The sequence below is a fragment of the Trichosurus vulpecula genome, chromosome 3 (assembly GCF_011100635.1).
Source record: "Trichosurus vulpecula isolate mTriVul1 chromosome 3, mTriVul1.pri, whole genome shotgun sequence".
In the NCBI taxonomy this organism is placed as follows: domain Eukaryota; kingdom Metazoa; phylum Chordata; class Mammalia; order Diprotodontia; family Phalangeridae; genus Trichosurus; species Trichosurus vulpecula.
In genome coordinates this window covers 59,379,807-59,523,985 of record NC_050575.1, presented here as the reverse complement: position 1 = coordinate 59,523,985, position 144,179 = coordinate 59,379,807, and the positions used below count along the sequence as shown (strand labels likewise).

General features: G+C 42.8%; 3 protein-coding genes across 6 annotated transcripts; 2 read left to right on the top strand and 1 right to left on the bottom strand.

Annotated features, from left to right (window-relative positions):
* Nucleotides 1–4,116: 4,116 nt before the first annotated feature.
* Nucleotides 4,117–9,488, top strand: RPS14 (ribosomal protein S14). Its single transcript, XM_036751191.1, has 5 exons — nucleotides 4,117–4,220; nucleotides 7,306–7,456; nucleotides 7,556–7,717; nucleotides 8,964–9,040; nucleotides 9,372–9,488. Exons 2-5 carry the CDS (start codon nucleotides 7,308–7,310, stop codon nucleotides 9,437–9,439), a joined length of 456 nt encoding a protein of 151 aa, XP_036607086.1. The 5' UTR covers nucleotides 4,117–4,220; nucleotides 7,306–7,307; the 3' UTR covers nucleotides 9,440–9,488.
* A 14,692-nt stretch (nucleotides 9,489–24,180) lies between these two features.
* On the top strand, nucleotides 24,181–35,525 carry CD74 (CD74 molecule). Its single transcript, XM_036751282.1, has 9 exons — nucleotides 24,181–24,450; nucleotides 29,911–30,083; nucleotides 30,416–30,495; nucleotides 30,892–30,945; nucleotides 31,853–31,948; nucleotides 32,240–32,333; nucleotides 34,147–34,338; nucleotides 34,628–34,680; nucleotides 34,858–35,525. Exons 1-9 carry the CDS (start codon nucleotides 24,374–24,376, stop codon nucleotides 34,861–34,863), a joined length of 825 nt encoding a protein of 274 aa, XP_036607177.1. The 5' UTR covers nucleotides 24,181–24,373; the 3' UTR covers nucleotides 34,864–35,525.
* Nucleotides 35,526–38,765: 3,240 nt separating this feature from the next.
* TCOF1 (treacle ribosome biogenesis factor 1) lies at nucleotides 38,766–117,837 on the bottom strand. 4 transcript variants are annotated; one of them, XM_036751265.1, is made up of 30 exons: nucleotides 117,571–117,837; nucleotides 108,761–108,816; nucleotides 98,519–98,661; nucleotides 97,669–97,757; nucleotides 94,115–94,349; nucleotides 92,909–92,982; nucleotides 91,862–92,083; nucleotides 90,845–91,054; nucleotides 85,029–85,211; nucleotides 84,609–84,824; nucleotides 84,161–84,418; nucleotides 83,730–83,957; nucleotides 80,802–80,906; nucleotides 79,951–80,169; nucleotides 77,773–78,003; nucleotides 76,673–76,903; nucleotides 75,563–75,802; nucleotides 73,188–73,427; nucleotides 72,302–72,475; nucleotides 69,014–69,154; nucleotides 67,893–68,087; nucleotides 67,569–67,778; nucleotides 64,306–64,458; nucleotides 51,722–51,860; nucleotides 50,589–50,671; nucleotides 47,272–47,422; nucleotides 43,892–44,509; nucleotides 42,870–42,970; nucleotides 40,687–40,730; nucleotides 38,766–39,244 (listed from the first exon to the last, which is right to left on the bottom strand). In XM_036751265.1, the coding sequence occupies exons 1-29, from the start codon at nucleotides 117,676–117,678 to the stop codon at nucleotides 40,704–40,706; spliced, it is 5,280 nt and encodes a 1,759-aa protein (XP_036607160.1). In that variant the 5' UTR covers nucleotides 117,679–117,837; the 3' UTR covers nucleotides 38,766–39,244; nucleotides 40,687–40,703. The 4 variants fall into 4 exon arrangements, with proteins under 4 accessions (XP_036607160.1, XP_036607158.1, XP_036607159.1 ...); XM_036751263.1 differs by having other exon boundaries at nucleotides 47,272–47,482; nucleotides 80,697–80,906; nucleotides 117,571–117,759; XM_036751264.1 differs by having other exon boundaries at nucleotides 80,697–80,906; nucleotides 117,571–117,759.
* Nucleotides 117,838–144,179: the final 26,342 nt, after the last annotated feature.

Genomic DNA, 144,179 nt, shown 5'->3' with positions numbered 1-144,179 from the left:
ATTCATGAAGATGAGTCTTCCTGATTCCCAGCCCAGTGCTCTATCCACTTTGCCACCTAGCTGTCCCTTGTTAAGTGCCTACTATTTGCCAGTCACCCTGTTAGGCACTGGGGGTACAAAAAGAGGCAAAAGATAGTCTCTGCCCTCAAGTATGTACTAATAAGCTACATATAAGATAAACAGGAATCAAGAGAGGGAAGGAACTGGAATTAAGAGGAGTTGAGAAAGGTTTCCTGTGGGAGAAGGGATTTTAGTTGGGACTTGAAGGAAGCCAAGGAGGTGAATCATTAGAGCAGAGGAGGGAGAACATTGTAGGCCTGGGAGATAGCCAGAGAGAATGCCTGCAACTCTGAGGAGTAAATTGTGGAATAGCCAGAAGGCTGGGGTCATTGGATTGAACACTACTTGTCTGGGAATAAGGTATGAGAAGGCTGGAAAGGTAGGACGACTGGGTTATGAAGGGCTTTGAATGTCAACTAAATTATCTTGTATTTGATGCTAAAGGCAATAGGGATCCATTGGAGTGTACTGGGTGGTGGTGGTGGTAGTGGGGTGTGTGTGAGATAGCTGGACCTTCTTTTTAGGAGAATCAGCTGGTGGCCTGAATGGAGAACGGACTGGAGTGAGGAGAGCAGACGCACCAGCAAGCTCTTGCAATGGTCCAGGTATGGGGTAATGAGGGCCTGCACTAGAGTGGTGGCAGTATCTGAGGAGAGAAAGGGAGTGGGAGGAGTATTGAGAGATGTTGCAAATGTGAAATTGGCAGGCATTAGCAACAGGTGAGGGTGAGAGATAGTAAAGAATTGAGGATGACTCCTAGGTTGGGATGGTGATGTCCTCTACAGTACTACGGAAGATGGCAGGGGCAGGGGTGAAGGAGCATTTAGGGGAAAGATAATGGGTTCCATTTTGGACATACCGAGTTTAAGACGTCTACTGGACATCCAAATCAAGATGCCCGAAAGACAGTTGAAAATGCAAATGGGAGCTGAGCAAAGATGTTGGGACAGGATGGATAGATTTGAGAATCATCAGCATAGAGATGGTAATTAAATCCACGAGATCTGGTGAGTTCAACAAGTGAAATAGTAAAGAGGACCCAGGACAGAACCTCCAAGGACACCTTAGGTTAGAGGGCACAATCTGGAAGAAGATCCAGTAAATAAGAAAGAGAAGGAGCAGTTGGAAAAACAGGAGAACCAAGAAGGAGAGTGGAGTCCTAGAAACCTAGAGAGAAGAGAGTATCAAAGAGGAGAGAGTGATCAACGGTGTCAAAGACTCCACAGAAGTCAAGGATAACAAGGATTAAGAAAAGACCATTCTACTTGGCAACTAAAAAATCATTAGTCGCTTTGGAGAGAGCAGTTTCAGTGGAATGACAAGCTAGATCGCAAGGGGGTAAGAAGAGAAGTGGAGGCACCTATTGTAGATGGCCCTTTCAAGGAGTTTAGCTACAGAGGAGAGAGGAGATATAGGATGACAGTTAGCAGGGATGGAGGGATCAAGTGAGGATTTTTTTCAGGATGGGGAAACAGAGGCAAGCTTGTAGGCAGTAGGGAATGAGCCAGTGAACCAGGAAACATTGAAAATAACTTAGAGTGGGGATGACAGAGGGGGCAATCTGTTGGGGGCAACAGGACAGAATGGGATTGATTACTTGTACAAGTAGGAGTGTTAGCCGTGGAAGGAGTAAGGCCACCTCTTTATGAAGAAGTAAAGGAAAAAAAAAGGCACCTGAGTATATGAGGTGACCAAGAGGAAAGAAGAGGGAGATCGCACCAAATAGCCTCTATTTTTTTCTGTAAAACCTGAGGCAAGGTTCTCAGCTAAGAGATGGGAGGAGGAGCCCCTCATTTTGAGGAGGGGATGAAAAAGTTTGGATGAGCCAAGGGGCCCAGTAGGATAGTGAGTTGATAGGGCAGGTATAGTAGGATTGCCTAGCACCAGGGGAGTGACACGGTTAGACCTGCGCCTTACTGTGCGCTCTACCAATTTTGCAGCTGTGTGGAAGATGAATTAGGGAGGGGAGATCTTTAAAGGGGAGAGTCCAATTAGAAAGTTATTGCAATAGTCCAGGTGAGAGGTAATGAAGGTCTTAACTCATGTGTGTAAGTGAAGACGGGATGGCTACAAAAGATGTGAAGCTAGTAGAGGTAAGACTTGAGTCAGCTGGATATAGAGGCTGAGGGAAAATGAAGAATTAAAGATAACTCAGAAGTGATACACCCAGGAAACTGTGGAAGGATGGGATGGATGGTGATACCCTTGACAGAAGTAGGGAAATTAAAAGATGAGGCTAGGATATGAGAGAAGCTGTAGAACTCAGTTTGTAGCATACTAAGTTTGAAAGGCCTGGTGACACCAGCAGTCAGATGGAAACATGGGACTGAAGTTTGGAGGAAAAGATTGTAGCTGGAGATAAAGAGTTGTAAGTCTTAGACAGAGGTGACAGTTGAAACCACAGGAGAAGAGAGGAGGGAGTGGAAAGAAAAGAGGGCAGAGGACAGAGGCTTAGGGAATGTCCCTATTTAAGAGTGGGAAAATGATAAAGAGACAACAAAAGCTCCTCATTGTGCATCGGGGAGCCAAGAGCTGCGGCAGGAACCCAGTTTCTTATCCTGGTCAATCACACTGACGGACTCTGGGATCACAAGGCCCCACAGCCATTACATCCAGTGGCCCTTTCTCAGAGATTAATGAGGCTGAAGACTAAGGGACAAAGGTGCCATAGAAATGGTTAATAAAGCCAGGGGCCACTGAAAGTCTAAAAAAAGAAGGAAGGAGGGGTTTCAGCTAATGGGGAAGGAGGTAAAGGCAAAGGGCCTGGGACAGAGCAGAGATGAAGAAAGGATTGGGAGAGTAGAATTGACATTGGCTGGGGGAGGTGGGGGTGGGGGTGGGGGTGGGGGGAGTGGGAAGGATTAAAAAGAGAGAGGAGAATGATAACCGTCCTTTCTTGGAATCCTGTGATTCCAGAGGAGGGACCAAGGGCGTTACGGTTAGACAATCCTGGGGCAGAAAGGAAATTTACTTTTCAAATATGGCCCTAGGATGTGAGCTCCCAGTCTCCCTCACAGTCTTGAATACAGGACACTGAAAGGTCCCTTAGGGTATACAGAATGTCAGAGTCTGGAAGCACCTAGGAGATGATGGAGGATGCCTGGCTTATTTTAGAACTCAGGCGGAAAGAGGATTAAAAATTTGTCCAGCCTTACAGAGAAAGTTAATTGCAGAGCAGGAGCTACAATTTAGGTCTTCTGACCTCACCCACCCTCTTTTTACCACCCCCCCCCCAAATCTGTAGCTCTTCCCGCTATAGCAGAGTATTCTTTAGTAGTTTCTGATGCTCAATAAATGTTCACTGACTAATATTTGTGAAGTGCTTAGCATGGTGCCTGGTGCATAGTAGGTGCTTAATAAATGCTTATTGATCATTCCTTTCCCCCCCCCTTCACCTTGCTCCCAGACTTTCACCCCCAGTGACCTTGGCCCTGCCCTCCTCACCAATTGCTATTTAGAAGTTTCCTCTTTAATCCCTTTTTTGGCCCAGACGTGAAGGCTCTATGAGAAAACCCCCTCTGTCAACACAGATAGAGAGCTGCTCTGAAATGTATAGTTGAGTCACAATCTGGCCCGTGTGACCTTGGGCAGCTAATTTCTTCACTCCGGGCCTCGAGTGACCTCCTCTGCAAAATGGGTATAATAAGAAAAAAGATGCATTTACTTACTTCTGAGGTTTGAGAAACTATACAAAGGAGTTATTTTTGTTAGCCATAACAATCACAAACTTTTCCCCTATTACTTTAAGTTTTAAAGATCTCCCCCTCTCTGCTTGGGGGGCAGGAGGAGAGATGTACGGAGGAACTAGTTTAGTCATGGAAGCGGCCATCTTGGAAAAGGGTCTTGATATCGTCCTCTGGACGCCGCCATTTCGGGACACGCCTCTTCCGCTTCCTCTTCCTCCTCCCCCCCCCCACCTACGACGTTATAAAACAACATCTCCAAATTATTTAAATTTCACCTTTTCTCGACGTCCGGCAAAAGGTTCCTATCCCTTTAGAATATAAGTTTTACTTTTATCTTCAGGAAATGCGAACTATTCAGCCCTTCCATTCACTTCCTGCTCTCCGGGTACAACTTCCGGGCGATCGCAGGTGACCCAGGACCCCGTGACCGTTCGCTTTCCCTTTCCGGTGTTGGCGGCCCAAGCGGAGGAGCAGGTAAGGGGCTGCGGCCTCCCCGCCATCGGTCTCCATCCTTTGACTAGGAGCCTCGGGCGGGCCCGAGGAGCTCTCAGGAGAGAAGCTGAGGCTGTGCCCTTTCATCGCCGCCACTTTCTCTTGGGAAGGAGGGCGAGGGATCCAGGGACAGGCAGGGAAGCGGCGTTTGGGGCCCAGGGAGGAGTGCGACTGGTTAAGGAGGGGGGGTGGGGGATCTGGGGTCAGGAGTGGAGGAGAGATCTCTGGCTCCGGGGTTGGGGGACGTGGGACCCTGGCTCAGGGAGACCTCAGGGCTGTTAGACTGTGTGGGCAACCCGGGGCCCGGGGAGGGAGGGGGAGTCGGCGCGGCTTAGTTCTTTGGAGTAACACGTGGAAAGGAGGATTTTTGGACCCAAAATATCAGTGCTGGAAGAAATCTCAGAGCAGAGTCCAACTTAGGTTTGTGTGTGCATCTGACGCTGCATACTCTCATGACTCCCGCTTCATGCGAGGGCTCTTGTAACAAAGCAAAACTATTAATACAGCGACCAGTAGGAAATGTGCAACACTCTACGTTTGTAGCAAACACCCCCGCTCCCACGGTTTTTTAAATGACGAGAGATCTATTTTCCTTGCTCGCCCTGTTGAAAAAAAGAGGGAATTTCTTGTAACAATTCGTAGTTAAGCAAAACTAATTATGTGTCTATTGCTATCATGAATGGCCATTCTATAGACTACAGCTTTCTCATTTCGGTTTTATAAGTGTCTCAAAATGGTTCGTTTCTATAATATGGATGATACTATCATAAATTCCTTTTGCTTACTTCACTCTGCATCAGTTCACTTAAGGCTTTCCTTGTCTTTTGAAAGCATCTGTTTTCTTATGTGCTACACAATTAGGTTCCATCACACACCAGTTTTTCAGCCATTCCTTGCTTGATGGGCATCCCTTAGTTTTAAGGTTTTTGCTACTACAGAAAGCACTGCCATAAATTTTCCATGAAGGACCTTTTAATCTCATTTTGGCCAAGGCCTGGCAGTGATATACCTAGGCCTATTGCTTAGTAATTTTTTGTGTCAAATTCCAAATTGTTTTCTGGGCCTGTTACAGGTCCACCAATGGTGCCACATAGGGTGCCTTTTTTCCCCACACCTCTTCCAAAATCTGTTGTTTTCCTCATTTGTCATGTTTGCTGCTCTGGAAGAATATGAGGTGGAATCAGAATTGCTTTAATTTGTTATTTCCCTAATTAGTGGTGATTTAGAGCATTTTTTCTTATGAATGTAAATAGGTTGGGTTTCAGAGAAATATTTATGTCTCTGAACCATTTATCAGTTGAGATACTGGCATGTACATTTGGATCAGTCTTTCTGCCTTTTTAAATAGAAGAGACCTCTTTCTCCCACTGACTAGCTGAGTGACTGAGGACAGAGCCTTCCTAAGACCTACTTAGCCTCCTGCATTTGAAATACGCAGGTAATATCTGTACCTCAGGAGGATGTAATGGGGAAAGACAGCACTATGGGTCTAAGTGACAGCTGCTGTATTTTCCCTAGGAGTTCAGATACCAGCAAGAGCTTAATACTTAAGTTTGAATTGCAAAACCAGTCAGACCTGGAGTAGAGTTTACTATCCCTTCTTAGATAAGCTGCTCTGAACAATTAGTGTTGTGCTGAGGAAACTATTTGGGGTTTGGAGGTGCTGTGGAAAATTCTTCTGCCCCTGTGAAAGGAGGAAAGCTCAGGAAGATGGGGAAAACATTGGGATTGGATTCAGAGGATTGAAGTTTCAGGCCTGTCACTACCTGTGCATATTTGAGTAAGTCACTTAATCTGTGGGCCTTAGCTTCCATCTGTAAAATTGCAGGGGTGGACTAGATGATCTCTCAGGTCCTTTCCAATTCTTAAGTCAATGAGCCTGTGTGCAAAGGACTTTCCTAGGCTGAGATATGGGGAAGATGAAGAAGACAAATTCTGCCTTTGGGAAGCTCCTAGTCTAGCAGATAATAGTGGTTCACCTTTATGTAACACTTTGAAGGGAGGCAGGTTCAGAAGTGGGACTGAGTCTAACATTTGTATTATACCTCACTTCTAACTCTTATGGCAACCAAAAGCATTTAATCATGAGCTCTTACTCTGTGCTTGTTTGCTGACCCAGTGCTGCAAATTGTAGCCTGTGATTATTATCTAAACATTGCATTAAAATGTAAGTATATTGAGGGCCTGGACTGTTTCATTTGTATCCCTCGTGCCTGTCACATAAATGAGTCCCAATGAAATTCTTGTTAAAGAATTAGGCCAGTCTAATTGCAGCTGGTACTGGGGAGGGGAGTGGATTTATTAAGCAGTTGTCCAGTATAGATACCTGGGTTCCAATCAGGTGTTCATGACCTGTGAGATCTTAGGCAAGTCAGTTTCTCTTTGGGCCTCAGTCTCTCCAGTTGTAAAATAGAGGTCTCCAATAGAGGTGTTTTCCGGGCCCTTGTATTATCATTATAATTATTATTATTTTTTTTTTACTACTTACTACTTCATGCATTTGGAAGAAGGATTGCAAATTAGAAGGTTTTTTTTTTTTAAACGTGATTGATTTTATATTTTTCATCTAGGTGAAATAATCAACTTTTTAAAGCATTTTACTATAGTTCACAATTATGTAGAGCTTAACATCTCCTTACAACAGGGTAAATAATAGACACTGAAAATCAGTGAAGTGACTAAGGTCCTGTGATTAGTGACAACCAAGATTCAAACCCATGTCTTGTGCTTACCAGTCTAGCAATCTTTTGTCTATTTTGTACTGCCTGACCCAGAAGTTTGTGTGCCTGCTATGTGAAAGGGCTGGTGTGTGTAGCCACTCTAAAATGAGCATTTCGCTTTTTGATCTGTTAGCTTTTGTGTGAAAGAGAAACCATAACCTGATTCCCTTCTAGCATAATAGTTTAAATGTGCATTGCCTCCATTTGGGTGTGTTTTTCAAATAAGTGAAAATGTTGAATCATCAACTAGTCCTAGGGGAAGAAATCCTACATAGTCTATGGAACTACAAGCGTAAAAATGGCCCGTATTTTCCATATTTGAAATTGCATCTTTCTCTCTTGCCCAGAAATGGCACCTCGCAAGGGGAAGGAAAAGAAGGAAGAGCAGGTCATCAGCCTTGGACCTCAAGTTGCAGAAGGAGAGAATGTGTTTGGTGTCTGCCATATCTTTGCTTCCTTCAACGACACCTTTGTCCATGTGACTGATCTCTCTGGCAAGTGAGTATCTGGTTAAAGGTCCCATTAAGAATCTTGTCTATCTGTCTCCTACCTGGAGTTTCCATTTTGATCAGTGATTGATGGCATCTTTGTCTACAGAGAAACCATCTGCCGGGTGACTGGTGGAATGAAGGTCAAGGCTGACAGAGATGAATCTTCTCCCTATGCTGCTATGTTGGCCGCTCAGGATGTTGCCCAGAGATGTAAAGAACTAGGCATCACTGCCCTTCACATCAAACTTCGGGCCACAGGGGGAAATAGGTATGTGTTCCCCTGGTATCTTCGGTGAGATGGCTTGGTTGGTCTCATGGAAAGAGTGCCATCTTGGAAATAAACTGTCAACTCACTTCTGGTAACCTTTCCCACCAACTCACTGGGACTTGCTGGTGAAGTGCTCTAGGCTATACAGGTAATAAACAAAAGAGCTAAGGTTCAAACTTGGGTCCTCTGGCTCTAGGTCCAGGTTGTTTTCCGAACCACAATACAGGGGAAATGTCATCTGTACTTAAGCTTCCATTGGATCAAATCTTTGCACATACTGTGCCCAGACATGGTACCTCAACTGCCACACTGTTTTTTCTGGGCAGTGTTGGAGATGGAGCTAATCTGGTTACTACTGAGGGAGCATGAGGGTGGGCCTTTTAAAATGTATATTAAGAAGATGCTAGCTAGCCCTGGGGATGGTAGAAAGGAAGATAGCTGAATATGAAGAGAAACACTGGGTGAAAGAGGTATCTTCCTACAGGCTTTCAGTTTGTGTTATCATTTAGGTCAGCCCTGGAGAGTCATCTAGCATTACCCTGGAGCCTCGCAAAGCAAGGTGTGCTGGGCTAATTTGATATTGTCCTGAGTACTTTCTCTCTAGTTGAAGACTTAGGTACCTTCACACCTTTAAAGTTTGTTCATAGTTTTCCATTAGAACAGTGGTAAATAGGAAAGTTCAGCACTTGACTGAGTGGAGACATAGAGTCAAAGCTTTTCCAGCTTGGTGTATATGGCTCCTTTTGTTTTGCCTCAGAACCTTGTGTCACTTCCATGCCACCTGAAGCATCAAAGAAAAGCTGGTAGATCATCCTGTGAAGTTGTATAGGGGTTTGGATTTTTCAAGTCACTTTTATAGCCATCTCAATGGATCCTCATAATAAACCCTTGAGGGAAGCAAGGATAGGCTTGGGTAGGCTTTGTGATTTCTGTTTTACAGGTGAAGAAAACATGGAACAAGAAGTCAAAGATATGCCTAAGACCATGTAGCTTATTAGTGTAAAGCCCTCAGCACTTCACCTTCTTATCCATAAAATAGGGGTCACAGTCTCCCCCATAAATCTTGCCTACTTTACTGGGTGGTTGTGGGGACCAAAGGCAATGTGTATAAGGTCCCTTCTAACTGAAATGCTCTGTAATATTGCACATACAACTGGAGCCCATAATGATAAGTAGGTGTTTAAGTTTTATTTTTTAGCTTAGGGACAGATCAAGGAACTTTTTCTGACTTGATGACTTTTCTCAGGACTAAGACCCCTGGCCCTGGTGCACAGTCAGCCCTGAGAGCTCTGGCACGTTCTGGAATGAAGATTGGGCGTATTGGTGAGTTATTCCTTTCTTGTGGCTTACACATGATTGCAGAGAGAACTTGATTAGATTACCTGTAGTTCTGTTCAAAGATAGATGAATGTCTGTTGAAGGTTTCTGATCAGACAGCCCCCACCAAGGAGTATCACATGCCCCCTTTTCTCAGCAGACTTCTGTTTCTTTTGCCTGACCTAGTTCTGCTTTTCTCTGCTTTGTGATAGAACCCATTTTAGAGGGTTCTGAAGTTTCTTACAGCTCTAATATTAATTGTGTGATTATGTATTTGAAAACTCCCTAGTATTGCAAGGTCCCAGCAATATGATCTTTTCTCTCTTCCTTTCCACAGAGGATGTCACTCCAATCCCCTCTGACAGCACTCGCAGAAAGGGTGGTCGTCGTGGTCGCCGTCTGTGAATATCGCTGGCTGGATTATTTTTGTCAATAAAAGTGTCACGATGGTCTATTTGCCTCTGGTGGTCTCAAGTGGCACACTCTCCCTGATGCTCTCTGCTTTGACATGTGTGCCCTTTTTGTCTCGAGGATTCTATTTGTGGCTTAGGGCCCATGTCCTATTAGAGAAAGAGGCTTATTAGCAGCAGTATCACTAATAGAGGGTCAAAAAAAGAACTGACCAGTCAGGATTCTTGACTGAGATCAGTGCTTTAGTACTACTTTCTACCTGTTGGATTGTTAATTCCTAAATTATATTCTACATTGCTGACTATTGTGACTTGACAGTTGATTCTAATGTTGCCCAGTGCTTTATGCTTTTCTTAGACTAGGCTGAGTATTTTATACTCCCAACAAACCAGAATAGACCCGTATAAATATTTATTGTGACCAGGGCAATGTTTTTCTCTTGGCCTCAACTGGCCCGCCTCTAAATTGGTATTGGGTTAAATAATCAATAAGGTCTCAAGCTATATTAAGGTTTGTTATAAGGGATGAAATGAGAATATTAATCCTTGAAACACTAGGGAAAGGTTAGATTCTAAGGTTCCTTTCTGATTTAAAATGCAAAACTTGTAGCTTATTAGTCCTTTTATTGTTTGGGAAGCTAACTCCAGAGGGGAGAGAGCACTCTCTTCTTACTTTTGTCCCTTAATTCTAAAAGTAGAGATGGGGCCCCAGGGGGTGGTAAGAGATTTGATGGTCAGGGATTGCTTTTACCTTGCCTGATGACAGGGAGGAAGGCCACTTTGGTCTGGCAGCCCTGGCTGCTGATAGTGGCACAGGAATGGGGTTTGCATTACAGACGTCCCAAAACTTAGGCAATAAAAGTTGGCATTTATATAACTGTTGCCAAGTTATCAACATGGAGCCGACTCGGGTCCTGCTTTCAGGGAACTCCAGACCAGTTTTGGAAGGGAGCTCACAGTCTGAGGTTGGACACAAGAAAATCAAGGCCCTTGGGGAGCTCATTTTGGGGGTGAAGGGAGAGGTGGACCAACAGAAAGGTTCAGAGTGTCTTATGAAATGTCTTAGGTACGTGATCCTCTTTACAATTTATACTGTAAGCTCGATAAAAGCAGACTGTTGCCTTTTCTTATTGTCCCCCATTCGTCAGACGCAGCAGGCATTTAATAGATGCTCATTAACTTTAAAAATCAAGTGATTAGAGAGCCAGGTCCACGGTCTAATCCTCATTTAGGCTGATTGGCTTCTTTGTTCTTTTCAAGTGGAAGGAAACTAGTCTAAGGACAGCAAAGGAGAACAAGTAATTAAAGTAGGAAGGTACATTGATGTTGGGTATCATGGAAGCTCGGAGTGATGAGACCAATGCTTGGAATGTGGCTTTGGAAATATATTCACAGGGGACAGCATAGATGACAATAGCTGGCATTTATGTAGCACTTAGAAGATTTGCAAAATATTGTCATTTGATGCAAGAACCCAGTGAAGTTGGAGATTCCATTTTACAGATGGGAAAATGAAGCTCTGACTTTTTCGTGGTCACGTAACAACTAGTGTCAAAAGACAGAATTTGGATCCAGGTCTCTCCTGGCACTAATGCCAGTGTTCTTACGACTATAATTTGCTATCTCTTTAAAGGTAATGAGAAAATTGGGCTTTACATTAAGGGTAGCACTTGGCTAAAGACCAGCAGAGCCAGAAGTGATTGTGGAAGCAGAAAAGTAACTGGAGCCTCAACTTTTTATTGCATGCCCTATTGGTAAATAATCCATCCAGCATGCCACCCCTCATTTACTTATATTTATAAACCACATGCATGCACTATATCAATATGGGCATATGTTAAAGGAAAGGATGGAGATTAAACAATTTTTTAGTTTTATGAACTACCAAAAAATTTTTCAGAGAGCAATGTAATGCTTTTCAATTTCATCATTTGGCTAGATTAAGAAGAATGTGAGGAACTTTAAATCTTCAAGCCCTGTTTCAGTGTCAGCTATTAGTAGCAATATATTTCCATCTTTTCTGCGGTTGTTTATTAGTACTTAATTGAAGTAATAGTATTTGTATAACTTAAAGGTTCTCATTTATATGCATATATTGCCTATTAATCTTAACAGCAACCCTATAAAGTTGGTAGTATCCCCATTTTCTGGATGAGGAAACAGGCCCAGAGGGGTTCAGGGATTTGCCCTGAATCTCAGCATGCATCTGAGATGGTTTTAATTCAAAACTTCCTGACTCCAACTCTTTCCACTGTATCACCAAGGTGCTTTTTTTTCCATTTTAAACAAATAATTTCAAAAACTCCCTAAAAACTGGAAGATTTTTAAACAGGTTAGAAAATTGTGTTTCCAGATTTCTTGCATGTGCAGATATCAAAGCAGATAATATAAAGCACTTAGCACATAGTAGGCATTAAATAAATGTTTGTTCTCTTCCCCTTTACCCAGAGAGAATTAGGTTAACATCATCTTAGGTAACAAAAGTTTTTTAGTGTCTTTGCTAATCATGGCTTCATACTATCATTAGCTAATATCTCAAAGTACAATATGCTCTTAGTGCAAGGCTTGTTATTGAATGTATGAAATATGTAAATTTTTTTTCAGATGATTTTGAGGGGGTCGTTTTGGCCTACTTGTTAGATTTTGTCCTTAATTTTACTTGGTAATTTGGCTGACAAAGCTTATACTTGGAATAAAATGTCAGCTCTGCCATTTTCTGGTTTACTTGTGCTCAAATTAGTATCTTCAATCTACAATTTCTTTGCAGGCTCATTTTGTAACGACTAGTTAGTTTGGTCAAAACTTAAGTAATGTAATCTGAAAATCCACATAATCAGGTACATGTAAACTGCAGTACAATGAAAAGGGATGAACAAGTGAGGGCTCCGCTGTCAACCCCTCCTTCTGTATCATGCAATTCTCCCTCTTCCCTGGGATACCTAGTGTGAGACACAGGGACTGAGATCTCCAGTGTCAATCCATATACTAAACACTAGTAAACACTGATTATTTTTAGGTTACAAAATAAAATAGTTCTATTATTTTCTTTCTGCACCCCAACAGATCGTTTTGTGCATTTAGCAAGGCAAGGCGCCCGCCTTATTCACATCCTTGGGGTGCGTGTACTCCACTTTGGAGGCCATTCATTGCTAGAGTCCCCTGGGAGAGAAGGCAAATAAATGATGAGTTTGGGAAATGTCACATACCTGGCATGGGCAAATGGCAGCCATTGTTTGTCCTGGAAGAGGGTGGTGACATCAGGGAAATGCAAGTGAATTGGAAAACTACTAAGTCACCAGCCACACTTTCTCCTCTGGAGCTATCTGGGTCCAGTGGTAAGATACAGATCAGGACAACTGGAGATGGGCCAGGGTGCAATGGGGGACCTTGGACTTTTCGAGCTAAGATCTTTAACAGGTTTGACTGGGGCAGCGTCCATTCAGTGATTAAGGTTGAGCTGGACAGTAGTGATGGGGGCAGGAGAAGGAGGACAACTTATAAAGATGGCTGTCAGCTAAAAGCAGTGCGAAGAAATCCTTGTTTTAATGGTCGTTTCATTTTTCTAAAAGGTGAGAGGACCTGATATTCTGTGCCTGATTCAATTAAATTCAATCCAACAAATATTTCTTAAGCCTATGAAGTGCAAGGTTTTGTGATAGGAACTGGGAAAGCACAAATGAATTACAAGCACTTCCTAAGGGTTTACTAGGTGCAAAGCCATGTTGAGTGCTGGGATTGCAAAGACTAAAGCTGAGACAGTTCTTGCCCTAAAGGAGTTTACGTTCTAAAGCAGAAACTATATTGGAGTTTGGTAGTCAGGGTGTGATCATTTGGGTTGGAAAATAAGAGGATAATGAGTGGAGAGCATTAGATTCTTCCAACCCCGCAAAATACAGCTGCCCTCTACAGGGCGTAGACAAAGTGGACAGAATCTGTACGCTCGCCCCCGCCTGCAAACTAGAGCTTTTAGACAGTGACCCCCAAATAACTTCTGCTTCTGTGGTAGTCGATCAGAGACTTGGTTATGACATCAGTTGTAGCCAGGCAGATGGGGGTTCAGAAGACGCCAAAAGAGTTGGCGTGCTTGGGAAGCTCAGAAGGTTGAGTTTCCATCAAGTAACCAGATAGTCTGCTGAAGTCACGATCAAGTCCCCCCGTGATTTTGAGCCAGGATACAGAAAGGAAGATCGCTAGAATGTCGCAGTTACCAGGGTGACTCCTCGAGTCCATTCCAGGCTCAAAATTTGAGCACCCTTCCTCCTGTGTTCAGCCTCAAACCATCTTCACGTATCTTTAATCTACCAACTGCTAAAGCCTTAAAAAAAAAAAAACAAACCCAACAGGATAAGAGATAAATAAGGAGGTATGTATTCATGTCCTATGAATAGAAAAAGATTTTTAGACACAAATGTCTAAAGGAGGGAATAGGTTACGTAACATTTAGAAAAAAAAACCAACACCCGCATCTTACTATACTAAAAGAAAAAATGATGGCACTAGAGTTATGAGGGTCTTTGGACATAATAATTTCATTTTTTCAGAAGGGAAACTGAGACCCAGAGAGGGGAAAGGATGGGGGATTACTTAGGTCTGCTGACTCCCTAGCCTGAGCTCAGAACTAATTATAGTGTGAACACTCAGATTCATAAGACCTAATTGGATTTAAATCACCTACATATTAATTATAACATGACCTATCAGTGTTATAAATTAATGTCCAGAGAAGGCGTTGCACATTCTTTTTAGAAAAGAATTTTTAACTTAAAATGCTCTGTTTATTCTGAGATCATCTGTGAAATCAAGAGCCTTTCAGAAATGGTTCTACCTAGCAATTTATGATGTCACTAACCAATCTAGTGTTTATTGGTTGTTGGGTTCCATGGTCTGGGTTCCCTTTTAGGGGGGTGCGGATGTGGTGTGGGTGGGGAGGGTTTGGAAGACAGCTAGGGACCAAGAATCGAGGGGGGAGGAGGGAAAAAGGAAGGAAGCTGGATTAGAAATCAAGCTAGAAAAATCTTCCCCGCCTCCCCAGAGATTGTGTTCAGAACCTAAGCAGGTGGATAGAAAGTCAAGTGAGGTAGTTAGGGGACGTTGCACCCTTACTAACACATATTTTGCAAAAAAAATTAGGTTTAAAAAAAAAGTTTTACTAGGTGACAGGAAGAATGGGTTACATTCTGCTCAGGTCCTACTGAGGAAAATAGCCTGACTAGGATGGAAGAAGCATGTAAAGGATTTGGGGGAGATACAAGTGAAAGCCAGAATTTAGGGGGCCTCATATGCTGGGACGGTGTTTAGATTTGGATCACAAGACCATAGGTTTAGAGCTGGGAGGTAACTTACAGGTAAGGGAACAGGCCCAGAGAGGTTCAGTGATTTGGCCAGAGTGCCAAAGGGAAGTCAGTGGTGGAGCCAGGATTCAGATCCAAGCCATCTGATGCTAAATTCTATGCTTGCCACCACCAAACCACATCACCACATCTTGTTTGAAATAGTTCAACTAGGACTGGGGGAGAGAGGGAGAACAGTGGCAATCTTGTTGATGGAATTTATCAAGGTAGAGAAATAAGGTACTTTCCCATAATCAAAATCATTATCATATTATAAATATATTGTATTTTATTATAAATATAATTAGATATTAATTTATTACATTAATACTGTAACCCAGTACGAAATGTGCAATATTTTACATTTGTCACAAACCTGCCCCCAACCCCTCCACCTCATTTTTTAAAATGACCAGTAATCTATTTTCCCTGCCCTCCCTATTAAAAAAAAAGAGAGAATTTCTTGTAACAATCCATAGTCAAGCAAAACAAACTATGGGTCTCTGGATTATCCTCTGGAATCGTCAATGGTCATTGTATTGACTACAACTTTCACAATTTTTCCAGTATTGGTGTTATTGTATAAGGTTCCAGGAATGGAAAGGGGAGAGGTGGGTGGGGCTACACTGACAGCTGGTGAAAAAAATGGATAACTAAGGTGACTGCCGATCATCACAGTAGCTGCTTCCAGGTGGGTGGGAGGTCCAGGGATGAAAGGTTGGTGTACTACCATGCTTCATTTCTGGACTAGGCGACCTGGCATCTGGTGAGGAAATTCCAAGGGTGGTGAATTAGATCATAGAGTGAGAGCCTAGACAGAGTGGGTGACTAAAGCAACTAACTACCCATCATTGCTTCCTGGTAGAAGTTCCTGGCATGAACAGGGGATGCAGAGAGGCCAACTTTCTACTAGGGGAATACAAATTCTACACATATTTAGATACATTGGTACCCAGCCCAAAACTATATGGAAGAAGACGGCATTAAAGAATGGAGGACCTCGAGGAAGAGGAATCTCTCTCTTTTCCTATTTGAGAATTTGTGATAAAGAAGAACGTTGGATATAATCTGACATGCAGCCTAAATTTTGGAGAGTGGATTTCAAAGTGTTCCGTGAAAGGATAGAGAGGATCCAGAGACCTAAAATTCTGCAGGGGAATTCAGCCCAGGAGTGATAGGAAGCTTTCAGGAAAGAAATTCTAAAGACACTGTGTCTCCGAAGAATACTCATTAACGCACATGAAGGTGATGGAAGCAAGGGCAGGGAATAGATACAACAGGAGCTAGGTGGTACAGTGGAAAGAACTCTGGACATGGAGTTAGGAAGTTTAAATCTGGTCTCAGACACTTGCTGTGGGACCCTGGGCTGGTCACCTCAGTTTCCTCATCTGTAAAATGGGAATAATAAAGCATCAATTTCCAGTATTATAAAGATAAAATGAGATTAAATCTGCAAGGTGCTTTGCAAACCTTTAAAAAAGCAATCACGGTTATTGAGTCATTTTAGTCATGGCCAACTCTTTGTGACTTCATTCGGGGTTTTCTTGGCAAACATACTGGAATGGTTGGTCATTTCTTTCTCCGCCTCATTTGTACCACCCAATAGATGATGCTAACAACTAGCATATATATGTAGCTAGCATTTTTTTTTGAGGGGTAGCTAGGTGGTACAGTGGATAGAACACTGGGCCCGAAGTCAGGAAGACATCTTCCTCAATTCAGATCTGACCTCAGGCACTTACTAGGTGTGTGACCCTACTGTTTGCCTCAGTTTTCTCATCTGTAAAATGAACTGAGAAGGAAATGGCACACCACACCAGATCTCTGCCAAGAAAACCCCAAATGGGGTCAAGAGTCAGACATGGCTGAACAACCACAACAACAGTGATAAGGTCCTCAGGTAGTGTGAAAGGCAAGAATAAGCTGAAGTTGGAAGTGAAAGTTAAGGATGATAAAAAGTGGGCTTTTGGGTTCTTTTTTTACATGTAGTTTATTCTCTTTTTTTTTCTTTTTTTAATTTCTCTTCCTTTTGTTTTGAGAGTTTTTATGTTTACTTTACAACACTTGGTTATACATAATTTTGAGTTCCAGGTTTTCTTCCCCCCCTTCCTAGCTCCCTCCCCAAGACAGCATGGAATCCAATATATCTTCTATGTATGACACACTAGTCAAGTTGTGAAGAAGAATTATGACCAATGGAATGAATCATTTGGGTTTTTTTTCTTTAATTGATGTTAGGAGTGAGAAGAAACCCAGAGAGGGCTCGGGGCTCCTGCTCAGTGGGCCTAGGACTAAGAAATGACAATTAAAAGGAGGAACTAAGTTCATTTTGCTTCTGTTTTCCAAGGAAAATGTTCTCTGAACTGAGCAAGGATAAAATAAAAATGGTAGCCAGGAACTGAAAAATGCAAAGAGCACATAAGTGCCCTTCATTAAGTTCAGGAATGTCCAGATGAACCACATTGGGTATATCTGGTAGATGTGACCGATGGCTGCTGTTGGTGAGAGGTGCAGTAGGACTAGGCTAGGGAAAAGCAAACATTGCCTGTTCTTCAAAATAGGGAAGTGTGAAATCTGCAGACTCTATACAAGTGAGCTTGATTTCAGTTCCTTGAAAAATCTTAGAATATAATATTGAAGGGATGGTTTCCCTTCACCCAAAAAAGGAAGTCGCACTCACTAAGCCAAAGTGACTTCATCAAGAATAGATCTTTTATGTCACATCAAACTTTTTTTTTAATCAGAGTAACTAAAATGGTAGATCAAGGGAACACTATAGACATAGTAAGTTAGATTTCCGTATCACATTTTATATGTTTTCCAATAGAGGATTCTGAACTTGTTGAAAGACCAAACCCCAAAAGAAGTCATTAATCAGCTGATCCTGAGTCAGAGGGAGGTCTCCAGTGAAGTGTTCTGCCCTTGGCCCTGTACCATTTGACATTTTATCAGTGACTTGGGTGAAGGCATAAGGTCGCATGCTTGCTAAATTTGTAGATTAATAGTAAGTTAACATTTCTATAGTGCTTACTAAGTAACGAGGGCTTCACAAGTATTATTTTATTAGATCCTCACAGCAATCTTGGGAGGAAGGTGCTATTACAATGCCTGTTTTACAAATGAGGAAGTTGAGACTAAGTGATTTTCTAGGGTTATGTAGTTAGTAAGTGTTTGAGGCTTCGTCTGAACTCAGGTTGCCCTGATTTGAGGCCCAGGGCTCTATCCACTGTACCACCTAGCTAGATCACACAAAACTAGGAGAAATAACTAATGTACCAGATGACAGGAAACAAAAAGATTTGGATAGGCTATAAGGAGAGACTAAATCTAATAAAATGAAAGTGATTAAGCATAAATGTAAAATTCTCTACCGGGTTTAGATATCCAACTTCACAAGTACAGGATAGGGGACGTCTGGCTGGACAACCATTCACATCAAAGACCCCTCGAGGGTTTTAGTGGGCTGCATGGTCAAAATGCATTAACAATACATTTAACAAATTAACAATCAAAAAAAGCTGACCTTCTTGTTGTTCGGTCGTGTCCAACTCTTTGTGACTCCATCGGGGGTTTTCTTGGCAAAGATACTGGAGCGGTTTGCCATTTCCTTCCCCAGCTCATTTTACAGATGAGGAAACTGAAGCAAACAGGGTTAAGTGACTTGTCCAGGGTCACACAGCTAGTGATTGTCTGAGGTCAGACTTGAACTCTAGTCTTTCTGACTTCAGTTCTGGTGCTCTATGCACTCTGCCACCTAGCTCCCGCTGAGGCCGCCTTTAAAAGAAAATAGTGTTCAGACGAAGGAAGGTGATACTTTTGCTCGCCTCTGTCCTGATTAGCCCACATCTACGGGTTTTGATGATTTCTTCTTAGGAAGAACGTTAAAAAAGCTGGAGCATTCAGAGGAGAGTGGCCCAGGCTGATAAGGGGACTGACAACCATGCCGCATCAGAACTGACTGAAAGAATGGGAGAAGTTTAGCCTAGACAAACTTTTTTATATTATTATTTTTTAAATTTTTTAAATTTTTAAATTTTTATTCATTCATTCATTCATTTATTTGTTTATTCATTTATTCATTCATTCATTTATGTTTGTTTATCTATCTATTTGTTTATTTATTTTTAGCCAGGACAAACTTAAAGGAAGGTATGAAAACTGTCTTCATGACTGTGAAGGGTTGTCATATTGAAAAGAGACTCAATTTGTTCCATTTGCACCTAGAAGGGAGAAGCAGGAGTACTGAGAGGCAGCTGAAGAGAGGTAGAGTCTGGTGTGAGGTCAATGAAAGTTGGCTAATAGTTACAACTATAGAGATGTGGTATGATCTGCCTTGGAAGGTAATGGGTTTTCCATCACTGGTAGCTTCCAAGTAACTCGTGGGATCATAGATTTAGAACTAGAAGCAGCCACAAGAGTATCTAGTCCGAGTCTCCACTTTTAAAATCCTTTAATCTTATTTTTATTGATGCATTTTGTTTTTTATGACATCCTAATTTCTAGATATATCCATTCCCCCCACCTCTCCAGCAAGTAATCCCTTGTAACAAAGAATAGAAAAAAGAAAGAGGGAAAAAAATAGTTAAACAAAAGTAAACGAAATGTCAAACGCGTCTGACAGCACATGCAATATTCCATATTCATTGAACCCTGCCTTCTCAATGAAGAGAGAGGGAAATTCATTTTCTCAACTTTCTTCTCAGGCTGTTTGGTCATTATACTTATGAATCATCCACTTTTTAGGGTTTTTTTTTGTTCTTTCCATTTAAATTATTGCATCTGTGTAAATGGTTTTCCTGGTTACGCTTACCTCAGTGTTCATCTATGTCTTTCTATACTTCTATGAATTCCACTGAAGATGCATTCCATTACATCCGTACGTCACAATTTGTTTAGCCATTCCCCAGCAAATGGGTAACTACGTTGTTTCCAGTTCTCGGCTACCACAAAAAGCGCTGCTATAAATATTTTGGTGTATATAGGGTCATTCTTTCTGCCTTTGACCCCCTTGAGATAAATGCCTAGCAGTGGAACATCTGGGTCAAAGGATATTGACTTTTTTTTTAAAGCATAATTGCAAATTACTAATCTTAGTAGCTACTTTTTTTGCGTAATAATTGCAAATTGCTTTCAAGAATTATTAGACCAATCCACAGCTCCGCCAATAATGTATTTGTGTGCCTCTTTTCCTGCAGCCCTTCCAGAATTGATCATTTCCATCTTTTCGATTTTGCTGGGTAGGAGGCAGACAGAGGGAGATTCAAACCCAGGTCCCCAAATGTCAAATTCAGTGCTCTCTCCACTTTAACAGCGTGATGGATGACCACACGGCAATCATTATTTGGACTAGATGGACTCTGAGGTCCTTCCAACTCTCAGACTGCTATGCATTCTATTCTATCCTCAAACCCTCCAGATGTGGTCTAATCGGTTTATTATTAGCATAGGGAATTATTATTATTAGCATCTTAAGGGAAGCTGGGAGTTCTTCCATCCCATCCCCAGCCCATGCTTGGCAGGAAAAGCAACAATGTTCCAAAGACTGATTCCTGGCATTCTGAGGCAAGAGCAGGCTAGCTTAAGGAAGGAAGGATAGAGAAACCTCAGGAAAAGGGATATGACTGAAAAATTACAGTTACTATGAACAGATAAAAGGAAGCTCGAATTCAGAGGGCTTGGGAACGGGGAGGGTAACTCCTTGTGGGACCTTAGAGTTCTGTGGCCTTTAAGGTTTGAAGAGCAGAGCAATGTTATAGGAAGCGACTGGACAGAATAAAACCTGAATGCATCACAGGGGAGGAAGGGGTAGAAAGGAATTACAGTTATCCCTTCCACATCAAGGGGGTTAGGGGCACAGTGCCTGGATTCCAGCGATCTGGAAAATCCACATAAAATTTTTTGGCCCTCTCTTTGTAACAAAGAAGTTTGAATTATTACAGTATTAAAAGATAAAACATATTGATATTATAAAATACTATATACATATATATATACATACATATTTTATGAGTTTCTAAACTTTCTGTGTCATCTGAGGCTTCCATAAAACTCCTCCAAAATTCCCATTTAATTTCTTATGCCGATCTGCGATATATCAAAACCGTGATGGGGAAAGTCACGATTTGGAAGGGATAACTGTACAAGCTTTGTCTTTCCTTCTGCTTATATGCCTGTTTCCACATGGAGTCCCGTTTTGGTGGTGCTATGTCTGTGGGGAAGCCATAATAGGTATGACCTGTGTGGAAGTGAGGAAGTAATTTTACACACACACACACACACACACACACACACGCACGCACAGACTTTTGATCCCTAACCAAAGCCTCAGACTACTACCTTAGATTCATAGAATCTAAGGATGAGGAAGGACCTCAAAGGTCATTTAGTCTGCCATTCTACCCAATGCAGGAATTCCTGACTCTGCCCTTGCTTGTACCCTGCTAGTGACAAGGGCCTCATTACTTTGGAAAGAAGGGCATTTTATCATTAGACTTTTATAATTGATAGAGTTCTTTCTTATAGTAAGCCTTTCTGTAACTTCCATCCACCACTCCTACTTTTGCCCTATGGGCCCACATAAAATAAATCTGCTTTCTTTTCTCTGTGACAGCCGTTCAAATATTTGAAGACAGCTGTAATATTCTCTTAAGTCTTTTTTTCTCCAGGCTCTTTAGCCTGGAGAAGAGAACAGCTCCTTCAGGGAAAAAAAAAAAAAGACCTATCTGTATAAAAATAGCCATAGCAGCTTTTTTTTTTTCATAAGAGCAAAAAACTGAAAAGAACCCATATGGCCAACAATTGGAGAAGAGCTGAACAAACTGTAGTATCCAAATACCATGAAATATTATTTCATCATAAGAGATGGCAACTACAAAGGATGCAGAGAAATTAGGGAAGTCCTATAGAAAGAAATAGAGTGAAATAAGCAGAATCAGAACCATCTCCATATGAAGAGGACTGTTTGACAATAAAAATGGTGACTACAGCACAATCAAAACAGAAAGAAAGTTTAGAAAGGGAGCCAGAAACAAATAGAATTGGCTTTTGGGTATTATTTTGATAAAGCTAACATATGCCTTTTAAAAAAAACTATAAGGAGACAACATGGCACCTTTAAATCATTTCTCATTGGAATCCAGTTTTCTACTCTGAATAGACTCCAGTTTGTCAATGTCTCTCCTAAAATGAGGTACTCAGGAAGAAAATACTCCAGATGGGCTGCCTAACCTCCAGATTGATTCCTTAACCTTGGCTACTGGCTCCTAAATGCCTGCCATTAGTTACAAGGGGAGTGGAAAGAGTGTGAGTGGTTCAGGAAATCCCATCTCCATTACTATAAAGACAAGTCAGGTTGATAGTCCAGATGGCAGTTTGTTACTTAACTACGAACTGCTTCCCCTGCCTCCAACCAAATGCAAAAAATCCTTGTGGACCATCTAGTCTTGGAGAGTGGTCAAGAGACTTGGGTTCCCTTTCCCAGACTGACTTTGTGGAACCTTGGGCAGGTCATGCTTCCTTATCTATAAAATGGAGACTGGTAGTTTGTTGATGGGGCTGTTGAGATGACAGGCTGAGTTCAGCTGTGTCCTAGGACTTGGAAAGGTGGGGGATGGTATTAGAAAAAGATCCTCTCCCTTCCCCATACATATAGTAACGGTTAAAGCTCTGAAACTGTATGGTTGAAGAAATCAACCGGGACATGGGACATGAGCCACACTTTGGGATTAGGGACTGTGTGAAAATAGTACCAGCCTTTCAAAGAGCAGCCAAGCATAGCTCCTTTATTCAATTGTGCCAACATTTATTAAGCTCCTACTATGGGCAAAGGATTGGTGCTCTAAAGACAAAAATGGAAGAATTTAAATCATCAAGGAGATTACACTTCATCTTGGAAACACAGTTACACAAGAAGCTGAAGGAAAATGATGGGTCAGTTTTTGCCCCTTGTCAGCAACCTGTCCAATTAGTAGTTACCTATGAATTAATTTAGACTCCTAGGAATCATAGATCTTCCAGAACCAAAGAAGTTAGAAGAATATAAATTAGTTACTTAAAATCAGTGGAAGGATGTTGGACAGGTAGAAAGAACCCATTTTGGTTCTTCAGGAACTCCTCACAACCTGGCGCTGTCCACATCTCAGATCTAGCCAGATCTGAGTGACTGAGGGGTTAGCAATACCCTAGACACGCTGTTCTTTCTGGTTACCTTCTCTCCACTTTCCTCACTGCCTCCCTTGCCTTGGAAAGAGACTCTTCCAGTGAATCAACAGAGGCTTCTCCCATTGGGAGCAAAGGGAAGCAGGGATCTCAGTCTTTAAAAACTACCTGGAGCACTCTGGCATCCTGGCTGTTTTATGACCCTTTTGTGTAGAATTATCCCACCCAGCTTATATCCTCTAGTGATTCTAAAACTTAAAGGCCCAAGGACCAAATACATTTTAGTGGCCTTGGATTTCTATGCCAATGTATCTCTCCTTCCCAGGGGAGCTTTTAGAATGGGGCTATTTCCCTAGTTGAGACACAAGACATGGCATGCATAGTAGCAAGAACAGTAGATTTCAAGTTACGGAACCTGGATTCAAATCCTAGCTGTACTATTTACTATCAGGGTTACCCTGGGCCAATCACTGAAACTCTTTAGGACTTAATTTCCTCATCTCTTGTTAGGCTAGATGACTTCTAAGGTCCCTTTTAGCTCTACAGCCATAATCCTATCTGCATGACCCCTTTCCTTCTCTAGGCCTGTTTCTTCCTTTGTAAAATGAGGGGGATGAGCTATATTATCTGCAAGCTTGCTTCATCTCTAAATTCTATCAATTTTTAGAATGCCGGATCTGGAAGGGACCATGAAACATTGACTGTTAGAGTTTAAAAGGTCCATCTAACACAGAACAACAGATATGGAAAGGACCTTAGAGGACAGAGTATCAGAGTTGGAAAAAACCTTGGAACAAAATGTCAGAACTAGAAGAAACTATACAGAAGAATGTCTGTCAGTCAAGTATTTATTAAACATACTTTATGTGCTAAATGTCAGAGATGGAAGAAATCTTAGAAATGCTCTGGGGGAAATCCTTCATTTACAAAGGATACTAAGTTATGGAGACAAGGAATTCATGGTCACATGTTAACCTCTTTCTGTCCCTACCAGAAATTTCAGCGGTGGGAGCCAAAGATATTCCCTTTCCCTGAGTTAGAGCTATGTCTAGAAGCAGGAATAGTCTTGGCTTTTCCTTATCTCTATTTTTCTAATGGTCCAAAGAGCTCTCTCTTCATAAAGGTCTGCCTAGAAGCAAGTGATGCTGCCTGCTCAGCCAATGGGATGACAGGACTCCCCACCTGAACTAAGAACTTCCCTTCCTCCTTGTCCACTGAAGTGGGAGAGGGGTGGCAAGAGCTGAGTTGGGTATTTCCAACTTGGACTTTCACTTCTACTAATTGGGTGGGTTGGCCTTCCCTCTGAACGAATCAAATTCCTCTTCAGCATCAATTTCAAGGGCTGGTCTGGCTGTAGCAGGGTCAGAGAACCCAGCAGAACAGAGCAAGTCAGACTAGCAGCAGCTGAAATCTCTGTGAGGGGTAAACCAACTGCAAACACCATGGAGGACCAGCGAGACCTCATCTCCAACCATGAGCAGCAGCCCATGCTGGGAGGAAACGCAGGAGGACAACAACGGTACAGAAATTTAAAAAAGAAAAGAAAACAATCTTTCTCTATAGAATCTCAGAGTAGGAAGGGATGTAGGAAATGTCCAACCTGAAATGTCTATATGTTTGTATAGCTAGCTATATGGAGGGGGAGGGGGGAGGGAGGGAAAGAGAGAATTAATTTTCTCCTAATCAATGGGAGTTCAAGGGACCAGAGCCAGTTAAAAGGATATGAGGTGCTCTCAATTGGGACTCAAAACAGATGATTTTCTGTTAAGGTTTTCTCCTCCCCTTCCTCTTTTCAGAGTCACTTATTACTTATTTCCTTGTCTCAGAAACAGTTTGGGTTGGTGGGACATAAGGACCATAGATTTAGAGCTGGAGAGGGCCTGGGCACTTGGCTAGCTTGATCCCTTCACTCTACAGGTGAGGTAGTGAGTAGCAGAACCCGGGCTCACATGGTCGCCCTTCCACTCCTTTGTTAGAAGTGCACCATTACTGAATGTGCCTGGGTGTAAAGCCCATAGTGCGCATTTCTAATAGCAATTTAAGGTTCATAAAGTGCTTTCTTCACAACTATTCCGTGAGGCAGGGGATATAAGCGTTACTCTTACTTTACAGGTTTCTAGAAGGGAAAGCTCCTCTTTACCCATTAATACTTCCATCTTGCGTCTAACTCCATTCTGAATCTCAGGGGACTCCCCACCTCTTACCCCCAACCCTGACTCCCTCAGTGTTTTCTTGGCCCAAACCCTGGGGACCTGATATTTATCTGGGGACTTTCTTTTAGGATGCTCCTTAATGTGGCTTCCCAAGGGAGGAATGTGCTTTCTCCCTCCCCCACCAAAAAAAAAATTCCATTTCTAATAGTCCAGCCAGCACCTTCCTCTTCCCTCTTCACTGCCTTCTGTTGCCGAGAATCCTCAAGCCAAGCTCTGCTGTGGGGCATCCCCCTCTTAATTCTGACTATAATCCTCAGGTCATTGTATCTTGGCCTCTTTCATTCTTCTAATCCCACAAAAGTACTGTTGCTCTTTTCGGGAGACAGATAAAAGGAACAGAATCCCCACCCTCATTCCCCCGCTCACAAACCAGCATTTTTACACAGTGACCCCCAAATAATCTCTGTTTCTGTGGTAGTCAATCAGAAACGTTGATAGGCATGACGTCATCTGTAGCCAGGCAGATGGGGGTTTTGAAGACACCAAAAGAGTTGGCGTGCTTGGGAAGCTCAGAATATTGAGTTTGCATGAAGTAACCAGATAGTCTGCTAAAGTCACGCAAGTCCCCCATGATTTTGAGCCAGGATGCAGAAAGGAAGATCGCTAGCCACGGTCACCAGGGTGACTCCTCGAGTCTCTTCCAGGCTCAACATATGACCACTTTCCTCCTATCTGTGTGCAGCCTCGAACCATCCTCACGTATCTTTAATCTACCAACTGCTAAAGCTTTTTTTTTTTCAACAAGATAAGGGATAAATGAGGGGTGTATACATTTGTTTTTGTTCTATGAAGAAGAAAAATTGAAAAACAAATTTCTATTGTTTTTTTTAACCACATAAATGTTTGCCTAAAGAAGGGAATAGGTTACATAGCATTTAGAAAAAAAAAAAAACCCACCCGCATCTTACTTTACTTTAAAAAACGACGGAACTAGAGCTATGAGGGTCTTTGGACATCATAATTTCACTTTTTCAGAAGGGAAACTGAGACCCAGAGAGGAGAAAGGATGGGATTACTTAGGTCTGCTGATTCCCTGGCCTGAGCTCAGAACTAATTATAATGCGAGGACTCAGATTCACCTACATATTAATTATAATGTGATCTATATTCAGTATTATAAATTAATGTGCAGAGAAGACGTTGCACATTCTTTTTAGAAAAAAATTTTTAACTTAAAATGCAGGTTTGCTTTATATTCTAAGATCATTTGTGAAATCAGGAGCCTTTCAGAAATGGTTCTACCAGCAATTTATGACGTCAGTAACCAATCTAATGCTCATTGGTTATTGGGTTCAGCGGTCTGGGTTTCCTTTTTTGGGAGGTGGGGGTGGGGTTGGTGGGGCGTGGGGGAGGGTTTGAAAGACAGCCAGGGACCAAGAATGGGGGGCGCGGGGCGGGGGGCGGGGTGGACAAAGGAAGGAAGCTGGATTAGAAGTCAAGCTAGAAACATCTTCCTTGCCTCTCAAGAGATTGTGTTCAGAGCCTATGCAGGTGGATAGAAGGTCAAGTTAGGTGACGTTGTACACCCTTACCAACACATATTTTGCAAAAAAAAAATTAAGTTAAAAAAAAGTTTTACTAGGTGATAGGAAGGATAGTTTACATTCTGCTCAGGTCCTAGTGAGGAAAATAGCCTGACTAGAAGGGAAGAAGCATGTAAAGGATTTGGGGGAGATACCCATGGAAACCAGAATTTAGGGGGCCTTGTATAGTGGGACCGTGTTTAGATTTGGATCAAAAGACCATAGCTTTAGAGCTGGGAGGTAACTTACAGGTCATGTATAGCATCCTCATTCTACAGATAAGGAAACAGGCCCAGAGAGGTTCAGTGATTTGGCCAGAGCGCCAAAGGGAAGTCAGTGGTGGGGCCAGGATTCAGATCCAAGCCATCTGATGCCAAATTGTATACTTCCCACCTCATCTTGTTTGAAATAAATTAGTCAGTAGTTCAACTAGGACTGGGGGAGAGAGGGAGAACAGTGGCAATCTTGTTGATGGAACTCACCTAGGCAAAGAAGTAAGACATTTGCCCCCAGTTTAAAGGTACCCCTGGGAGCCTATTCATTCCCTCAGCCTCACCCAAATTCACTGAATGAATAGTGACTGATTTTTCTCTAGTTTGGTTCCTTCCCTTCCTCCATTACAAGGCTTGTTTCTCCCCCTTCAAATCCCCTTTAAAATGAATACCTTGAGGCCGGACAGCTGCCCATAAATTAGTCCGGTAGACAAATCAGAACAAGATTTGACTCATGATGTCATGGGTTGCTAGGTAAACAGGTTTTCTGAGAAGTTCCCATCCAGGGATGCTGCCAGAGTAAACTTTGTACTGGGTCCTCTAGGGGGAGACCTGGAGCTGGATAACCTTGGAACCTGGTCAAGCTGAGGACCAGGGTGAGGCTGGGCTGCTCAGAAGCCTAAGGCATGATATCCACAATCCAAGGCATGTGTAGGACTCACAAAGGCCCATAAGATTTGGACTTGGGGCCTTAGAGATCTAGGGTCACAGATTTAGAAACAGAATCCAAACCCAATCCAACCTCATTTTGCAGATGGAGAAACGGAAGCTGAATGGTTAACAAAGCAATTATGTAGGAGAGGGGGGATTTGAACCCAAGTCCTCTGATTTGAAATCCTTTGCTATACCGAGGCAAACCATATTTTTTTTTATTGCTAGCAAAAATGAGGGTGAAAGTATGTTTGAATGGAGAAAGAAACATTCACATCCTCCTCCTAGGGATTGGTGGGGTGGTGGAAAGCACAGTATACCATCTAAGATGATTCCCACAAATGCTTTCAGAGGAGAGTGGATGGACTCCTAAGCAGCTCACAAACGTGCATTTACATATACCCACATACATGTGTAGTCCTAGGCCCCCTCACATGAGTTCTAGGTGTTTAAGTGAAACACTTGCTGGCCAGCCAACAACTGACCGTTACTAACAGGCTTGCCTGATGGGAAAGAGAAGAGATTCTGTATCTGGCTTCCTTCCTTTTTTTTTTTAACTCCTGAGTCCTTCCTTTTTTTAACCCTTGAGAAGTTTTGCCCCCCGCCCCATTTTTCCATAAGGTGGATAAAGGGGGCAGCATCCTGCACTCCCAAACTAGACAGTGACCCCAAAATAATCTGAGCGTTTCTGTGGCTTGTCAATCAGAGAATCGGTATAGGTATGATGTCAGCTGTAGCCAGGCAGATGGGGATTTTGAAGAAGCCAAAAGGGTTGGGAAGCTCAGAAGGTTAAGCAGAAGTAACCATGATTTGTAGAAGTGGGGATATTGGCTTTATACTAGCAACAGCATGATTAATAATTAATAATAATTCATAAGACCTCGTAATTTTGAGCCACCTCCAAAAGCAAAAATCTCCATAATATATCCTAAAGAGGTTGGGGAGATATCCCCAGACTAGTTGGAAAGTTGGCCTAAATGACCTGGGAGGTCCTTAAGAGCAAGCACTGGTTTTTGCCTTTCTTCATTTCTTTCATGTCTTGTGAGTAGTAAATGAGTTGACTCTGAAATCCCTCCTCGGTCTGAAGTTTTAGAATTCTGTGCTGACAGAGGGAGGTTGTCTATCTCTATTCCCATCATTTGCCAAATCCTTGCTCCAATGCTTAGGTTCCCTGCTGAATTTCCTACAGTAAAGTTTGCTTTGTTTTATATTTGAGGTGTTTCCAGCTTCTGGGGTGGGGAACCCAGTTCCTTGTTTGTTCAGGGAAGGGTGGACTGTGTGTAGAGCAGTCTTTGGCACTGTCCATAGTTTCAATTCTTATGGCCTTCCTAGCCTTAAGTTGCCAGTGGTTCCTCCTGAGATTGGGTTCCTCCTGCTACTTATCTCCAAGCCTTCCCCCAAATCCAGTCACAGAATGTCAGAGCTGCAAGGTACCTTAGACAACATCAGGTCCAAGAGTTCTTAACCTGGAGTCTGTAAACTCATTTTAAAAAACATAGATGGGTAGATAGATATGATTTAGATAGATAACTATTTCAGTAGAATTGGTTTCTTCTGTAATCCTATATATTTATATTTTATGATTTGAAAAATATTATTCTGAGAAGGTTTTACCAGACTGTCAAAGGGGTCCATGACACAAAAATGGTTAGGGACCTAGATCTAGTCCCACCTTCTACAGGAAGTCTTCCCCAACCCTTCTTAATTCCAGTGCCTTACCTCTATTAATTATTTCCTAATTATCCTGTATTTATTTGTTTGCATGTTGTCTCCCTCATTAGATTGTAATCTTCTTGAGGGCAGGAACTATCTTTTGCCTCTTTCCTCTTTCCTCCTTTGAGCACTTCAGTTCCTCACAGAGCTGTCTCCCCCTCCCCATACTTCTCCTTTCTAAGTATCGTAGGCTCTTCTCCAGCCCTCCCCTCTCCATTTCCTTCCCTTTTCTCATTAACTTGGATACCTCTACCTTCTCCTTTGAAGAGGGTAGAATTCCCCCTTTCATCTCTGTACTCTGCCTTGCCTCCTCCTCTCTTCTCACTCTGCTAGACAGGGTTTATCCTTTCTTCACCTGGCCGAGTGACTGAGAAGAGAATGGTCTACAGAAGTAAAAGACCCCCGTCCATATTCTAGGATGGCCACCTAGGACCTTAAGATCAGATAATCACGACATGTCTGGATGAGGTCACCCTTTTCACACTGAAGAGGATGAAACAAGCCTTGAGGTGACAGGACTAGATTCCCGCATTCAGGGTTGTGCTCTCCTGCTTGATCTCTTCCCTAATCCCTTCCTCCTCGTTCGGCATCCCCTCTGTCCTACCAGGTCCTGCAACCAGGGAGCCTTCTACACTGGTTTCTCCGTGCTGATGGCCCTGCTCATTGCTGGACAAGGTGCGACCATCTACTTTGTGTACCAGCAGCAGGGGAGGTTGGACAAGCTTACTGTCACTTCCCAGAACCTACAGCTTGAATCTCTGAAGATGAAGCTCCCTAAGCGTGAGTCTGCTTTTCTTCCTTCCCTCTCCCCTGCACCCTTACCGTAAATAGCTTAGGGCAGGGGTGGGGAACCTGCGGCCTCAAGGCCACGTGTGGCCAAGATTCAGCCAAAGGGCCACACTTGAGGACCTGGAGGGCCACATGTGGCCTCGAGGCTGCAGGTTCCCCACCCCTGGCTTAGGGAAATGAATGCAAAGTCATGAACAGAGAAAAGCACCCTCCTGTGAGGTTGGGACCTGAGTACTTTCTGGGACTGCCAAACTCCATTTCCCGACCCTACCTAGGACTTGGAGCCCCTTCCTAGGACTCAAGTCTCTCTCTTCCTCTTGCAGCCTCCATTCCAGTGAACAAACTTCGAATGGCTACACCCCTGCTCATGAGGGAGCTGGAGCCCGAGAGCCTCCCACCTATGGTAAGGCCCTCACATTGCTCCCAGTCTCCCACCCCCACCACCTCCCCTTGGAGGAAAGATTTGATCAGATGAATTGATGGTGAAGAGGCTGGATCAACGAGGATTTGGGGGCTGGGATGGGGGAAGGGTTAGGGAGGTTACAATTACTATCTGATTATTGTGGGAATGCCTGAGTGGGGGTGGGAGGAGGGTCCAAGGAGACTGAGACCTAGCACCTATCCAGAGGACTGTCCCAAGGGACATTTAACAGGCTCCATTGCCTTTAGTGGTGAGAAGGGGGAGGCTACTGTTTCTCCTTCCAACTTTTGGCAGACCCCCAGGAGTCAGAACAATCTCCAAGCAGTTTCTCAGTTCCTCCTTATTCCTAGACTTACTGCTTTTCCTTTTCTATTACAGGATTTGACCAAGATTGGAAATAATACCAAGGACCAAGTGAAGTACCTGTTACTGGTAGGAGATCCATTATCAGCCCATCTTTTACTCCTACTTATGAAGGCACAGTACCCAGGCTGGGGGCCTAGTTCCATTCCTCCCTATGAGGACTGACCTTCTCATCCCCAAATTCCATTATTCACTCCTCTTTTGTGGATCACTTTGAGTATCAGGGGTTTATACTTTACTCCAGTGTGGATCAGGTCTTCCTGCACTGGAGGAGAGAAGTCAAGTGAATAAGAATTTATTAAGTGCCTGCTGTATGCACTGTGCTAAATGCTAGGGGTACAAAGAAATGCAAAATCAGTTCCTGCCCTCAAGCAGTTCACAGTCTAACGGGGAGTACAATGTGCAAACAACTATATACAAATAAGACATGTACAGTACAAACTGGGAGATAATCACAAAAGAAAGAAGGGGACTTTGACAGCCTTCTTGTATGTGGGATTTTAGCTGACCCTTGAAGGAAGCTGGGAAAGCCAGGAGGTGAAGGTGTGGAAGGAGAGAGTTCCAAGCATGGGGTGAAGCTAACGAAAATTTGTGGAATCAAGAGCTGAGAGTATCATGCTTAAGGAATTGCAAGAAGGCTAGGGTACTTGTGGGAGAGTAAAGCCCCAAAAGACTGAAGAGGTAGGAAGGGGTCAGGTGTAAAGGGCTTTAAAAGCTACAGGATTTTGTATTTGATCCTGGAAGTAATAGGGAACCATGGGCGTTTATTGGGTAGAGGTGTGACATGGTCAGATCTTCACTTTTGGAAGATCACTTTGGCAGATGGAGGATGGACTGGAGTGGGGAAAGACTTGAGGCAGGGAGACTATGCAGAAGGCCATTTCAATAGTCTAGGCATGAGGCAATGAAGAGAGGAGGGACACTGTCCCCTCTAACCTATTTTTAACCTTCCCTCTGATTTCCTGGCTTCTTGTAGCAGTCTGACCCCAAAAGGTCTTTCCCTGAGCTGACCAAGAGCTTTCAGGAGAACATGAAACATCTCAAGAAAAACATGGAGACCAGGAGCTGGAAGGTGAGGGATCCCCTATCCTGTCACTTCAGAACTACGGCTGGGGAGTGGGGAGAAGGTACCTGGAGAGAAATTCAGCTTTATACAGGGCTAAACCAGACCATGGAGGATTTCTTTCCACCACCCAGAAAGAAATGATTTCCCTGTCCTCTGATCAAATCCCTGCTCCACCTCCCACCCTCAATTCCAGCCAGCACTCTCTCCACCTTCCCCTTGAGGTAGGATTGCATGATATAAGGGGCTTTTGAATCTCTGAGTGGAACTGAAAGGTGGTTCTCCCTCTCCACATCCCAGGATTTTGAGAACTGGATGCAACAGTGGCTTCTGTTTGAGATGAGCAAGCCCAACGAAAACAAACCTGAAGAAAAAACTGAGTCTTCTCAGAAAGGTATTAAGAGGAAAGAGGTTGAGGGAATCCTAGCAAGAAACCTCTGGGAGCTTCTTCTAACATCCTCAGTTAGAACTGCACATACACCCCATTCCCTTCCTTGCCCCCCAGTTCCCAATATACACATTTAACAAGTGAATTCTTCCCAGCCCATGGACTCAGTTATTAAGATAGTGGGAGGACTGAGAGGTAAATGGGGTTTCCCTTACAGTATAGTGAGGGATGGGTGGGGGGAGATCCCACATATTTCCACCAACTTGTTAATTGTTCAGTTGACTGAGCTTTTCCCCTGATTCCATGCTTACAACTCTAACATTCTTCAGTTCTCCTGGTTCATGTGGCTACAGCACTTGGCAATTTAGAGACCACTTTGCTCACCATTTCATGAGGTAGTAGGGGGTGTAAGCATTACTGTCACTCCAATTCAGGCCATAGAATTTTGGAGTTTGAAGGGGTCTCAGAAGTCTGATCCATGTCCGAAGAGGAATTTCTTTCACAACATCCTTGATAATTGGCCATCCGGTCTTCTCTTAAAAGATGTCCAGTGAAGAACTCACTACCTTTAGTTCTAATTTCCCATCCCTTCTACATCCGAAAGGAGGCCTTCTGATTCCGAGTCTAGGGGTCTATTACATGCAGGTGTTAGGTCTGTTTAATTGAACTCAGTCATTATTAAATGCCTACTATGTGCAATGTCCTATGCTGTAACCTGGGGATATGAAGAAAGCAAGGTAGTCTATTGCCAGGCTGGTTCTTCTATGGCCTTTTCCTTTCTGGGTTTTGGGTTCTGTTCTGTAAAACAGGGAGACTTAATCACCATCATGACATTGAAAAGTAAGGGGTTATAAAATGAAGAAATTGGACTATCACAGGAAATCAGAGAGTTGGAGGGGACCTTGGAAGCCCTGTACAGTGTAAGAAGCCGCTCTACAAATTTCCCCGCAAATGATCATCCATTCTTTTCTTGAAGATCTCTAGTAAGGGGGAACCCACTATCACCAGACAGTCCATTCCACTTTTGGAAAGATAACTGGTAGTTTTCCCAACACTTGACTCTTAGCAACTTCCATCTTTACTCTTATGTTCTTTGGAGCCAAGCAGAAAGTCTAATTCGTCTTTCATATCACAACTCTCCACCAAGGATATCACTGTTATGGACGTAGTTGAGCGTCAATACATTACCAAGAGATGAGAAAGCAGGCACGTGGGTCTTTGTCACTTGAGTATATGTTTCCCTGTTTTATGCTTCACTTGATGTTTACAGTCATTGAACACTCTTAAAACACAGGCACCTTTTTGGGAGATGAGCCTCTAAGGATGTTTTTTGCTCTGCTGGCTAGACTATCGTAGAACATGATGGCCTCTTGAGTCTCTGTTCTGCTCTGTTGGTTGTGTAGCTGAAGATGTGGTCTGCTCTGGAGAATCAAATGCATTTTCTCTATTCAGATTTATATCAAGTATACTTGGTGGGGACCATTTTGTAGAGATGATCAGGCTGGAGGCACTTTCTGGTCCCTTTCAGGTCTGCAATCCTATTATTTCCAGAGAAGAGTTAGAGTTCAAAATCCTACCACTCACCTTCTCTTTCTGTAGTCACTGGGCTGCTCTTAGCCTATTTCCTCATCCATGTAATAGATGCCAATTAGATCCTAGTCTGGAAGGTTCTGGGCAATCATAATCTGGGCTCTGCTTAGTGAATGCATCACGTGGCCCTAGTGAGAAGCTTAATCTCCAGTCTGTAGAACTTGAGGCAGGGGCCCTATGTGGGCACTTGAGCTAGCTCACCGTGTGTCTCCCAAACCTATTGCTTCAGTTCTGACCAAGTGCCAGCTTGAGGCGAGCCGTGTTCCTCCCGTCCACCCGGGCATGTTCTGCCCCAAGTGCGACGAGAATGGCAACTATGAGCCTCTTCAGTGCCATGGCAGCACTGGCTTTTGCTGGTGTGTCTACCCCAATGGCACCGAGGTCCCCCACACCAAGAGCCATCATCGCCGTAACTGCAGTGGTAAGCATATAGTATGGGGGTAGGAGGTCCCCTTAAACATACCACCATTGCATGGCCAATCTTGTCTTTTTAATTCACACCCACACTCACTCTCTCTTTTGTTCCCCTGTCCATCCATCTATCTAGCACTCATTACTATGCCCAGTCCTGATGGACGCAGGCATGGAACTACCACAGGTTTGAGGATCTTTTTTTTATCCCCTGGGTTCCCTTGACCTCCTTTAGGGTAGGGTGAAGGTCTATTCCTATTCTGGGTCAGTAAGGAACAAGTTGCTTGCTCTAATTTCAGGTCCCTTGGAAGGTGAGGAGCTGTTTTCCTCTGGACTGGGTCTTCCTAAGCAGGTAGGTTAGGGGACAAAGGCTGGTGTCCTCAGACTCCTGCGAAGTTGTCCCTGACCCCAAACAACCAGACTGATCAAGAGGGGGAGAAAGTGGAGGGTACTCACTAGGGGTGGGGGGAGGTGGGGCTTTCCTGGATACTTGTGAGGCCTTAACATTTCACCTCTTTCTTTCCCTCAGCAATGATCTAAGAGAAATAAGAAATGCAACAGCTAATCAAACAGTTCCAGACCTACAAACAGCACGGCTGCCGCTTCAATGCTCTGATTAGTTTACCCAACCCCAGGACCCACCAATCTGTCGATCCTTTCCTTGTCTTCCCTGGCCCCTTTTTGTCAGAAACCCCAAATCCCACTTTCTCTGGGGCCCAGGTTAGATCCTCAACTTGGTACTCAAGATTGAACCACCAGCCTATGAACAAGGGGCAGGGTTGGGACAACCAACCTGCTCCCTTGACTCATGATGAAGTGAATCCTCCCTCTCCCCGCCAGCCCTCCAGAGCAGGTACCAAACAATCTACATTTTGGGTTTTGGGGAGATGTAATCAAGTCAAACAGATCAACTTCCCTTCTCCAACCCAAGACCCTTCATTCCACATCCTACTCCTGTTTTTCTGTAGCAGTACACAGCAACGCCAAGCTTCTTAATCACATTAACTGGGGAAAGGTTGGGAAGGGGGTGGGGGTGTGTGGGCAAATTTCTGTCCTTTTTCTTGAGTATTTCTGTCTGGCTTATGGCTCTCCCTCACCCTAGCATCCTCCAAGTAAGAAGCTATCTTTATTTGCTATCTCATTTGCTTGTAAGAAACAGAAGTTTCACGTTAAATAAAACAAGGTAGGAAATGGAAATGGTGTCATGTTTCTCTTAGATTCACCCTAAAACACAAGAGCTGAGAGGGACCTTAGAAAATGCCTCGTTTAAGGGCTCTTAACCTGGAGGAAGGGGATCTATGAACTTGCTTTCTAAAATATTTTTATAATTATTTCAAAACAATTGGTTCCCCTTGTAATTTTATAAATTAAAAAAAAAAACATTCCAAAAGAGTGTCCCTAAGTCTTCACTGGCCTACCAAAAAGATCCATGACAGAACACAGAAAAGCTAGGTGGCACACTAGATAGTGCTGGACCTGAAGTCAGGAAGACCTGAATTCAAATATGACCGCAATCAATCGGCAAACAATTATTAAGCACCTACTATGTGCCAGGGGCCATGCTGAGAACTAAGGATATGAAGAGGCAAAAGACACAACCTGACCTCAAGGAGCTCCCAGTCCAAGGGGGGAGACAACATGCAAACTAACAAACATATACAAACAAGCTATATACAGGATAAATGAACATAAGGAAATTAAGAGGGGTTGGGGAAGGCTTCCTTAGAAGGTGGGATTTTGGTTAAGACTTCAAGGACTCCTGAGAGGTCAGTATTCAGAGCAAAGGAGGGAGAGCATTCCAGGTATGGGGAACAGCTAAAGAAAAGGTCAGGAGATGGAGTGTCTTGTTTGAGGCCAGTGTCACTGGATCAAAAAGGACAAGCTGGGGAGTAAGGTATAAACGGCAGCCTGGAAAGGCTTGGTTATGAAGGGCTTTGAATGTCAGGCAGAGGATTTTGTATTTGATCCTGGAGGTCACAGGGAGCCACTGGATTTTACTGAATAGGGTGGTGAGAGGGTAGGATCTGCCAGATCATTTTAGTGGTTGAATGGAGGAAGGATTGGAAGAGGGCAGACCCACCAGCAAACTATTGCGATAGTCCAGGCATGAGGTGATAAGGGCCTGCATGAAGGTGGTGGTAGTGTCAGGGGACAGAAGGGGGGTGTATTTGGGAGATGTTGCAGAGGTGAGATCGGAGACTCTCATCAATGAGTCACTTCAATTCTGCCTGCCTCAGTCTCCTTACTTGTAAAATGGGGATAACAGCAGCTTCTACTTCCCAGGATTGTTGTGAGGACAAAATGAAATATTTGTAAAGCACTTTGCCACCTTCAAAGTACCATGTAAATGCTAGCTACTGTTGTTATTATCAAGAATTCCCATTTTACAGATGGGGACGGAGGTCCAGAGAGGGGAGATGACCTACCTAGCTCATGGCCACCGAGGTCAACAGAGAAGAAGAAACTGGAACCTGGGTCTCTTGGTTCCTAGTTAAAGTTTCTTTTTCTTAAGGAAGGAAATATGCTTAACAAAAAGGTTCTTTCGTGTTTTTTTTTAATACTTTAAACTTTGCAATATGATTTACATGTATTACTTAATTTGAGCCTCACAACAATTTTGGCAAAAGTAGGTACCATTGAATATTATTCCTTTCTTACAGATGAGAAAACTGAGGCTCAGAGGTTATGGATCTTGCCCAGGGTCACACAGATAATGTCAGAGTTGGGATTATTTTTTTCCCCTAATTCAGTTTAATTTTCAGGTCCTCACTTGTTATCCCTTCCTTCCACATACATGCCCACTGAGAAAGCAAGAAAAAAATTCCTGTTACAAACGCACTTAGTCCTCACCACCACCTTTCAGAATCCCTGGATTTAAACTGGGCTCAACTCAAGCACCATCTTCTAGGTGAAGTCTTCCCGTCTCCTTTCCTTCTATTGCAGTACTAGCGCCTTTCCTTCTAAATTATCTTCCTTCTATTTTATAGGTAGGTCTATATGTACACAGTGTAGATGATAAGCTTCTCTTGGCAGCCTCCTTACCTGGCATAAAGCAGTCACTTAAGGGATGCTTCTTGATAAAGCCAGAAAAAAAATGGAGAAATCTTATTTTGACTCAGGGGATGAATTCCATCACCTTGATGAAATTAATCCCCAAGAAAGGCAGCTGATAGAGACACTCAGCCTCCATTTCTGGACATTGACAAAAGAGGGTGATGACAAATTCAAGTGCTAGAGTCTTTCCACAGTGGAATTGAGAAACGTGGGTTCTTAGTCTGGGCTCCTCAATTCGTTAGCTGTGTGACCCTGGCCAGGTCACTTCCCTCTGTGGGCTTCTCCTTCTGACAAGGCAAAGATGAACAATCCTTACCTGTCTCCCTCACAAGCAAGGAAAGACCACAGCTTGTGTCAATCCCCCTAGTCCTGAGAACATGCAAGACAATACTGGATATTTTTAGTATCTGTACTACAGGGTCTCATTAAATTTCAGGGCTGGGAGAGCAGCCAGGCCAATGAGTCCCTCAGCAGGAATCTCCTCTGTAATGTCCCCCCAAAATGGACAAACAGCAACGAGGGGCTCCCTTTCTCTCAAGGCAGCTCAATGAGCTTTTGAACAATTCCAAATATATACTAACTTTTCCTCTTAAAGTAAAAAATAAACCTGCATCACTGGAATGTTTTCCCACTGGTCCCTGTTCTCTCCTCTAGGGTCAAACGAAACAAGTTTAGCTCCTCTTGGAGATGAAAGAAAAGCCGTCCGATTCTCTAAAAGCAGCTGTGAAGGTTTGCCTGAAGTCCTCTCTTTTAGGTTAAACACTCCCATGTTTCTTTCATTCACTCTCATCCCCAACCCAGGCTGGCTGCTCTCTTGCCAACGTCCTTCCTCAGAAGGGACAGGATCTGCTCAGTGCTGTGGGAGCGAGGGTGGAGATGATCACCTCTTCTGCTCCGGGACTAGGTTTCCATCAGGCATTTTTCATATTCACTTTGCGGTCACAGACAGAATCCAGTATTTCTTATGTGAACTGCCGAAAGGCACCATGGCATGGTGGCAGAGTGGTGGGCCTAGAGTCAGAAGACCTTGGCTCAAATTCAGTGGCTGCAGGCAGACTCAGTTTCCTTATGGTAAATAGAGACAATAAGCTCTGTGGTACCTGCTTCAAGGGGTTGTGAAACTCAGCTGGGATAAATTTCTGTAAAGTGCTTTGCAGGCTTTAGATATCTATGTAAATATTGGCCACTGTCATCTTGTGAAAAAAAAAAAAGATGGTGCTACCTTAAATGCAAGCACTCCTTTCTCCTGGCCAGGATGTGAGTGTTTAACAACCAGTCTGGGCCAGAACACCACCCCGCCCCCGTCGTCCCCCGCCCGCCGCCCCCCCCCCCCCCCCCCCCGCCCCCGCCCAATCCACACACAGCAGTCAGAGACTCTTCCATACCAATCTTTTAATTTGCAGAGTTCCTTATAAACAAGTTAGGTAAAAAGTTAACAGACACAGGAAAATCAATTAAAGGTAGCCACTTGCTTAAAACTGAGACTCCATCAGAATGAACTCTGTCTGTCCTCGGCGATGACAGCGGTGGCAAAGGACAGCTAAGCAAAGTGGGCAAGGAAAGGTTCTGAAGCCAAGGAGTACCAAAGGCCTTTAGAAATAGGAGTGTCAGTGGGAGAAGGGGAAGAGTCTCTCTTTTAAAAAATACTGTACATATATACACATATATATAAATATTAGGCATAATCTCTATGGAGATCACTCAATTCATTAGGGCCACGTTCAAGAGCGGTGTGCTCTCTCTCGTTACCCTAGTGTGCTCCTGCTGGATCCACTGGCTCATAGGTCACGCTGGGATTTGGTTGGGTTCTTTCCCCCAAGTGAGAGGTTGACACAGACATTCAAGACTTGGCTAGAGAAATCCTAGAGGAAAGAAAACACATAATATTTTCTAGCTTTTGTATTCTTAAAAACAAAACAAAACAGAGGAAAAACTGAGCTTATCCCACTGTGGCTAAAAAAAATGGGGGTGGGACAGCTTAGCTCAGCTAATTTTCTGTTTTTATTCCTTATCTTTAAACCCATATCCACAAACCCTGACCTAGACCTCTTCCCCTTGCCTTTCCCAATCTTCATCCATGAGGTACTCCTTGTTGTTACAGGGAAGAACGATCCACCAGAAAGCAAGAGCAAGAACCCAAATGGCTAAAATGATACTTGCTGCAAAGGAAAATGACGTTATCTAGCTGTCCAGTGGCAATCAGAACCAACAGCCTTGAATGGTCTGTTCCTCTCTATTATCTGAGAGAAAAACAGTATCTCCAATTGCTGGTACAGATCAGGAATTCAAAAAGAATAAAAATACATCTCTGATGGGCAAATAGCCAAAAGATTATGGACAATTTTCCAAAGAGGAAACACAAATGGTAAATAAACATTTGGGGAATATATAAAAAAAAATAAAAGAAATGTGAATTAAAACAACTTTGAGGTGCTATATAGCACCCATGTAACACTAATTGGCACAATTAATTAAAAAATCTCAATGCTGGCACGGCCATGGAAAAACAGCTTATGGTCGCATTTGCTGGTAAACAGCAAATCACGAAAACCTTTCTAGAAATCACTCTGGCGACAAACGATAAAGGTTACAGAAGCAACCAAACTCTTTGACCCAATGCTCCCACTACTGGGACCATATCCTTGGTTATCAATAAGAAAAAAAGGGGTCAAAGATATATGTGACATCAGTTTATAACTGAAAAAAAAAAAATGGAAACGACCTGAATGCTCAACAAGTGAGCAACAGCTAAAGAAATTATGGTGTGAATTGTGGTGAGTTTAATATAATGAAATATGACAATGAGCTCAGATTCATGAAGAAATCAGGGAAGACTTTTATGAAGTGATGCGAAGCAAAGAAGGCAGAACAGAACTCACACCAACCACAAGTGAATCCAAGGTGATAAAAAAAGGTCGAGGAGATTCCGGAGGAAGTAACCCACAAGTTGTCCCTTACATGTGATGTATAAAAATGCATTGATTCGGGGGTAAACAGTGGGCTTAATGTTTAAACACACAAGAAAGCAGAGTAAACTTCCAGGTCCACTCTGCTGCTGGCCAGAGCTTAGGACCTCTGCTGGGCCTCTTTCTAGGACACTCCAAAGGCTCAAGGGACTGTGGATCCGGGATCATAACACATAGACTAGGAAGTACAGAGAGAAACCCAGTGCCTGAGAAGAAGCATTTTTTGAGGAGGGCAGAGAAAAAGCTACTTTCCACTCAGTGACACCCAGTGCTTGCAGAGTGTGTGCGCTTAGGGTTATCCCAACCAGAGTACATAGGACAGGACGACCATTTATTACCTGCTGCTTAATGCTTCTCAGTCTATTTGTTTAACTTTATTTTTCTGCAGAGGAAAAAAAAAAAGAGAGAAGTGTATGAAAGTCATGAAGGCTGTGGGGCAGGTTTTCTATCAAATCTAGGTGAGGATGACAGTGCCATCTAAGGTGGATGAAATAAGTGCCGGAGAGAGAATCCAGACACAACAGACCAAGGCAGGCATACAAGCCATCCCTTGAGCCTTCCTGAAGATGATGATGCCTTTGGAGGGTGCGGCGACACCTGGGTCCTCAGTCTTTTCTGGATGCTGTCACCTAGGACCTGCTCCCTACCATACATGCACTGCCAGTACAAATTCAGGACCCTCAGAAAAGTACCAGGAGCGGAGAGGGAATGAGCGAGGGTCAATCGAACACAGTAAGCATTTACTAAATGCCTATTATGTACAAGGTACAGGGACTGGACCTGCGATTTTCATTGATACAGAGAAAACTGCCACTGCTAATTTATGTTGGCACCTTCTCTAAATCTTTACACTCTTATAGAGTTCCCTGGAGCAACGGCATCAGACTCAAACTGAAACGGGGGACGCTACGCTGAACATAATGATCCCTGCCGGCCGTATGTTGATTTAGAAAACCACGTACCTATTAACATCATCTATGTTCTACTGTATTTTTATTAATATTTCCCAATTACATTTTAACACGGCTCTACCACAATACGGAAGCTAGGTGGTATAGTGGATAGAGGCTGGGCTTGGAGTCAGGAAGGCTTGGCTTCCTGAGTTCAAATCTCACCTCAGACATTTACTAGCTGTGTGACCCTGTTTGCCTCATTTTTCTCATCTGTAAAATGAGCTAGAGAAGGAAATGGCAAACCATCTTTGCCAAGAAAACCCCAAATGGGGTCACAAAGAATCAGATACAACTGAAACAACTGAATAGCAACAACCATGACTCTACCACCCTTGGGAGTACTGAGGATCACACAAGCAGTAGGTATCAGAGATGAGAGGTGAACCTAATCTTCCTGGCTTCAACAGAAGTTAAAATGAGACAGTCCCTGCTTTTATACCGTATATATTATTTATATATTATTATAAATATGTACATATGTATGTGTGTATACACACACACAAATTAATATATATTATATATTATTATGATGATATATATTGCACACTATTTACTGCCTTCTGGTAACAGCGGTGGCAGCAAATACATGAAAATCTTCAATAACTGGCTAAAACAGAATTCAGACCAGAAGGTTTGGACAGGCTCCATGACCCTGTGAAAGAGTCCCTGAATTTAGGTTCAAGTATTGGTGCCATCCCTTATCAGCTATGAGGTCTTGAATAAATCATATTATCCCATAAAATAGGGAGAAACATGATATTTTGCACATTTAAAAACATCATTGTGAGAAGGGATTCATGGGTGTCATCAGATTGCCCAAGGGATCCAGGACAAGAACAAAGTGAAGAAACCCCGGCGTATTGGAAGGTATACTGGAATCTGGGGCCAGGAGACCTAGATGTGAGCCCTGCCTCTAACATTTACTCTATGTGTGACCTGAGACAAGTTGTTTTCCCTCTCTGGGCTTGTTTTCTAACCTGTGAAATGGGGACACTGTTGCTGGTATGCTCTGTACCTCGTAAGATCAGTACAAAGAAAAGCCATGTTAAACCTTGGAGTATCATGTGTGTGTGAGCTATTATTATCAAAATAACAGCAGCGCTGGAAGGAGTTTCCTTCCTGGAAATTACCTAAGCCAATGAAATCATGGGTCTAGTCCAAAAAGATATAATATTAAAACAGGGATAATGATATTGTACCAAGGATCTCATAGGGGCATTGTGAGAGCTCAATGAGATAATAGGTGTAAAGAAATGCCACCTATAATTACCAGCCGAGCATAGCCAAACGCCACACCTGTATTTTCCCGCTAACAGAGCTAAAAATGAATGTGGAATGTGAATGGAGTGTGGTGAGGACGGTGTGGGGTAGTGTGAACAGAGCTGGAGTCTGGGCGACCTTGGTTCACATCCTAGTTCTATTATTTACTGCCTGTGTGATGACCCTAGTCAAACCACTCCACCTGAATCACCTCCATCCCCCATTCTGTAAGTTAACAAGGGGGAGTCTTAGGGCTGAGTTTCATGGCCCACTTATTCATCACTCTCCTGCTCGATAGCACAGTTTACCTTTTTCTTCTCTTTCTGGAGGGATACTGAGGCAGGGTCAGGATTTTGGGAAATGGACTTCTTTTTCTTCTTCTTATCCTTTTTGTCCTTGTCCTTCTTCTCTAGAAGTGGGAGAAGAGAAATGACTCCCATGACTAACGGATATCAGAACTGTCCCTGGAACTTACAGGGTGGGGGTATGGGGAGGCAAGAAGGGACCTGGGATGCCAGAGATTTCAAGAACACACAAGGGTGAGGGGGCTTTGGGATTCAATCTGGAATCCACACATAACTTTCCACATTGTGTGGCTACTCAGACACCAAGGAGAAGCAGGGGAAGGCTTCCGGAATTGTGTAGTAGGAAGAGACACTGGACTAAGACGTGAGAGATCTTGGGGCAGCTAGGTGGCGAGGTGAGTAGAGCACCGGCCCTGGAGTCAGGAGGACCTGAGTTCAAATCCGGCCTCAGACACTTGACTCACTTACTAGCTGTGTGACCTTGGGCAAGTCACTTAACCCCAATTGCCTTCCCTTCTCCCCTCCAAAAAAAAAAAATAAGAGAGCTGATATATGTAGTGTTGATCAAGTCACATCTGCTCTCCAGATCAGGAAAAAAGTGAGGCTAGACTATATGGCATGAAAAGGGCCCTCCATTTCTGAAAACCCGCACAGGTGTAGGTCTGACTAAAAACTGACAGAAGCAGACACTCTCCCCCTGACTTCTTCTCAAATCAGTGAAGTTCAAAGATCTACTATATGGCTCATCTGGAGGTCTGCATAGTATTTTTTACAAAAGTTGGTATGGAATGAGTGGACATGACCTTGGCCACACTCTACTATAAGATAAGGGCAATCTGGCGCCAAGGACATGAGCAATGTCACGTCTGCCAGTCCTTGGGGATGCCCATCATTTGGACGCCACCATCAGTGGCTTCCCTTGAGAAATCTGGGGACTTCTCTGACTCTTGACAGGGAACACTAGGCTCTACGCTCCCACAGGGTCCTGGAAGATAGACTTTAGATGCTGCATATAAGACACTTACTCTTGTCAGATTTCTTTTTTTGTTTCTTCTCCTTTTTGGTCTTGGTGTCTAGTGTTTCTCCACTTTCTCCCACTATGCCTGTAATGTTTCCTTCAGGCTTCTCTTTGTTCTTCTTGGAGCTATGGGCTGCCTTTGGCTTCTTTCCTTTAGCATCACCACTCCCTTTCTCTTTTTTCCCCACCTTGTGAGTTTCAGTGGTCTTTTCTTGCAACGTCTCCCCTTCCTTAGGGACTTCACCCATCAACTTCTTCTTCTTGCTCTTGGGGGCTTTAGCAACAGGGCTGTCCTCTGTCAGTTTTCGTTTTGATTTTGGCTTCTTGCTCCCCTTGCCTGACTTTTGAGAGTCAGGACTTTTTTTCTTCTTCTCTAGATGTGATGGGTCACTGAGCGTTCCCATTCCAGAGGCCCTGGAGTTGAGGGATGTATTGTTAAGCTCTGAGTTCTCATTAACACTTATCTGGAGTTGAATTAGAGAAGGGAGGTTGGAAGGATCCATAGATTTTACGGGACTCTGACTGTTGATCCCATGTTTGGATGAGGTAGGTTTACAATTGACTGTGTCTGGACTGAACTTCTTAATCGCCTGATGCCTAGAGACTGAGGTCTTCAACTCTTTCCCTGGAGATCAGGAAAAAAAAATGGTTTCATGGACTCTGGGATAAGACACTCTATGCTCTGCAAGTCAAGAGTCACACATAACACCCAATCAAGACTGAGGAAGTTCACCAGAATTATTTAATATTCTATCGGAAATCCTAGCTACAGCAATAGGACAAGAAAAAGAAAGTGAAGGAATAAAAATAGGCAAAAAGGAAACAAAACCATCATTCTCTGCAGATGATAAGATGGTGTACTAAGAGAACCCTAGAGAATCAACTAAAAAACTAATTGAAATGATTAATAACTCTAGTAAAGTTTGCAGGTTCTAAAATAACTCACATAAATCAGTAACATTTCAATATATTACCAACAAAACCCAGCAGGAAGAGTTAGAAAGAGAAATTCCATTTAAAATAACTGCAGGCATTATAAAACACTCAGGAGGCTACCTGCCAAGACAAACCCAGGGATCATATGAACACAATTACAAAATACTTCTCACGCAAATAAGACAGATCTAAACAACTGGGGAAATATTAATTGTTCATGAGACTGATCCAATAAAATGAAATGACCATTCTACCTAGATTAATTTACTTATTCACTGCCACACCAATCAGAGCACCAAAAATTATTTTGTAGAGCTGGAAAAAAAATTTCATCTGGAAGAACAAAAACAAAAGGTGAAGAATGTCAAGGGAGTCAATGAAAAAAAAAAGTGAAGGAAAGTGGCCTCATAAAAGCAGATTTCAAACTATATTACAAAGCGGTAATCATCACAACAATCTGGTACTGGCTAAGAGAGTGGTGGATCGGTGGAATAAATTTGTGCTACAAGAAACGACAAGTTGGATGGTTTCAGAAAAAAAACTGGGAAGATGAGCTGATGCAAAGTGAAGTCAGGAGAACATTGTATACAGTAATAGCAGTACTGCAAGGATGATTGATCAATTGTGAAAGACTTAGCTACTCTGATCAATACAATGGTCCAAAACAATTCCAAAGGATCAATGATGAAAAGGATGAAAAATGTTATCCACCTCCAGAGGAAGAACTGACAAACTTGAGTGCAGATTAAAGCACACTTTTTTCATTTTTTTTACGTTTCTTGCTTTTTAACAGTATGGCTAATACGGAAATATATTTTACATGACTCCACACGTGTAACTGATATCATATTGCTTGCATTCTCAATGAGTAAGAGAGAGGGAGACAATGGGGAACTCAAAATTTTAAAAAATGAATGTCAAAAACAATTAAACAAACAGATAAATAAAAGAGGTAAGTTCCTTGTGAGCAGGCACTGTTTCATTCTTTGTACTTGTATGCCCAGCAACAGTGCCTGGCAAAATAGCAGGTGCTTAACAAATGCTCACAGACTGACAATAAAAATCCTAATAGGGATAAAGACTGGACCTGTAATTTCATGGGTGTGGACCTATGTCATTTTATAGGAAAACTCTCAGATGAGGGAGCTCCTCCTATCATTTTAAGATGGTTACCTTTTCTGCAACTCATAGTGTTAGAGTTGCTTAGAACAGTATGAGGTTAAATGTCTTGTCTAAGGTCACAGAGCTAATAATATGCGTCAGACCCAGGGCTTGATTTTTCTGGCTTCAAGGTCAGCTCCCTGCCCACTATGCCATGTTCCCCCTTTAATCACACAAAGGAGAATGCACAGACCTCAGGAGGTGTCTACCAGCTCAATATAACTTCAAAGGTGTAATACACAAGAATGTGTGTCTAAAACAAATGTCTCCTTTTTAAGATTTTATTTCAGGAGACTGCTGGTGAAAGTAAAAGGACCCCTAATTTCCCCACCTCACCCTCCCCATCCCACAGGGAGCAAGGACTGTCTCCTGTAGCTGAGATTTAAGGGTGAGTCCTGGGAATCTCACTGCTGTCTTGTGCTCACACTAAGGAAACTAAAGATACCCAGGATGATCTTTCACTCCTGGCTTTGTGAAGGACTGTTAACCGATTCAGCTCTCTTACACGGTCCGTTCCCTAAAAGAGATAAGAGTAGCAGTGCCTTTCTAGAGACATCTACTTTTCCTGGAACTAGGGAAAAAAAAGAAAAGACAGGATTCATCTCTTGCATTTCTAATTTCATGGACTAAACACGTAAGATCCCTTAGAGGGACACAAAAGAGATGGGACCAATTATGGTCTGCCATCTGAATCCCAAATTAACTCTCATAAACAGTCCAGGGACGATGCGTATGCAAATTTTGCCTAAGCAGAGCAAGAGAGACCAGTCTCACAATCACTAGCAATGATGAATTCTAAACCCTGCAAATGTGTGTGTGCACATGCAAGGACATATGGACACCCCTTACAATTGTTTCCAGTACGTACAATTACTGCCAGCTGATCTTAGGGTGGTAGGATGCCTTTCCTATGCCTGCTAGAGTATTTCTGAGTAATCTCTGAGGAAAATGTAATGAAAGCCTCTACGCTAGGCCTGCACAACCTGTGGCCCACCAAAAGATTTCCTCTACAATACAAAAGATGTTTTCCTCTACATTTTTTGCAGGCTGCTCAAAATCCTTTGGAATGCCACAAGTGGCCCCCAAGCTGTAAACGGCCCATGGGCAGCAGGTTGTGCAAGCCTGCCCTGCACTAACGTGGGGACATAGTTACCCCATATTCAAGCTGCTATTTCACACTGACATTATTAAGCCCCTAGTTGCTAGGAATTCCAGGAAAGGGGGTTCAGGCTAATGAGTTTGGTTTCTCCCCCAAAGTCTTCTCTCCTCTAGCACAGACTCTCTACTTACCAGTTTGGGGAGGCTGCTCTACCGATTCTGTCTCGCACTCGGCCTCAGAATCACTGCTGTCACTCTGAGGATCTCCTTTGGAAGACGCTGGCAGGGCTGGGCCTGCAGAGGCAAGTGCTGCAAGTCTTTGCTTGGGAGGTGACTTCTGTGGCTGAGGGTTGATGGACACAGGGAGAGATGAACTGGGAAATGCATAAGCTGAAAGAATAGACTGACAAGATGCATTATGTTACACAAGAGATCAGAGTGGGGTCAAGGTTGCTATCAGAATTCACAGTGTTGGTGCTCTGCCCACCGCCTGGTACCAGGATCACAGGAGACACAGAGCTGGACTTCAGAGATGGGATACTTCCATTTCTTCATATTAAAGATTAGGAAACCACATCTCAGAGAAGGGGGGGTGACCTGCCCAAGTTTACAAAGGTAGAGAATAGCAAAGCCAGTACCCAAACCCATGTTCTCTGACTCCAAATCCATTATATGAAAGTTGCCTTCTCCTTCTAGTTTTCCTAAGTGAGGGGCAGGGCCTTCTCTTGCAGTCTCTGCTGCTGCTTAGTTGTGCGCGACATTTTGTGACTCCATTTGGGGTATTCTTGGAAAATACACTGGAGTGGTTTGCCATTTCCTTCTCCAGCTCACTTTACAGATGAGGAAACTGAGGCAAACAGGCTAGTGAATGTCTGAGGCCAGATTTGAAATCAGGAAGCTGAGTCTTTGTACTCAAAATAAGTCTTGGGTTGAACAGACTGTACAGAGGACACAAGCATCATCACTCAAGCTGAAAAGCCCTTAGTTTATAATAGATAAAAGGTCAAAGGTGCGGTGGTACATGCCTATGATCTCTGCTACCGAGACAGGCTGAGGCTGGTACGTCTATTGAGCTCAGAGGTTCTGAGCTGTGGGAGGGCTAAAGCCAAACTGGGCTCCGCACCAAGTCTATCAGCACCAACTTGGGGTCGCTAAGCCGCTCACAGAGGAAAGAGCTGGTCCAGGTCAGAAATGAAGCTAGTCCAAGCTTCTGCGCTGACCAGCAGTGGGATCAGGTTCTTAAGTGGCCTGGACAGAGTGGGAGGCCCGGCGTCAAGAAGCATAATAGTGACAGTAATGATAAATACAAAAGCCCCTACGACATATAAGAATAGCTCTCAAAAGACAACATGCAAATTATCAACAACCACGAGAAAAATGTTCCAAATCACTAATAATAAGAAATATGCAAATTGAAACCACACCGAGGTATCACTTCACATGAATCAAAAGAGGAAAGAGGGTAGAAGAGAGAATAGTGAATACTGGAGGGGCTGTGGGAAAAAAGGCACACTGGCACACTTGGCAGAATTGGGAATCGGTCTGTAAAGCAATTTGGGATTATGTAAGAGGAGTTTCTAAAACGGTCACAACCTTTGATTCAACAACCCCACGCTCCTGGGCTTGCGCCCCGAGGAAGTCAAAAGAGAAAGGGTCAGTAGGTTTTGAAATATCTGTAGGAGCACTAGTTGTGAAAAGGAAAAAGCTGGAAACAAATGTGACCACCGAATGGGGGATGGCTGAACAGACTGCGGAAGATTAAGGTGAAGGAATACAACTACTCTAAGAATGCAAAATAATAATAGGAAATGGACTAAAGGAACAATAGACTCAATGGCTACCATGACGTCAATGAAAACAACATTAAAATACAAATGAGTTTAGGTAGAACACAACGGCCATTGCTGGCTCCTGACACGTAACTGACAGCGTCCTTCCTTCCTTCCTTCCTTCCTTCCTGTTAAGAAATGGCAAACTACCAGAGGGAAAATTTACAGGTATTATCAGTCACAGTCACTATTAACAGCTAATTTTGATTAACGTGTTTTTTTTCTTAAAAGAGAGAAAACCATTGGAGGTTGGAGATTATTGGGAAGTGAAACGTCAAACAAAATTTATCAATTAAAAAACTAATTTTTAAAAAAGCCAGCCTTTTGTTAGTTACACTTTTAGGTAACATCGGACTGCACTCCATCGGGCCTGAAGAGAGTCAGGAGACTGATTAGAATCTTTGCTCAAGTACTGCCGTTAGTTGATCAGTGTGGAAATGAAAGACTTAATGTACTCTCTGCAACTAAATAAATGAAGTTAAACATTATAAGACTCCTCTCCAAAAAAAAAAAAAAAAAGGACTACAATTTTGCAGTATTATATAATGGGTATATTTTTGAGAATTATGTAGTAGGCCTAATTGCTAATGCTTTCATAATATGTTACCCTCAGATAGTTACTTGGCTGTATGATCTCAAGTGAGTCACAAGCCACAGTAGTATCCTCATCTGTAACATGAGGCTAATAATAAAACCTACCTCCCAGAGTTGTTGATAGCACAAAATGAGAAAATATATGTAAAAGGGTCCTGCGAATGGCGATGAACAACGCTGTACAGTGTTAGGACACCCTGTCTGAGAACCACATGCACTGCTCATAACCGCCCTAGTACGGAATATGGTTCTCTTTTTATTTAGCAAGAGCATGGGATTCAGCCTAATTGCTCTCGATTTTTCCACCTTTACTTTAGTGCGTGTGCTCGAGTTCGCACTTGAGAGCGAGCAAACACACACTCGAGCCACACACACACACACACACACACACACACACACACACACACACGCGCGCGCGCGCGCGCTGGAAACTGCTTGTAAGCAGAAGCCTTACTTTATTGTCAGGGGAAACAGAGAGCTCTCCCTGTAACTGCTCATAACAACAAAAATAAATAACTGATACTGTTAACTAGTTCACTTCTCTGAGCCTCAATTTCCTCACTGGTAAAATGGTACAAGTCTACAGGATTATGGACAACAAAAGGCCTTGGTAAACCCTGGTTTCTTGTAGAGCAACCTGCACACAGGAACTCCCAAGAAGGAAACTTCTTACATCAATACAGATGACAGAATCACACATGTAGGGCTGTAAGGGACCTCAAAGGCTCAACTCCCTCATTTTACAGATGAGGAAACCGTGGTCCAATGAAGCAAAGCCAACTGCCCAAGAACATACGGGGAGTAAACATCAGAGGTAGGATTTGAACCCAGGTCCTCAGCCTCTTTTCATTGTGCCCCTTTGCCTCAGCACCTTCTCTACATTTTATAATCCCAGAGAGTCATCTGGGGCACTGAGAGGTTAACTGCCTTGTCCTGGGTTACAAAGTGTATCAGAGGTAGGCTGGACCTCGGGTCTTGCTGGCTCTAAGGCAGGCTCTCTATACATTCTACATGTTTTATCTTTAATAACAAGAGTTAATTATTCAGAGGCGCAGAACAATTTCCCTCCTGGCCCCTCAAATCTACCTGGGAAGGCTCTATTATTTCCTCTTCACTAGAATCCTCCAGGCTCTCTGCATTCACCGAAGCACTGCCCTTAGGGGAAAGACCTGCGGGAAAAGCATACAAGTCTATGAAACCTGTTGGTCTTGTGAGATTTGGTGCAGAAAAAGCCCCATCAGTGGCTTTCAGGATATGGCCCTTTTCATGAGTGGTTTCTCCCGAAATTTCTTGCTCATTTTCTCTGCCCTTCTTTCATTCATCTTCCCCTCTCCACTAGATTCTCCAGTCATCTCCTACTGGGCACCAAACCAGTAGCTTACTTTTCCTGTCAGGGTGGGAAACCTGTGGCCTGGAGACCACATGTGGACTTCTAGGTCCTCAAGTGCAGCCCTTTGACCGAATCCAAACTTCAAAGAACAGATAACCCTTAATAAAAGGATTTGTTCTGTAAAACTTGGACTTAGTCAAAAGGCTACACTTGAGGACCCAGAAGGCCACATGTGGCTTCGAGGCCATAGGTTCTCCAACAGGGGTGGATTTCTACAAACTCTCAGGGTTCCTGAAATAACTGAATGCTATTAAGAGGAATTCCCTATATCAGCAGACTTCAAATGCTCTGGGGCCATTCTTGACCTCCCATTTTAACTAGGGCTGTCATTGCCTTCATCTGTAGAGAAGATTGGGTCGGGACTCTCTTAAGAGGGTGCTTAAAATGGCAATGATGCTCAACCACATTAATTAGAGACATGTGTGACTGCTGAATATGGAGTCAGGAGATGCGGGTCAGAGTCCTGGCTTTGACAGTAATCCACTGGGTGACTTTGGGCACAGTCATTTAACCTCTCTCAGGCCTCAAGTTTCCTCACGTGCAAAATGAAGGAGTTAGACTCTTACCTCCAAGATCCTTTCTAGCCATGAATCCAATGAGGAGACAAGGACGAACATCCAACCCTTCACTTGACATGAAACATGAAGAAACAGACCCAGAGAAGGTGCTACTCTTCCCGCTGCACTACAATTCTTCTCCTATTACAATAGCCAACCTTCCTCCAGGTATCCCCACCTTTGGCTGTCATAGCCTACAGGGGGCTACTTTTCCTATGTTACCAAGGCTTAGTGGATTAGGTACAGGGCCATTTTTCTTTAGGTGTCCTTACCTAGATTTTGTGTCTGCTTTGCTTTGACTACGTCTGAGTCTTCTTGCTTACTCTTCATACCATTACTAGTGGTCGTAGAAAAGCTGTCCTGGGAAGCTTGGGTCCCCCCAGCAGGCTTAGATTTCTTGTCCTGCTTGGTCTGTGGAATAAACATGAAGAGTCTTTTAGAGACAATGGCATCTTAGTCCAATGAGAGAAAAAAGGAAAGGTGCGTGGAGGGGGAGGAGGAAGGGATGTGGCCACTTCACGCCCTGCCTCTTCATATAAACTCAGGACCTGTCTAAATTCAGCATTCAAAACTCCAGTCTAGCGTAGACCCTCTCATGCTTCTAGGCCTTAGTTCAAGTAGTCTCATCTTTCCACATCCTCTTTTCAATCAATTTCTACTATTCTTTTTGAGACCTGACAACTAAATTCTGCTAGAACTACGTGTCCAACAACCGAAGAATCGCTGAAGAAACTGGCATATTAATGGAATGGAATATTAGTACATCAGAAGGAGTGAAGGACATGATAAATTCAGAGAGCGACGTAACCAATTGCATCAAACTGAAAAGCTTTTGTATGAACAAAATCAAGGCAGTTAGGTTTAGAAGAGAACCAATTAAATGGGGAGAAATCTATGCAAGCAAATATTTTTGATAAAGTGGATATCTAAGATATGTTGGGAACTCGCAGAAACATCTAAGAATGAGAGCCACTGCCCCGAGAAAGAACCGGCCAAAGGATATGGATAGGAAGTCATCAAAAGAAGAAACGCTAGCTACCAACATCCTTATGAACAATGTTCAAATCACAAATAGAAGAAATGCAAATGAAAAAACAGCAATCATATTGGTGAAGAAAAAAAGAGAAATGATAGATATTGGTGGGGCTGTGGTTAGAGCGCTGTTGGTGAAACTGTGAATTGGTCCAGCAGTGCTAGAAAATGAGCTGAAAAATATATATTTCTTCTGACCCAGTGATATCATTACTAGGTATATATTCCAAGGTCAAAGATCCTACATGTCAATCTATATTAATACTAATACATCCGTCTATTCCAATCTACATACATGCATGCCTCGTTTTATTGTGCTTTATTTATTATCAGATATTGCGGTTTTTTTTTTTAAACACAAATTGAAGGTCTGATAATCCTGTGTCGAGCAAGTCCATTGGAGCCATTTTTCCAATAGCACGTGCTCACATAGTGTCTGTGTTACATTTAGGTAACTCTTGCAATATTTCAAACTTTTTCATTCTTATTATATGTTAGGTGATCTGTGATCTTTGACATTACTATTGGAATTGTTTTGGGGAGCCACAAATGACACCAATATAAGACGGTGAACTTAATAAATGTTGTGTGTTCTGACTGCTCCACCAACCAGCCATTCCCCATTCTTTCTCTCCCTCCCTAGGCCTTCCTATTCTTTGAGACACGACAATATTGAAATTAGGCCAATTAATAACCCTACAATGGTCTCTAAGTGTTCACGTGAAAGGAAGAGTCAATCGATGCAGCAAACTTCATTGTTGTCTTATTTTAAGAAATTGCCACAACCATCTTGACCTTCAGCAACAAGCACCCACCCTGACCAGTCAGCAGCCATCAACATCGAGGCAAGATCCTCCACCAGCAAAAAGATTATGACTCACTGAAGGCTCAGATGATGGTGAACATTTTTTAGCAAAAATTTTGAATTAAGGTATGTACAGTTTTTAGACATAATACTACTGCACACTTAATAGACCACAGTATAGTGTAAATATAATCTTTATATGCACTGGGAAACCAAAAGATTCGTGTGATTTGCTTTATTGTGGTGGTCTGGAACTGAATTCACAATATCCCCGAGGTATGCCTGTATCAAGCTATATCCATATTAATATTGATATAAATAGCTATATAGGATCTTTGACCTCCTTAGGATAGATTCCTAGTAGTGTGACATATACACACACGCAAATCTATTTACAGCAGCACTTTTGTCACAGCAAAGAACAACAACGAGAAAAGTGAATAGCTGTTGATTAGGGAATGGCTTAGGATGGATTAGGGAACAAGCTGTGGTAGTATGTGATGTTATTTGTGCTCTAAGAAATGACAAATAGAAAGAATTCCAAGAATCTGGGAATACCTGTACGATCTGACCCTGAACCCCGGAAAGAAAGCAGAACCGGGAGGCCGATGTGGAGAATGACCAAGAGTGAGCTCAGAGCTCTGAGAGTGAAGCGGGCCTTCCTGCTTCTTGGCAGAGAGGGGGCAGAGAATCTATTTTCAGCCATAGCCAATGTGTTAATTTGTTCTACTTGACTGTACTTTCTGTACTTACTTGTAATAAGAAAGGTCCAGGGTGGGGGTGGGAGGGAGTCGCTGCGATGTGACAGGTGTCACTCTAATTTAGACACATGACATAAGTCCTGTGCTGTGCCACCTGAAGGCTCTGTGCCCTGTAGCTGTATATTTTGGATCTTCCGTCATTAATTCTCAAATAAAGTGATGTTACAGAAATAACTCAGCTCTGAACTGGTTGAACCAAGATTCACAGGCCATGTGCTCCCCCACCAGCTTTGTGGGGGGCTGATTAGTAAAGGATGAGAACAAAAAAGGAAGAAGATCTCAAACAGCAACAACAGCAAAGCTGCGTGTGCATGTGTGTGCGTACATGTATGTATGTATGTATGTATGTATGTGTGTGTGTGTGTGTGTGTGTGTGTATTACTTCCTTTTATCCCCACAACAATCCTGGGAAGAAGGTACCATTATTATCCCCACTTGACAGGAGAGGAAACTGAGGAAGACAGAGGCAGGTGACTGTCCCAGGGTCACACAGCAAGGAAGTGTGTGAGGTCGAATCTGAACTTGGGTCTTCCTGACTCCAGGCCCAGAGCTCTGTCCACTCTGCCACCTAGCTGAAGATGGCTGAAAGAATTAGGGGAGATCAATGAGTGTTGGCAGGAACCTCAAAGGCCACAGAGTGCAACATATGCCCTTCTACAATATCCCAGGTAAAGGGGGCGGGGGAGGGAGACCAACAGCCTTCCAAAGAAGTGCATCCCAGCTTGTCTTAGGCTGGTTGGCCAAAGTAAAACATAGTAAGTAAGTAAAAGTAAAAGAGGTAAATTTAGGATCAATTAAGGAAATCCATCTAAACAATTAGCAGTGTCCAAAAATAGACAGAGATGTTCTGGGAGTTCTTGGATTACCCTTCCTCAGAGGTCTCTCAGCAGAGGCTGGATTCCTTGTCAGGGATATTGATTGTACAAAGGAATCTTGCTCAAGCATGTGCTGGACTAGATCAAAGATGTCAAACTCACTAGATGTCAGGAGAGCACAGGGACTACAAATTGGGTCTAGTCCTTGTGGTGAGATTATGGGAGGCCATGAACAAGGATCTCCCAGTTTGTCCCACACCAATGACATACAGATTCACTGGAGTAAATGATACAGAGTAAAAAAATTGGATAATATATTCATGGACTACAGTTAACAGAATAAATAATTGATGGAATGTTTAAAATGTGCATAAGAAGAAATGATAATAAGTGAAAAGATCATGAAAAGGAATACAAATTCTTGAGTAATTTGAAAACCAATGATAGTCCTAGAGAAACAACGAGACATGGCATCCTAGGGAGAGAAACGTTGGGACAACTAGAGTCGAGTGCTGCATACGCTGTCAGTTACTGGTGGTCACTGTGTTACAGGTTTTATTGAACTGCTTTCTTTGTTACCAGGGATAATTCAATGGGGGCAGGGGGATTTTTTCCACCCAGTTATGACAAGAGGCACCAGTAAAATATATTTTTTTAAATGATTGGAAGGGAAAACAACCAGGACATTGTTATTTCTTTGTTTTAAAAAATACCAAAAAATAAATTGTAAATAAAATTCAGAGTTTTATGTACTCTTATCTACAAACTTAGGTTTACTTGAGAATTTATTTTTGATGATGGTTACTAAGAAGAATAAAAGCATTTTCTTAAACAGAAAAGTGGCTGACTGCTAGCTGGTGAGAAGTTTTGGAGGCACTGAAAGAGTCAACAGAACGGCTTTGGTGTCAGAAGACCTAAGTTGGAGTACCGATTCTACCAAGGTGAAACTTATATGATTCCATGCAATTAATTGTCATGCTTTCTAATCTCATCTATACAAACTGGGGATGATAACATCACCCTGCCTATTTTCTAGGGCAGTGATGTCAAACTCAAACAGAAAAGGAGGCCACAACACCATACATAAGGATCCCTGTGAGCCACATATTAACTTATTGACATATTGAAAAACGCATCTTATGTATGTTTCACTGTATTTTTATTTCCTTTTTAATTTTCTCCATTACAATTTAATCTGGTTTAGGCTGCAGCTGAGTCTTGTAGGACATGTGTTTGTCACCTCTGCTCTAGGATGCTCTAGGATGATCTGAAAACTAGGAGGTGCTAAGCAGAGGGAAGAAACGATTTTTTCATGAGCAGTTTTCTTGTCTTTGTAACACAAGACGTTGCATTACATCAGATCTCTGAGGTCCCTTCCAGCTCTTAAATCCTATGAACTGTGCTAGCTAAGCAAAAAAAAGGGTGGGGGGGAAGCTAAAAAAGGAATTCCCTCTCTGTCCTACCATTTCAAGATATGTATGGGAAAAAAACCTCAACTACATCTTAGGGACATTTATTATACCAAAGGGGGAGAAGAAAGGAAAAGGCAAGGAAAAACTCTATTCCTGTCCTTAAAAGATATAGTAGGTGGTCAAGACCCATGCTATACCTCCCTCTGAGGAAACTCTGGACTTCAGAATCACAAAGCAGCCCTGGGATCAGGTTCTGGTTCAGAAATACTGAGAAGAACCCAAGAATTAGAGGGACTTTGGAAGCCATCTAGTGAAACCCACATCTGACCAGGAATCCTTTCCACAATAGTGGTTCTTAACCCGGGGTTCATGAACTTGTTTTGAAAAAATATTTTGACAACTGTATTTCAAAATCAGTGGTCTGCTTTTTAATCCATGTACATAAAAATCTTAGGGGTCCACGGGTGCCACCATAACATACAGAAAGGGTGAAGAAGCCCTGCTCTACAGCAACTCTGAATAAGAAGCCACTTCAAGGCCTCGTTGAGATCCCTCAGCAGCCTGAGACACTTTGGAATGGCTCCTTTGGTGGGCCTGTATTTCTTTAGCTACCAAAAATTAAGATATTATTTATATTCCCCACTGCTCTCCCAGTATCACTGCAAAGACAGCCCTTGCTAAACTGTATAGGACTGTACAGATGGTCTGAAACACATAGGATAGAGTCATGGAACCTGAAAAATCTTGGAACTGCAGTTTGTATTCCAGGTTTAACTACATGAGGTTATGGTAGGGAGTAGCAGCAGCAGTAATGACTCGTATTCACATAACATTTTCTGTTTTATAAAAATGCTTTACATACAATCTTATTTGTGCTTCACAAAAACCCTGAGAGGTAGGAAGGCACAACAAGCATCCCCAATTTATAGAGGAAGGAGCTGAGAACCTAAGGTCAGTGTCTTGCCCGTGATCACATAACTAGTAAAGGACAGGGCTGTGATTTGAGCCAGGTGTCCTGACTCTAAGCCTAGACTCTATCTATCTATTACTCTGTCACTCCAAGGACAGGGTGCACGAAAACCAACGAACTATGCCCAGGTGGACATGAACCTAGGCAGGAACACTGAGCCTTGTTTTAAGCTTCCTTCCTCGTGGCCATTTCCAGGTACCTGGGAGGTTCCTGTTCCCTGATCCTCAGAGGCTGACTCACTACTGGACTCTCCAATACTAGCTTCAGGCTGGCCAATGCTGAGAGGACACCTTGCCTTTCAGCTGATGGGGGCCACTCCTGCCGAAACAGTTTTTATTGCTGGAACAGGTAAGAGTGAGGGAGATTGGGTTCAGTGTGAGAGACAACGAGCCAAGTCTATGCTGTCCCCCCTGCAAGGAGGACAAATTTAAGAGCTCCCACTTATCATCTGCTTGTTTTTACCAGCATCTCCTCTTCATCATTCATTCACATGCATAAAAATATACGTAGGAGACCCCGGCAAAGGTGTCCAAAGTATCCTTGTTTCAAAAATGCTTCTTGCTTATGCTACCAGAAGCATTTACCCAGAGATAACCAAATGGTGTTTCGTGACTTTCAACAGCAAGTCTCCTCATTTCAACGAGAGGCTAGCCAATGTCCCTTCAAGGGGGTGGTGCATCTAAGCCAAAGCACCAAAGGGGAGAGTTCTGTCCCCTCTACCCAACTAAAGTGTAGTTACATAGGATCCTGCAACCTCCACCCACTTATAGACGTGAGCCCAACGTCTGACCTCAGTGGCCCTTGAGATATAAAGGAGACTGAGGTGAGAGCAGGGGTCTTACTGGGAAGAGTCAGGTGCTGGGTGTTGGGGATCACACCATCATCCTCACTCTCAGAGTGAGAGCTCCCTGCTCTCTGATACTCGTTTCTTCCTTTAGGCTATCCTGGCTTTCATGGGGACAGCAGCCTTGCCAGCCAGATTATGACTGAGGTTGACAAAAATCAGAGGGGTTTTAATCACCTTTAAAGACAAAAACAAAACACAATCCCCCACCCCAAAGGTTATATATGAAAGCCAGTTTTTGATGGTGAGATGGTTTGGGGCTAAAAAGTACAGGATGAGAGGTATGGCTAGACTAGTTTGGAATGGATTTTGGTGACTGCAAACTCATTAGGGATCATTTGGCAGTAAAAAAACAAAAAAAACAAAACCAAACCCTAATTCTCTCATGGGCTATATTAGGAGAGGCCTGGTATCCAGAATGAGTACAGGGATAGTTCTCCAGTCCCACTGTGCCCTGCCCTGGTCAGACCTCGCATAGAATTCATTCTTATCTCCCTTTATTTATTTACTTATTTTCCCATGGAATTTCTATATCTAGTTCTCAGCACCATATTTCAGAAGGGCTCTGATGTCATGGGCTTCCTATTTAGGTATCAGTTAGACCAGGTGACTTCTGAGGTCCCTTCTGGCATTCTCTATAAGATGAGTTATCACTCTAATGTGATCTACTGATTTGGGAGTTCCCACTAGTGATGCTGATGGCAGCCCACCCATGCCCACCCATGCTTTGACTCTTGTCTGTGTCCTCCCAAGAACTGTCTCTGGGGGCAAGTGTCATTTAAAAAAAAATGGCATGGGTCTTTAAAGAGAAAAAGGGATATAAAGCCAAACGAAGGTAGCAGTCCCTTCAGAAGCTGGCTCAAGGGGCCTTCCTATATACAAGAAGATGGAGAAGTAGTTTGTTGGGAATACAGAGAGGTGGCGAGGCCTGAGAATGACGACAGCCCACCTAGGGCAGCCTTCTATAGAAAAGCCTCTGTACTTGTAGTCAAGAGGAAGCTGGGTGACCACGGGCAAGTTGCTCACCCTTTTGGAGCCTCAGTCTTACAATCTCTTCTGTAAAATGGGAGGCAATCTATCTTAAGAGCTTTGTTAGGGTAACAAAGCACTTTGTTCACAACAACCCTATTTAACAACAACAGGGTCTTGGATTCTTCAGGGAAGCCAACCATCCTGTCCTCCAGAGGCTTGCTGGCTCTAATCCAAAGTCCAAAGCCCGGTATTCCCCCAAACAAGCTTCAAAAAGCTGTTCCTGGCCCAGCCAAAAGCCAGAGGGGAGTTGGGCAAGGACGGTTCTAGAGCTGGTGACAGGAAATTCCAGCCCCCCAGGTGACCTGAGCGTCTAGTTACAAAACCAAGCTACAAAGCTTGAGCCAGCCAGCCATCAGCGGAGAAAGAAATCTGAGCCTGGGCTGGGGGGTGGGGGAAATACTTCACTTTTGTGACTCTCTGGCACCACCTGGTGGCCACAGGCTCTAAGGACAGGGAGCATCTGGCAGCAGCGAGCCCCACCCTCCTGGAACATGTTTATGCAACCAAGCTGGAAAAGGCTCAAGAGGCAGTGACGGATGTCCAGACCCATTAATCTGAATTCTTTTAGGCCTTCAGCACCACAGAAGAAAAGGGTTTTAGGGAAGCGGAGAGCTGGAGGGGAGGGGGAAGGCTGACACATGGACAAACAGAGGGATGAGATACTAAGCCCCCTGGTCAGTATGCATCTTTCTTGCAAGTGGGCTAAGGGACAGGGAGGGAGGAAGGAGAGGTTGGTTTTTCTTGGAGTCCAAACCCCTCAGGCTTGAACATGAGAATGAATGGAGGCACAGCTTTGAGGAGGATGGCCTGTAAAGTGGGTTCACTCAGAAGCTGGAAGGGTATTTATTACTCCGAGACATGACTACTGCTTTGCTTTGCTTCACCTCAGTCTTATTCATGAAAAGGGGTTGGTTCTGCTTCCAATCTGAATGACCCTGTGCTGCTGTTCTTTAAGGCCCCAAGGGCCTCGGTGCTGTCCCTGAGCAGGGACAAAGCAATTAACAACCCCACCCCCCCAGCAACTTTGGGAAGGGGAATTATGGAATGCCAGAGCTGAGTAAGTATAATTATTAACTTAATTCAAAGAGGGAGATTGAGGTCAGGTGAGGGCGAAGCACAAAACCACAACACATTACCACTTAATGGGATATGTCAAGTTCCGGCCCATTATTTACAGATAATAACAAAAGCTAACATTTACATATAGTGCACTTAAGATTTGTTAAGCACTTTACTAACAAAAAAGCTACAGCTTTCCTGAGCCCATCATCTAACTCTAGTTCAATACCTTGGAGGGAATGTTTACATGCTTTATAAAGATTCTTAAAGTTTTTTAACAGATTATAGAATCTTCAACCATAATAAAAAGAGCCACCATTTACACAGTACTTTAAGACTGGCAAAAGGCCTTACAAATACTGTCACATGTGACCCTCACAACAGCCCTGGGAGGTAAGCGCTACCAGTATTCCCATTTTTTTGGGATGAGGAAACTGAGGCACAGAATGGTTCCGTGACTTGGCCAGGATCACACAGCAGTAAATGTCTGAGGCCCGAGTCTCAGTGGCAAGTATCCTGGGCCTCAGAATGTAGAATTGTGGCCTTGAGCCAAATGACTGCATTATCTGCTGAAGTCAATTACTGCAGTCAAAGTTCCATTTCACTGAAGAAGATGAGAGTATAAAAATAGATAACCAACATAACCATGAGTTTTTAAAAACATTTCCTTTTACATGAAGCCTTTCCTGATTTCCTTAACTGCTCAGACCACCATGTATAAATACCTCCTTGTACATGTACACACACATACCCTCCCCTTGTTCTTTTCTCTTATAATGCAAGCTCTTTCTTTCATTGTATTTCTATCCTTAATGCCTAGCAGAGTGCCTGGCGCACAGTAGGAGCATAATAAATATTTTCGCTTGACTGAATGGCTTGAATTAGCATAGGTATCGAAAAAACAAATATAGCTCAGTAATATCATATACACTGATAGCCTAGCTATCAGAAACCTCCAGGAAGCAAATATAGATACCATATTAAGGCAGTGTTGAGAGCCCACCAGTATGGATGAATGTGACACTGACCCCTATAATTCTGATGTATCAGTGAAGCATCAATTCAATGACATACAGATGTGGTAACTCAGGGTTCAGTCTGGGGCTCAGCTTTGTGACTATGGTCTATTGATCAGGTTCCATTCCCTGATGAATGATGATACCTTTGGGTGAGCGTGGACCACAGTCAAAGGGGGTGAAGTCCTGTTTGTTTTTCTTGATAAAGGGAAGGGAGGGAGGGCTGTGTCTCTGGGGAGTCCCCACCAGCCTTATCTTATGGACTGAGGGAAGTGATTGGGTGATGAACCTCACCCAAGCGCCAGCACTGAGAGAACAGAATGATTTCAGACTGGGCTAAGGAACAACATACACCTCACTGGTACCTACTAAGGTACTTCCCTCATGAGTAGGGCACAAAAATGTTCAAGAACAGGTACCTGACAGAACTGAATTCCATGCCATCCATGAAAGTGGGATGGGATAGAAAAGTCTGGAAAACACACTTGATTTTCTTTAGAACAGGGGTTCTTAACCTGGGTTCAATGGACCCCCAAGAGGTCTACAGATAGATTTCTGGGAGTCTATGAACTTGGATAGGTAAAAAAATTACATCTTTATTTTCATTAACCTCTAGCTGAAATTTAGCATTTCCTTCAATTATTTAAAAATATTATTCTTAGAAGGGGTCTATGACACACAAAAGGTTAAGAACCCTTGCCTTAAGAGAGTCTTTCATCTTCAGAGGAGGATACTGAAGTAAAGAAACCTCTTTTTACCCTAAAGAGTAACGTCAAATGGTTCCCTGACCAAAAAAGAATTAAAAGATCTCTAAAAAGTCTTTAAAAATCAAATGACAGAGATGGAGGAAAAACTAAGGAAAAAAAAAAGAATAATCCAAGAAAAATAAGATTATGAAAGGAAAGTCAACCAATTAGAAAAGGAGATCCAGAATCTTAAGGAGGAAAATGACACCCTGAAAATTAGAATTGGGCAAGGTGAAGCCAGAGAAATTATAAGAGATTGAGAAATAACTAAACAAAATATGAATAATGAAAAAATAGAGGAGAAAGTGAAACATTTTATAAGAAAAACAGATCCGGGAGAACAGGTCAAGAAGAGAAAACACAATAGTAATCAGACTAACTGAAAGCTATGATCAAAAAAAGAATCTTGATATAATAATACAAGAAATAATTAAAGAAAACTGTCCTGAAGCATCAGAACAAGAGGGAAAAGTAGAAATAGAAAAAAAAAATCCACTGTTCACCACTTAAAAGAGATCCTATGAGAAAAACTCATAGGAATATTATGGTCAAATTCCAAAACCCCAGCTCAAGGATAAGATATTAAAAGAAACAAAAATAAAACAATTTAAATATGATGGCGCCACAATTAGACTCACATAAGACCTAGCAGCAGAAACATTAAAGGACTGGGACTCTGGCCAAAAATATCACACCCAGCCAGTTAAGCATAATCCTGAATGGAAAAAAAAAATGGACATCTGATCAACTGTCAGACTTTCAGGACTGTTAAAAAAAACCCTGAACTTAACAGAAGATTTGACATACAAGAGCCAAGGGAAACTGAAGGTGTATACCAAAGACTGAATACAAGGGATTCAGTAAGGACAGACCTTTTACTTTTTATATATGTAAGATGCAAAATGTATGTCTAAGAGTCTTTTTAATAACTGGGTAGCTCATAAGAAAGATTGGGATAAACTTGAGGATGATATGAATTTAAAAAGTAAAACCATTTAGGAGCAGCTAGAAAGAGTGATTATTTTATACAAATGAGGTGCAAGAGCAAGAATCGATACAGAGGAATTAGATGAGGGAGGAGGGCTGGTAGTTCTGGCAACCCACTTTCACCAGGAATGGGTTTAAGAGGAAACAATACATATATATTTAGAAGAGTATAAAAGCCTTCTAAATTCAGAAGAAACAGAATGGTAAGGGGATAGGGAGGGGAGGGAGGACAAGAGAGGGATCTTTAGAGGGGAAGCTGGGGGAAGAGGGAATATACCTTTTGGTGGGTATAGAATGGTGTTTAGATCAATGGGAATGGGAGGATAAGGGAGGGATCCTTGGAGGGGGATACACAAGTAAAAGGGGGGAAAGGTAAGGGGTAGAAGTAAAGCAGAGGAGGCAGGAGGAGTAGGAAACAAGAGATACGCACAAACATAAAATCAAAGATCCGGAGTAGAATTCGTTTGGGAAAGTATATGTCTATATATGTACGTACACATCTATAGCTATAGAGAAATATATCCTTACTTAATTGTAGCCTGGGGCAGGGTAGGGGGGAAGAGGGGAAAAAAAGAACATAGTAAAAAAGTGCACAGCAGAGAACAAAAAAAATACAAGGAAGCAAAGATGGACAGCTCTCAACACAACGTATAGTATTTATATATAGGCTTTCTTGAAGTGAAAATTTATTGTTACATATTTTGAATCCTCTCTTATGTTCTGCTATGTACATTACATGCTTTTTTCCCTTTCTCAATTTTATTTAAATTCCAATATTTAAGTTTATGATATGTTTTTGTTTCTTTTCTCTATTCTGTATTTGTGTTCTAGTGTTTGAAAAAAAAATAAAAGAAAAAAAAGGTTTTAAAAAAATGGGGAAAAAAGTCTTTTCCTTTGAACCCTCCCCTCCAACCTGTCCTAGACTCCCCTAAATATTCTTGCAGGGTTTCAAAATACAAAACGGGGCTCTCTAGGAGGAGTGGATTTAGATGAGCTGAAAGGATGAAGAGTGGAGGTGGGATGGGAGGGAGGATGGCAAGATTAATGAGGCAAAAAATCTACCCCCCAGTGTGGGTGTATGCCTCCTAATGCCAAAGGGATATTTCTAATGCAAGGAAAATCTACCCAAATAATCTAGGCTGATAATTATAATTATCTATTTGTGTTTTACTGCAATGCTAGACGGTAAGATCTATGAGAACAGGGATCCTGTCTTATCTCAAACTTTTGTCTTCCTAAAGACTTAGCAGAATGCTCTGCACACAGTAGGCACTTAATCAATGTTTGTTGAGTCTCCCCTTGTAGCTCAGCCACAAGCAACATAATGCTGCTTTGGACAGAGGGAAAGAGACAGACCCTAGAGCACCGGGGTCCTACCTGGGCAGCTGGCGGCTCCCCATTGCTAACTTCTGATTTCTGGCTCTTGGTAGCACCAGGTGAAGCCAACTGCTTGTCTGGAGATGCGGCAGACACTTTCCCCACACTGTTCTTAGCAATTCCGGATTTCTCATCCTTCTTCCCTGATGAAACCTGGGATGACGAGGATGAGGCAAGGAGAGAGTTACCCCCAGGTAAAGTGATGATGCATCTGCCCAGAGATCTCAATATGAATTAATGATGGTGATTTGATACGAGTGCCTTTGCAAAATCCTTTTACGCATATGATCTCCATTGCCTGGGCTTATTTCATCCTTCGAAGATGGAAAACTATGAACCTATGATTCTCAATACAATCGTATTTAGGCAAGATGCCAAGAAGGCAACCATCTATATTGGTAGAGGAGCTTCCCAAGGTATGACAATGAAATTATAGGCCCAGTCTCTATCCTAGGAAAATTAAGGGACCTGGTGAAGATTTCATAACCAGGAATTACAGGCAGGGCCTTTCTCTGACTCCCAGGGCCATGTTCTTTCCCTTTTTCCACCCTGACATTCATGAAAGAACAGAGGTGGAAGGAGGTTCGATTCTCCCAGTACAGAGAAACCACATGTCAGTTCTTCCAGGAATCCAGAGTCATGCCAGGGCAACCCTGATCCTGCCAACTCTCCCACCTGCTCCACTGAGTGTTCTGTGGCCTGATGACGTCACCGGGCTTGGCGGAGCTTGCAGCAGCGTGGCCAATCACAGCACGTCCAGGCCACGTGTGAGGTTATTCACATCCACGTGGTTCCAACCACACGACATGCGAGAGGCCTCTCCTCTGCTTTGCTCAGTATCTCGTGAGTACCAGAGTACCGCCCGATGCTGTCCGGTTCAGTGGCGCAGGGGACGAGGCTCTAGCCCTAGAGCTGGGAAGACGCTACGCTTTCTGGCTATGTGACTGTGGGCAAGTCATTCACCTTCTCTTCAGCTGTAAGATGGAAATGACAGCACCTACGTCCCAGGGTTGCTGGGAGGGCCAAAGGCAATAACGTTTGTAAAGTGCTTCGCGCAGTGCCCAGAACATAGTAGGTGCTTAATAAATGCGCGTTCCCTTCCTCCCAACCATCATTCTTAGAATACGGTGGACTCAAGTCCTCTTGTGGTAATCTACTTCCTGTACGGTGGCTCTGATGCCACTTAGTGGATGTAAGTTATTGTTGCAAACAGGTACCAGTTGCTAGGTAACTTTAAATTCTGATTATTCTCGTGTTATAGCATCCCAATCACATGGCATCAGGAGAACATAAGTGTTAATGAGATGGACAGGTAACACAGGCTCATGAATTTAGAGCTGGAAGGGACTTCAGAGGCCAATGGGTCCAATTCTCTCATTTTACAGATGAGGAAACCGAGGCCTAGGGAGGTTAAGTGATTTGCCCAAGGTCACACAGGCAGAAGAAGACAAAGTTGAGACAAGAACCCAAAACCTAAAATTCCAAATCTAGTGCACTTTTAAATTTTGGGGAAAAAAATCGCCTTTCTGCAAAGCCTTTCCAGGCTGGTAAGCCCTGCTAGAGCTACCAGCACAAACTGCTATGAGACAGAAGAGGAGGACATTAGTGAAGGCTATTTCCCCCCGGAGATTAAGTAGCTACACACACTTCCTGGAGATGTGGCTTAAAACCACAAAGAGACAGATGTCTCAGGTATGGCTCAAAAGCTGCTTGATTACAGAGGAAGAGGTGGGACGCAGAAAAGATGACAGGGGCAGGAGAGAAGAACCATGAGCCAAGAGTGTGCTTGGGGGAAAGCTGCAGAGAAGACTGTTTGTCAGAAGCCAAGGCTCATTATACCCAGCCCAGAAGGAAGCACAGCCAGCGTGTTCGGTCCTGCCTTTGTCAGACAGGCAAATGCATGGTTTAGAAAGTCTTTGGAGTTAAGCAAACAGAACCAAGTGGAGAGAGAGGTTAACTAAAACTGTATAGTTAAAGATTAGACTGATAAGAAATGCACGTGATTTATACATTAAAGATCAGAAGAGATAAGCAAAAAGGAAAACATTGGAATCTCTTGGAGTGGGGGGGGGGGGTTAATGGTCAATAAATAAGCTACAGACCTGTGTGCAATCTACATATGAAGGGAAATCCAAAAACACATCTAGAAACTTGAATTGTATATATACGTAAACTATTTTTACACTATTTTAAAAAAAAGTATCTGTTTTAGTAACTACAAATCCTATTTCCTTTCCACCCTCGCCTAACTCAAACCTCAGGATTCACACAATCAGCTCTAGGGTGAAGGGACAGCTCATTCCATGGATGTGTAGAGGTAGTACAGTACCAGGTAGTGGAGGGAACAGCAGCCTGAGGATTAGGAGAACTGGGCTCAAAGTCTCAGTCCTGATAGAAACAATGCCACTGACCAGCTACGAAACCTTGGACAAGCCCCTTCCTCCTTTCCAGGCCTCAGTTTCGTCATAGGAGGCAAAGTGGACAGAACACATGCTCTGGGGTCAGAGGACTTGGGTTGAAATCCAGCCTCTGATACTCACTAGCTGTGTGACCACAGGAACCTTATTTAAGCTCTGGGGCTCAAATGGGACATTGCGTCTCAACCACCCTGTTATGAGGCTTTTTGCTGTTTTTTGTTTGAGTGCTTCTCAGCACTGAGGTAATTAAGTGCCCCAGGCCCTGAGACGTGTGTGTAAGATCTGAGGTTGGCATTTTGCTTTGAGGGCACGCTCATTGGAAGAGTGTTGGTGATTTGGACAGATGAGACTCCGGGTAGTTGTTGGAGGGCCACCCCCTCCACACCCCCGCCCGTTGAAAAATCCAGGTGTTGCTTCTCTCTGGTAACTATGTATGTATTGCTATGGATAGATTGGTTTGTGTTATTTGCTCTGTTTATATAATTTCTGCTTGTAAACTCTCTGAAGTTCAGGGTCCTGGCTTTTCCCCCTGAACTAAGTGAATGATATATGTACGTTTAATTAAAGTGAGATTGTAAATCCCTTAAAGTTCCTTTCCTTAGAAAACTAGATCAAAGAGCCCATGCTAGCAGGCCTCCTGTGTGCTGGAGCTGTTGGTCTTTCACCTTCACAGCAGCTGCTAGCAACCTTGTTGTTACATATGATTGTTATTTGTAAAAAGAGGATTTATTCCAGCTTAGCTTTCAAGTCCTTGCTAGCTCTAAAAGTCTAGGATTCTGGAAAAGGCTTTAGAACTTGCATCTGGAGATGGGTGTGGGCTATGGCCAGCTCCAACTTAAGCCTCACCTGCTCCTGGGACACAGGGATCACCACTTCACTCTCAGACTCATCACCGGTGTCAGAACTCTCCTCTGATACTGCAGTTCCAATGACCTTGGCCGGAGGCCCCACCTGGGTTTGGGGGGATGGAGTCACAGACTTCCCAGAGGCTGGTGTGGGCTCTTTCTTTCTTGCTAAGGGTGCAGTGACCTCAGGAGTCTTCATGGTAGGTTTTACCTAAAACCACCAGGAAACATTTTTAAGGGAAAGGCATGTAGTGTGAGGAGCCTCCTGTGAACTGGACTACGTGCTGAGAAAATGACTTAAGGAGGACAAAAACAGGTGACACACCTGCCCTGGAAACACCAGGACCACTTCATCTTCACTTTCAGATTCCTCGCTGCTGCTATCAGAATGTTCCTCTTGCTCTATAGGCCCTGTTATCATGGTCTTCGATGAAGGCACAGACTTTCCTGAGGCTGGTGTGCTTTTGCTCTCTCTTCCTGAGGCTGCATTGACCTGAGTACTTTTCACTGCAGTTTTTACCTTAAACCACAAAGAAACATTAAAGTTAGGAGAGGGAGAGATGGGGGGGGGGGAGAAATAAAAGAAAGAGACAGAGAGACAGAGAGAGAGAAAGAGAGAGAGAGAGAGAGAGAGAGAGAGAGAGAGAGAGAGAGAGAGAGAGAGAGAGAGAGAGACACCCCCTTTGGAAAAGGTGATCCTTATGAGGTTAACAAACCACAGTGGCTCCCTATTCCCTCTAGAATCCAATGCCAAACTCTTCTGTTTGGCATTTAAAGCCCTTTGCAACCTGGTTCCAACCTACTTTATCACACTCCTTGTTCATGCACTCTGTGGTCCAACCCAAATGGCCTCTCACTGCTCCTTGTGCCCAAGGCTCCATCTCCACACCCTTGTATAGCCTGTCTTCATGCCTCCCTTATCCCTTCCATCCCTAAGCAACCCTAGTGTCCTTCAACACCCTGCTCAAGCATCATTTTGTTTTCCAAAAATATCTCTAAAATTTTTTTGAGCTCCAAATTCTTTCTTCCTCCCCTGCCCCACCCATTGAGAAGCCAAACAGTGTGATAGGAGTTACACATGTGAAATCATGCAAAACATATTTCCATATTAGCCATGTTGCAAAAAAAAAAAAAAAGAGGAAAATATGATTGAGCATCCCTTTCTATGTGATACATTTTATGATCCTGTTAGTGCTTCTATATTACCTTACATTTATTTTGAATATACTGAATAGATGCACGTTTCTCCCTGCCTGGAATGTGAATTCAAGTGCAGGGGAGGTTTTATTTTTGGTTTTGCACTCACAGCCTGCCCCACGTAGACACACTTAATAAAGTAAGTATCTTGTAATCTGTTCCTTCGTGACCAGGAGGACTGAGTACAGGACACACACACACACACACACACACACACACACACACACACACACACACACACACACACACCTGCCCCTGAGGAGTTGGGACATCCTCTTCTTCACTCTCGGTGTCCTCGGTGCTCTCTGATGATGTCTCCTCCACTGTGGTGAGGGGGACAGTTGGCTTCTCAGCAACTTTGCCCTGGGGGGCTTGGACCGATGGCTTTACCTGGAGTTTAAAAAAAAAGGACTAAGGAAGCTGTGAAGAAATGTACTTAACTTTGCTTGGGCGTATCTTGCTTTTCTTGGTGGCTTTAAATGCTCAGAAAATTTCAGAGTCTAGTCCTTTCATGAAGCCAGATGTTAAATACAGGGGTCCTTCAATTAGTCAGGACCCAAAGGACCAAACAGCTGTCCTGTCAGAACCTTGTGATTTAGAACCACTAAGGTCTCTTCCAGATACACAGGAATCACCATCATCACAAAGCAACAATACTAAAACTAAGGAACACCAACAACAGTGACTTCTTACTGTTGTTCAGTCATTTCACTTGTCTCTGACTCTTTGTGCTCCCACCTCCTTCTCCAGCTCATTTTACAGATGAAGGAACTGAGGCAAACAGGCAACTTGCCAAAAGTCACACAGCTAGTAAGTGTCTGAGGCTGGATGTGAATTCAGGTCTTCCTAGCTCCAAAGTCAGCACTTTACCCACTATGCCACCCAGCTGCCCCAATAATAATCCCAACAGCTACTACTTATACGGTGCTTTAAGGCTTGCCAAGCACTTTCCTGATGTTATCTCATCAGGCATCCTCGAGTACCTCACCCTCACAACAATCCCGTGAGGTAGGAGCTGCTAATGAGAAGACATGGAGTTTTGGAATTCTGGAAAAAATTAAGAGTTGTTTGGGACTTTTCACATTCAGAGTGCGTGAACAGCAGAGCGTGTTCAGGAAGGAACCAATACACTTAAATTCTAAGGAACAGTTAAAGACAAATAGGGTCAAATCACAGCTAAGAAGTTAGAAACATTGGAAAGGGCCTGAGCAGCCAAAGGCAAGCACAATAAGCTTGAGATAGCCAGTGAATAAGAACGTGGAGCAATTGAGTAAGTGGACTAGATACTGAAATGCTATCTGTGAGCTATTTCTTTTAAAATTGGCCCTGAAAACTGTTGACTAAGGTTTGTAGGGAGCATGCACATCAAAGAAATAATGATTCTTTTAAAGCACTGAAGTAAACTCTGCTCTGACTGGAGTATAATGCAATTTACAGAGAGGAAGTTATGTGACTTTGCCTAAACAGTTATAAATATTTTTAAATTCCATGACTAGGCATACACCCTAAGGACGTCCATAATAGAAACAAAGGCCCCACAGATGCCAAAATATTCATGGTAGCACTTTCTGCGGTGGCAAGGAGCTCCAAACAAAGTGATTCCCATTGATTGGGGAATGGCTAAAAAACCCCACAATGATATGTGAATGAAGTCAATTATTACTGAGGAGAAAGAAATCACGAATGAGGAATTCATAGGAACACAGAGAATGTGTGTATGAATTGATACAAGGTGATACAAACAGAAACAAAAGAACGTACACAATGATTATGACAACAAACATGAAAACACCACTAAAAAGAAGACGAGCTCTGAGTAACGAACAAACCTAAATGAAGGTCTGAGAGAACACATAAGGAAACACACTGCCCTACTGAGGGCAAAAGGGCTGGCCGGGGAGGGACAAGGATGCAGGCAGCGGACATCGTTAGATGTGCTCACTGTGCCGGATGTGTTTTCCTTTGCTACAAGAGGTGGTTCTATGGGAGTTCTGAATTGGCAAAACCTTTTTGCAAAGTAATATGGAATTATACTTTAAAGACTACAAAACTGTTTATATTCTTTGACTCAAAGATTCCACTGCTAGGAAGACCCATCTATACAAAAATATTTCAGTCAGTACTGTTCTTAATACATACACACACACACACACACACACATACATATATATATATATATATATATATATATATATATATGCATAAAAAACAAAACACGGTATGTCCAAAGACAGGGAAATAGATGAACAACTTGGGGGTATAGTAATCTAAGAATATTTTAAGAAAAACAGATACAACGCAGAGAGAGAGAGAGGAAAACTTACTTCATGTAATGCAGAATGAAGAAAAGAACCATAAGAACACGTACACTGACTACCATTACATAGTAATAACAAATACCTGATGAATGCAGTCAAAAACATTTAGGAGGGACATGGAAAGAAACAAGGTAATTTTTATCTCTAATCTGTGATACAGACATAGACATACATCCATACACGCACTTTCACTTTGTATACACCTACACACTTTTACTTTTTGCTCCTTGATAGGTCAATCTTTAATTACCTTAATTACTAGGTTAATCTTTAGTGAATAATACTTTTACTTTTTCGCTCCTGAATAAGTTAGTCACCTCTTTAAGACCATTTCCTCATCTGTAAAAGGAGAGTAAAAAGATCTGTGCTTCCTACCTCCTAGGTCTGTGGTGAGGACACTATTTTGTGGTCACTGGAGAACTCTAGAATTTTTTAAAATATCATCATCACCATCATCATTGACTACCTCACTTGTGGCAGGACCAAACCCTCAAAGTGGTAGTTAAGGGATCAAACCCAACCTGGAAAATGGGGTTCTGGAGTGCATGGGGACATGTTCTTAACCCTCTTCTGATCAACAGCTTTACAAATGGCTGAGATACAAGCATCTTCAACACAATTCAACAAGCAGAGATAGCAAGTTGAAGTCCGTGAAGGTCACAGACCCCAGAGAAGTCACCTGGAGGTGGCAATCACTGCAGGTGCAGGCACGGGGGCTTCGAGGATTTGAAAAGACCTTCCAGAAACTTGTCTTGCCTCCTTTGGCAAGAGGAACATGACAAAGGGAACCCGGGGAATTATAAGGTGTTGTTGCAAGGGTGTTAGAAGATCCAGAGTGTAAGAGACCTTAAAGGCACGAAGGTAAAATCTCTTCCATTTACAAATGATGAGACTGAGGCCCTCTCTTGGTTAAGTGACTTGCCCAATGTCACACAGGTGGCAGAGCCGGAATTTGAATCCAGGTTCACTGCCCCCCCCAAACCAGTGGGCTTTCCAGTCCACCAAGTGATCTGTTCTGAAGATTTCAGAGCTGAACCATATGTAAAATGGATACATGTTGTGACAAAGGAAGGAAGATGAGAATGGAGAGTCAACATCACACTGCCACCTGGACGCTTTGCCTGAAGACTGAAGCGGGCTAAGAGGCTAATCTGACATGGCCTCAGTAGCCAGGAACAAGCTGTAGCATGACGGCTGCCTCCCCTCCCTCTGACCTCACCTGTCTTTGGGATGCTGGGATCACCAAATCATCACTGCTGCTGGAGCTGTCATCTGAGCTGCTGGAATCTACCTTCGCCACCTGAAGGGAGGCCGCTGCTGACTTTCTGGGAGATGATATGGTGGTCCCTTTCTTTCCCTCCAAACCTGGAGAAACTGTGACTGCAGGTTTTACCTAAAACCAAGAGGTAGCACTGAGAGGAGGAAGAGAAGAGGCAATGGTCGCCTCCAGATTAAAGAGACTGGATGAAGACAAGTACACATAAGGGACACACCTGGCCCTGAGATACTGAGATGCTGTCTTCCCATTCTGAATCCTCACTGCTCTCCAAAGTCTCTTCTGGTCTCCCAAGCCATGCTGTCTTAACTTGGACCTCTCCTTTGGTCTGGAGAGGTACATTCCCTGATTTCAAGGGGGATGGAGTAGACGCTTTTCCCTGGGAGCCCTTAGTGGAGACTGGGGAGATGGAGGTCCCTTTCCCTGATGGGGTGTGAGCTTGGCCAGGTTTCACTACTGGCTTTGCCTAAGGCCACAGAGAGAAAAGAAAGGAATCAAGGACTGTGATCCAAGAATCAAGGCTTATCAAAGTCTCATGTTGATCAAAAATCAAACTGATGAGAAGCTATCAGGGCCAACAGAAGTTGGACCAAATGCACAGGAAAGCTTGACAAGAGACACCCCAGAACTCTGAAAGCCTCTGCTCTTAAGACTGTTGTTTCATTCCCTTTTATGCCTCAGATTTCAGAGGTCCAGAATCTACCTGGAAATGGGTTAAAATATAACCAATTCCTATTTCCTCATCTGCAAAATGAGGAAGTTTCACTGGGTCATCTCTACAATCCCTTCCTGATCTAAAAATGACCCAATGACCCTCTCCAGGCCTCACCTGTCCCTGGGATGCTGGGGTCTCCTCCTCACTCTCTGACTCCTCACTGCTTTCGGAAGTGTCCTTGGGTCTCCCAGGTCCTGCTGCTTTGGCCTGGGGGGGCACAGTCGGCACAGTCCCTGACTTCCAGGCAGCTGGAGCAGACACTCTCCCCTGAGTGCCCTTAGCAGAGATAGGAGCCACAGGGACCCCTTTCCTTGGAGGGGTGTCCACTTGGGGAGCTTTCACTGTGGGCTTTGCCTAAGATTGCACAAAGAAAATAACATAAGTGAACACTGGGAATATAGAATGACTGATCCAGCAATCGAAGCTGTCCATGCTAAGCAAACTGATGAGAACGTATCAGGAACCACAGATGCTGAGCCAAAGAAGAAAGGAAGCAGCAGCCCAGGACCTCTCCTCTCTCACTCACTCCTCAAACCTACCCAATCTGGTTTTCCAACCTCATCATTCAATGAAATCAGTTACTTGTGGTCTCTTCATTGTCAAACTGGATGGTTGTACTTCAGTCTTCATCTTTCTGGACCTCTTGGTAGCATCTGACACTCTCTCCTTTTGGTGTTCTGGTGATACTGTTCTCTCCTGGTTCTCCACCAACCAACCAACAAGTGTCAGATCACTCCCTCACCATCTCTTTTACTGGATTCTCCTTCATGTAGCACCCCCTAAGTATGGCTGTCCTCCAAAACTGTCCCTGGTCCTGTTCTCTTCTCCCTTTATGTTCTCTCTCAAGGTGACCTCATCTGCAATCTTGGCTTTAATTGGCATCTCAATGCAGACTGTCAATCTAAACATTCAGCCTGGAATTTCTCTCCTGACCTCTAGGCTGAGTAGTGCATCACCAACTGCCTATTGGAAATTTCCAACTGTATGTTCCACAGGCATTTCAAACTCAACAAGTTTATAACTGAACTCATTATCTATCTCCCCCAAACCCACCTCTCTTCCAAACTTCCCTATTACTACCAAGGGTATCACTATCCTTCTGGTTACGCAGGTTCACAACCTCAGAGTCATCCTTGACCCACCACTCTCTCTCACCAGACATATACAATCAGTTCCAAGTCCTAATGATTGTACCAATATAACATTTCTTCCATCTACTCTCTTTTCTTGTGGGGTTTTCACCTCATCACTTCTCCTCTTGACTATGCAATAGCCTCCTCATTAGTCTCTCTGCCTCAAATACAGCTCCTATATTTTTCTTTCTTTCTATTGTTTTTTTTGTGTGTGTGATGAGGTTTTCCTATTTTGTCCATGCTGGAAGTGTAGCAGCCACTGATGGGCCTTATCCCACTTGTGACACCCATGGAAGGCTGGACCTGCTTCTACCGCCAGAGAGAGAGAACTGACAGATTCTGAGTGCAGACTGAAGCATATTTTTTTCTTTTGCAAAATTGCTAATGTAGAAATGTTTTGTATAACTTCATATGTATAAAGTGTACCATATTTCTTGCCCTCTCAATGGGTGGGGGAAGGGTAGACAGAGCGAGAGAATTTGGAAACGAAAAAAGAAATTTTAATTTAAAAAAAAGAACTAGGCCTGTTAGCCCTTCCTTAGGCAGCCTGGTTCCCTCTCTTGCACTCTTCCTCCACTCCAGGATCTTTTCATATTGGTGAGCTGACTTGGTGCATACATTACTGGCTTTAGCACTATTGTGGTTCAGAATTCTCAAGCTCAAGTGATCCACCAGCCTCAGATTCCTAGTAGCACAAATTGTAAGAGTGTTTTCCATTACTGGTGAGATCAAAAACAAACTCCTCTGGCATACAAAGCTCTTCCTGCCCTGGTTCTAACCGGCCTTTCAAACTTTCTTATTCACCTTCCTGTTATTCTATGGTCTGGCCTTCTTGCTCTGTCTCACACATGCCCCTTCCTCTTCTACCTCCAGGGGTTTTACAAGGCACCTTAGAATCCCTTGATTCCTCCAGGCATGATCTTCTACAGGAAGCCTTTTCTAATCCCTGCCCTAGCTATGAATGCCTTCACCCCAAAGTCAACTTCTTTTACTTTGTACACATGTATACCCATGGATGGGGTATAAGCACTTTGAGGGCAGGGATTATATATCACTTTTGTCTTTCTTGGCACACAGTAGACACTTAATAAATGCTTAGCGAGACAGGCATTATCCCACCCCTGCAGGAAGAAAGCTGGGCTCCAAGTCTATTTTCTGGTTCCACTCTGTGCTTCAGGCTTCAGAGGTCCCCTTCCAAGCCAGAAGGTGCTCAGTGCAGGCCAGAAGGGACCTGAACTGAAATAGTCTTAGAGAATAAACTAATCTCTGTTTCCTTATCTGTAAAATAAAGGAGTTGCACTGGATCTATTTCCTTCCAGTTTGAAACATGACCCAATGACCCTCTCCAGGCCTCACCTGTCCCTGGGATGCTGGGGTCTCCTCCTCACTCTCTGACTCCTCACTGCTTTCAGAAATGTCCTTGGGTCTCCCAGGTCCCGCTGCTTTGGCCTGGGGGGGCACAGTCGGCACAGTCCCTGACTTCCAGGCAGCTGGAGCAGACACTCTCCCCTGAGTGCCCTTAGCAGAAATAGGAGTGACAGGGACCCCTTTCCTTGGAGGGGTGTCCACTTGGGGAGCTTTCACTGTGGGCTTTGCCTAAGATTGCACAAAGAAAATAATACAAGTGAACACTGGGAATATAGAATGACTGATCCAGCAATCGAAGCTGTCCATGCTAAGCAAACTGATGAGAACGTATCAGGAACCACAGATGCTGAGCCAAAGAAGAAAGGAAGCAGCAGCCCAGGACCTCTCCTCTCTCACTCACTCCTCAAACCTACCCAATCTGGTTTTCCAACCTCATCATTCAATGAAATCAGTTACTTGTGGTCTCTTCATTGTCAAACTGGATGGTTGTACTTCAGTCTTCATCTTTCTGGACCTCTTGGTAGCATCTGACACTCTCTCCTTTTGGTGTTCTGGTGATACTGTTCTCTCCTGGTTCTCCACCAACCAACCAACAAGTGTCAGATCACTCCCTCACCATCTCCTTTACTGAATTCTCCTTCATGTAGCACCCCCTAAGTATGGCTGTCCTCCAAAACTGTCCCTGGTCCTGTTCTCTTCTCCCTTTATGTTCTCTCTCAAGGTGACCTCATCTGCAATCTTGGCTTTAATTGGCATCTCAATGCAGACTGTCACATCTAAATATTCAGCCTGGAATTTCTCTCCTGACCTCTAGGCTGAGTAGTGCATCACCAACTGCCTATTGGAAATTTCCAACTGTATGTTCCACAGGCATTTCAAACTCAACACGTCTATAATAACTCATCATCTTTCCCATGGGGCTTCAGAGGTCCCCTTCCAAGCCAGAAGGTGCTCAGTGCAGGCCAGAAGGGACCTGAACTGAAATAGTCTTAGAGAATAAACTAATCTCTGTTTCCTTATCTGTAAAATAAAGGAGTTGCACTGGATCTATTTCCTTCCAGTTTGAAACATGACCCAATGACCCTCTCCAGGCCTCACCTGTCCCTGGGATGCTGGGGTCTCCTCCTCACTCTCTGACTCCTCACTGCTCTCAGAAGTGTCCTTGGGTCTCCCAGGTCCTGCTGCTTTGGCCTGGGGGGGCACAGTCCCTGACTTCCAGGCAGCTGGAGCAGACACTCTCCCCTGAGTGCCCTTAGCAGAAATAGGAGTGACAGGGACCCCTTTCCTTGGAGGGGTGTCCACTTGGGGAGCTTTCACTGTGGGCTTTGCCTAAGATTGCACAAAGAAAATAACATAAGTGAACACTGGGAATATAGAATGACTGATCCAGCAATCGAAGCTGTCCATGCTAAGCAAACTGATGAGAACGTATCAGGAACCACAGATGCTGAGCCAAAGAAGAAAGGAAGCAGCAGCCCAGGACCTCTCCTCTCTCACTCACTCCTCAAACCTACCCAATCTGGTTTTCCAACCTCATCATTCAATGAAATCAGTTACTTGTGGTCTCTTCATTGTCAAACTGGATGGTTGTACTTCAGTCTTCATCTTTCTGGACCTCTTGGTAGCATCTGACACTCTCTCCTTTTGGTGTTCTGGTGATACTGTTCTCTCCTGGTTCTCCACCAACCAACCAACAAGTGTCAGATCACTCCCTCACCATCTCTTTTACTGGATTCTCCTTCATGTAGCACCCCCTAAGTATGGCTGTCCTCCAAAACTGTCCCTGGTCCTGCTCTCTTCTCCCTTTATGTTCTCTCTCAAGGTGACCTCATCTGCAATCTTGGATTTAATTGGCATCTCAATGCAGACTGTCAATCTAAATATTCAGCCTGGAATTTCTCTCCTGACATCTAGGCTGAGTAGTGCATCACCAACTGCCTATTGGAAATTTCCAACTGTATGTTCCATAGGCATTTCAAACTCAACATGTCTATAATAACTCATTATCTTTCCCATGGGGCTTCAGAGGTCCCCTTCCAAGCCAGAAGGTGCTCAGTGCAGGCCAGAAGGGACCTGAACTGAAATAGTCTTAGAGAATAAACTAATCTCTGTTTCCTTATCTGTAAAATAAAGGAGTTGCACTGGATCTATTTCCTTCCAGTTTGAAACATCACCCAATGACCCTCTCCAGGCCTCACCTGTCCCTGGGATGCTGGGGTCTCCTCCTCACTCTCTGACTCCTCACTGCTCTCAGAAGTGTCCTTGGGTCTCCCAGGTCCTGCTGCTTTGGCCTGGAGGGGCACAGTCCCTGACTTCCAGGGAGCTGGAGCAGACGCTCTCCCTTGAGTGTGCTTGGAGGAGATGGAGGTAACAGTGGTTGCTTTCTGTGAGGAGGTATTGATTTGTGGAGCTTTCACTGCTGGCTTTACCTGAGGTTATAAAGAAAAGGTAGAATAGGCAGAAATGTTAGGGAATTCCTAGCCAGGGATGAACCTGTATCACTTTTCCCCCACTCAATACCAATGTCTTTGTTATTTTATTGTATTTTCCCAGGGAAGGAAGATAAAAGGGAGAGCATTATCTTGAAAGAAAAGAAGTTGGGGTGGGGTGGCCAAAGAAAGAGAAGGTGTTATTTATTATGTGTTACAAATGGGTGGTGGGGAGGTTTGGGGGATGGGGAGGGAAAGGGAAGGGAAAGAAAAGAAACTTCAAATGTAAAGAACGGAAAATCATCAGGGCCCAGGCCAAGTGGGCTCAGTTTCCAGAAGCTCAGGAATGAGAGCAAAGACACAAACCAGTAGAGTTACACTTTTCCCCTCCCTGTCATACTGAAAGTTCAAGAACTTAACAAAAAAGCTTTGATTTTGAGGAGTAAACATGAAAATACATTTGTCTGTCTCCTGGAACACATTCTGTGGTCACTGACCACAAGATTCTCAAGATTGTTTCTCATCCTGGTGGAGAAGAGGTCTGTCTGCGGATCTCTTGTAATACCACATCAGAAAAGATCTGGATCCGTAGACATTTGCCTCGCCCCTCCCAGGGGAGCTGACCTGTGACCCCCAAATCTGCCACTGCCGATGAAACAGGCTGGAAGTTACCCTACTTTTGCTGAAACTGAAGTCTGGAACAAAAGAAGCTAAGCATGAAATGGATTTGAAGCACTTTCACTCCCAAACCTCCAGTACTGCTCTCTCTTGGTTCTTTTCCTGCCCATCTGACCGATCATTCTTTCTCCTTCACTGAACATCCACACCATGCACACTAATTGTAGGGATCCCCCAAGGCTCAGTTCTGGGCCCTGTTCTCTCTCTATTATTTCACTAAGTGATCTCATGGGCTTCCCTAGCTTTATGCAGATGACTCTCTCATCTACTGCTTCAGACACAATTTCTATCCCCAATACCTCTAGTTCCCACTCTCTAAATGCCTGATATCTGCTTTCCTGCAGGTATCTTAAACTCAACATATCCAAAACTTCAGTTATTTTTCTCTCTAAACCCTCCGCCTTTCCAAACTTCCTTATTACCACCGGGGGCCCACTATCCTCCCAGGCACTATCTCTCACCTCCCTACACCTTCACAATGACTGGGTCTCTCCTTACGGCTGCTATCACCCTGGCGCAGGACCTCATCACCCCCTGCCTGAAGTACTACAACAGACTGGTGGGGGCTCTGCCCATCTCTGCTTTCTCCCCACTCCCATCCAACCTCCACTCAGCTATCAAGGAAACTCATCTTCCTAAATCGTAGGTCTCACCGTGTCACGTACTACCCTTCAGCCCCTCCATTCGATACACTGCCGTGGTTCCTTATCACTTAAAGAATTGAACGTGTAATCCTGCTGGATGAAGCTTTTCCTGACCTGCCCCCTTTCCAGTCTTCCTATACCTTATGCACTCCTGCACATTCTTTGATCCAGGGATGGTGTCCCCCTTGCTATTCCTTAAATGACTCCAAGCATTTTCACTGGCTGCCCCCATGCCTGGAATGCCCTCTGTTTTCATCTCTACTGTCTGGCTCCCTTCAAGGCTCAGTTAGAGTCCCACCTTCTGCAGGAAGCCCTTCCCCACTCCTCCTTAATCTTAGGGCCTTCCTTCAGTGACTATCCCCAATTTATCCTCCACATATATCTTGTTTTTATATAGTTGTTTGCATGTTATCTTTCCCATTAGATCCTGTGAGCTCCCTGAGAGCAGAAACTGTATTTCATCTTACTCTGTATGCCCAGCGCTTAGCAGTGCCCGGCACACAGGAGAGGCTTCATAGATGCTAAGTGACTGGCTGACTTCAGAGATCAGTATTCTAGCCAGAAGCAGTTCCTACTCTACATGGGGACAGGCCTGAAGTAGAGCCAGCCAGAGACAACAACTTACCTGTCCTTGGGATGCAGGTACCACAATCTCACTGTCTGTTTCCTCAGAGCTCTCAGAACTCTCCTCTGGCTTCCCAGGCCCTACTGCCTTGGCCAGAGATGTCCCCTTGGCACTGGAAGCTGCAGTAACTAACTTCCCCAGAGCTGGAAGAACTCCCTTCCCCAAGGGCCCTTTGGTAGGAGAGGTTTTGACCTGAGGAGTTTTCACAGATGATATCACCTAGTGGGAAGAAAGCAGAACCAGAGAAGAAGTTAGGAGTCAAATGAGAAGTGGCCCATTTTGGGCTAGTTTTGACATCAATAGGGGCAAAACTATCCTCTATCTCTAATCCAAGAAATAGCCAGAGTTAGATTTTTCAATCACACGCGCGCGCGCACACACACACACCACACACACACACACACACACACACACAGGAACTCAAGGTGTGATAGTAAAAAAGACATCATTATTGGTAAAGTCTTCGGGCCTCCTCAGGTAAGGGCTGGTTAAAAAAAAACCCAAACAATTAAACAACCTTCCAAGAGACTAGGTACCTGTCTGTGGCTGCAGGCTGTGAACCTGAGTAGAGATGTGGGGGGTGTCTGTATTTGAGTATCTCGTAACCCATATGTAGATCACACTTAGAACTATCCCTGTCAGGTAGCTAGCACAAGGATCTATTATCCCCATTTGAAGAGGTTCAGGCAGGATCACAAGATCTGGAGCTGGAAGCCTCCCTCTAACCTCCCTCTCAGACTTCTCACCCGTCCCTGGGATGCAGGAGTCTCCACTTCGCTCTCAGACTCCTCACTGCTCTCAGAACTCTCCTCTGAGCCTCCAGCTCCCACTCCTTTGGCTAGAGGTCTCACCTGCGCACTGGGAGCTGCAGTCGCTGTTCTCCCAGGAGTGTGAAGAGGGCTCTTAGTTGATGGGGCAGGGGTGGCTTTGGCTAGAGCTTTCCCTGAAGGCTTCACCTAGAGGGAGAGAATAGGTTCAGAGAAGGAATTAAGAGTCACGGGAGGAGATCAAATACTCCAATTAGGACTAATAAGAATAATCCCTAACATTTATATAGCACTCTAAGGCTTGCAAAATCCTTTAGTTCTAGTATCTCAGCAACCCTGGAAGGCAGATACTATAATTATCTCTATTTTACAGATGAGAAAACTGAGGCACAGGGAGATTAAGCAACTTGCTCAGCCAGTAGGTGTCTGAGGTAGGAATCGAACTCATGATTTTCAGACTCCAGGCCCAGCACTTCATACACAGTGCCACCCAGCTAGTAATCCCAGCAGGAGATGAGGAAGGTTTGAGCTAGAATTACAGCTAAAAGGACAGGAAAAAAAGGAAAGGATGAGGTAGATGTGAAGAGACAAGACTTGGGGACTAGGTGGCTATGGAAGGAGAGGGGGAGGGAAGAGTTGGCTACAAACTCAAGTGACTTGGAAGATGGCAGTGTTCTCAACAGAAATAAATGAATTCTTGAAAAGGGGAGGTTGAAGCAAGGGGAAGGGAGCTTGACAAGAATCATTTGAGACATGTTGAGCTTGAGATGGTAAAGGCACAGTCGGGTGGAGATGTCTAGAAGGCAGTTAAGACTGGAGTGGGGAGAAGAGCTCAGGACAGCTACCTGTCTATCCATCTATCTATATCTATCTGTCTGTCTGGCTATACATCCATCTAATGATAAATACATCTACTTATCTCTATCTATACATGTATTATCTATACATCTATTTATCTATCTACAACCGAGAGACATCACGGAGCTTAGAACAATCAGAGTGTAGCACACCGATAATCCAGAAAATAAGAAACAGAAGGAATAGCCATACAGACAGGAGAACTGTACAAGAAACATGTCATAGAAACCAAGGGAAGAGAATATGATGGGGGTAACAAAACAGTATGACAAGTTTCAGAGAAGTCAAGGTGGATGAGAAATGAGAAGAAGTCATCAAATGAAGTGACCACTAAGCACCTGAAGTATGCCGTTTCAACAAGAGAGAGCAGGGACACAAAAGGCTAACATACTGTGCATCTCCTTAGACCATGCACTACCACTACAAGGTAGGTCTATACTCCAAGATGAAGGAGGAGGAAGACTCAAACACACAAAAAATTTATAGCACATCTTTTTGTGATGGCAAAAAACTGCCAAGTAAGGAGCGACCATCATTGGAAAATGACTGAATAAACTGGTGGCATGGGAATGCAGTGGAATATTATTTCTTAGAAGAAATGAGCAAGGGGATAGTTTCTTAGGAACCTAGCAAGACAGGTTTGAACTGAAATAGAGTGAAATGAGAGAACCAGGACACACTACAAAGACTATAAACACAGCTCTGAAAGACTTGAGATCACCAGTCAATGCAATGACCAACCACAATTCCAGAGGATCCACCAAGGGATGTTGGATTCAGGCTGAAGATTGAGATGTATACTTTTTGGACACTGTGAATGTTTTTCTTGACTCAATATGTTTGTTAAAAGGGTTGTCTCCCTCTCCTCCATTCAGGGGGGAGGGAGAGAGAAAATATTTTGATTTATTAAAAAAAAATTAACGTACAAAGAAAAATGGTACGGACAGAAACCAGATAGCACAGAATGGATAACTGAGTGGGCAGAGAAAAAATAAAGGCAGAAAGGACAGAAAGTTCTTTTTAGGAGTTTGACAGGGAAAGGGAAAAATAAACCAGCTGCTTGAGGGCATAATAAGATCAAGTGCAGGTGGTTTTTAAGGATGGGGGAGGCCTGTTCACATCTGTAGGTAAGAAGGAAAGAAACAGTTGATAGAGTGAGACTGAAGATGAAAGACTGATGAAGCAGGGATCTCCTCAGGGAAATGGGAAGCCACGGAAGGTCCAGGAGTAAAACAGGAGAAATGGGTGAAAATGTAGAGCAGTTTTGAGCTGTGGAGTAGGGGAAATGAAGGATGGCCTCAACTTCCTCAGTTACACATAAGTAAAGGACATCTGTCAAAAGAAAGGGGAGGCATCTGGGAGCCAAAGGAGAGACGGGTGTGGAATAATCACAAAGGGGAGTGGGACAGACTGTCAAAGAAAACCAAGAGCACTTCTGTGTTGGCCAGGGATCGGCTGGGAATGGAGAACAGGAATCTGGGGTGGACCCAGTCTGCCCAATGGTGTGACTTCTTCCATAATGCTCAGCAGCTTGGGAGCCCAAGTGGGGAAGGTAGCTGGTAGAGGTGATCCAGGGTTGAGGACTAGCGGAGCAGGTTTGGCAACAGGACAGGGAGATAAAGTAGTCAAAGGGTAGGATGATGCAAAGTTGAATCAACTAACTAGAGGGTCAGAACAGTTAAGGGAAGAAAGTGAGGGGCCGTGTCAGTGCTGCTGTCCCAAGAAAGCAGGGGATTTATACCCGAAAGGGATCTTTTGTTGCTGTTGCTCAGTCGTGCCTGACTCTTCACGACTCCATTTGGGGTTTTCTTGGCAAAGCTACTGGAGTAGTTTTTCATTTCCTTCTCCAGCTCATTTGACAGATGAGGAAACTGGGGCAGGCAGGGTTAAGTGACTTGCCCAGGGTCACACAGCTAGGAAGTGTCTGAGGTCTGATTTGAACTCATGAAGAGGAGTCTTCCTGACCCCTTGCCCAGGGCTGTACCCACTACACTACCTAGTTGCCCAGAAGGGATCTTAGAGACCCTGTGCTACAATCCCCTCAATGTGCTGATGAGACACCTATGACTCAGAGTGGGGAAGGCAAAGCTGGTATTTAGGCAATGTTTCCGGACCCCTAGTCCCATAGTCATTTCCTCCTCTCTCAAGTCTCACCTGGGTCTGGAGTGTAGGGGTTTCCTCTTCACTTTCTGACTCCTCGCTGCTCTCAGAGCTCTCTGACCCAGAGGCCTCAGCAGCTGATGGTGCCTTGACTCCAGAAGTCAGAGTCCCTGACTTCCCAGGGACAGAAAGGGGCTCTTTCCCCAGGGGCCCTTGGGTTGGGGCAGGAGCAACTTTTGTTGTAATGGCATTAACCTGGGAAATTTTCACTGGTGATTTTTCCTGAGATGATGAGGAAGGAGAAAAAAGTGAAAAAAAAAATCTGAGATTCAGAGCCATGACTCTCTCCAACATTAGGGACTTCCTTACCCAGTAAACGAGACCCAAATTAAACACCAATTTCGTTAAGGGGCCGCACGCCTGAAGGGCTTATTAGCCAGTGGCAGCTTGGACCCATCAACTAGGGGAATAGTCTAAGCCATCACCTTTTCCTGAGGTGCTTTGATCTCTTCTTCACTCTCTGACTCCTCACTGCTCTCAGAACTAGTCTCTGAACTTCCAGGTTCTAATGCCATGGTTGAAGGCCCTGTCTTGGCCTGGAGGGCTGATGGCCCTGTCTTGGCCTGGAGGGCTGATGGCCCCGTCTTGGCCTGGGGGGCTGAAGTTATTGGTTTTCCAGCAGCAAGAAGGGGCCCTTTCGCTGGTGTAGCACTGGCTTGGGGAGACTTCCCTGATGATTTTCCCTAAGATCACAAGGAAAAAGAATAAGAGGGAAAGAAATCAGATTCAGTTATTCCTTTGCAGGTTTCCATGGCCCTCCATGATCAGCAAACAAGTCCCATATGAGACATAAATTGCTTGTCAGAGTTGTGCAACCCTTGAGTAGCTTAGGTCATTATACCAAAGGGACTGGTGTAAAGTATGAGGTATCACCTGTCTCTGGGGTACTATGACGTCCTCTTCACTCTCTGAATCCTCACTGCTATCAGAACTAGTCTCTGGAAAACTGAATCCTGGTACATTGGCTGAGGGTCCTAGCTTGGCCTGGAGGGCCCCTTTTCCCAGGGGCACCTTAGTGAGGTTTGAAGGGGCAGGGACTCGATTTTCTGTTATGGCATTGGCCTGGGGAATCTTCACAGATGATTTTTCCTAAGAGCATAAGGAAAGAAGACAAAAAGGAAAGAAATCTGAGATTCACAGTGAGTACTCCTTTGAGATCTATTGCCTTCTCTGAGCAGCAAACAACTAGCCCCAAGTGTTATATAAATTTGACTACAGAGCTGCACACCTGCAGGGCTGACTAGGCAGCGGCAGCTCATACCCCGGCCCCGGGGGATTGTTGGGAGGCATCACCTGTCCCTGTGGTGCTGAGGCTTCTTCATCACTCTCTGATTCATCACTGCTCTCAGAACTAGTCTCTGGATTTCCAGGTTCTGCTACCTTGGCCTGGAGGCTGGAAGTCACTGACTTACCAGGAACAGGAAGGGCCCCTTTCCCTGGGGATACTTTGGTACCAGAGGCTGGGGCAGTTTTAACCTGAAGAAAACGAACATTAATTAATTAATCACCTACTATGTACAAAGCACTGTAAGTCAAGAGGGACACAAAGAAAAGGCAGGAGGAAGGTAATACAAGGTGAGGAAGGAGGAAGAAAATACTTTTAGCTAGGAATGATGGGTATTTAGGAAACTCAGGGAAGACTGTGAGGGAGGTGGCCCATGAGCTGAACCCTGAAGGCAAATACATCAAGTAATCATCACCCCCACAGCGAACATTTATAGAGAGCCTGCTGTGTCCCAGGCGCTGTGCTAAGCGCTTCTTACAAATATCTTATTTGATCCTCACAACAACCCTACTATCCTTATTTTATAGATGAGGAAACTGAGGCAAACAGAGGTTAGGTGACTTGCCCAGGGTCATACAGCTATGAAGTGCCAGAAACTAGGCTGGAACTCAGGTCTTCCTGATTCTGGGTCTGGTGCTCCATCTACACCAAGCTGCCCTGTTGAGAACCATGAGTGAAGGAAAAAGCTAGCCATCCAGTCTGGTTAGAATTCGGAGTGTATAAAGAAGAAGAAAGATAGATTGGAACAAGATTTCAAAGAGCCTTAAATGCTAGGCTAAGCAGAATGTATTTTATCCCAGAGGCAACAGAGTCACTGATGGCTTGAGAGGAGTAACAAGGTAGACCTGTGGCTTGGGAAAATTGTTTTCATAACTATGTGAGGGAATGTGATAGCAATTTAGATTTGAAGATCTTTCCCACCCATGTGACCTGCTTATGTCATGGGAAGCCTAAGTCACATGCGGTGGGAAGAGCTTGCTGAGAGGAAAAAGAAATTGTATCACAGGAAATGCTGAGCAGTGATGACAGAGCGGAGAGAGAGAGAACAGACATGTGGTGGCTGTGAGTGAGTTTTTGGGAAGGCCCCAGCAGTGGGGTGGAGAGGTTTTGGGATGGAGTGGTTCTCTGCTGTGATGTTGTGAACTTATTGGTTATGGGATCTGGTTATCTGGTGTCTGAATAAATGGTTTACTTCTTCTACCTCCTATGTGGAGAGTCTTAATTTTTTAGTGGCAAACAACCAGGAACTGGGGGTGGGGGGCGCTGACCATCATTGGGGAACGGATGAATGAACTGTGTTATATGAATGTAATAGAACACTATTATGCTATAAGAAATGAGACAGTTTTAGAGAAACTTGAAAAGACCTAGTAAATAAACTGATGCAGAATGAAATGAACAGAATCTTAAGGACAATTTATATAAGTACAACCCTGTAAATTAAAGTAACTTTGAAAGACTTCAGAATTATGATCAATGGAATAACCAATGCCTACTCAAGAGGACGAATATGAAGCAAGCTGCCCACACCTGACACAGGGGTAGGAGACCTGAGGAAGAAAATGAGATGTACAATTTATTTTTCTTGCCTATACTTATTTGTTACAAGGGTCACTTTTTATTTCTAATTTTGGAGGGAAACAATAGATAAATGATTAAAGAATATGAATAGACAGTTTCCTATAAGAAATTCAAGTTATCAAAAACAATATGAAAAAATGCTTTAAAGTCAAGTCAATAAGCATTTATTTATTAAGCACATGCTGGGCCCTGACTTGATATAACGCTAAATTATTAATAATTAGAGAGGTACAAATTACAGCAACTTCGATATTTTACCTCCTATCTACCAGACTGGCAAAGATGATAAAAGGGGAAAATGACAATTGTTGGGTCTTTGGAAAATAGGTCTAGTACTACACGGTTGTGAAGCTGTGAACTGGTTCCACCGTTCTAGGGAGCAATTTGTAATTATGCCCCTAAGGGTGATAAAACTGCAACCCTTTGACCTGGGCATCTCAGTACCAGCCCTAACCTCCAAAGAGATCAAAGAAAGAGAAAAAAGATCTGTGTGTGCAAAGGTATTGGCAGCAGACCTTTTTTGCAGGAGCCCCAAATTGGAAACCAAGGGGCCATCTTCCTAATAAATGAAAGTTGAACAAATTATGTATATGAATTTGTGGTATGTTACTGTGCCACGAGAATGACAAAATGGACAACTTCAGAGGAAACTGGGAAGAGCTTTATGAACTGAAGCAAAGTAGAGTGAGCAGAACTAGGAGAACAATTTGCACAGTGATAGCATTGTAAAGGAAAAACAACTCTGGAAGATATTAGAAGTCTGATCAGCTCGATTGCAAGCCACTCACTTCTTGCCACAGATGACCTTAGAATACTGAAAGAGACATACATTTTGGGGCATGGCCAATGTGGGGATTTGTTTTGCTGGACAACACATGTTTGTGATGAGGGTTTTGTTTTTTGAAGGTTTTTTCCCTTGTTATTTTTTGGCATATGCGTATGTGTGTGTGGAGGGGGTAGTAAAAGGAACAGATTATAAATGCACGTAAAAACAAATAAACTTTTAAAAGGGAAAAAATGTTAGGGGAGGGAATACAGGCGGGAGATGGGGACTAGCAATAAGGATACAAAAAACTCAGAATCATTGCAGCATTTTTAAAAAATGCATAGAAGAGAACAGAAGATGGAAACACAGATAAGCAGGACAGACTGGAAACTAACATGTGGAATTTATTATATTCTTTTAAAAATACCAGCTGAAATAACAGAGATTCGTGGTTTCACGTACAATCCTTTTTTTTGCCCCTATTCCTCTGTCTATGGAAATGTTTATATTTGACGATGTCCATCAAGTCCAGAGTAACCAAACACTAAAATTAAATTATTAAAAAAAATACTCCACTTACCACGTACAGAGTACTGTTTGGGCCTTGAGGAAGAGACAAAGACTAAAAAAAGGTATGTCCTACAGGCCCATGGGGCTTATAGTCTGGTATGGAAGCTTAGACACATAAACAACTATATGACATGTAAATAACTACAAGGAAGGTTAGAGATATGTAAATAACTATCATGTTAGAAATGTGTGAGCGAGAGATTAACAAATTTGCAGATGCTCCTATGAGGCAATATATGGGATCTCAACCTGATAGAGCTGTAAAAAGTGGATTACGGGGAAAGAGACCAGAAAATACTGTAGTAGATGAGGCAGAAGCTCTTCACCTGGGGGTGGCTCTGTGGAATTGTTTCTTAAGTTAAATAACTTAATATATATAAATATATATATAATATATATAAATAACTTAATATAAATAACTGTAACTGCATTTAAATATAACTGTTTCTTTAAATAATCCTACTTATTTTATTTTTGGCACTTAAAAACATCCTGAGAAGGGGGCCATAGGTTTCTCTAGAATGCCAAAGGGTACCAGGAAACAAAAGAGGTTGAGAACCAACTCCTGGACAAGGCAGGATGATGACAAACAGAAGCACAAACACAGGGGTTGGGAGATGCTGTGGTGGGAGAATGAACAGAGCTTGGAGACCCATTCAATGCGGAGGATGTCAGGAGGCCACAGAGATTAAGAGCCTGGGTCAAACTCAGAGAATAGTGTGCTATTAACAGAAAAAAATGCAATTGAAAGAAGCAGCCAGAAAAAAAGAGAAGTAATTTAGTTTTGGACCTGAGTTTTGGGGGCATGTGGGACACATCAAGATCTGTAATATTTGGAAATGTGAGTCTCAAACTCAGGGCAGATTTGAGAGTCTATACATAGAAGTGGAACTTAAAAATGTGGAAGTGGATGATATTCTAAGACAGAATATGGCCAATGACAGGGGCTTAGCCCTACTAAGTGGGTGCAAACTGAAAGAAGATGCAATGAGGTAAATAGAAAATATATGAAGGAAGTAATATCATGAGAGTTCTAGGCCAGGAAAGTCAAAGAAGGAGATATTATTAAAAAAAATGATGCCAGTCAATATGAAGTTATATGTAGAAGATATATTGGATTCCATGATGTCTTGGGTGGGGGGGAGCAGGAGAGAAGAAAATCTGGAACTCAAAATTATGTGGAACTGAGAGTTGTAAACTGAAAATAAAAAACTTAACTATAAAATTTCAAAAAAAAAAAATGATGCCGTATGCGGCAGCCCCTCCCTGTACCCTGCTACCAGGGATGCTAAGGTTGTTGGATCTCAAGCTGGGGAGTTCTGAGGCACAGTGGGCTAAGCCAACTGGGTGTCAGCACTGAATTTAGCATTAATATGGTGGGCCCTGACTGGGCTGCTAGGTTGCCTAAAGAGGAGTGAACCTGCCCAGGATGGAAATGGAGGTCAAAGCTCCTCTGCCAATGAGTAGTGGGATGGGTCACCTGCGTAGCCCCTGCACTGTCATAATGGGGCAAAACAGGGAGACCCAGGCTTTAAAAAAAGTGTCAGGGAGATCAAGAAAGGACAAGGAGTCAAGAATTGATGGTTGGGAAGCTAAGAGTGGCTTTGGAAAGAATAATCTTAGTTGCGCTTACATGTATGGGTCAGCCCAGAGGCCTGTGTCAACTTTCCAATTCTGCAATTCCATTAATTCTGAGTAGGGGCAGAATCCAGGAGTGAGTGGAAGAGTGAGGAATTAGGGGCTACTAAAGGACTACTTTGTGAGGAAGTTTGGGAGGGAACACCAATCTTTCGCTCTTTCTGTTACACCAAACTGATTAAACCACATTCAGACAATTCCAAAGTTCTCTTGAGGAAAAATGCCATTCACGTTCAGAAAAAGAAGCAATGGAGCCTGAATGCAGACCGAAGCATGCTATTTTCTCTTTATTTTTTTCCGAGTGTTATTATTTTGGTTTGTTTCTTTTCTCATAACGTGACTAATATGAAAATGTTTTACATGATTGCACATAGATAATCTATATCAAATTGTTTACCATCTTAGGGAAAGGGGAGGTGAGGGAGAAAATTTTAAAAAAATGAATATTAAAAACTTGTCTTTATATGTAATTGGAAAAAATATAATACTATTAAAAATATAACTGTCAGAGACTGCACAGTGCAGTAGGAGAGGGCTAGCTTCAAAACTAGGAAGACCTGAGTTCAACTTCATAGTTTTCTTCTGGCTATGTGACCCTGGGCAAGTCACCTAACTTCTCAGTGTTCTGGGCACTCTCATCTTGGCCATGACAGCGACTGTTATTAATTTCTAGGGAGCAGGAGTAAGCCAGTCACTCTCTCTTTGGGGTGGGTCTTGATGGAACTTGGAGTGACAAGGGCCTCCTCCCCAAAGGCGAAGTTGATCTAGAGAACTATCATTGTCAGCTTTACACAGAGGGGACAAGAAGAAGGGAGGTCAGGAATCTAAGGGGACTTCTAACAGGGCCCCAAAGTTGCAATTTCTGTTGGAAAGCAAATTTCAGGATGGATACTGGGACAAATAAGACGAGAAGTAAGTCAAATTTCACCCCCAACTCTTAACCCCAGTCAAGTAGCTCCATTGGACCACAGGACTGATTTATTTCCAAGTCATAAAGACCTAGGTAGGCCAGAGTACCTGGGGATCAGCATGGTTCCAGGGGTGGGGAACCTGCAGCCTCGAGACCACATGTGGCCCTCTAGGTCCTCAAGTGCAGCCCTTTGACTGAATCCAAACTTCACAGAACAAATCCCCTTAATAAAAGGATTTGTTCTGTAAAACTTGGACTCAGTCAAAAGCCTACACCCAAGGACCTAGAAGGTCACATGTAGCCTTGAGGCCACAGGTTCCCCACCCCTGGCTTAACCTAATCCCTCCCCCAGGCCTCACCGGTTGCTTCTGAAACAACGCATCCTCCTCTTCACTTTCTGACTCCTCACTGGTCTCTGAACTCTCCTCTGCCTTCTGGGCTGTAGCTGCCTTTGAGGGCAGCCCCAAATTCGGTTTGGAGGATGGAGTGACGATTTTCCCTGTGGTTGGAATGGTATTGCCTACTCTCCCCGGTACTGCGCCGAGATGAGGCGTTTTCACTTCCTGTATCTAGAACCAGAAAGGGAACTCACAGGCTCTAGAGCCATTAGGAACTTGGATTAACCAACTAGCCCAACCCATTAGTTGTTACAGATGAGGAAACTGAGGCCCTGAGAAGTTAAATGATCTGCTCAAGCTCACAGTTAATCAGTGGCACTTTGGGGATACAAACCCAGATCCTTTGATGACAATTCCACTGCCCTTCCGCCCACGTCATGATGAAACACAGATATGAGGGTAATGGGAGTTAGCAGTCCCTTCACCCTCTTTAGAATGAGAACTCCTCACCAGGCAAGGAAACTTACAAGTGCTTCCCTTATGGTTAATGAGGACTGAGTAAGAGGGACACATATCCTTGGCACACTGGGGCTCTGGGGGCTTTCCTGGGGCTGCCCAGCTTTGAATAGCCTTGGGCTATATTCTCTAACCCAGCACTTCTTAAATTGTGGGTCTCGAGTGGAAAAGGTTTAAGAAGCCCTGCACGGCCCTCCCCCCACAGAAGCTGAAGCCAATCCTTTTTCCCTGGGACCTCATGGTAGCTTTTCAGCTGAAGAGTTTCCACTGACGGTTTCATTGGAGATCACCATTATCATCACTACTTTCAATTTTTTAAAGGCAGGATATATTAAAAAAATGATTGTCTCAAACTCAAAGGGCTATTCTAGGGAAAACCTTGACCTCCCTCCTGCAGGGTCCAAAGGAAAGAGGAAGTCTCAGGACTCAGCCGCTATCAATTTGGAGGTATATTCTTCTTGAGCAAAAGGCTTATTTGATAATCAAGCTACACCTACATTGCCTCTCCCTCCATAGCCTCACCTGTCCCTGGGGTGATGGGGCATCCTCATCACTCTCGGACTCATCACTGCTCTCAGAAGTCTCTTCTGGACTCTTCTCCTTGGCTGTTGGAGGTTCAGTCACTAATCTCCCAGGAGATGGGGTGACTACTTTCTCCTGGGACCCCTTGGTGGGAACTGAGGCAGCAGAGTCACCTCTCACCAAGGCAGAGTTGCCCTGGGGAGTTCCCATTGCTTTCTCCATCTGATCAAAGGAAGAGACATAAAAAAAAAGATGTAGTGACCTAATTAGGGAAGGGAAAATATGCAGAAGTAGGGGTCAGACAAGTATACTGCTGCATTATCTGCATCAAAACACATTCTCTTATTCTGTTCTGCTTGTCTACACCGGGCTCACTGAAATCCCAGGGGAACCATTCAGGGTCCAGTAACAGAGCTTCACTATAGAATGCCTAGGAGACTAGGGCATTAAAAAAAAAGATCCAATACCAAGAAACATTCTCTTACTCTGATCATCTAATACGCGATCACCCTATTAATTTAAAATGCAAAGGGCCGGAAAAAATCACCAGCAACAAATGCAGCAAACACTCGTGTTGGTGTCTCTGTGCAACGGCGTCCTAGATGCCAGAGGAATATAAAGACAAATGAGATACAGGAGTTTGCAGGGCAGAGGGTGATGAGAGGTAAACTCCAATAGTCAAATGACACGAACGTTCCCATCTTATATGTCTGGATATTCTCTTTCCTACCCTCCCTTCCCTCCAAAAAAACCCAAACATCAAACAAGATAGTAAAGGTCACAGCTTTAACGTTTCCAAGGGTGCCGTACATAATCTCAACATAGCTAACAGGTAGAGCCCAGGCCCCCGTCTTGTCTTACCCTCCTCACTAAACCGTAAGCTCCACGAGGGCAAGTGACCATGTACGCCCCAGAGGGCCTAGCACAGAACAGGCACCCAAGATTTACCAAATAAAGGCAGAAAACACTGATTCCACAAGCAGCTGGGGGGACTGGTTACTGTCGATGCTAGGCTTCCAGGGAGGGGAAGAGGAACGTGGAAATTACCTCTATATCTGTCTCATCCGATGAGGAGTCCTCACTGCTGCTGGTCTCCGTCTTCTTGTCCGGAGGCATTGGGGCTGGGACATGAGGAAGACAGGAAGTATGTGCCTGTCCTTGCTCTCTCATCAGAACGATCCTATTTCCCTCCCTACAAACTCTACCTCAGAAGCCCTGGAAAGGCTGGGGGGCTAAATACGAACTAAGAGCCATGATCCCCAAGCCCCATGACTACCTTTTATAGCTGCTCCAGTCCTCATGTGTTGAAGCATCAGTCCACAGCTGTTTCCATATAGGCATATGAACGGACTAAGAATTAATTACATGAACATGGCGGACATTGTGCCTTATCGCAGCAGGCAGTAGGTGGTGCCAGGCCTGGATTCAGGAAGACCTGAACTCGCATCCAGCCTCTGCAAGACCCTGGGCAAGTCACTGAACCTTTGTTTGCATCAGTTTCCTCAACTGTAAACTGGGGATAATAATAGCACCAACCCCTCAGGGCTGTTATGAGGATCAAATGAGATCATATTTGTAAAGTGCTTAGCATGGTGCCTGGCACATAGTAGGTGCTATATAAAGGCTCATTCCACCCATTCATTTCTGTATCTCTAACCCTTACAAGGACTTGCACACAGGAAATGTCTAATACTTACTGAAGGGACCTAGAACAAGCTCATTGTCTTTCTTTAGCCAGTGGTGTCTCTCCCCCTTGAGGGGTGATAAAGGGGTTTAGGCAGTACTACCCCATTCAGCAGAAAGGGACACAGACAAATCGGGAAAACAGGAAGGAGCGGGATTCTAACCTCAGAGCTATCTTTTAACTTCTGAGGTCACCTAGTCCGACCTTGAACCCAATGCGGGAATTCCTTTTCCAGCATCTCTGACAAGCGTCACAAGGCATCACCTGTCCCCCTATTCCTCCCCTCCCCTGATGGTGCAGGTAGCTCACTATGGTTATAAGCACATTATAAACCCAAAGGAAGGAGCAAGATGCTTGTGGAAAGTATATTGGGGCTGGGGTGGGGGGAGAGATAACTCCTCCTACCGTGCCAAGAAAAGGATCCAATGAACACTGAGAAGATGACTCCTTCCGGTCCCTTCATTTCAGGGATAAGGTCTTGTGCTTTGAGGATGACAGCACAAGCCAGCCTTCCCCTGAACCCAGGAATGTCTCAACAATTCAAGAAGAGACGGGGAAAATCCTCTTACCAGGTTTCGAAACTGGCTTAACAACAGGGGAAGTGATCTTTTCCTCCCTGTGTGTGGTCAAGCTACTGTTCGGAGGCTGTGCTGCCTGCTTTCTGGGGGCTCCTGGGGACTTTTTGGAAGGGGACTGCACCGACACCGTTAGGCCTGGCTTTCCAGACGTGATTTGTGCTTCAAGGGGGTCAGGGTATGATGCTGAGGTCACCACGGTCTTAGTGGTTCCTTTCTTATTCTTCGTCTACATATGAAAGAGAAACAACCATAATCACAGATAATACACAGGTGACAGAGAAACCTAGAAAGTGTTTTGGGCCTTTCCACAACATTCACATTGGCGAGCAGGATGAAGGAATGTTTGGCCTGGAGAAGCAGTCTTGGTGACACGGAGGAATGGGAGAAGGAAGGAAGAAAACGACAGGACAGCTATTGCTTACTATCTTAACTCAATGATATCATGGGAAGAATGCTAAATTTGGGAGCTAGGGACCTATAGCAGGTTGCATCCTAAGTAAATCCCTCTTTAAAAAGTCTGACCTTCATTTTTACTAATTAATAAAATGGGGATGGTAATATTTGTAGTATCTCCCTCACAGGGTTTTTGTGAAGAAGTCACTTTGTTAAAGCATTATAGACTTTTCCTACTTGGTCCCACAGGTCAGAACAACTGGATTAGTGTTTCACCTAGAAAGTTCCTCAGGTCAACTAGTCTAACCTCTTCCATTTTGCAGATGAGGAAATTGAGATGGAAAGAGTATAAGTGGCTTGCCCATAGTCATATAGCGAGTATCTAGCCTTCCTCCCAAGACCTGCTTGTGATCTAGCCGCACGCGTCATTGCCAAGAAATCTGGCCAACCCCTTGCCCTCTCAGGTGCCTACAAGCTTTCTGTCTTTCCCCAGGCACAGAACAAGGGCACCACTCTTGGGTACAATAGAGAAAGTTCAGACTGGGGCTCATCTTATGTGTTAAGCTGGACGACAGTCCCCTGCATAGCTGAAACTGCCAGCCAGTCTTTCAAGAGGGCATTTTCCTTCCTCTCCCATTCCTTCCACCAACCAAGTGTCCCTCCTCACAGGCTTGCCTCACTCTCTCCTCTTCTATATTAAGCTCAGCTGTCAGCTTGGTGAATAACTACTTCTGTGACCTTGGGAAAGTCACTTAAAACTCTTTCAGCCTCAGTTTCCTTATCTGTAAAATGAGGGGAGTTGGACGAGATGACTTCTAAGGTTGACTCTGACTCTCTGATCCTATGAGTCTTAAATCACCAATGGCATTTGCGGAGGATGAATGAGGGCTACAGTGTCAGTGTCTGCATGGATCCAAGGGAGACTCTGGATTAGACTTCTCTCTCCCCATAGGCTGTGGTGCCTGTTCACTGGCAGCCTACAGCTTTGGGGCTTCTAATGCAGGGGGTACCCAGCAAAGAGGACCTCAAGGCTCTTGAGGTCCAGCTCCCAAGCTCTCACAATCTCTCTGGAAGGGCCCTTTGAAATAAGCCCCTCACGTTTCTAGGGCACAATGAAGGCCTGTTAGTGGCATACAGCACATGGGGATGTTTAGCCTCAGGGTTTGGTGAGGAGAGCTAGTTACTTTGCATGTGCTGGAGGACTAGGAATGACAAGTGGGCTGTACCTGTGATACCCACATCTTTCTGCCTTAATAGCAAAGCACTGGGAGGCTGGGTAGAAAAGAGTGACAAAATGCCAAATTGAGGCATCCCTGGTTAGAATTCACATCTGATAATGTCAGAAGCTTTTTCCTGAGCTGTTCCCTCACGCTCTCAATTCACCCAAATTCCCTGTCACTGGCAGGTTTTCAAGCAGATGGATGCTTACTGAATAGGGGTTAGAGAGAGGATTCATACGTTAGATCAGAGTGGGACTCAATGTCCACTCAGGCACTTTTTAAGGTTTTGCAAATCTGATGCCAATAATCTGCCTGGACAACACTCTCCCAGATGGTTATCTCCTGAATCCCTCTTCTGCAGGCCTCCTGCCACCAGCGTAAGGGACAACTACTGGGACAGATGAAACAGCTTCCTAGTCAGTCTCTCAGTCTCTATCACTCAGACCTGCCACGTGACTGCCATATTTGTCTTCCCTATCCATAGATAGGGACAGTATAGTACAGTAGACGGAACATTAGATTTGGCATTAGAGGGCCTGGGTTTGAATATAGGCTCTGCCACTTATTATCTGGCTGAACCTGAACCAAGACTCTTTGGGTCTTAGTTTTTCTCTTCTGAAAAAGTGAGGTTACATTTCAAGGGTCCCTTCCAAGGTCTAAATCCATGAATCTATAATCTATTTGTCATTCCTCTGCTAAAAATCCTTTTACCTATTAAACAAAGTCTGTATTCCTCAGCCCGGCACCTCTCTCCATCTTTCCAATCTTATCTCATACTATTTCTTTCTACACTAAGCCATTCCAACAAATTGCAGTATTTGCTTTCCTTCATACGTATCCCGCATTCTCAAATTGTTCCATACAGCTAAGATGTCCTCCCCCACAATCTCTGCATGTTAAAATCCTACCCATTCCTTCTAATCAAATGCCACCCCCTCCCTAAAGCTGGTATTCCCAGCTGGAAGCATCCTTTCCATTGTTAGACCTCAGAGCACTTTGTACATTTCTTACAATATTCAGTGCCGCATTAGTCATCATACATTATGTGGCGTTGAATATCTGGGCATGTGTCATATTCCTGGCTAGACTGTTAGCTCCCTAAGAGTAAGGACCAGGTCTTGGTATCTCCAACAGTGTGTGGCTGTGTTTTGCATCCTGCAGGCATTTAATGATTTATTAAATAAGGGAATGAAGACAGTGAGTTTTGACAATAGAAACTTTACAAGTTCAGGTTTCTGGGAGGCCTGTAACCAAATCTTTTCCCTTTCTCTCAATGACATTTTATAAAGGAAGTTGATCTCTTCTCTGATAAGAAAATTTAGGAGATAGATAGCTAGAGAGAATTAAGATATACCAGAAAAAACACTAACCTTGGTATCTGGAGATCTGGGTTCTAGTGGCTGTACCATTATGTGGGGCCCCTGGGGGGAGTGGAGAATCTGCAAAATGAGTTGTCTGGAGTAATTTCTAAGGTAGAGGTTCTCAAAATGTGGTCCAGGGACCCTTGAGGGTCCTTGAGACACTCTCCGGGGGTCTTTGAAGTTAAGACTATTTTCAAAATCATACAGAGACACTCCTAATGTCTAATTGGGTAATGTTGATAGATATAGTCCATATAAACAAAAGCATTTTGGAAGGTCCTCAATAATTTTAAAGAGTTTAAAGGGGTCCTGGAACCAAAAAGTATGAGAACCACTGTTATTTACAGCTCTAAGATTTTATGATTTCTAAGTATAAGCAGTAGAAAAATGGACTGATAGCTTAGATGAAGCAACTAAAGGATCACCAGAGAAGTTACTTCCCTGGCCTCCTTCTCCAGGCCTAGTCAGCTATGTCTAACTCCAGGATTTTATGAGACTATGAAGGATGTCAGCTTGCCAGAATTTTAGCACCCAAACACACCAATTCATGTGAAGCAGTCTTCTTGCTTACCTTGACATTCTCCTTAGGTTTTGACAGTGAATTCTTGAATTGGGTGTCCTTTGTCACAGATACAGAGTTGGAGTATGGCACTTTGGTGACTGAAACATGGGGAAGGGGGCCAGAGTCAACTGTAGCTTGATTAAGTAAGAACCCACACCCTCCCCAGCCAGGGCAGGCACTCAAGGATAAAAATGGATATTTATTATCTAGGGAACAGTCTAGACATAGGGCTCAAGGGACAAGAGAAATGCTGTCCAGACTCCAGCTTACTGTGGTTAATCAAGACTCAGGATGTTTTTTCACTAATAATAATAAACTCTGTACTAAGGCAAGTTTTGTCTTTAACTATAAGAAAATCCAAACTAGACTCCAGATGGATTTTCCCCAGGCTTTCAGAAGAATGCCCTCATGGGGGAAACACACAAAAAACTTGCTAGTTTTCATAGGCAATGTAGCTCGCCTACACAGTAGGCCCATGCTAACACCTCCTCCGCCTTCTCCTTTCCCGGGTTCCTTTTTGGCTACAAATTCACAATCCCAACTTCTGCAAAATACCACTTAAAGTGGCCAAAACCCATCAAAGTATTGTCAGAGCTCAATTAAAAAGAGAGGTTGTGGGGAGAGCCAGTCCCAAGAGGCTCAGTCTTCTTGCCACAGGTTTTATCTCAAAGGTACAATTTTTCCTTGCTTAGATTCAATGAACATGAATCATCAACACCACTAGGAAAGGGGGCAGCATGCCAGAGTTCTGAGAAGGGCAGAGGGGAGAGGAGAAACAGGTCAGCAAATTAAAAGCCTGGGGTGCTAGGAGACCTGATGTGGTTCCTCATGTTCTTCCTCAGGCCTACAAATCACTTACTTTTTACTGTTTTCCCCACTCTCTCTTGTTCCTTTTCCTCCTCTGAGCTCTCAGAGCTGCTTGTAGGATCAGACACTCTGACCTTATAGGGAATATCTCCAATTGCTTCTTCTGCCTTGCGTTTCTTGGCAACTTCTGAAGTTCTGCAGGAAAACAAGCACAATTAACAGATGATGGGATGTAATGTGCTGCCCAAGATCACATTCCCCTGATCAATAAGAATGCTTTGTTCCCCATTCCAAAGAACTGATTTAAGATTCTCTTAAGAAATGCCTCCATTAAGATGATGTTTGTAACTCATAAGACCTTTCTCATTATTAGGGTAGTTAGAAGGAGAATATGTAGACAGAGGACAGAGGCGTGAGGTGAATATGAAGAGATGATATCTAAAAAGTAAAATTAAGGGATAAGAGGAATGTACTGGGAGAAAGAGAAAGGGAGAGGCAGAATGAGGCAAATCATCGTTCATAAAAGAGGCAAGAAAAAGCTTTTACAGTGGAGGGGAAGAGGGGGAGGTGAGAGGGAGTGAGAGGACCTTATTCTCACCAGAATTGGCTCAAAGAGGGAATAACACACACACTCAATTGGGTATAGAAATCTATCCTACCCAACAGGAAAATAGGAGGGGAAGGGGATAAGAAAAGGGAGGGACAGATTGGGAGAGGCAGTAGTCAGAAGCAAAACACTTTTGAGGAGGGACAGGTGAAAGGAGATGGAGAACAGAATAAAAGGGGGGGGGGGAACAGGATGGAGAGAAATGTAATTAGTTTTTCACAACATGACTATTATGGAAGTGTTTTGCATGACTACACATGTGTAACCTGTAACAAATTGCTTGCCTTCTCAATGGGGGGGTGGGGAGGGAGGAAGGGAGAGAATTTGGAACTCAAAGTTTTAAAAATGAATGTTAAAATTGTTTTTACATGTAACCAGGGAAAAATGAAATACTAAAGGAAAATTAAAAAAAAAAAAGAGAAATGCCTCCGTCCACTGAAGGTAGAAGGGACTGAACAACACCAACAGAGAGACCTAGGCTAGGCCTCCTAGCCTAGACTTAGGACTCAAAGACCTAAGTTCTGTTCTTGTGGTTCTGATTCTTCTTTCACAACATGACTAATGTTAAAATATGTGCATGTATAGCCTATATAAGATTGTGTGCCATCCTGGGAACAAGAGAGGGGAGTGAGGGAGGGACAAAAAAATTCAGAACTCAAAATTTTATAAAAGTGAATGTTGAAAACTATCTTTACATGTAATTGGAAAAAATAAAATGCTACTAAGTGTAAAACAGAAAGATCTAAGTTCTGGTGTCCCTCATTATCCCCTTCTCCCATATTTGTGAACAAGCATCCGTACCTCTGTTAGAGGTTAGTCTGCACAAGTTGGCAATAATTTCCATTTTACAAACAAAGAAAAGCAAGGCTGAATGTTCAGGCCCTTCCTTCTCACCTTGCTCACTGACCTTTCTCTTACCCATGTCTCACACTGGATCCTATGCTGTTGATCCTTACAGTTAACAATTCATCAGGTACCTACTATGTATAAAGCACTACTCGAGGGGCCGCAGAACACAAGTGTCCGTATAATTAAAAACATTTTTTTCCCCAAAGCATTCACTGTATATAGTGCTCAGGTCAATCAACCAATAAGCATATATTCAGCACCTACTATGTGCCAGGCACTGTGAGAAATAGGGAGCTTCTTTAGCTGGGAAGTGACCCGTCAGATCTATGCTTTTAAAATATCATTCTGTCCACAGGACATCTCTAACAACCCATAAAGGTATGGAATCACAAGGAAAGAGGAGAGCGCAGAGTAGTGCAGGGAAACGAGGCCTGCACCAGTCAGATGACTGAGTGACTCCCGGCTTTGTTCCTACAGACGTGTATGACCTGAAACAAGGGACTTCACCTCTCTCTCAGCCTCAGTGTCCTCGTCTATAAAACGAGGAATTTGTCATAGGTGATTTCTAAAGTCCTTTCTAGCTCCAAATCTGTAATTCCTTGACTATCTGGGAATTAAGGAATCTAAGGAAGTGCATTCCTTTATGTTCCTTCAGTTTGATTCCCAGAACAGGTAAGATCTCGCCTATCAGAGTCCCCCAAAATCAATAGCCTCAAAACCTACCTCTTCATCACTTCAGCTGGGACTTGGACTAATTTTTCCTTTAAACATAAATTTTACTTTGTCCTCCACTGACAAAATATAGGCATTCAAATACATGAACAAGTACAGAAGAAAATAAAAATTAAAAAAGCACGAGTTCAAACCAAAACAACATGACTGTAAATGACTGTCCATGTCTGTAACTTCTATTCCCTAACAACTATCAATGCCATCCCCCCCAAAGATGACTTTAATGTATTAATAATCACATCACCATTTTTCCTGATCCCTTTTGACATTCTTTATATGCATGTAATGTGAATTTGGTCCTCTTACTGTCTTTAGTAGATAACATATATTTTGGGTTCTATTTTTTCCTATCAGATTTATTTTATTTTTATATATTTCCTTTTTTCTAATTATCACCTAATCACCCACAAACATTTCAATATTCAAAAGGAAAAAAGGGTTGTAGATGAAGTTATGAAATTTTCTTGTGTAGTTTGTTTTTTTAAAGTACGTTAAATTTAATAAGGGAGTAATAAAATTGACCTTTTGGTCTGTTTCCTTTAGAATTCATTCAGATTGATTTTAAAGGTGAAATGGAAGAAAGGGGGACTTTCAAACTGGTACACTGAATCTAAAAACAATATAAGAAAACTTGAGATCGGCCAAGAAATTAATATTTGGGTCATGTTTTGATTTGTAGCCCAGTTCTATTCGTAACTAGATCAAAGTCTGAACAAATATTGAACTGGCCGGTCCATGAGCCTGCTTTGACCTTCTCTGTAAGATCACGAGATCACAGGAGTCAGCAGGGAACTCGTAAGTCCCCTAGTCCAACTTCTACTGAATGCAGGAAATCCTTCTACACCATTCCAACAACTGGTTCTCCAGCCTCCTTGAAGCATCTAGTCCCTTTGCATGGTAGCCCCATTCTATTTTTGGATAGCTGTGAATGTTGGGAATTGGAAACCTCATTTCTTGTATCAAAAGAATTCTAGTTGCACCCACTGAGGCCAAGCAGAATAAACCTCTTAGTCTCCTAGTAGAATCAATCTGTTCTAAGTCACGGCTCCAGCATTGCTAACAGCATGACTCTGAACAAGTCACACTACCACTCTGCTATAAAGCTGGGATAATAACACGTCATCCTATCTGACAAAGTGGTTAGGAGGACAGTATTTCATAAACTTTAAACTTATTATACCATGTTATTTTTATAACAGCTCATCTACCTCCTTATTATAGCTCATGTCTTTATTATGTTATAGTAGCTCATATGAGCTACTATAACATAAGGCTCAAAAGCACTTTATTCAAGTATTAACATCATGTCCTATAGAATGTACTTCCTGCTTCTACCAATCCAAACTCTAAACAACCTTCTGTCTGGGCTAAGGTCAAGTTCACTGCCTTCAGGAAATCCTCCCCTAACTACTCAGGCCCACAATAATCCTTCCCTTCTCTGACCTGACAGTCTAAAGCAGTGGCTGTCAACCTTTTAACTCATCAATAAACATGTTTGGCCAGTACCCTAAATATATGCATATTTATTCATAAATTATATACTTGACTACCGTACTAATACTATATACATTAGAAAACTTTTTTTTTTTTTGATGTTCAATCTTGAATGGCTCTGTAGGACCCCATTTGGGGTTTTCTTGGCAAAGATACTGAAGTAGTTTGTCATTTCCTTCTCCAGCTCATTTGACAAATGAGGAAACTGAGGCAAACTTGCCAAGGGTCACATAGCTAATGAGTATCTGAGGCCAGATTTGAACTCATAAAGATGAGTCTTCCTGACTCTAGGTTCACCACTCTATCTACTACACCACCTTGCTGACCTTAGAAAACATTCACAAACATAAATTTAAAAAAAAGAATGAGGTGAAAGATGAAATATACAGTATTTCAAAATACTTTTATTTCAAAGTACAAAGCCCCCTTTCTTTCACAAAAATATTAAAGTTATATCATTATATTAATAATACTGTAGTGAGAGAAAAATGTAGATAAAGCATTTATTAAGCAACTACTGTGTGAATGAATATGTGTCATTATTTTTTAAAATCTTGTTTAGCATGTTTAGATATAGCAATTCAAAGGTCTGGTTCTAAGTTCTGTTTATTTCAATATTTGCCTTTAATGGGTATCATAGCTAAAAAAAGATTCGTGGATCCAAACTGAAGTAGACAGTTGGCTGCAATCACTAAATCACGATACTCATTTTTCAATCTCAGTCCACCAAATATGCAAAGGTTTTTGCTAAAATCTGGCTTGTCAGTTTCCATCTTCCCTCATGTTACTCAGCTATTCTTGCAAACTCATTAAAAAGTGTTACATTTTTCTATTTTTAACAAACGGATTTCAAATCCCACTGAAACTCATTGTTTGGAAGATTTTTTAAGGTTAGAAAATTCTGTTTCCAGGTTTTCAAAGTATGCAGATCTGAGAATTTTTATATACGTGACACATTGCTTTTTTTTTTCAACAAATGTTTGGTTTTGATATGTCTTGCTAATCATGATGGTTTCATACTATCATTAATATTTCGAGGTACAACATACGCTTAAGCATAGGTTCACTGTTTACGATAGTGAATACAAATGCATATTTCAAATAATCTTGGTATTTTCAAATTATTTTGGCCTACTTCTGTCAAATCTGATTAGCTCATTGTTACTCTGTAATGCAGTTGATGGAAGAGCTCATAACTAAGGGTAGGAGAAGTTAGAGTTTGCTATTTTTAGTTGTTCTTTTGTGCTCATAATTGTCAGTATTCGCTTCACTCGGCAGCTTCTTTGCAGGAATCTTTTTAACCTACTCGTCCATTTTATAAGGGCTAGTTTAGCTAAAAGTCATAATCTGTAAATCCACTTAACCTGTTCCACATAAACTACAATAGGCTGCAACCTGCTGAAAGCAGAGGAAAGAGGATGACTGTGTCAATGTTTCTGAGTTGGGAAACTCACTCCTCACGATACCTTGTGACATATGGAAAGAATGAGTCAGGGCACTGGTTCAATCTGTATTTTAAATGTTAATAAAACTTAATTTCCTTCTTATTAGATTAAAAAATATAAAGAGAAGCTGTAATACTGTTTCTAGGACCCCAGTGGATCATCTTCCATATCCTATAGCCCCATTTTGGAGACTGCTGGTCCAAATCACACAATTTTAGCATTGGATGATACGGGTTTTATATACTTTGCTTTCCTGTGCTTTGGTCTTCCTAGGGGAGCCAGGCCCCTCACACCCTCACAGTCCAACCCATTCAAGGTGGACAGTAAGTAAGCATCCATTAAAGGCCATTCCTGCTCTTCTTCCCAGTGACTACATGGCCCAAAATCCCACCATTGGACCTTTTTGGTATTTTTGGCCAGATCTGTGATTTTATCAGTGTGGGGAACTTCCAGTGTGGAAACTCCCTCAACAGATGTGGCAACTGGTATAGAGTTTTAAGAGCTGTCGGTCTGGTGACTTGATTATAATCTCACACCTAGTATTTGTCTGAGATAAGATTCAAACTCAGGTTTTCCTGACTCCAAGGCCACCCCTCTATCTACTACACCACTCTTCCTCTCACTAACAGCAAAGAAAAGTGTTACCTGGAATGGAGTCGGTTGCCGAGGTGGAAGAGAGAATTTTAATGCCGGAATCCTGTGTTTATATGGCACCTTCTTCTGAGGGGCCTCAGAGACCAATTAATCCTCACTCTAGCACAACTTTTCAAATGGGGCAAAGGAAAGATCATCCACTGAAGTGACAACTGTCCTAAGACAGAAGAAAGAAGAGAAACCAAGTTTCCTGACTCCTTTGGTACCTCACCTCCTCGTCCCAATTAGGAGCAGTTGGGTCAGACAAGGTGTGATTTGGCAAGGACTAAACTGGTCCAAACTTCAGTGTCCTTTTCCCAGGGAATGGGAGGAAGGATTTGGAGGTGGGGTAGGAGGAGGAACTTAGCATGTCTGCATTTTTTCCTCCTCCTACCTTGCTCCCAGGACTGAGAACTCACTTTGGTGCGTATAGATACACTTGAAAGACAAATATGGGAACTTTATCACAGCTCGTCATCTGCCAATACATAGAAAGGGGAGTCTGGGCCCTCTCCTTTATAAAAAGTATATAACACAGTGTTCAATGCAACAAGCATTTATTAAGCCCCTACTAAGTGCCACGGACTAAGAACTATGCTAGTCATTGAGACAACAATGGAAAAACAAAAACAGTCATTGCTCTCATGGACCTTACGTTCTAAGGGGGAAAACAGTATGTGCATAAATAAAGATACAACTGACATACAAAGAAACATGAAGTAATTTTGGGAGAAGGAATCGGAAAGGTCTCTCTCAGTTGGGCCCTGAAGGAATGAATGAACTTGGAGGGGTACAGAATGCTCCACCCTGGCAGGAATATTTAAAAGAGGGAACTGAAAAGTGTAGATCAATACCTGCTTTAGCACCCACCATCCTGCCTCACCCCAGCTGCCTGGACCCAGATCCATGGAGATAAAATACAGTTAGTATGGAAATCAGGCTAGTAGAGTGGAAAAAGTACTGGCTTTGGAGTCAGAGAACCTGGATTCAAACCCCTTTCTGACACTTACTACCTATATACACTCGGACAAGGCATTTAACCTCTCTTAGCCTGAGTTTCCTTCTCTGTAAAATTAGGGGGTTGAACTACATGGCCTTGAAGGTCCCTTCCAGGTCTAAATCTATGATCCTATTACAGACCTGGATTCTAGTCCTGGCTCTTCCACATGTAAGCAGTGTGATCTTGGGCAAGGGAGCTCACCTCTAAACCACAGTTAACCCTCATTAATAAATTAGGGTTAACTATCCATCTAATCTATTCCACAGGCTGTAGTTAGGATCAAAGGAAATAATATGAATAGGAAGCAGCATGAAATTCATAAAGTAAAAGACAAAAGGTAAGTACGACTACAGTGAGGTAGAGGTTATTGCAAATCTGGGTGTAACAAAACACACCCAGTCATTTGCACCTAACCCCACCTCACGAGCATGGCTATACTGCCTAGCAGCCCCAGGTTATTCTCTCCCCTCTTTCATAGTGGGACCTGGGTCCCAGTTTTCTTCCCCACCCAAACTCCTGCCCTAATATTTGAGGACTTTCATATATATGTCGATGATCACTCAAACACACTGACCTCCCAGTTCATCAACCTCCTCATTCCCATGACCTTCACCTTCACTTCACTTGGGACACACAAAGAGATAGGCATACACTTGATCTTAGCATCAGTTGGTCAAGGAGAATTTGTTAAAGGCTTATTACTACCTGCCAGGCAATCATGTGGCGCTCAATCCCATGATATAATCTACCTTGTTCTGTTCTTTGTTCTCTACTCCCCAAACCCTATAAAAGGGGAGCAGTCTTCTTGTTTGGGTTCTGTGGTATAAATGGAGACAAGCTGTTGACCTGTTTATTGACAGGCAGCATGCCCCTGCTAATGTTATCCTGCTTGGAGATGTGCCTCAGTTTACTCTTCTGTTAAATTTAAATAGTGACTATACACACATGTGATCTTTAAGTCGCACAAGACCATAAGGTCACACATCATCTTTCTTAATCCACCGAACTGTTAACCATCTGTCCTATGAGATAGGTACCACTATTGTCATTGTCAAGTTCACTCCCCTTGGGCCACACAAAGGGATAGGGACACACTTGGTCTTAGCATCATTCGGTCAAGGAGAATTTGTTAAAGGCTTATTGCTACCTGCTGGGCATTGGATTAAGCAATGTGGACACAGGGAAAGGCAAAGATACTGTTCCTGCCTTCAAAGAGCTTACATTCCATCAGGGAAGATAACATATGAATGACTGGGTACATAACAGTTATAGAGAATAGATGGGAGGTACCTCATACTGTTCTATCTCCATGAACAAGAACTCATGCTTAGCAGTGTCTGGTACCTATTAAGTATTATAGAAATGCTGGCTATGATGATAATTTTTTTTATATATAATTTTCTATACAATTAATACAATAGTTTATATAATTTATTACATATCGTCATCATTAATTTCAGCCTTACCATGAATTCTAGTCCACCCATCTCTTGGTGCTCTTTCTGGACCCCCAATTTTAACTTCATTGTTCTCTCTTCCCAATCTTTACCCTATAATTAATTCAACTAAATGCCTTGTCTTTCACTCACCCCTGAATTCCTCATGTACTCAGGTCCTATTGGTGCTCATGCCTTGTGAATCCCCATTCTGGATCATACTCAACCGAACACCTTCCCTGCTCCTAGTCAAAAGCTGCTCCCTGGTGCTGGAGGAAGCCACTATACATTTCTTTTATCTAATCTCAGCGGAGCCCTCATTTCCCCAAGGCAACTTTGCCTCATTCCTCAAAGACATTTCACATGGTGGTTGTAGCAAATCTTCTCAAGACTCTTGACCCCCCCCCCCACCCCCGTAACGGACCTTACCTATCAGTTTGTACTATGACTACAACAATATGAATGGAATGGATAACAACAAAAAATTGAAACTGAATGAAATAATAATGATCAGATTTGGCCTCAAAGATGAGACATAAGAAAACAACTCTCCATACTTCCTTTGCAGAAGGGAGGTCCATAGCCCTGGAATACTACATATAACATCAGTCTTTTTTTTAAAATATGATGATTGGTTTGGTGAGCCTTTTTTCTTTCTTCCTGTAATAGTCTTTATCATAAAGGATGGTTCTGGGCGGGGGGGGGCGGCGGCGAGTAAGATTATCTTAGAAAATGTAAGTGATATGAAAACAAAAAAATCACTAATATACATATATGTATACGTGTGTGTGCATATATATGTTTTTTACTTTATTAATTTCAAACTGTTTCCCATTCATATTACTTCCTTTGACCCCTACAACAGCCTGTGGAGTATGTATGTATATATATGTCTATATACAAATATATATATAAAGAAAAAACCCCAAAACCAAAAACCAGAAGTTATTCACCCCACAATAAGCTCTCTCTTGTCTCCTCTTCTACACCTCAAAATTCCTTGACACTTATCCCTCCCCTCCTCTGCCTCAACTGCCCTTCCTCGCTACCAAGGCCAGCTTCTCTATCCTACCCCTCCTCCTGTCTCTACCAGAAGCTTGGCTTCCAAATCTAATCTTCAATTTCTCCCTCCTACATACTGCTTCTTTTCTTGCTGCCTACAAACATAACTGGATTTCCCCCACCCTTAAAACTCTCACTTGACCTCGCCATCCCCACAAGCTATCCTTAGTCAAATTCCTAGAAAAAGCCAACTACAGCCCCTTGCCTTCACTGCTCCTCTTACTCCTTAACCGTTTGCAACCTGGATTTTAACCTCATAACTCAACTAAAACTACTCTCTCTAGTCGTCAATGATATATCACACACACACACACAAAATTGATATCTTTTGTTTTTATATCCTGTTTAAAAATACTACGAAGCAGGAAAAATAAACATTTGAAGTTATTCATCTTGGTGTAAAGGTTTTTAAAACAGCATATAAACTGCCTGAGGGCTGGGACTATCTTTTGCCTCTTTTTGTATCCTTAGAACTCAGCACAGTGCCTGGTCTATAGTAAGCACTTAATAAACGTTTATTGATTACCCGATTAAGCATGTAATTTAGGATGAATGGCTCCCATAATTCAAAGAGAACACAACCAAACCAATTTAGGACTCTCCTCACCAGAGCCAAGAGAGACTAGAGAGACAAAATTTCACATAGACAGGCCCTGTTTAATCACTTAAATGTGAAGTGTTCCTTCCCCATTCTTAGTAGGTCAGCTCTTTGCAACCTCTTTGAAGGCCAAGCTAAGCCTTGGCTGTTTCAAAGCCTCCTGGTTTATATTCGTCCTCCTGCCTGATCCCATAGTCCACACATCTACCCCTACTCTACTCCCTGCATCCCCATCCAACAGTACCAATATGCAAGCATATCTGCCCCTCTATTATTTTTCACGAGGGCCCCTACAACCTACCAAGCACTAATCCCAAGCTGTCCTTCTCGGGGGGGGTCATCCTAGGGTTTCCTGAGGAGCAACCCAGTATGTTCCAGACTGGATATCCTCCTAACTTCTCCCTAGCCCAAGCTAGTAGCCCCAAAGTGCAGACTTACTGTTGCCAGTGGGTATAGATGTCCAGAAGCGTCACTGATTGTGCTGGGAAAGTTTTCTGTGGAGTAGAAGAAAAAGAATTAATTGCATATAATCAGAAAGGGCACAACAGAAGCAGGAAAAAGAAAGGAAACGGACGCTTCTCCGGATTCACTACTGCTTTAGCACCTGAAGGAGAAAAGGAACCAACCTTTTACACTGAGAGATTTGAGCTAAAAAAAAAAATGGCTTAGGTATTATTGTAACGTAACATAAGCTGAAAGAGTAAGATATCTTTAGGAAATGCCTATCAACACCCTTATAACTAATGGAAGGAGCAGGGGATAGCATCTGATGAACTCTCCAATTCCTTCAACTTGAGATTATTCCAACTGGAGGTCACCTGAAAAACATCTATAGAAAAGGAGTGAGAATTAGATAAAAAGCTGGTCTTGGATGGATTTTAGCCTCTCAGACTCTAAATGGGGCAGACAGCCTATGCTAAGAAAACTAGGACCTGCTACATAACAGGTAAGCAAAAAAAGATACAGGGTCCCTGTTACTGCCCATCACTTTCTTGAAACCAAAGCAGGAGGGAGAGTCCAAGTAAAAATATTTTAAGATAATTTCTGAGTTAAATAAAAACAAAAGCTGACTTTTATGTAGCACTTTAAAATAATACATCCGATTTCATTTGAATCTCACAGAAACCCTGCGGAATAGGTAATGGGATCACTGTATTGTTCCCTTTTACAGACGAGAAAACTAAGCCTTGGTCATTCCTTCACCATAGTCACAAAGCTAGTAAGTTTCAGAAGTGGAATTTGAACTCAAGTCTTCCTGACTCAAAAGTCTAACCACTATACCATTCTGCTTCTGACATCTCTGAGATAAGAGGTGTCCAACAGTATGTCTGGAAAACCCTCTCCTACCTATTAGTTCCAACCCTAAATGCTGAGGACAACACTTGGCACACGGATAGGATAAGTGGAGAAGTGCAGCCTGGAGATTTATAGTCAACTTCCATTCCATTCCTGACTTTTCATGAGACAGAGTTCATTCTGGTTTCACTGGGTAAAGCAGAGCTCAAACGTCTAGTTATCGGGCACCAAACCCACTGCTCCATGCCCCCCCCCCCACCCCGCCCCAATCCCTCAATTCATCTCCACCAAGGACAGAAACATGAGAGAAGATGTGTAATTGACTTAGCATATGCTTCAGGAGAAAATGAAGCCAGGATGGTCTCTCTGGCTCCCAGTTTACAGGACCCAACTCTCTCATTAAGCATCATGGAGTCCCAGATGTTGGGCCCAGCACTTCAAATGCTTTTTGGTTCTGTCTGAAGAGCATCCAAAATAAACAGAAGCCAAAACACAAAGGTGAGTCTTACAGTTTTCAGGACAGAAGCCAAATGAGGAATCCTGACTCTATCCTTGACAGCGTGGTTTAGTGGATAATGTGCTAAACTTGGAATACCTGACTGAGTTTTGCCTTTGTGTAACCCTGGTCAAGTTACTCAACTTCTCCAGGCCTGAGTTTCCTCATCTGTAAAGTGGGGACAATACCCATAGTAACCACATCTTAAGGTTGCTGTCAGGTTCAAAAGAACAAAAATCTTAAGGTCAAAACCTTAAACGTTAATTATTCGTAATTCAATTCTTTCACAGATCCTGTGAACTGAGACTTATGCCTAATACTCATTCGTTTATTCTAAAAACATTTGTTGTTCAGTCATTTCAGTCGCGCCCAACTCTTTGTGACCCCATTTGGGGCTTTCTTGGCAAAGATAATGGAGGGGTTTGCCATTTCCTTCCCCAGCCTAAAAACACCTATTAAGTACTAACTGTAAACAGTGGCCCTTACGAGGTACTAGGGAAGATAGAACATTTAGGTAAGACAGCACAGGGCATTGGACTTGGAGTCAGGAAGACCGGTGTACAAGTCTCACTTTGGACACTTTCCAGCCATGAGCTGACGGACAAGTCACAACAATTTAATGCTTCAGTTTCTCAGACACCAAATGTGAGAGATGACTCAACAGAATCCAAGGTCCCCTTCAGCTCTAGATCTATAAAAAGATTCTGTGACCCCTTGTCCTGGAGGAGTAATCTCATAAGGGGCAACAACACATAATAACTGCCTTTGCAGAGGTACAAATCAAAGTGAGGTGTGAAATCCCAACAGCGCTGTTAGCAAATGCAGAATCAAGGAAGAGTAAGTAGGCCTTCTCGATCCGGACTTATGTAAAGAAAGTTACTCTAACGCTCATTTCCTTTGACCCAAAGACTCTACTACAGGAGTTCCATGATAAAAGGAAAGAACATACATAATAAAATGATAACACTTTTTTATGGTAGCAAAGAGCTAGAAACAAGGCATATGCCCATTAATGGGGAAAGTTTAAACAAGTGGTGATAGAAGAATGTGCTGGCAGCACAGCAAGAAACAATGACTGAGGAATTCAGAGAAGCAGAGAAAGAAGCATGACCAGATGCAAAATGAGGTAAACAAAACCAGGAAACAATACACACAAAGCAATGAAAACAACAGTGAACACTGTTTTATTATAGTAAGCTTACGATAACCAAGCTTGGCTCCAAAGAAGAGAAATGAGAAGGCATTTCCCTTCCCCTAGACAGAAGCAGGGGGCTATGGGTGTGGAATACTGCACATAGTGCCTGGAAAACCTTAGGTGCTTAATAAATGTTGACTAATATAGTGTCAGACTTTTACTGATACCCTGGTTAGGTTTATGGAACTTCTTTCCTCTTCTTTTTTATTATAAAAGATAACTTTCTGGGAGAGGTTGGGAAGGGGATATAGTAGGAAATATCAGTGATGTAAAAATGAAAGATATCAATACAAATTTATTTTTAAAAAAGCAGAGGAGCGGGAGGGTGAAGCCAACCAAGATGGCAGAATACGGGCAGCAACCCAGCTGAACTCTCCCAACATTCCCCTCCAAATAACTTTAAAATAACACCCTGAATACAGTTTTGGAGTGGGAGAGTCAACGAAAGGTCAGAGTGACCAGACAGGCTCTGACACTGGGGTGGGAGCCAGTAAAGGGATTGGACAACTGGTCAGAAAGAAATTAGAGGGGACCCTTTGCTGACACTGATTGGCAAATCTACTGCCCATATTCAGTTCTGAGTCATAGTTCTAGCAGTAGCTTTTGCACTGGACCTGGTCCACAGGCCAAAAGGAGCACTAGTGCTTGTGACTACAAGGGAGCAGGGACCCTTCCTGGGTAAAGACCAAAGTGCAGACCAGAAGAGCAGTGACCACATCTCTCCCTGGATCACACCACCTCAGAAGCACCAAAAACTTGTAGACTCCCAGAACTAGCTCTGAAAATAGAAGCATGAATAAGGCTGAAGCTTGGGACAGTGCTCCTCTAACCACAAGTGAGCAGAGCCCAACTTTAACATAAAGTCCAAAGTCAAGAAACAGGCTGAAAAAAATGAGCAAACAACAGAAAAAGAACTTGGCCATAAAAAGCTACCAGTGTCACGGAAGACCAAGAAACAAACTCAGAAGACAAACGTGAAAAGTTACAGCTAACTGGATCCAAGCCCATGAAGAATTCCCAGAAGAATTAAAGAAAGAAATAAGAGAGGTAGAGGAAAAATTAGGAAAAGAAATAAGACTGATGCAAGAAAGTTATGAAAAAAGAATTAACAGCTTGGTAAAAGAGACACATACAAAAAAATATTTAAGAACTCTTTAAAAAGCAGAATAGGCCAAATGGAAAAAAAGGTACAAAAGCTCAGTGAAGAAAATAATTCCTTAAAAATTAGAATTAGACAAGTGGAAGCTAATGACTCCATGAAACATCAAAAAACAATAAAACAAAGTCAAAGGAATGAAAAAATAGAAGAAAATGTGAAATAGCTCATCAGAAAAACAACTGACCTGGAAAACATTGAGGGAAGATAATTTAAGAATTATTGGACTACCTGAATGGCATGATCAAAAAAAGTCTAGACATCATATTTCAAGAAATTATAAAGCAAAATTGCCCCGATAGCTTAGATCCAGAGGGCCAAATGAAATGAAAAGAATCCACCAATCACCTCCTGAAAGAAATCCAAAAATGAAAACTATAGCCAAATATAGCCAAATTTCAGAGCTCCCAGTCAAGGAAAAAATATTGCAAGCAGCCAAAAAGAAACAATTCAAACATTGTGGAGCCAAGTCAGGCTCACACAAGGTTTAGCAGCTGTCACCTTAAAGGAGACAGGGGTCTTGGAATATAATATTCTGGAAGCCGAAGGAGCTAGGATTACAACCAAGAATAACCTTTCCAGCAAAACTCAAGTTTTTTTTTTTTTAATAATCCTTAAAGGGAAAACATTAATATTTAATGAAATAGAAGACTTTCAAGCATTCCTGATGAAAAGACTGGAGTTGAATAGAAAATTTGACATTCAAACACGGGAATTAAGAGAAGCATAAAAAAGGTAAACATGAAAGAATAATCATAAAGGACTCAATAAAGTTAAACTGTTTACATTCCTGTGTGGGAAGATAATATGTGTAACTCCTAAGAACTTTATCATTATTAGGCAGTTAGAAGGAGAGAGGGCATGGGTGTGAGTCAATTATATCAGGATGTTCTTCCATCTTTGAACCAATTCCGATGAGAGTGAGGTTCAAGCATTGCATGCTACCTGTGCCCTATTTTCCCCTCCACTGTAAAAACTCTCCCTTTATGTGAGAAGTTTCCCCACTCTTCCTCTCCCTTTCCCCTTTTCCCAGTGCACTCTTCCCCCAAAAATGAAGGAGTAAAAAAAGAGTTCTTAGGAGTTCTACATATTATCTTCCCATATGGGAATGTGAACAGTTTAACGTTATTGAGTCTTTCATGATTAATTCTTTTGTTTACCTTTTTATGCTTTTCTTGATTCCTAAGCGTCTTGCTCAGGGTCACACAGCTAGTGTCTGAGGCCAGATTTGAACTTAGGAAGATGACTCTTCCTGATTCCAAGCCCACTGCTCAATCTACTGCACCACCTCAAATGGAGGCAGAGAGCAGAAATGATTAGACATCAGAATCCAACAATGTATTGTTTATAAGAGACACCCTTGAAATAGAAGGACACAGAGTCAAAATAAAGGACTGGAGCAGAATTTATTATGCTTCAGCTGAAGTAAAAAAGGCAGGGTTAGCAATCATGATCTCAGGCAAAGAAAAAGCAAAAATAGCTCTAATTAAAAGAGATAATCAGAGAAATTACATTTTGCTAAAAATAACATCAAAAATTTTTACAGCAAGTTTCTCTAATAAAGGCCTCACTTCTCACATATAGGAAACTGAGTCAAATTTATAAAAAGAAGAGCCATCCCAAATAGACAAATGGTCAAAACAGATAGTTTTCAGAAGAAGAAATCAAAGCTATCTGTACATTATTGATTAGAGAAATGCAAATAAAAACAACTCTGAGGTAGTACCTCACACCCATCAGAAATGACAAATGCTAGAAGGGCTGAGGGAAAATAGGCACACTAGTAAACTTGGTGGAGTTGTGAACTGGTCCAATCATTTGGACTATTGGATAATTTGGAACTATGTCCAAAGGACTATAAAACCATGCACACCCTGACCCAGGTCTGTATCCTAAAGAGATCAAAGGAAAGGGAAAAGGACTTATACGTACGAAAATGTTTACAGCAGCTCTTTTGGTGGTGGCAAAGAAATTAGAAATCAAAAGGATGCTCATCAGTTGGGGAATGGCTGCACAAGTGGTGGTATATGATTGTGATGGAGTATTACTGTACTATAGGAAACGACAAGGGGATGATTTCAGAAAAACATGCGAAGACCTATATGAGCTGATGCAAAGTGAAGTAAGAAGAACCAGGTAATCATTGTACACAGTAACAGCAACATTGTAATGATGATCAACTGTGAAAGACTTGGCTGCTCTGATGAACACAGATATCCAAGTCAGTTCCAAAGGACTCATGACGAAAAAATGCTATCCACCTCTAGAGAGAGAACTGATGAACTCTGAGTGCAAACTGAAGCATAATTTCCTCACTTTTTTTTTCCACAATACAGTTAATATGAAAATGTGTTTTGCATGATTTCGCAATTATAAATGATATCACTTTGCTTGCTTTCTCAGTAGGTGGGGAAGGGGAGAAGGAGAGAATTTGGAACCTGAAATATAAAAAGAAAAGAATGTTAAAAATAAATAATAAATTTGATTTTTTTTTTAAAGAATTGGGCTTTAAAGGATGGGTAACAATAAAAAGGATATTTTATTAAGTGCCTACTATATGCTAAGTGATAAAGATAGGAAAAAAGCAACAACAGTCCATGTGCTCAATCTAATGGCGGGGGGCAGGGTACAATAGGCAAACAACTCTGTACAAACAAGTTATGTACAGCATAAATTGGAGACAATCCACTGGGGGAAGGTACTAACATTATTGGGCATCGGAGGTAAGATTTTAGCTTTAGTAAGGATGAAGAGGTGGAGCATTCCAGGCACAGGGGACAGCTAAGGAAAATGCAAGTAACTGGGAGATGGAATGTCTTGTGTAAAGAATGGGAAGGAGGCCTATGTCCCTGGGATGCAGGGTATGGGATGTAGAATTAGGTGTAAAAAGGCTGTAGAGGTCAGAGAGGGCCAGGTCGTGAAGGGCTTCAAATAGCAATCAAGAGTATTTCATATTTGATTCTGGATGCCATAGGGAACCCCTGGAGTCTATCGAACGAGAGAGATGATGAGTTCGAGAAGATCACTTTGACAGCTGAGAAAAAATTCCACAGGTAAAGAGGAGAAAAAGAAGAGGGCTTAGGGTATCTCAGGATGACAGAATAGGCATCCCATTCAAACAGAGCAGTAGTTCAAATAAGCAACCTGAAGGTACCGGAGGTACATGGGCATTTAAAAAAAAAGAAGTCGGTTGTGGTTGTAAGCAAAGGTTCCTTTAATGGAACCCTGAGCAGAAGCACAAGTCTTTCAATCATTCAGTAAGAATTTTGTTAGGCAACTATTATGCACTATGTATTTCCCTAGGCCCAAGGGATTTCAAAGAGGGGAGGGGAGGGAGAAGAAACTGTTTTGCCCTCATTTTGCCCTCAAGGAGTTTACTTTTCTTGGTGAGATAGGGAAGGGAACAATAAATAGAAAGTGCAGAAGAGTAGATACAAAGTAACTAGGAGAAGGGAGGGAGGAGAGGCCCTAAGGAGATGGGCAGAGAGGGTAAGGGGTGTGGGGGTGTGTGTGTGGCTAACTGGAAGTTTTCCCCAAAGAGTGAAATTCAGGATGAAGTCCAATACTAATAAGAGGAAAAACTGGGCACAGTCCCATGTCTCACAGTTTGGGGGATCATGGGCAAGTTATAACTTCTATGAACCTTGATTTCCCCATCTGTGAAATGGGACTAATACCTATAATACCTACCTCACAAAGTTGTTTCAAAGATCAAATGAGACAGTGCCTATGAAGAGCCTTGTGAAGAGACCTGGGTTCTAGTTCCCCATCTGCTCTCTTTGTCTGGAGTTCAGTTTTTTACTCTCTAGGATTAGACTAGGAAGCCTCTCACAAGGTCCTTTCTGGCTAAGACAACCAGAAAGAAAATGATTTCACAGCCTTAGAAACCTGCTGAGGGGGGAAAGAAGAAGTACAAAGGAAACAAGGTTCTCGGTTAACTACAGGGGCTTTTACATCTAAGCCTTCCTTTTATGTATGAGGGGACAGCCCAAGAGAGGAAGTCTTATCACTAGTAAACAATTTACCCCAGACTAGAACTAAAACCCCAGGACTCCAGGTAAAACCCAAGACCATTGCAGTGCGTATTTTAGAATGTCCCCAAAGAACACTCTTCCCTGGCAACACTTTTCTGCCTTCAGAAATGGAAGGGAGTCCAGAACACAGTCTCTTTCTCATAGATTCTGATCTAGAAGGGGCTTTGAAGTAATCTATTCTAATCTCTTCCTTTTTACAGGTGAGGAAACTTAGGTTCAAAAAAGTTAAGTAACTGACCCACAGTCATACAGTAAGTATGGAGCGGCGCTGGGATTTGAGCCCAAGTGTTTCTATCTCCCAGTCCAGGGCATTATCCACTTTGCCAGGCTGCCTCTCAGTAGGTAAAGCTACAAGGAGGCCCCATTCTCGGACAGGACAGGACAAGAAAGGACCAGAGCCACCCAGAGATCTGCCTTCCTGGCAAAGTGGGCCAGACAGCCAAGTAGGAAGAGACGCCGTTCTCAGGGTCTCCCTCCCAAGATCTGCCAGTAGTGATCTGGCAGCACGTGTCGGCTTCAAGAAACGTGGCCAACCCCTCCTGACACATCAAGTGGAGACAAGCTTCCTGTCTTCCCCTGCGCACATACAGGGTGCGGACACACTATCTATCGGCGGCGGGAATGAAAGGGTTCACATTGGGGCTCATCCCGTACAGGGCTGGGCGGGGTTACGGTACCTCGAATAGCTGCAATTAACCAGCCAGTTCTTCGAGAGGATTTTCCCCTTCCTCCCCACCCCGGCCATCCAACTGTCCCTCCTTCCAGGCTATCCCTCTGCCATCTCCCGCTTAGCAAGTCATCCCACGGTATTTGAAAACATGCTATCCAGTAGTTCTCCAAGGGCTGGGGCTACCAGTCGTGCAGGATGAGCCCAGCACGGAGGGCATCACCGTTCTGGGTATCTATGTATGTGTGACAGGCAAAACCTGGGGACAGTCTGCGGGGCAACGCGCGCCAGCTCCCCACTGCTCACAAGCCTCTCCTGGGAGCTCCGCCGGGCACCACGGGTGTCGGCTCGGGACCGCACAGGACGCGACGGGGGTCCCTTTCCTCCCTCCCTCCCTCCCTCACCTGGCCGCTCTGCAGCTTCACCTCCCGCGCCGCCCTCACGTAGCCAGCCTGCACCAGATGGTGGTGGATGAGCGGGAGCAGCTCCCTCCGCTTCTGGGCTTCGGTCATTTCTGTAGCGGCTGGACAGCGGCGGGTGCTGCGAGGTCCGGGTCGCACGAGGGCGGAAGGGTTGGCACAGCTCGGCTCCGGCAGGCTCGCGCGCACAACTTTTCCTGCTCGTCTCCGCCCCTCCGCCCTTACACCTCACTCTACTACTTCCGACTTCCCGAGAGTCTTGTCCCGGCCCCGGGTTGTGCTGGGAAATGTAGTTTCCCTCGAGTTCCCGGCGCTGCGGCTCAGAGCGCTCCCCTCGGCCACACAGAGACGGGTCGTTCTCCGGGGACAGTTGGCCGTGGCGCTCGGAATAGAACGTCCGACTTTTCCCAGCAAATAGACTGCAAGCTCCTTGAGGGCAGGCGCTGTCTTTTGCCTCTTGGTGTATCCCCATTGCTTAGCGCAGTGACTGGCACTTAAAAATCCCTTAGTAAATGTTTACTGATTGATTGGCACTTACTAGGCGCTTAATAAAGTTTATTGAATGATTGAAAACAAGCTTTTATACCTGCCAAGACAAACCCAGGGCCTATATGAACACAATTACAAAACACTTTTCATACAAATAAAGTCAGATCTAAATAAATGAAAAAACATCAGTTGCTCATGGTTAGGCCAAGCTAATATAATCAAAATGACAATTTTACCTAAATTAATTTACTTATTTGGTGACATACCAATCAAACTACCAAAAATTATTTTATAGAGCTAGATAAAATAAAAACAAAATTCATCTGGAAGAACAAAAGGTCCAGGTTATCAAGGGAATTAATGAAAAGAAATGCTAGGGAAGGAGGCCTAGCCATACCAGATATTAAAGTGTACTATAAAGCAGCAGTCATCAAAATTACCTGGTACTGGCTAAGAAATAAAGTGGTGGATCGGTGGAATAGATTAGGTACACAAGACACAGTAGTCAAGGACTATAGCAATCTAATCTTTGATAAACCCAAAGAATCCAGCTTCTGGGCTAAGAATTCACCATATCACAAAAACTGTGGGAAAACTGGAAAATAGCATGGCAGAAACTGGGCATAGACCAATATCTTGCACCATGTACCAAAATAAAGTCAAACTGGGTTCACTATTTAGATATAAAGGCTGATACTATAAGCAATTTGGGAGAGCAAGGCATAGTTTACCTGTCAGATTTATGGAGAAGGGTAGAATTTATGACCAAACGAGAGATAGAGAGCATTACAGAATGCAAAATGGATAATTTTGATTACGTTAAACTGAAAAGTTTTTGTACAAACAAAGTCAATGCAACCAAGATTAGGAGGGAAGCAGAAAATTGGGAAAGAATTTTTACAACCGGCATCTCTGATAAAGGCCTCATCTCTAAAATATACAGGGAACTGAGTCAAATTTATAAGAATACAAGTCATTCCCCAATGGAGAAAAGGTCAAAGGATAGGAACTGGCTGTTTTGAGAGGAAGAAATTAAAGGCATCTATAATCATGAAAAAATGCTGTAAATCACTGTTGATTAGAGAAATGCAAATCAAAACAACTCTTAGATACCACCTCTCTCCTGTCAGATTGGCTAACATGACAAAACAGGAAAATGAAAAATGCTGGAGAAGATATGGGAAAATAGGAACACTGCTACATTGTTGGTGGAGTTGTGAACTGATCCAGTCATTCTGGAGAGCCATTTGGATCTATGCCTAAAGGACGATAAAAATGTGCATACCCTTTGACTCAGCAATACCACTTCTAGGGCTATATCCCAAAGAGATCATACAAGTGTGAAAAGGAACTCTATGTGCAAAAATATTGATAGCAGCTTTTTTTTTGTGGTGGCAAAGAACTGGAAATCAAGGGGATGCCCATCAATTGGGGAATAGCTAAACAAGTTGTGAATGTAATGGAATACTATTGTACTATAAGAAATGGGGAAGATACAGACTTCATAATAACCTGGAAAGACTTACATGATCTGATGTTGAGTGAGGGAAGCAGAACCGGAAGAACATTAAACACAATTACAGATACATGGTATCTGTGATGATCAGCTTTGATAGACTTGGCTCCTCTCAGCAGTGCAAGGTTCTAAGACAGCTCCAAAGGACTCGTAATGGAAAGAGCTGTCTACATCCATACAAAGAACTACAGAGTCTGAATACAGATTGAGGCAAACTACTTGCTCTCTCTTTTTTTTCCCTCCCTTTTTTGGTTTTGTTTCTTCTTTCTCATGGTTCATTCCATTGGTTATAATTCTTCTTTACAACTTGACTATTGTGAAATTAAGTTTAATGTGAAGGCATATGTAGAATCTATATCAGATTGCATGCTGTCGTGGAGGAGGAGGGAAGAGAGAGGGGGGAGAAAATCTGGAACTCAAAAACTTGTGGAACTGAGTACTGTAAACTAAAAATAAATTAAAAAAAAGAAAACAAGCTTTTATTGTTATCCTCTGGAGTTTTTTTTTTTTTACATTATCATAGTTGTCCCAAGTATTCTTCTCCATCTCAGAGAGCTATTCCCTATAACAAATATTATTTTTTAGAGAACTGCTCACTAAATCAATACACTTTAAAAGTCCAAAAATATGTGCAATGTCTAACACCTGTGATCCTCCCACCTCCATGAAAGGGTAGGTTGGTGGGCATCCTCTCTTCTGTCTTCGTTCTGAGTCCTGCTGGATCTTTATAATTTTGTTAAATCTGATCCAGATATGTGGCAGGGTAGGCAGCACTCACACGTTTTCTTCTCTTTTTTTATTCTGTTATAAAGAGTGTAGGGCTACATAGAGAGATGTAGATGATGTAAAAACAAAACACACCAATAAAATTTATTTTTTTAAAGAGAGAATGGGGATTTCCATTTGAGAACAGGAGGGGAAATGGGTGGACCCTCCTGGACCTTATTCTCACCCACCTAGGAAACAAATGATAGGTATTATTGAGGTCTAGGGATGCTGATGATGGGGTATAGGCTCTGGGAACCCCCTTGAACCTCACCTTGAAGCCTGAGGCCATAAGCCTTTTATTATGGCTAGGCCCAAATCTCTTGTCACTCTTAACCTAGACTAGCCCTCCATTGTCTGGTTACTTCCCACTTTTGATCCTATCAAAATATCCATGCCCAAACCTGTTACCCTTAAACTAGCCTAGCCCTCCATTGTCTGTCATCTCCAGGTAGCCTTCAGCTATTTCCCACTCTTAATACCATTCCTGGAGTCTGACCTCTAGTTACCCCAGTTTCATCAAGATCCTCCTTAGAGTCCCACTCAAGATCCTCCCTGGACCCCTCCTCCCATCACCCCAGACTACTTGGCCACCCCTAGATCCCTCCCATAGTCTTTCTGTACATAAGATCCATCTTGCCTCAATGAAAGCGCTCAGATTCAATCTGGCCTGCTTGTCTATACGAGCATCACAAATGCTCAGACTCTTTAGAGTCTGCCCAATATGGGTATCTTTAATAAACTTTGTTTTTCTTTGGCTGAGAGAAGGCTTGGGTCAAATTCACTTGGCAGGACCCAGCATGTCGTTATTTTGGGGTCTTGAGCACCCCTAAACCCCAAACCTCAACATATGGTTCCCTGACCACATCACTGGGACCTAGAAATTCAAGGCCAAATAACATGGGTCCTGCCTCCAATGAATTCAACCTTCTTTCAGGCAGAGACAAGTTTTATTACAACACCAGTCGGGGTGGGTGAGATTTTAAGAATCTGTACTATTGGCCAGATTTTAAGAATTTGATTCTTTCTGTCGCTAATGCAAGTGGGCCAATTCTTAAGAAATCTGAGCACTTTAATGGAGGCAAGATGGGTGTTTTATACAGTGATCAAGGAGTAGGTCTAGATGGAATCAAGGAATGGTGGTCTAGGGTGAGGCCAAGTGTAGACCATGAAGGCCACAATAAAAGGGAAGTTAAAAGGATTATGCTGAAAGGAGCCTCAGGCCAGAGTCAAGGACCTGGGCCTTTTAGGAGTCCATCACTAATGTCCCATCAGGTATTTTTGAACTTGGAATGTGATATCTGGAAAGAGTTAGTGCTAAATCGGCACACACACAGATATCATGGGATGGAGCAAGGGTTCTTAAACTTGTATCCTGGACTTAAAAAAAATATTTTGATAACTAATTCAATACAGTTTTTGTAAATGCATTTATTAAAGCTTAAAATTGTACTAAGGTTTTTACTAAGGTTTCCTGGAGAAGATGAGATTTTATTTGGGACTTAAAGGAAGCCAGAGAAGTCAACAGGTGGAGTTGAGGAGGTAAAACATTCCAGGGATGGGGGACAACAAGAGAAAAAGGCCAGAAAGGAGATGGAATGTCTTTTGTAGAGTAGTTGGGGCCAATATTGCCAGATTGAAGAGTATGTGTTGTGTCAGTGGGAGAAGACTGGAAAGGTAATGATGTGGTTTGGGGTTGCTGGGAGCCCTGAAATGTCAGGGTACAAGGCAGTGTCCACCTGGAATGAATTCATACACTCAAACCCTCTTGAGTCATGGGTCATTTTATTGTAATGTCAGTGGTAGCTGGTGAGATTCCTAGTGTATCTGCAGTTTAATGGGGGTGAGACTGATACTTATATTAAAAAAAAGGCACAGTGAAAAGATCTGGATGGGATCAAGGAGTAGCAAATAGCCTGGGGTGGGCCAGGTGTAATACTGAAAAGAATAAAGAAGTCTAGGATGGGCTGAGGGTGACTGTGAAAGGATTGTCAGGTATTTAGGTGGGCTGGGGTGGGCCAGATGCCTCTGGTGAGACTCCAGTGATCTGAGCTGCTGAAACATGTGAGGAAATTCAGGGATTAGGTTGCTTTCAAAGACATGGTCTTTTCCTTTTAGGCATTCAGCTCCCATCACCACATCATTCTCCCCTCAAACAAATTGGACCCAAAATATTTTGGGGTAAGGGGCAAAGGTGTGGGCTTCTGAAACTGCTTCCTGCTGGCTGGGGCCATAGGGCTGTTCCTGTCTCCAGGGGGTCCTGGGGAGGAGGTTGACTGGAACTGAGCACAGGCTCCATCCATGGGGTGATGAGTGGACATGGTACCCACTGTTCCCTACCAACTGCAGGTGAATGGCCCATAGTCTGGAAGACGAAAGTCTGATATGTAGGCCCAAATATATGGAGAATTAAAAGTAATGTCAGAATGGGGGAAAACAAAGAAAGAAAGTAAGAACCCCATTAGAATCATCTACATTTGACATACAGGGTTATCTAATCTTGTTATTGTCTCAAAAGTTTCCACTCTGATTCCAATTCCTTTAGGAGAATCAGATGCTATTGGGAGTTAACAACACTTTTGCAGGTAGAAATTTCCCACCCCTGGGTTCAATAGTTACACAAATGAATTTGCTTATAAGACTGACTTCTACTCCAAATATAACAAAAGACTTGGAAGGATATTTAATTAATGACTAGGCCAAATATCCATTTTTTTATTGGTTACCTCTCTCTAAGAAAATTGAATGCACTGAAATTCTCTTCCCCAAACCAAACTGAAAATGTTTCTGATTTAATTTTAGTAATTAATAGCACTACCCAATTACTAAATTACTTAGGATATAGAAAGGAATATTATTTTAGGCTGAATAGCTCAGATCTTAAACACACATTTTATTATCCCAACCTTAGTCTATGGGATAATAATTCACATGACTATGCTGGTGGGCAAACGACAAGCCCGAGTACTAATTTACTCAATTGTTTGGGATATGGAATGACTACACATTCAGGTTAAAACAGCAAGATCTCACATAGTTGCATTGTGCTCATATCTTTTACTGACCATTTGCTCTGATTACAGAAATTTGCTATAAAAGGTTAAAGCAGGGACAAGATTATCACAGTTTTCCAACCATGCAGTACCAATTCCACCTCACAGTAGACTTAGGAATAGCCAGGTGCATAACATCCCTTTTCAAAGGAACACAATGCGGAAACTGAAGCAGGAGACTCTCATCTTAGACTGAGGTTAAAATTGTCCTCGCAGGTTTTACAGATGCAGACCCCCACCTTTATCACATTCTCTCTGAGTAGCTTCTGGTATTTCTCTCAGATGGTAGATTATCAACTATTGATTATGGATGGATTACTATGATCCATCAGACAACTCAAAATCAGTTATAGTCCCATTTTTTACCTCAAACTGGAAGTTTTGCTAATCAGAGCTTGGGGAAAAATTTACCAGGACATAACATCTCAAATTTAAATTTGTGCTGGTGTAAAAGCCAATCATTAAAGATCATTTCTATATACTTGCAAATTCTCAGCAAGCCATGTTCATTGTTTAGGAACTCCATAACCCAAACAAGTTCTTTGGCAAGTTTACAAAATAAGGGGGACAGGAAACCCTGAGAAAAGGCTTCCTATCCACCCTATCCACCCTTAAAGCTGCTGTGGGCTATGCCTTTTGACTAGCCCTGAGGACTGCTCTGAATGGGCAGAACCAATATGGACAAGGCTTTCACCTCATCCCCTCCTTTTCACACACACAATAATCAATGACCAGTTTCTTTCTCTTTCTCCATCTCATCCTCCTCCTCTTCTGAGGCTGCTGCAATCAGGGAGATAGGGAGAGGGGGAGAGAAAGAGAAAAAGGCATTGCAAAGAAAAGTCTCGCTATAGTCCTCAGAGACTTCTCTTGCTGGCTGTTGGATTACACACAGACACTCACTCACACCACACAGAGACAAACAGAATAGATTAACATGACGGACTGACAGGGTGACACAGATAACAGGGAAAATCCAAAAGTTCAGAGAGACTTGTCAGAAATCCCCTGTACAAATCAGACAATTTTTTTTTGGTCCTCTAGATCGTATTGAGGTCAGTTACAAAGCTTTCCTTTTCAAGGTCTTGGAGACCAAGCTTTTTCCAATTTTGTAAAAGATAACCTGGGGGCAAATCTCAGGGAAGTCCCACTGAGTCCAGGCTGAGGATCCTTGGCTATGAAGCCAAAAGAGAGGGGGGATCTGGCAGGCATGGGTATGGGAACTGAGGAATCCCTCTATGAAGGAGGATCCCAGGGTGTAGAGGGAATAAGCCTCAGGAAAGCAAAAGCACCTGCAGGGTCTCCATTCCCTAGTGATCTAAAGAATTGAGAGAATTGGGCATACGCTTCCAGAAAGGGCATCACCTATGCAGTGAAAGATGTGCCTGGGTCCACAGACTTGAACCACTCAACCTGAATGGAGCCTGAGAGCATCATGCTTGAAAAGCACTTCCAAGCCTTCCTAGGTGATTGGAGAGCAATCCCAGACTGCAGAGTGAAAAAGGGATAGAGAGAGAGGTACCTTATCTACCTTCCAGTTTTGACTGGAGGAGGGCTTGAGTGGGTCAGGCAATTTCCCATAATGGAGCCACCAAAATATAATGCAATTTGGGGTTGCTGGGAACCCTGAAATGTTGGGGTACAGGGGGTCCACCTGGAAAGAATTCAAACACTCAAATCGTCTTCCAGTCAAAGTGGCAAGGTGGGCTGGGGTGGGCCAGATCTGGGCTGCTGAAATATGTGGGAAAAATTCAGGGACTGGGTTGCTTTCAAAGACATGGTTTTATCCTTTTATGGGTCCAGGTCCCATCACCCCATCATTAGGAGGTGGCAATGTTATGAAGGTTTTGAATGCCAGACAGAGCATTTTGTGTGTGATCCTGGAAGCCATTGGATTAAATGTAAAGTTCATGGTTTGCATTTAAAACTCTTCATAACCTGTCCAGTTTCCTTACACTGTACTTTCTTCCACATGTTCTGTGCTCCAGCCACACCGGACTGTTTGTTGTTTCTCTATCTCCCATCTTCTTACCTTTGCACTGATTGTCCCCTGCGTCTAGAATGCTTTCCCCTCTCTTCTCTGAGTCTTAGTTTCTCTGGTTTCTTTCAAGATTCAACTCCTCCCACTCTTTCTGGGAGGCCTTTTCCATCTCGTCATCTGCTAGGATCTTCCTCTCAGATTATAATCTGTCTATTTGGTATGTGTCTTTCATTTACCTGTTTGTCTTCATGTAGTTCCTCCCATTATGGGCAGCTTGGTGGCACAATGAATAGAATGCTGGGCCTGGAATCAGGAAGACTCACCTTCACGGATTCAGATCCAGCCTCTGACACTTACTAGCTGTGTGACTCTGGGCAAGTCACTTAACCCTGTTTGCCTCAGTGTCCTCATCTGTAAAATGAGCTAGGGAAGGAAATGGCAAACTGCTCCAGGATCTTGGAGTCATGAAGAATTGGACATATCTGAACAATAACAACAAAAACATGAAGCCCATAAGGATTTTTATGTATAGCTTAGTACCCTACTCCCACCCCATTCTATTTGAATTAGATGGCACTGCAGTAGAGGAATAAGACATTTTGGGACAGGGCAAAGAGTAGGATTTAGGATTAAGGTTTAGCTGTGATGCTTGAACTCTCTTCCTAAGCCTTGCTTCCTCAGCTCCTCAGCCTGGTCAAATCCACATGATATTGAGAGGACTTTGTATGTGGAGTCAGAGGACCTGGACTTAAATGCTGATTCTTCTATATGAAATCTGTATGATTTTGGGTAAATCATTTTATCCAGCCTTCATTTGCAAAGGGAAGGGGTTGAAATAGGTGACTTCTTAGATCCCTTTTGTCTCTGAATCTATGATGTTTTCATAAATGTGGGAGTCATCCTTCCCATAGGACCACAGTTTTACAGAGAAGGGCAACCAATGTTTCACGTTTCTGGCCAGTCCAGAATAGTTAACTCAGATTGCATCAATGTGTAAACCTCCTAATGATGCTCTGAGCTCAAGCTGCTTCAACTCCTTTCCTTCCAATATGTGTGAATGGGAAGTAGGTACTCCAAGTCTCAAATCCTTCAGTCCTGCAGATGCACAGATGGGCTTTGCCATTATCGTAGCTGTTATCTGACTGAACATTGGAGTGGTTTGCAATTTCCTTCTCCAGCTCATTTTACAGATGAGGAAACTGAGGCAAACAGGGTTAAGTGATTTACCCAGAGTCTCACTGATAGTAAGTGTCTGGGACTGGATTTGAATTCAGATCTTCACTCTATCTACTTCACCACCTAGCTATCTAGAGTAAAGAAATTAATTCAGACTATTCACTGGAAGGTCAAATACTGAAGCTGAAGTTTAAATACTTTGGCCACATCATGAGAAGAGAGGACTCATTGGAAAAGCCCCTGATGTTGGGAAATATGGAAGGCAAAAGGAGAAGGGGGTGGCAGAGGATGAGATGGATAGATATGATATGGAAAAAATGAACATGAACTTGGACAGACTTTGGGAGCTAGAAGGGCCTGGCACTCTATGTTCCTTGAGGTCAGAGTTTGTGCTTTTGTTCTTGCTTTCGCTTTTATTTGTATTCCCAGAGTTTAGCACAACACCTAGAGCACAATAAGTACTTGGTAAATGCTGTATTTATCTTAGTATCCCCTATGGAGCTATACCTTCCTCAACTCCCACTCACAGGTTGGGCATTATTATCCCACATTTGAGGTTCTCTGTAGTCTGTGGTTCATGAGCCAGTAGATGTAATTAGTTCAAACCAAAGGTGTTTACTGAAATGGAAGGGAAAAGGAGAAAACAAGCATTAATTAATTGCCTACTGTTTGTAGGTACTATTCTAAGCACTTTACAAATATTATCTCATTTGAGGACAAATATTACCTCATTTGATCCTCACAACAACCCTGAGAGGTAGGTGCTATTATTATACCCCTGGACAGTTGAGGGAAAATGGCAGATAGAAGTTAAGTGACTTACCCAGGGTCACACATCTAGTGTCTAAGGATGGATTTAAACTCTGGTCTTCCTTATTCCAGGCCTAGTGTTCTATCCACTGTGATACACGTTTGCCTCTGAAAAGGCCTACTGTGTATAATAGTAAAAAACAACCATCAAACCACATTCTCACAATGAACCTTCACTGTATTTACTCACAAATACAGCCAGCATCAACAGGAAGAGCAGATACTCCTAAAACTATAGCCCACAAGTCCACACCACAAGAGCTTACCATTGATAGTCCACCAGGAAGCACAGTTATTTCAAGGAAGAGATATTTATTGAGATATTATCATATATTATGATATATCATATCATATCATACAGATCATATCAGATACATCATACATTATATGATAGATGGAGGGAATACATATGGCCAAGGTATCCTATCCCTGTAGTACTGCTGGACCCCAATATGCTTTCTCTTCTTGTGGAGTCTTTGTGCTATTCTGCTGGGTGAATCTTAATGGATTCTGGGTGGTGCTCAGTATTCTAAGGAACAGTACAAGGAAGGGCAGAGCACCAAAAAACGGCACACAGGATGAGACAGGAGTTAGTAGAGAGAAAATAAAATTAGTCAGCGTTGTTGAAGGGAAATACAATCAGAGGGGCCAGTAAGAGGGATGGAAACAGGTTATATCCTTCTGGGATCCCCAGTAGAAGGGGGCACTAAAACTGGAAAAGTCCAATGGGTTTTTATAGAGTTCTCATCTGAATCCAGCAAGACCAAACACTGGGGAATGGGGAAGGAGTGGGGAGCCAGGATATGGTGTTCAGTTCTAGTTTTGGGGACTGGTGCTGATTTATGCTGAGAGCAGCATCTGGGAATTGGTGGCTAAACTATGAGGCCTAACTGTGGTGGTTTGCTTAAGGTATTTAAGTCTAGAGAGGCTAGTTGGCAAAGGCTTAGAGTCAGAGAGAATTGAGCTCAAATCCAGCCCAAGACATTTACTAGCTGTGTGACCCTAGGCAAGTCATTCAACCCTGTTTGCCTCAGTTTCCTCATCTGTAAAATGAGGTAGAGAAGGAAATGGTAAACCAATATCTTTCCTAAGAAAACCCCCAGTTGGGGTCATGAAGAGTCAGACATGACTGAAACGAGTGAACGGCAACAAGCAGTTTCTCTGCTTAATTGGATGGGGAAGCTGCTGAGATCCTTACAAGCTGCCTCTTGAGCCCTTACTAACTGAATAAACTCACCTCATCTACCAGATCTCATTTTGGGAAGCCTGTAGCTGGTGCCCACCTTCTCAGGGAGCCAAATGCAGAGAAGAATTAGGAACTTGTAATTCCAGTCCCAGTGTTCATTGGTATGGGACTCTCCCCTTATTGATGGAGATGAATGCTCCACTCTACATGAGGGGTGGGCAGATTTGGAGAGGGTAGACTTCAATTTTCTTCAGACCTTCTTTAAGCTTTGAATTGTTTTGGATCCTGAAGTCGTTTTGGGTGCTACTGGCTTCCAGGGAAGCCTGAGGAGACCAATTCCACTTCAGGTTTCTGAAGGAAAGAGTGGGAAGACATGGGAGGATCTGGAACTCTTTGGGTCCCTATCCCCAGCTTTCTACACCAGAAACTGAGGGAACTTCTCCTTGGGGGAGGTCCAGGACTCTCTCTTAGTTGAACTCAGCGATCTTGCTTCCAACAAAAGAACTCCTTCACTATGTATTGTCAGGTATATTTTCTCCTACAAATATCTTCTCTGATTTCTGTTTTGCTAAAATTTGGATAAATGAGTTTTCTTTGGTAATTGCCATGTGTTTTCACTGTAGAACTGGTATTTAGAGGGAAAAGAGTCAAGCCTTGGATCTAAAGCTTGGGGTCTTGGTTCCTCCACATTGAAACAGTGATTAAAAATTAGATTGAACCTGAAAATATCACCCCTTAAATTAATAATATTTAAGGGAACAGATAGATATACATTAGCCTGATACCTTTTCTCTTTGAGGAGAGCAGATTAGCCTCTAGCCCCAACTTTCTGCTTCACCTCCTGGCAGGAATTAAAATATTCTCTCGGAAAAGGGTGAAGGGTGGGGAGAAAAGCCTAGAGATGTCTATTCTGCCTTCTTTTGAGCCACACAATGACACCCCCAGGCTACATGTGGGGGACAAGCCTTCACAATATGTGGGCCTCACCTACAAACCCATCTGGGAATAATTTTTATCTAGTCATCCCATTTGCTTAAGTAGAGCCAAGAGAATAAATCCAGGATGGCTTTAGTGGTCTGAATGTTCCTGATCTCTGATGACATTACAGATTGTATGTATCCTATTCCTCGAAGAATGTTTCCTATTCTAGGAGGCTGTGTGCCTTCTGACTTTTCCTGTGGCATTGATCCAGAAGGCAGCTGTGGGTCATCCATCCTACTGGGCTGCATGTGAAGCTCCTCTCCATTGCTAGACTTGACTTCCAGAGCTATTTCTCTCCTGAGAATGAGGAAGGGCAGAGCACGGTATGAGACAGGAGTTAGAGAGAAAATAAAGTTAGCCAGATTTATTAAAGGGGAAATACTTAAAATCAGAGGGGCCAGAAAGAGAAAACGAAAATAGGTTCTAACCATAGTCACCTATCTTTTCTGCTACCAAAGGTCTCCCTCCTTTAAGCTATTTCCTCCAGTCGTCTTGACCTTTGTCTTGCCACTGAACTTTGATAACTGGAGGACTGAGACTGAGAACTTTAAATAGCTCTGCCTCACTTATATCCAATTTACTAGCAAGTCAAAATATCACTCTCGTGATATCATTGGTCTTCTTTCAGAACAAAGGATGGGGGGCAGAGCCAAGATGGCAGAGTGAAAGCAGGGACTCACCTTAGCTCTCCTCCAAACTCCTTCAAAGACCTTTATAAAAGTGACTCTGAACAAATTCTAGAGTGGCAGAACCCAAAAAGAGACAGAAGAAAGGCAGATTTCCAGCCCAAGACAGCCTGGAAGGTTGACAGGAAGTGTCTGTTGCACTGGCTGAGAGAGGAGGGCAGTCTAGCACAGGCCATGCCAGTGCAGACCTCACCCCAGCAAAGCCAGAGCAGATCTCGGGAGACTGAATCACTAGCAGCAGTGGTGGTTTCCAGACTTCTCAGCCCACAGATGCCAGAGACAACTTAGAAAGTCAGTAGGAGGGGTCTGTCAGAACTGGGTGAGAGAGAAACACAGTCCAGTGCAGGGCATGCCAATACAGCATGGGCCCCAGCAAACCAGGAACAGGTCTTGGGAGTGACTGAATCAGCAGCAACAGTGGATGCTCCTGGAACTATCGGCTCACAGATGGAATGTGTGAAAGTCACCTGTTTCAACTTCCGGGAACCAAGATGGTGGAGTAAGCAGTAAGTTACTCTCACTCTCCCTTACTGACCTTGAAAAACCCAGAGAATATTGCCCCTGGGAAAATCTTGAAATAGTGGAGCCAGCAGAAAGATGAGGTGCAGCAAGTCTTTTTAGCTCCAGAGGCTAGGGGGATTAAGGGAAAGGCCCCTCTTGCTGTGGCTGAAGGAGACCAATACAGGATGGCAGGTGTCCCGGCAAGCCAGTGGCAAGCCTCACCTCAGCAAACCAGCTGGAGATCCTGAGCCCCAGGGTGGTAGAGCAGGCAAGCATCAACAACAGACACACACTAGCCACCACCACTAGCTCCAGCTCAGTACCAGCTAAGCTACCAGTCTCCAGCTGCCAGCCCTGAGGCCCTGGCACACAAAACTAGTAACCAGGCCCCTAGTCCCCAGCACAAGGAGCCTAGGACAGTGCCTCCTATGCCTCAGAAGCAGAGATCAACTTTAAAAGCCAGAAAAAAGGCAAACAACATGAGCAAAAAGCAACAAAGAAAAACAATGACCATAGAGAAGTATCTTGGTGAGGGGGAAGATCAAAACACAAATTCAGAAGAGGACAGCATTGTCAATATACCCACATCTGAAACCTCAAAGGGGAATATGAAGTGGTCTCAAGCCCCAAGAGCCTGCTTGGAAGAACTCAAGAAGGATTTTAAAAGTGAAATAAGAGAGGTAGAAGAAAAATCAAATAATACCTTTAAAAACACAATTGACAAAATGGGAAAAAAAGTACACTGAAGAAAACAACTCCTTAAAAAGTAGAATTGGCCAAATGGAAAAGGAGGTACAAAAGCTAATTGAAGAAAACAATTTGTTAAACATTAGAATTGGGCAAGTGGAAGCTAATGACTCTATGAAATATCAAGAATCAGTCAAACAAAATCAAAAGAATGAAAAGATAGAAGAAAATAAAGTACCTCATTGGAAAAACAACTGACCTGGAAAATCGATCCAGGAGAGATAATTTAAGAATTATTGGTCTACCTGAAAGCCGTGATCAAAAAAAGAGCCTGGACAGCATCTTTCAAGAAATCATCAAGGAAAACTGCCCTGAGGTCCTAGAACCAGAGGGCAAAATAGTCATTGAAAGAATCCACCAATCACCTCCTGAAAGAGATCCCAAATTGAAAATGCCAAGGAATATTGTAGCCAAATTCCAGAATTAGCAGGTCAAGGAGAAAATACTTCAAGCAGCCAGAAAGAAACAATTCAAATATTGTGAACCACAGTCAGGATTACACAGGACCTTGCAGCTTTTACATTAAAAGATCAGAGGGCTTGGAATATGATATTCCATAAGGCAAAGGAGCTTGGATTACAACCAAGGATCAACTACCCAAAGAATTCAAGGGAGGAGATGGACATTTAATGAAATAGGGGACTTCCAGACTTTCCTGATGAGAAGAGCAGAGCCCAAGGGAATATTTGATCTTCAAATAGAAGACTCAAGAAAGGCATAAAAGATAAACAGGAAAGGAAAAACAAAACATGTTATTCAATAAGGGCAAATTGTTTACATCCCTACAGGGGAAGATGATACTTATAACTCTTGAGAACTTTATCTTTATTATGACATTTAGGAGGGATATACATAGATAGAGTGGGTGGGTTTAAGATGACTTTGATGTGATGATAAAAAACCTAATTAAGTGGTGAAAAAGGAGTGTAATGGGAGAAGAGGAAAGGAGGAGGCAGAAAAGGGTAAATTACATTACATGAAGAGGAACAAAGACATATTGCAGTACAGAGGAAGAAAGGAGGGAGATGAGCATTGTTTGAACTTTACTTTCATCAGATTTGGCTGGAGGAGAGAATAACATACTCAGGTATGGAAATCTAACTTTCCCTATAGGCATTAAGAGGGGAAAGGAGAAAGAAAAGGGAGGGGGGATAGAAGGAAGGTCAGATTGAGGGAGGTGGTGGTCAAAAGCAAAAAAAGGGAAAGGTAAAAGGGAAAAAGAAAAGCATAAACAGGGGTGGGGGGCAGAATAGGATGGAGAGAAAGACACAGATAGTAGTCATAACTGTGAATGTGAATGGGATAAACTCTCCTATAAAACAGAAGCAGATAGCAGAATGGATTAAAAACCATAATTCTACAATGTTGTTTACAAGAAACACATTTGAAACAGAGGGACAAACACAGGGTAAAGGTAAAAGGCTGGAGTAGAATATATTATGCTTCAGCTGAAGTACAAAAAGCAGGAGTAGCAATCCTGCTCTCAGACAAAGCAAAAACAAAAATAGATCTAATTAAAAGAGATAAGGAAAGAAACTACAGCCTGCTAAAAGACACCATAGACAATGAAGTAATATCATTACTAAACATATATGCACCAAGTGGTATAGCATCCAGATTCTTAGAGAAGTTAAGGGAGTTACAGGAAGAAATAGACAGCAAAACTATACTAGTGGGGGACCTCAAACTTCCCTTCTCAAAACTAGATAAATCTGATCACAAAATAAACAAGAAAGAAGTTAAGGAGGTAAATATAATTTTGAAAAAGTTAGATATGGTAGACCTTTGGAGAAAATTGAATGGGGATAGAAAGGAATATACCTTTTTCTCAGTGGTATATGACACCTACACAAAAATTGACCATGTACTATGGCACAAAAACCTCACAATCTAATGCAGAAGGGTATAAATATTAAATGCATCTTTTTCAGATATGATGTAATAAAAATTATGTGTAATAAAGGGCCGTGGAAAGATAGGCTAAAAATTATTTGGAAGTTAAATAATCTAATCCTAAAGAATGAGGTCAAGCAACAAATCATAGAAACAATCAATAACTTCATGCAAGAGAACGACAATAATGAGACAACATACCAAAACTTATATGATGAAGCAAAAGTAGTTCTTAGGGAAAGTCTTATATCTTTAAATGCTTACATGAATAAAATAGAGAAAGAGGAGATCAATGAATTGGGCATGCAACTAGAAAAGCTAGAAAAAGAACGAATTAAAAATCCCCAGTTAAATACTAAATTAGAAATACTGAAAACCAAAGGAGAGATTAATAAAATTGAAATTAAGAAAACTATTGAGCTAATAAATAAAACTAAGAGCTGGTTTTATGAAAAAGCCAATAAAATAGATAAAACTTTGGTCAATTTTATTAAAAAAAAAGAAATAAGAAAACCAAATTACCATTATCAAAAATGAAAAGGATGAATTCACCACCAATGAAGAGGAAATTAAAACAATAATTAGGAACTATTTTGCCAAACTGTATGTCAATAAATTTGACAATCTTAGTGAAATGGATGAATATTTACAAAAACATAAATTGCCCAGATTAACAGAAGAGGAAATAAAATACTTGAATAATCCCATTTCAGAAAAATAAATTGAACAAGCCATCAATGAACTCCCTAGGAAAAGCTCTCCAGGGCCAGATGGATTAACAAGTGAATTCTATCAAACATTTAAAGAACGATTAATTCCAATACCATATAGACTATTTGGGAAAATTGGCAAAGAAGGAGTCCTACCAAATTATTTTTATAATACAAATATAGTACTGATACCTAAACTGGGAACAGCCAAAACAGAGAAAGAAAATTAGAGACCAATATCCCTAATGAATATAGATGCAAAAATTTTAAATAAAATACTAGTGAAAAGATCACAGCAAATTATCATGTATAATATACTATGTATAGTATAATATACTATGACTATAATATACTAGTGAAAAGATCACAGCAAATTATCATGTATAATATACTATGTATAGTATAATATACTATGACCAGCAGGGCTGGTTAAATATTAGGAAATCTATCAGTGTAATTGACTATATCAACAACAAAACTAACAGAAACTATATGATTGTCTCAATAGATGCAGAAAAAACTTTTGACCAAAATACTACACCCATTCCTATTAAAACACTAGGGAGCATAGGAATAAATGGAGTCTTCATTAAAATGATAACTGGCATCTACCTGAAACCATCAGCAAGCATTATAGGTAATGGGGATAAGCTAGAAGCATTTCCAATAAGATCGGGGGTGAAACAAGGATGTCCATTAAGAACGAAGGATGAACAACAAAAAGAACTTTCTACCCCTGACTCTGTGTGTGTGTGTGTGTGTGTGTGTGTGTGTGTGTGTGTGTGTGTGTCTTTCCTATTGGGTGAGTGTCTCTGCTGGAAGATCCCATGGCCAATTGTGTGTGTATGTGTATAGAGGGAATGGGAGAGTCATCTCCTTCTCCTCTCCCTTTCCAATAGAGGCTAAGGGTTCACACTCTACAAAGCTGATCCTTACCTGTCACTCCACTGACTTCAGAGTTAGCAGGTTTAGCTTTTAAGGGCTATCAGGGGTGTTTTCAAACTTTAGTCAGTCAATGTTCAATCAGAACAGAGTTCAATCAAAAAGAACTCCTTAAAATTTATGAAAAGATAAGATATAGACTCATCTCTATTCTCCATTTTAACACATTAATATTTCGCCTCTTCTCATGTCTCTTTCTTTCTACAGCTATATCATGCAAGCTGGGGAGAATCTTCTTCTCTTCCCTTACGTTTCTTGACTGATTAAAGAAGGTCTCAGGTAATGTGTCCTTAGGCACTGTCCTTGGCCCTGTTTAACATTTTTATAAATGACTTGGATAAAGTTATAAATGGTCAGCTTATCAAATCTGCATATTTTAAAATCACAAAGCAGATTTTTATTGCATCCAAGCATATAAGATGTCCAGGAGGTAGGGAACAAGCATTCATTAAGTGCATACTATGTGCCAGGTGCTTTACAATTATTAGGCTATTTGATCTTCACACCAACTCTGGGAGGTAGTTGCTGTTATTAGTCCTATTTTGCAGTTGAGGAAACTGAGGCAGATAGAAGTTAAGTGACTTGCCTAGGGTCATACAGCTAATAAGTATCTAAGGTGAAATTTAAATTCAGGTCTTCCTGACCCTTCGTCCACTGTTATTTCCACTGAGCCATCTAGCAGTATAAGGATCTTGTTGTTGTTGTAGTTTATCTTTCGTTTTCAAAGAGGACCAATGACATCACTATGGGGTGATGACTAGTATGTGAATTGGATTTAAGTGTAAGGATCTGAAGAGATCCTAATGTGGGAAAATTGGGACACTGATGTACTGTTGGTGGATTCTGGAGGGCAATTTGGAACTATGCTCAAAGGGCAACCAAAAATCTACATACGCTTTCATCCAGCAATATCAATACTAGTTCTGTATCCCAAAGAGAACATAAAAAAGGGAAAAATACCTACATGTTCAAAAATATAGATAACAGCTGTTTCTGTGGTAGCAAAAAAATTGGAAATTGAGGGGATGCCCATCAATTGAGGAATGGCTGCAGGTTGTGGTATATGAATGTAATGGAATGCTATTGTGCAATAAGAAATGGTGAACAGTAGATTTCCAAAAAACCTGGAAAGACTGTATGAACAGACACAAAGTGAAATGGATAGAACTAGGAAAACATTGTACACAGTAACAGCAACATTGTGCAATATGACCAACTATGAATGACTTAGCCCTTCTTAGCAATACAATCATCCAAGACAATTTACAAAGGACTCATGATGGAAGATGCTGTCTATATCCAGATAAAGAACTGATAGACTCTGAATGCATATTGAAGCATACTATTTTCACTTACTTTTTTTGTGTGTGTTTTTTCCTTTTGGTCTGTTTCTTCTTTTGTAACTGTGACTAATATGTTTTACATGATTGCACATATATAACCTGTATTGTAGAGGGCCAGCTCTGAGAAAGTCCATTCTGGGATAAGATACAGGCCAGGTTTTCACTGAAGCCTGTTCTTGCCCTTGGGCTGATAACTCAGGATCTGGGCTCTCCAAAGACCCTTGGCACACATGTGCTAAATACCATCTGTGGACTGTTAACATGATATTGTTATGGCAAAAAGGGAACAAAGCATGAGGAAGTCAGGCAATGTAACTAATGTTTTGCATGAGAACTTGTTGATCTGCTTGCCTAAAAATTATATAAGCCCTTTCCCTCAGCTTAATAAATGGAGCTGTGCTATACTCTCTCACCTGGCCTGTGTCTTCTTTTCACCCTCTGCGGCATCCTTTTTCCCTCTGGTGACCTGGCCCCATGGCTGCTGGTGGCACTGTATCAAACTGTTTACCATTTTAGGAAGAAGGGAAGGAAGGAGGGAAGGGAACAGGGAGAGGAAGAGAAATTTGGAACTCAAAATCTTGTAAAAACAAAAGCTAAAAATTGCCTTTACATATAATTGGAAAAAATAAAATAATATTAAAAGCAGACATAAAATTTAATAAAAAGAAAAAGAAAAAATAAAGAGATCCTAAATGTCTAGTACATTTGGGCTGAATCTAATAAGGAAAATTTAAACAGGAATAAATGTAAAGTCTTAGTCTTGACTTCAGAAAAGTCATCTTCACAAGTCCAAGATTAAGTGGTATTGATATTTTCATTGAAAAATATCTGGGGGCTTTCATTTGTTTCACTTGGTAGCCAAAAAAGCTCATTTGACCTTAGGCTATATTAAACGGGGTAAAGCATCCAGAATGATGGAGTTGATAGGTTCATTCTAGTTTTATTTTGCTCTGGTAAAACCATATCTGGAGTACTGTGTTCATTTCTGAGTTCTGTATTTTAGAAGGGAATCCAGAGAAAGATGATCAGGGTAGCCAAGAGCTTTAAACTATGACATGCAAGGAATGGTTGGAGAAACTGGTAATATTTAACCTGAAAAAAAAAGATCTAGGGGATGGGGAATGGAACTGAGTGGAATGGCTGAAAGTCTCTCATTTAAGGAAAAGGATACTTAATATTTTAGCCTCCATAAAGCCTGAACTATATCTTTATGTTTAAAAATTACCCCCCCCCCACTTAAACTTGCACATACACCACATGTATACACATAGAGTGAGCATGCCTGTAATTGCTGTCTGTTATTTTGAGTTTAAGGTGTTAGATTAAGAATCTTTCCTTCTTTCAAGAATGTGAGGCCAACTATCCCCACAAATGGGGATAGAGGTCCAGTTTTTGGGGTTTCTTAGAATTGTTTTTTAAGAGGGTTTTTGGGATTTCTTAGAATTGTTTTGTAAGGGGGTTTTGGGGCTTCTTAGAATTGTTTTGTAAGGGGGTTTTGGGGCTTCTTAGAATTGTTTTGTAAGGGGGTTTTGGGGGCTTCTTAGAATTGTTTTGTAAAGGGATTTTGAGAGTTTTTTCTTAGAAGTGTCTTTAAGGGGTATATAAACTGCCTATCTGCCCTCTGAAACTCGCCTCCCTTCCTCAGTCCACCCTGGAGTAGGCGATACCCAATTCTCACTCGAGACTTGCAAATAAAGCCTCTGTCTTTACCTTGAGAGACCTTTGATTGTTATTTCATTTTGGGGGAATTATAGTCCCACACAGAACCCATGATATCCATTTTCATATATAAAAGGTCTGTCATGTGGAAGAGAGAGTAGATATGTTCCACTTGGCCTCAGAGGACAGAACCAAGAGTAAGTCTTGGAAGTTGTAGAGGCAAATTAAACCTTGAGATAAGATTCTTAACAGTTAGATGTCACGTGAAGTGAAAAGGGTTGTTTTAGGAGGTAGAGGGGTCTTCCTTACTAAATAAAGCCCATACAGTTTAGGTTGGATAACTACATGTTGGCAACAGTTTAGAATGGATTTTCAATTAGAGATCTAGGTAGACTTGAGTTCTCTTCCGTTATAGAGATTCTGGGATTCTGATTTGTTCTAAGTTCCCTTCTAGCTCCAATATTCATTCTTTGATTAAAATTCAAAATTTCAAATTCTCACTGTCTCTTAAGAAAATCTTTTTTGGTTTGCTGTACAGATTCAGTTGACCTTGCTAACATCCCTCATTCAAAGAGTGTTGATATTTTGAATGGTCCACATGGCTCGACATGGCAGGGCTTCTGTTTGTTCTGAGATTGGGCCACTCTTACCATGTGTTCCTAGTCTAGAGTGTTAGGCTAAACTAGGGGACATAGGCCAGATTCAGATTCCAAGTAATCCAAGGATTAGCACCCTGAGGTCTAAGCCTAGCTGGAGGGCATGAGCAGAAACAAGTTTTAGCATATTGTACTACTTCAAATCTCAGAGTTCGAATTGTTTAGGCAAGAGGACTTGGGAAGAGCATCTCAAAGGCCAGGACAGAACAATGAGACTGATTTTTGTTCTTCAGACAGGGAATATCTGGGCCTTGCTATGTGGTTTACTTATTTCATAATGCTTTTTTTGTCCCTTCTTCCTAGAGTCAGGTAACATTTCCCTCATCAAATTTATCTTAGCACTTCTTTGTTATTGTTGTTTAGTTGTGTCTGAACTCCTCATGACCCCAATTAGGGTTTTCTTGGCAAAGATACTGGAATGGTTTGCCATTTCCTAATCTCCAGCTCATTTTACAGATGAGGAAACTGAGGCAAACGGAGGTCAGTGACTTGCCCAGGGTCACACAGCTAGGAAGTGTCCGAAGCCAGATTTGAACTCATGAAGTGGAGTCTTCCTGACTCCAGGTCCAGCACCACTACTCCATCTAGCTGCCTACAAGCACTTTTTAAAAGCAACCTTATTTGATGCCTCAGAAAGCAATGGATTTCTCCTTATGGTCTTTAAGCAAAGGTTGTATAAAGGAGAGGGAGGCACCCTTTATGTTACTGGAGAGTTTTTGCTTTTCATTGGTTTCTAGAAGTTTTGTAGCTACTCAGCATGCTGCATCTTCATTTAGCCACCAGGTGGTGCTCCAAGCCCTCAGCTCCAGATGGATATCACTAAGATCTTAGTATGTGTCAGGCAATATCTATACTGATAGGTGTGGTGAGCAGGTCCTTAGAGCCCTAGGTCACTGATTTCTTTCGGTACTGCCTGCACTTGTATTGAAAAGATCTGCTTTTTTCTTCTCTGTGTCCCAGCCTACGTTCATTCCCATCTCCTATGAGGGATATGAATGTTTTCCCCAGCAACAATCCAGAATTTATTTGGCTTACATTCACTTCCATCCCACTGAAATTCTAATTTTCCTAACTCTAAGTGACCTTACAGGATTAGTCATATAGATAGATGAGTGTTCATTTACTGAACGAAATCAAAAGAAAAATGTCAGTCAGTAAACAAGCATTTATTTCTTTTTAAAATAAATTTTATTTCATGAAATATTTTCCAATTACATGTAAAAAATTTTAACAATCATTTTTTGAAAATTTTGAGTTCCAAATTCTCTCCCTCTTGCCACTCCCCCTCCTTGAGAAGGCAAGCAATTTGATATTGATTATACGTATGAAGTCATTAACAAGCATTTTTTAAGGCTGAAAACCTTAAAATGACTGGGTGGCTGAATTCGCTGGCTCCTAGCAAGGCCTGTATTTTCCCTCTACCAAGAGCTTCTGTTCCTGGTCTCACATTTGCCCCATTGTCAAAGTCTCAGGACGGAGGAGTAAATTGCCTTGCTTCCACCCAATTCTGAGCCGGAAAGCTCTCTGCTTCTGCTTTCTGTAGTAACTGCTCTCAAATCCTAGCTGACAGCCAGGTAAATCTGACACCTCTTCCAGCTTTCCTGGAAATGCATAGGGTGCCGTTTCAGCTTCTCCACAGATCTCTGACATGTTTCTCCAGTGGCCCTGCCGACCAGGCTGCTGGAGCCACATTGGCAGCTTGCATACTGCCTTCGGCAACCTACAGATGCTGGAGACTTGGAATTCCAGTAGGTAGAGTGAGGAGAACAGAGAGCAGTAAGGAGGCTTCAGTTTGGCACTTGGGGAACCAAGAGGGTTTGCAAAGCCTGTAGGACTTTCATTTTCATTGTTGTTGTCTTTAGCAGAAGACTGAGGCACACCCAGCGTCCTTTTAAGAGCTCTTCCAGACCTCTTGAACTGTTGCAACATAGATTATTGCATTTTATAATGGATGAATCTTTTAGACACCCCACTCCCTGCCATCCCCAACTTCCATTCCCTTGGTGCCTAACAAAATTGAAGGAGATGGCATTAGTGGATTTCTACCCAGCTGGCCAAACCATGTGTTACCGCAGCATTACCATTTGTTGGGCAGGTTGTAGGGGGCTTCTTACTTAAATATAGCTTGCTCCAGGGCAGTCCTGAGGCCCCTTCTCACTTAGATTCTGTGATTTTGTGAGGAAGCATATGGTAGGAAAGAACTCTGCTACCAACTGCCTATGTGACTTCAAACAAGTCATTCCTCCTGTTCCTTGGCCACCATTTCTTCTTCTGTAAAATAAAAATCTTTGAACTTCTTTCCAGCTCGGAGAATTGATGACTTTGTGGAAGCTTTGGTAAACACAAAGGTGTTAAACAGAAGACTTTCTCAGAGACCAGAGACCAATACACAGACAGACAGATAGACATGGAATATGGGGGGAGTTAGGAGGCACAGAAAAGAAATGCTTCTTAATTATTAATTGAAAAATAAAGCAAAGTGGAAAAAATAGACATGGGATAAGGGGGCAAAGGAAACAAGAGAAGAGAGGAGAGGAGACAAGAAAAGAGGTAGGAAAGGAGAAAGTGGGAAAGTGCATGCAGATTGTAAAGAGAATCTGGAAGGATCAAGATCTGAGTCTGAGAGATAGTCGTATTACAATGGCCCAAATCCCACCCCACTCCCAAGACCCCTGATCTTTTTTTTTTTTCCGAGAGTCGGGGCCACACTTGTGCCTTTCCCAGACTCCGTCATGACTTCCTTTTACAGTGCCAAGACCCCCTTCTTTTCTCGCCATGCTCCATTCCCTGTCCCCTATCAACCCTGAGCTGAGCCCTGGCCTCAGCTCCAGCCCCAGCCCAACCCCACCCAGTTGGTTGCTGGCAAAGCTCTCTAGTGGCTGGTAGAGCATGGACAGGACAGGAGATTCCATTCCACAGGAATGTCTGGAGTTGGGGGAGTGGAGTGAGGAGCCTCCCAGCACCAGTCAGGCTTAGGGAACCCAGTGGCCGATATTTTCCCTCTGTTTCCAGAACCAGCCGAAGGAGGCTTCTCCTAGTTGCAGGCTGTCCAAAAGCTAGATATCTTCTGCTTCTTCTTGACCCCCGTCTCTCAACAGTATATCTGGCTTTCTCTGGATCTAGAGTCCCTAAAGGAGGGAGATAAACTAGATTATAGGGGAACTGCAAAGCTCAGACGGGAAGCTGAGCAAAAAGAGCTGAGGTCGGGGCGGGGGGGAAAGGGAAGAAATAGTTCCCTGATGGAGAGTTAGAGGAAACAGCCATGAGAGGGTAGAAATATAGGATGTGGTCCCTAAAGAATTCTCAATTGTGAGAGGGCTTATGAAGGTAGGATTTGGGTGGGGGAGAGGCAGAATGGAATCAGACAGAATATTAAATAGAGCTCATAAGAACAAGGCACTGAGTAGGGTAGGTCCAATGCAAAACTCTGAAGGCAAGAAAATAGATACCCACAGTACTCTTACTGTGGAAGAAATGTTAGCTAGTGCAACAGAGTGTTAGGAATAGTCTGGGAATCAGAAAATCTGGAATTAAGTCCCAGCTCTGATTAATGACTAGTTGTATCACTTGTAAACATGCCATCTGACCTCTGGGCCTTATTTACACACCTGCAATGATGATGATAATGATACTTATATAGAGGGAGGGAGGTTGGTTTTCCTCTCAACTGCAGAAAGCAAAGGACAGGTAACAGAGGTAATGAGATATTAATGAGATGTTAAGGAAGTGCGAAGTAGTACACATCATCTTTTACAATAACAATAACATTGTAAGGACAAACCACTTTGAAAGATTTTGATTGATTCTGGTCAAAGCAATGATTGACCATAATTGCAGAGGACCCTTGAGGAAGCATTCCATCTACCCCTTGGCAAAGAGGTGATGAATTCAGGATGCAGAAGGAGACATTTTTAGATACAGCAGAGGTGGTCATTTGTTTTGAATATGCCCATTTGTTACAAGGTTTTGACTTTTCTTTCTTTTTTCAATGGGAGAGGGATGGTAGTGAAAATTAAATGCTTGTTAATGGAAAATAAATTAATAAATTAACCCTCTTGGATGTTTGAAAAACATTCTCTTTAAACTTAGAGAGGCAGCTGACTACCTAGCTGTCATCCGTTTATGAAATACACTGACTATGCTACCTTAGTAAATGCCTTTGTTTTGAGTTATGTCCATTGGCTTATAACCGAAGTGTCATCCTCAACTCCTCACTCTCTCTCAGCTGCCATATCCAATCTGTTGCCAAGGCCTATTTTTTTGAGGGGGGAAAGCAGGGCAATTGGGGTTCAGTGACTTGCCCAAGGTCACATAGCTAGTAAGTGTGTCTGAGGTCAGATCTGAACTCAGGTCCTCCTGACTCCAGGGCTGGTCTAGCCAAGGCCTATTGATTTCACTTTAGCAGCATCTCTGAACTATGTCCCCTTCTCTTTGACATTGCTACTACTCTGGTGCAGACCCTTGTCTTTTCACTCCTGAGCTATTTCAGTAGGCTGCTCTTGGGGTCTGCCTTCCTCAATTCTCTCCCCAGTCCCATGTTCAGCCACCAAAGTGATTTTCCTAAGGCGTCAGTCAGTCGGACCATGTCACACCCCTCCTCAATAAACTCCAGTGGCTCCTCATCACCTCCAGGATCAAATGCGAAACCGTCTGTTTGGTGTTCAAAGTCCTTCATAACCCAGCCCCTCCCAGCTTCCCAGTCTTCTCATACCTTCCTCCCCAACACCTATTCTTAGATTCAGTGACATTGGCTTCCTGGCTCCTTAACTAAGACAACACTCATTTCCTGACTCTCGGCATTTTCCTTAGCTGTTCCTCAAGCTTGGAGTGCTCTTCCTCCTCAACTCTGCTCACTGGCTTCCCTGGCTTCTTTTAATTCCCTGCTAAAATCCCATATTCTGTAGGAAACCTTTCTCGATCTCTTACTTCTAGTGTCCTCCCTCTGTTAATTATTTCCTATTTGTCCTGTATATAACTACTTTGTACTTTGTACTTTGTGGTCTTCTCCATTGGATTGTGAGCTCCTCGAAGGCAAGAACCGTTCTTTTGCCTTTCTTTGTATCCCCAGAGTTTAGCACAATGCCTGACACATAGTATGTGCTTAATAAATGCTCATTGACTGACCGATAATGGGAAACCCAGTAATGGGAGCTAGTGAGCTATAGTTTTAGAAGGTTGATTACCTATAAGGTCATCTTAGATCTGGGGAGTAGTGGCTAGTTAAGTACCCCAGAGCGGGCAATAAATTTACAAAACTAGTGGGACTGTTGTAAGGAAAATGCTTTGTAAATTATTAAGTGCTATAGAAATGTGAGCTATTATTTTTACTATTTAAAACAAGAGTCCGAAGAGGTCAATGGTTAACCCAATGAATTCCAGTAATGGTGGGATTTCAGGCATACCTTGTAGATAGCTTGCCATTCTCCTTATGGATAAGGCTTGTCGGGGTGCAGGGATTGGAGAATAGTCTCTGATGAGAAAAGTCATCAACCACTCCCTGTGC

Excerpts from the sequence above, each read along its gene's own strand:
- TCOF1 (XM_036751263.1), bottom strand. The coding sequence starts at position 117,678 with ATGACCGAAGCCCAGAAGCGGAGGGAGCTGCTCCCGCTCATCCACCAC. Across the intron at positions 76,904-77,772 it reads CCCCAGCATCCCAGGGACAG|GCAAAGCCCACAGTGAAAGC; the intron begins GTGAGGCCTGGA and ends GTGCAATCTTAG. Across the intron at positions 47,483-50,588 it reads AAATAATAGAGCCTTCCCAG|TCTATTCTTTCAGCTTATGC; the intron begins GTAGATTTGAGG and ends GCATCTTGTCAG.
- RPS14 (XM_036751191.1), top strand. The coding sequence starts at position 7,308 with ATGGCACCTCGCAAGGGGAAGGAAAAGAAGGAAGAGCAGGTCATCAGC. Across the intron at positions 7,718-8,963 it reads CGGGCCACAGGGGGAAATAG|GACTAAGACCCCTGGCCCTG; the intron begins GTATGTGTTCCC and ends GACTTTTCTCAG. Across the intron at positions 9,041-9,371 it reads AATGAAGATTGGGCGTATTG|AGGATGTCACTCCAATCCCC; the intron begins GTGAGTTATTCC and ends TCCTTTCCACAG.
- CD74 (XM_036751282.1), top strand. The coding sequence starts at position 24,374 with ATGGAGGACCAGCGAGACCTCATCTCCAACCATGAGCAGCAGCCCATG. Across the intron at positions 30,946-31,852 it reads AAGTGAAGTACCTGTTACTG|CAGTCTGACCCCAAAAGGTC; the intron begins GTAGGAGATCCA and ends GGCTTCTTGTAG. Across the intron at positions 34,339-34,627 it reads TCATCGCCGTAACTGCAGTG|GTCCCTTGGAAGGTGAGGAG; the intron begins GTAAGCATATAG and ends CTCTAATTTCAG.